Consider the following 118,924-nt stretch of genomic DNA (forward strand, 5'->3'; position numbering starts at 1 on the left):
AAAATCTCATGCTACCTACAGTTGAAGTCAGAAGTTTGCATACACCTTAGCCAAGTACATTTAAACGAAATTTTTCACAATTCCTGACATTTAATCCTATTAAAAATTCCCTGTCTTAGGTCAGTTAGGATAACCACTTTACTTTAAGAATGTGAAATGTCAGAATAATAGTTGAGAGAATGATTTATTTCAGCTTTTATTTCTTTCATCACATTCCCAGTGGGTCAGAAGTTTACATACACTCAATAAGTATTTGGTAGCATTGCCTTTTAAATTGTTCAACTTGGGTCAAACGTTTCAGGTAGCCTTCCACAAGCTTCCCACAATATGTTGGGTGAATTTTGGCCCATTCCTCCTGACAGAGCTGGTGTAACTGAATCAGGTTTGTAAGCCTCCTTGCTCACACACGCTTTTTCAGTTCTGCCCATAAATGTTCTATAGTATTGAGGTCAGGGCTTTGTGATGGCCACTCCAATACCTTGACTTTGTTGTCCTTAAACCATTTTGCCACAACTTTGGAAGTATGCTTGGGGTCATTGTCCATTTGGAAGACCCATTTGCGACCAAGCTTTAACTTCCTGACTGATGTCTTGAGATGTTGCTTCAATATATCCACATATTTTTCCATCCTCATGATGCCATCTATTTTGTGAAGTGCACCAGTCCCTCCTGCAGCAAAGCACCCCCACAACATGATGCTGCCACCCTCGTGCTTCACGGTTAGGATGGTGTTCTTCGGCTTGCAAGCCTCCCCCTTTTTCCTTCAAACATAATGATGGTCATTATGACCGAACAGTCCTATTTTTGTTTCATCAGACCAGAGGACATTTCTCCAGAAAGTACGATATTTGTCCCCATGTGCAGTTGCAAACCGAAGTCTGGCTCTTTTATGGCGGTTTTGGAGCGGTGGCTTATCCCTTGCTGAGCGGCCTTTCAGGTTATGTCAATATAGGACTCGTTTTACTGTGGACTTTTTTTCCTGTTTCCTCCAGCATCTTCACAAGGTCCTTTGCTGTTGTTCTGGGATTGATTTGCACTTTACGCACCAAAGTACGTTCATTTCTAGGAGACAGAACGCGTCTCCTTCCTGAGCGGTATGACGGTTGCATGGTCCCATGGTGTTCATACTTGCTTACTATTGTTTGTACAGATGAACATGATACCTTCAGGCATTTGACATCATTTTCTGGAATTTTCCAAGCTGTTCAAAGGCACAGTCAACTTAGTGTATGTAAACTTTTGACCCACTGGAATTATGATACAGTGAATTATAAGTGAAATAATCTGTCTGTAAACATTTGTTGGAAAAATTACTTGTGTCATGCACAAAGTAGATGTCCTAACCGACTTGGCAAAACTATAGTTTGTTAACAAGAAATTTGTGGAGTGGTTGAAAAACAATTATTAATGACTACAACCAACGTGTATGTAAACTTCCAACTTCAACTGTACCATTTAAAGTGAAACTGACAGCGTTTTAGCAAGATTAAATCTTATTCAAATCTGTTCATATACACTCCCAGGAAGAATATGACACATTTCTTAAAATCTTCTGACAAGCGAGTATTTACATATGGTAATTTTCACGTTTTCATGAATTCATAGAATGTTTGGGGAATGACGAGGGAGAAAGCGGCCGTGCATTTGGACAATTAATAGACACTGCAGTAAATAAAATCTACTAAAAACATGTGTCTTGTCCAGGACCGGAGTCCACGTACACCGGTGCGCCATAACAATAGCCTTTTCATATCTGAAAAGTAGTTAAAACACTGCCAATTCCCCTTTAACATGGCAGGAACATAGAGAGCTGGTGGCAGATTCCCTGTCACCACACACACACATGAGCGAACGCACGTTCCCGACACACGCAAACACACGCATGCACACACACCACACACACCTGCCACCAGCCACCAGCCTAGGGGTAGTCTAAACTATGTTTCCACTCTTCCTCTATCCTGAGTTCTGTTTTTGTTATTCTGATACAGTAAAGACAAGGAAGGAATGTTAGATCATGATATTTGTAAGATAACCAACAATACGATTACTGTGAGTAAAGCTAAGTTAATGTTCATCAGTTGGGTTGACAATTTCCCAGAACGCTCTTCAATAAATGGCATGACAAAGATAGCCTTGTGATGTGACATAACAGCAAAGCCCCTTGTCTAGACGTCTCCTCCAAATAGTGTTTTTACTGCATCTAAAAGAAACTTAGTATGAGACACACACATAGCTGTCTGTGTTTAAGTGCACTCCGGGGTTAGATGGTCAGATACGGAGACGTCTACAACGTCCAATAAGACAGGAGAAAATGTTCAAGTACTCCAACTCTCTCCCGAGCAACGCCAAGATAATGACACGGTTGAAGGGAAATTGTAGGGTAGCATCGGCCTGGAACTGTTAACACCGACCTGGAGAGACCCTTTTGGGCATTCCGGAGTGGTTCTGGGATTCTTGGAAGTGCTCCGTGTTTGCATTCTTCCTTCCTGGCTTCAGCAGAGGTTGTGCGTCTCTGTGAAATTGGACTGGGATATAGCTAGGCCCAGGAGTTTTCCTGACCATGGGACTTAACTGGGATTAATCTCCAAGTTCTCAAGTTTAGGATTTACTGAAACTGGGGCCCAGTGCCCATTTAAGGTCCCAACTCCTGGCCCTACCCCCATTTAAAGGGTACTTCAGGATTTTGGCAATGGAGCCCTTTATCTAATTCCCCAGTCAGATGAACTTGTGGATACAATTTTTATGTCTCTCCATGCAGTCTGAAGGTAGTTGCAAACTATCGTTAGCGCAATTGCTAACTAACATTAGCTCAATGACTGGAAGTCTGTGGTAACTGCTAGCATGCTGGTAGATTCCATAGGCTTCCAGTCATTGCGTTAACACTAGTTAGCATTGGCTTGCGAAAAAACCTCTAACTTCCTTCATACTGGATGCAGAGTTGTAAAAATGGTATCCTTGAGTTAATCTGACTCTGGGGAAGTAGATAAAATCCCAAAGTATTCCTTTAAGGGCCCAACTTCTGGCACCAGCCCCATTTAAGGGCCCAACTCTGGGCCCCTTGTCCCAGTTAAGGACCCAACTCTGGGCCTTAGACATTGATGCGCTGTAAAGTTGGCTGCACAGAATTCCTAGATGAAATATAATGTAGAATATTATAGATTGTAGGTTTATAGAAGGTGGCAGCGAGCTTAGAGTTAAGAGTTCCTATGAGCGATAACATGATAAAAAGTGACTGACTGTGTGTAATAAGTGTACCCAAGTGTTTTCAGTGGACTAAGAAAACTGCATGTCATCCTTTAAACTGATTAAAGGACTTCCTTTATAAGGGATATAGCTTGATAATAAAATGTGATTGACAGGCTGATCTGTAACAGGCTGCATCAGGAATGTGTTGTCCTTCAACACAATGAACTCTATAGAAATCTTGAGTTCAACTCAAATTCAACTGTTGCCCACTCCATCGATCTTGGTTAATGAACAAAAGCGTTGTTCATCTCCTCGTCTTCAGAACTATTCTAATGAGTTTGTTCCATTGCGCATCATACATTATTTTGGATTTTATTAATCCCAAAATATATGTTTGTTCCAAGAACATTCTACCCCAATGTCTAAAAATAGACAGTCTGTCTGAAATAGACAATGCCCCTCTTTTTAAGCGTCAAACAATGCACTGTGTCTCATGTGAGACCAGCTGACATGTCGAGCAATATCGCTATTAACATACATGTTAATGTTTGACCTGCTTGCCGAACATCTCATTCCAAAATCATGGGCATTAATATGGAGTTAGTCCCCCCTTTGCTGCTATAACAGCCTCCAGAACATTGCTGCAGGGACTTGTTTCCATTCAGCCACAAGAGCATTAGTAAGGTCGGACACTGATGTTGGGTGATTAGGCCTGGCTCACAGTCGGGGATCTGTGCAAGCCAGTCAAGTTCTTCCACATCGACCGTGACAAACCATTTCTGTATAGACCTCACTTTATGCAAGGGGGCATTGTCATGCTGAAACAAGAAAGGGCCTTCCCCAAACTGTTCCCACAAAGATGGAAGCACAGAATCGTCTAGAATTTAATTGTATGCTGTAGTGTTAAGATTTGCAAAACATCACTTCTCATCATTGTCCCTGTCCAAATAAACTTCATAAATAAATACAGCAGAACCATCAATGTTTCTTAGGGGCAAAACTACATTCACATAATTTGATATCCATTATCCAATCAAATTCATATCGACCATGTGGCCCAATCAGGAACAACTTCAGGCTCCCATTTGCTCAGGTCGAATGGCCCGGGGCTGGGTTTCTACTAAGCTAACATTTTTATTTTTTTAAGATGGTCATACCAAGGATCATTTAGCTATTTTATTTAGAATTTTAGGACCCCTGTAGGTATCAAAAATATATATATATATTTAATTAAATATTGAATTTGGCCTTAATGCTATATACATGAAAAAAATTGATATTCCAAAAATAAATCAAAGGGAAGTATGTTTTGAAGTGCCAGTCCTATATCTGAGAGATATAAGAAAGCTCAGGAAAAAACTAAAATATATAGATATCTCATAGAGAATGATAGAAGCCTCTAATAACCAAAACTCTGTTTTAGCATGGGCAGCGCCATTGAGGGCTTCCACCATGCTTCTGACATTTTAAAGTAGTCAACAGGGAGGGGATTCCTATGGGTTGTAGCATCAATGGCGCTGCCCATGCTGTCACAGACCCTATAATGGCACAGATATAAAGATGAGTCCTCTATCTATCTCCATGAGATATCTCTAGCTTAAATAGACATATTTTTATGGGGATTTTTTAAATTATTATGCTAATTAAATTTCCATGGGGACATAAACTCTAGTACAAGACAGAGTTTTTTTTCATATGCTCATGAAACAAATCTAACAATGTACTCTACTAATGACAGATATATGGCCAATCTATCCCCTTTGGCTAACCATGCTTAGTAACAGCCCATCTAAGCATAATAATAACCAACACATCTAAACTTCCCTCCAGGCCATATATATCAATGGAAAGTCCATTGATATATATGGCCTGGAGGGAAGTTTAGGTTTGAAGCTCCTCTCCAGTCATAAAGGGCTATCTCTTTCCACCATGCTGCCTGTGGCCAACATGACTGATCTTCCGCAATGTGCCGGGTCAGCAATGGCAGAGTCAGCAGCGGCAGCAGATAGCTATGTCCTGGGGGGCACACATGCCGAGCATGGCTGAATGATTGGCATTCCCATGATCTCCCGCCCTGATTGGCCGAAGGACTGTTTTAGAAACGGATGTCATGGTTGGACACAGAACTGCCGTGTCATTCGTCTCTCACTTACTTAGACCTTTTGGATGAGTGGCTGTAAAGGAAAAGCTTCATGGGCTTGTACTTTGCAAGATCTATGCACAAAAATCATGGACAATCAAGCACTTTGTAGATTTTGTGTAGTAGGTGTTGTAATTCCGTTTAGTTGCTTTAATCTTTAGGTCAGCCTTACAAAGGGTGATTCTTCAATGTCATTGATAGTTTTGCCTGTATGCTGCACAACACATTTCCGTGTTGAGGATCTAAGCCTTGAAAGCATAGGCCTGATTGCCTGTGGCAACTATAGGTTTTCTTTTTTCAAAGTAGTGTACGCACTTCCAACAAAAATCCACAGGTGCAGGGAACAAATACTGTTATGGGGGAAAATACGTGCTGCAGCATGCCATACACTCTAAGCAGACCCTGCTTGAAAAGTTTATGAGAATTCAAACAGTTATTTCTCACCAGAGTTGTTGTCATGTCTGTCTTAATGATTTGTTTCCACCTGTCTTAACCCTTAAAAAACGTATTATCTTAAGAATTTAGGAACTCGTCAAGTTATTTTGTGTTCCGAGCAGCTTAAACAAAGTGAAGGCAGGCCACCGTTAATGTGTTTGTGAGATTAGGAAACGAGTAAAGGCGAGAGAGAGAGAGAGAGAGAGAGAGAGAGAGAGAGAGAGAGAGAGAGAGAGAGAGAGAGAGAGAGAGAGAGAGAGAGAGAGAGAGAGAGAGAGAGAGAGAGAGAGAGAGAGAGAGAGAGAGAGAGAGAGAGAGAGAGAGAGAGAGAGAGAGAGAGAGAGAGAGAGAGAGAGAGAGAGAGAGAGAGAGAGAGAGAGAGAGAGAGAGAGAGAGAGAGAGAGAGAGAGAGAGAGAGAGAGAGAGAGAGAGAGAGAGAGAGAGAGAGAGAGAGAGAGAGGGGAAAGGGAACCTAATTGCAGCGGAAAAGTACTCAATTGTCATAAAGATATGAATCAAGTAAAAGTGAAAGTCACCCAGTGAAATACTACTTGAGTAAAAGTCTCAAAGTATTTGGTTTCAAATATACTTAAGTATCAAAAGTAAATGGAATTGCTAAAATGTACATAAGTTTCAAAAGTAAAAGTATAAACCATTTCAAATTCCTTATATTAAGCAAACCAGATGGCACAATTTTCTATTTTTTTATTGATGCATAGCCAACACTCAGACATAATTTACAAACTAAGCATTTGTGTTTAGTGAGTCCGCCAGATCAGAGGCAGTAGGGATGACCAGGGATGTTCTCTTGATAAGTGCGTGAATTGGACCATTTTCCTGTCAAAATGTAAGAAGTACTTTTGGGTGTCGGGGAAAATGTATGGAGTGGGGGCGCTAGAGAGCGTGCTATGGAGTAGACGTGCTGTGCTAGAGCTCCGCTCAATTTTGAAACAAATTAGTATTTATCTTAACCTCTCACAACCTATAACTTCAAACAAATATGACAAAGGGGAAAGGCACCAAAAAAGGGGGCGCTAAACAAGATAATTGGAATGAGATAGACAACGAACCAATTTCAACGTCGCCGACCCACGAGGAGCTAGCTGAAGAGGCTAGCTTCCAAGAGTTCCCCACAGATCCTACTCAACGTGACATACTGGCTGCCATAAACGCACTAAGCAAGAAGGTGGACACAAGGTTGGCTGATATCTCAAAGAGTATTGGGACTTTGGCCGAAACTGTGAAGGCAACTACGAGAAGGGTGCACGAGGTTGAGCAGACGACAGTCGATCACGAGGCCAGACTACAGGACATAGAGAAACAGTGCGCAACGTTCAAAAATGACAACAAAACCCTGAAGGCCCGACTGGAAATGCTCGAATCGCATTCAAGACGCCAGAACATCCGAATATGTGGGATCCAGGAGGACACTGAGAAAGGGAAACCCACTGAATTTGTCTCGGAGCTGATACCGGCATTGCTGGGGAGTGAACACTTCAAAACGGCCATCCTGATCAACCGCGCACACAGATCACAGGCAACGAAGCCGGCCAAGGGCGGGCCACCAAGGCCATTCATTGTAAGGCTGCACTATCCCCACACCAGAGATCTCATCCTCAAGCTGGCTAGTCAAAAGTTCCCCCTTAACTACAACGGAGCCAGGGTGTCTTTCTACCCAGATCTTACCTTGGAGGTGAGGAACCAACGGAAAGAGTATGATGAGGTACGCAACAAATGCAGGGCGGCCAACATCCGATATGGATTCCTCTTCCCAGACCGGTTTAAGGTGACAGTCGAGGGATCAACACGTACGTTTGACAACGCAAAAGAGGCCGATCTGTTCTTGACAAGCAAGCTCCCCGGCTGAGGATACAGAACGGCTGTGCCAGCCGGCTAAATGGCCAAATACAGGCCAGGAATGGGTTTGAATTGAATTTCCGGCCTATGTCTTTTCGATCAGAAGATCAGAAATTGGGACTTATAGGATAGGTGAGATGTTGTGGCTAATATAGCATTGTTGGGCATGTCATGTTTTGGCGCCACTCACCCCCTAACGTGAGAGTTAAGTTAAGTGTTATTTAATATTAGTTTATATGCGGAGCATCTATAGACGACGAGTTAGTTCAAGCTGTATGTCTAGACACCCTAAGGTTTGTGTGTTAGCCAAGGAGTGCTTCGTTTGGGGAAGTCACTCAGTAAAGGGATGGGAGGGGGGATGGGGTCTGTGTTTTATGTTCACGTTTATTAATACAGGTGGCATGACAAGCTCCCGTACGGCGGGACGTTTTTCTTCTGGGTTTTGTATGACAGCAGCAATTTGCTTTAAAATAAGAAATGCCACATAGTGACCGAGCACAGAGTAGACCAGGTGGAATAAAGATAGTCAGCTGGAACTGTAATGGATTAGGGCATGTCGTGAAACGAGCTAAGGTTTTTTCTCATCTTAAATCACTGGGTGCTGACATAGTGCTTCTTCAAGAAACTCATATTAAACGCTCGGCGCAGGCCAAGCTACGAGTCAGCTGGATCGGTCAGATATACCAGTCTAACTTTGATGCAAAAGCGAGAGGGGTAGCAATCCTGATAAGGAAAAACATTCCTTTTGTTTACTCAACCTCGATTTCAGATCCTAATGGTCGGTATATTATTGTTGCTGGTACACTGAATTCAAAACCAATAACCTTGGTCAATTTATATGGACCCAATTTCGATGATCCATTATTTTTTCAAAAGGTATTTAAGGCCATACCAAATATCTCGGATACAAGTGTTATTGTTGGAGGTGACTTTAACTGTACGTTAGATCCTCTTTTAGATAAACAGCTATCAAGGTCACTTCAACAATCAAATGCCAGTGTCTGTCTAAATACATTGATGACAAACCTTAACATTGTCGATATTTGGAGACTGACGCACCCAACAGACAGGGATTATTCTTTCTTTTCATCAGTTCATAAATCATATTCCAGAATTGACTATTTCTTGTTGGACTCCAAACTAATTTCAGCAGCTGAGTCGGTTACCTATCACCCCATTCTAATTACGGACCACTCTCCTCTGTCCATGGTGCTGAAACTCGACAATATGTCGACAGGTCGGCGACCGTGGCGCTTAGACGCATATCTGTTGAAAGATGAGGCTTTTTGTCAGTATTTGAAGGAGCAGATTGCCTTTTTCCTCAGAACTAACGACACGGGGGATGTTGACGACTCCACCCTTTGGGAATCTCTAAAGGCTGTGATTAGAGGTTACATTATTTCTTATACATCAGAGAGGAAGAAACGTGCCAATACTAGGCTGAGAGAAATTGAAAGAGAGTTAGGGGAACAGGAGAACGTTTTTAGGACAAATTCCTCATATACAGTCCTTGAGAAGATCACAAAGTTAAAATATGAATATAATACCATCCTTTCGAAACGGGTGGGCTCTTTACTTGCTAGGACGCAACAAAGTTATTTTGAACTGGGGGACAAACCACATAAATTATTAGCAAGACAGCTAAGGCATGTACAGGCATCTAGAGCTATTCACAAAATAAAAGACAAGAAGGGTAAAATAGTAACAGATCCGCAGGACATTAATAAATGCTTTGCGCAGTTTTACTCAGAACTATACCAATCAAAATGCGATGCTACTGATCCACAAACTATGGAACGCTTTCTCGCTGAATGTGAACTTCCTAAACTAGACAGGGGGGCAGCTGCTGCACTCGATGCAGGGATAACCTTAGAGGAAATTAACACAGCGATAGCACAATTTCCAAACAGCAAGGCCCCTGGGCCCGATGGATATGTAATAGAATTCTATAAGAAGTACTGCGCTAGTCTATCTCCACTTATGTTACGAATGTTTCAACAATCAAAAGAAAATGCCAAACTCCCGCAAACACTGTATGAGGCTACAATAGCCCTGATCTTGAAAAAAGATAGAGATTCCGTGGAGATGTCGTCGTATCGCCCCGTGTCGTTACTCCCCATAGAAAACAAGGTGTTGACAAAGATATTGGCAAACCGATTGAAAAAATATATTTCCGACATCATACACCCTGACCAGACAGGTTTTATCCCGGGCCGACATATATACTACAATTTGAGACGCCTTTTCAACGTAATGTATCATGATCATAAAGTTGAGGCAGTGGTAATAGCTCTTGATGCAGAGAAGGCGTTTGATCAGATTGAGTGGAAGTATATGATGTCGGTTCTGGAGCATTTTGGGTTTGGAAAGGAATTTATTAATTGGATAAGAATTATTTATGCACACCCAATGGCCTCCGTGGTGACCAATCAGGAAATGTCGCAGTCATTCCGCCTGTTCAAGGGGTGCCGACAGGGGTGCCCTATTTCGCCTGCTCTCTTCGCTATAGCCATGGAACCCCTTGCTACTCGCATTCGGGCATGTCCCGATATAGCTTCTGTTAAAATAAAAGACACACAGCACAAAATTTCCCTATATGCAGACGATGTTCTTTTGTTTTTGTCCAAGCCTAAAACTTCTATTCCACCCTTACTTAACTTGATAAACACATTCGGCTCCTTCTCTGGATACAAGATAAACTGGCAAAAAAGTGAGTTGATGCCAATATCACGGCCTGTGGATATGCAATTTCTGCAATCTACCCCGTTTAGAACAGTGAGGGACAAGTTCACAAGCCTTGGCATTGTAGTGACAAGAGACCTTGATCAGCTATTGAAAGCGAATTGGGACATGAAAATATATCAGCTTAAACAAAATATAGATTTTTGGAAAACTCTGCCTATTTCCTTGGTTGGTCGTATAAACGCTATTAAAATGGTTGTCCTACCCAGGTTTCTTTACCTCTTCCAATGTCTACCCAATTTCATACCACAAAGCTACTTTAAGAAACTGGATTCAATAGTAACTCCATTTTTATGGGATAACAAGGCAGCCAGAATTGCAAAGAAGCATTTATGCAAGTACAAGATAGAGGGGGGCTTTGGCCTTCCTCACTTCAAACTGTATTATTGGGCTGCTAATCTGAACATTGTGTCTTTCTGGAGGGAAAGTTTACCTGCGATGAGACAGAAGGATATGCCTTCATGGCTTTTGATTGAGCAGGCCTCCTGTCAACGTTCCTCACTCCCTGCACTTGTTAATAGCCCATCATATGTGAAAAAAGCCACTTATGACTCCAATCCAGTCATTTGTCATACGCTTAGGATCTGGAAACAGATTAGGGATTTTCTTAACATACCCACTGTTTACATAGACAGCCCGATTAGCCTGAATCATGCTTTCCACCCTGCATTGGATGATGTGGTGTTTTCACAGTGGAGGGAGAAGGGGCTCACAACAATTGGTAATCTATACATAGATGGTCAGTTAGCTTCATTTCAACAACTACAGGCAAAGTTCAACATGCCAACAACACATTTTTTCAGATACCTCCAAATCAGGAATTTCTTAAGGACACATATCCCACAGTATGGCATGAAGCCAAATAGTCCTACATTAGATAGCTTGATCCTTGTCAAACCCCATTCAAAAGGGTCGGTCTCTAGACTGTATGATGTGCTACAGGCCCACATAGAGGTATCCACAGACACCATTAAAAGGGCTTGGGAACAAGAACTTGGCTCAGAAATCTCAAATGAGGACTGGATAGAAGCTCTCAGGAATATAAACCACAGTTCAGTGAATGCCAGACACAACCTTGTACAGTTTAAGGTGATTCACAGGTTACACTACTCAAAGGTAAAACTGCATAAAATATTCCCGGACACCTCACCACTGTGTGAGAGGTGCAAGCAGGAGGAGGGGACGTTGACCCACTTATTCTGGACATGCCCTAAATTACATGCTTACTGGGCTCTCATTTTTGATTACTTATCTAAGGCCTTTGATAGAGTTCTAGCCCCAGACCCATTGATCGCTCTGTTTGGTACAGTTGATGGGAATAACCAGGAAGGGACAGCTGTCTCTCTTTGTACTCTATTAGCCAAAAGGCTCATATTGCAATTTTGGAAATTGGAGACTGTACCTACCTTTGAAATGTGGTTACGGGATTTAGGGAATGTAATACATATGGAAAAGATTCGATACAACACCTCAAATAGAAGTCCATTATTTTACAAAATATGGCAGCCGATACTGGATAAATGGTCTAGTCCCGCTTCATAACTGGGCTGACGATCTGCTGCTACTCTGTGCTGTACTACACTCAATATTTATTTTTGGCTTAACTACACTGCTTGTAATGACTATATGCTGTCTTCTTATACATGTACCACCTAATAGGATTTTGTTTTATTTTGTGTGTGTGTGAGTTAACTTTTGTTTTGTCCTCTAAAGTGGCCATCCCATTCAACTGTACAATGAATGTCATTGTTTGTATTGCGGTCTTTTTTACTTTATTTTTATTGGAAAATAATAAACATATTATAAAAAAAAAAAAAAAATGTATGGAGTAAAAAGTACATCATTTTCTTTAGGGATGTAGTGAAGTAAAAGTAAAAGTTGGCAAAAACATAAATAGTAAAGTAAAGTACGATAACCTAAAAAACTACTTAAGCGCACGGATCCCGCTAGCGGGATCAAAATCGACAACATCCGGTGAAGCTGGAGCGCGCCAAATTCAAATTACAAAATTGTAATATTAAACATTCATGAACATACAAGTGTCCTACATCATTCAAAAGCATAACTTCTTGTTAATCCAACCGCGCTGTCAGATTTCAAAAAGGCGTTACGGCGAAAGCATACCATGCGATTATCTGAGGACAGTGCCCCACACCAAAATACTTTTCCAAACCAGCACAGGCGTCACAAAAGTAACAAATAGCGATAAAATAAATCACTTACCTTTGAATCTTCCTCTGTTTGCAATCCCAAGGGTCCCAGCTACACAACAAATGGTAGTTTTGTTCGATAAAGTCCTTCTTTATATCCAAAAAATGTCTGTTTAGTTGGTGCGCTTGATTCAATAATCCACTCGCTCAACATGCATACAAACAAATCCAAAAAGTTACCGGTAAAGTTCGTCCAAACAAGTCAAACGATGTTTCTAATTAATCCTCAGGTACTCTAATATCTAAATAAACTAATATTTAAGACGGAGAATAGTATGTTCAATAGGGAAGATAAATAACGAAGAGCACGCACCTCATTCACGCGCGCAACAAGACTACATTTCTAATGAGAGACACCTTGGAAAAACTACAACTACTCAATCATTTTCAAAAAACAAGCCTGAAACCCTTTTTAAAGGGTCTAGTGGAAAAGCCAATCTAGTGGAAGCCATAGTAACTGCAATCTGGGAGCTATTTATTTGTATATCCCGTAGACAAGCAATGAAATGGACTGTAACCTCAGAAAAACATTTTCCTGATGGGTTTTCCTCGGGTTTTTGCCTGCCATATCAGTTCTGTTGTACTCACAGACATTACTTTAACAGTTTTAGAAACTTCAGAGTGTTTTCTATCAAATGCTACCAATTACATGAATATCCTAGCTTCTGGGCCTGAGTAACAGGCAGTTTACTTTGGGCACGTCATTCATCTGAACTTCCGAACATTGCCCCCTAGCCCTAAGAGGCTTTAGTACTTTAAAGTATTTTTACATAAGGACTTTACACCACTGATTACAGTGACACTCAACTATTTGCCCTCAGCGGCGTGTGAGTAATATGTGAGAGCAGATGCCAACTATTTGGAGTGTTTTCAGACGGAGAAGAGCAACGGTCAAGTCACCATGGTAATGTCATGACATTCTCTGTATTTTCAACAGGGAGGAGAGGAACGGTGGGGTAAGAGCTTAAACACATAGCGAGAAGAGTGTCTCAAAATCACCCATGGAAAATGGGAAAATGGTCTAAGACTTTTTCATTTTCCGTTGCTGTATTCATTCCCACCGGCACCGATCCTCATTCTGCAAACTGTTTTCATGAGAAGAGTGTCTCAGATATCAAGGCACAGGAAAAAAATGTCACAAGTCCAGTTTGACCCAGAAAGCCAGGAGAGAGTGGGAGTGCTGTTCAGATACACTACATCAAACACACAACAGTACACAAACACACACACACACACACACACTAGTTACATTCTTTCATCAGGTTCTTGAATTCTTTCAACGGGTTCGAAATGTGCATATTTGAGCCTTCAAGTTGTTTCCAACACATAGACCAGCCAATAATTGTGTTGTTTTTACACACACCTGTAACAGCAGTGTGGTCTAGTCACAGACTTGAAGGATTCTGCCCCCATGAGTCATTGTCTGATACTGTATGTGTCAGTTAGAAACTTTACTGGAAATTCCCTTCAACTGGAGTGGATGGAGCAAGCGGGAGATTGCTCAATAACGTGCTGTAGTAATTGCAGCAACAATTCTGTGTTTCCTCATAAGGTCAGAATTTAATAGAGGAATTTTAACCAAATAAACAACGCTAGGCCGCACTTGTCTTGATCTGAGACCTGTTCCCAGAATGATTCAAACGTACATAAACAGCCGAAGTCAGTCGTTCTGTATTGAAATATGAATACATGGGAATATGCAATGTCATTGAAGTAACAGAACAAAATACCACCCAAACACATTCTATGTGATCCCTATCTATAGAAGGAATTAATCCCATCCAAATACAACCTAATCCAATTGCATTCCTCTCCATCCCACCTTATCGTATTACGCGGTATTCCATTCTGTGCCACACTATTCAATACCCCACTATCCTATCCCATTTTATCTCACCCCTTTAGAATTCTACTCTCCTCTACACGGTTCTATCATGTCCAGTTTCAATCCCATGCTATCCCATTGTCTCCTCCGAGCCTCAGGACAGAAACCCAGTCCTCAGTGAGATGGCCTCTCTTCCTACCCTCTCTTAGAATAAGTCATTCAGTGTAGTAATGCTAGCCTGCTTTGTCTATCACACAACTCCATGAAAGCTTCTTCCTTCCACAATTACTTTTGTGTTGCTGTTATTTAGAAAGACATTTGTCATAGTGTGCTGAACACGGATAAGACAAGACACAGTCCCTCTTTAGTGTCAGGATGTCTCCAGTTCTACATCTGGTAGTTTGCGTAATGTCATATGTTAGTTTGACCAAAAACAGAATGGGTATAACAGCAAAGTATTGTCTTTCTTGCAGCATTGTTCAAAAATGTTGTCAATACTTCCACTATCCTAACACAAAGTATAACCCACAACCCATTGGGCTTTAACTTTGGTTAGCTGAAGCCCGCCCGAGTCCACAGACAGCAGGACATTTTAAGACCAGCGATTTTGGATTTCACTAGAACCAGGAATGGCTCCTTTCAATGTCCATTATTTCAAAGGGATACGCCACTTGACATTCCTTTGGAAATTCACAGGAAGTCTGCCACAATGGGGGCAAATAGCCAGAGGCGAAGAGAGGTGAGGGTCAGGGGGGGAGAGGAAGTAGTGGGGAGGTGTTAAAAACAAACAATGCTTTTAATGAGGGTGCCCACTGATCACCACTGTCCACATTCAAGGGGAAACTCAAACATGGCTTTAACACCTTGCTGACCTTGCGCCCGGCCCTATTACATACTTCAGGGCGGCAGGTAGCCTAGTTGTTAGAGCGTTGGACCAGTAACCGAAAGGTCACTAGATCAAATCCCTGAGCTGACAAGGTAAAAATTTGTTGTTCTGCCCCTGAACAAGGCAGTTAACCCACTGTTCCTAGGCCATCATTGTAAATAAGACTTTGTTCTTAACTGACTTGCCTATTTAAAAATCATATTACAAATGGCCATCCAGACAACTTGGCTGCGTTTAAAGAAAAGTATGTTTAAGAATACCCACCACCACTCAAAACATGTGGAATGTGTGCTTTAATAAAGGAGGGAGAGTGAATCCCAGGGGACACACACCAGAGGAAATGCATTATCAGGATGTTGGATGTAATTTAAACAGAGAGTAATGAGCTGTGGGCTGCGTTCAGCAAGGCACAATGTCATGGAATGTATTATGTAGGACTGTTGTTTTCACCTTCCCAAATTTTGAAAATACCAATGTTTATTAGGTTTGCCTGGGAGGTTTTGATGTGTTGCCAAGAATACCCTTGCTTCCAAAGACCCTGATTCTAACATCAGAAGCTTAATCCGACAATCAACATTTCCTTCAAAATACGGAATGGAGACTTGAGTTGTTGGTTCAGCTTCCTCCCTCCCCCAGCCTCACCTTAACCACGAGAGGTAAAAAGAAAAGACAAAACTTTCTCAGAACAAGTGCCTGAAGCCAGTTTCCACATACCGGCAGAAAGGTAGGCAAAACAATTGGCTAACTACGCGTTTAGATTTTTTCCGTAGTCCTTTGAAGCTTCTGGCCAGTGTTTATGGTTGCTGAAGGGTCAGTAAAGGAGAAGGGTCAGTATGTATTTGTCGTTTACACAGTTAGTTTCGGGCTATACGCAACATCTACGCTAATTTGGGGGCCAGTCTGAAAGGCAGATTCCATCTACATAGCCGTTTGGTCCATAAGTAACGAATAGGATCCGTTTACATAGACGTTGAGTCCATAGGTAATAAATAGCTCAAACTGGCCTTTAGTCTTCAAAGACATAAATATGGCCTGTCAACTGATGTTGGGCGATTAGGCCTCGCTCGCAATTGGCATTCCAATTCATCCCAAAGGTGTTCAATAGGGTTGAGGTCAGGGCCCATCAAGTTCTTCCACACCGATCTCGACAAACCATTTCTGTATGGACCTCGCTTTGTGCACCGGGGCATTATGGCATTATCAATTATCATGCTGAAACAGTGCCTTCCTCAAACTGTTGCCACAAAGTTAGAAGCACAGAATCATCTAGAATGTCATTGTATGCTGTAGCATAAAGATTTCCCTTCACAGGAACTAAGGGGCATAGCCCGAACAATGAAAAACAGACCCAGACAATTATTCCTCCTCCACCAAACTTTCCAGTTGGCACTATGCATTGGGGCAGGTAGCTTTCTCCTGGCATCCGCCAAACCTAGATTAGTCCGTCGGACTACCAGTTGGTGAAGCGTGATTCCTCACTCCAGAGAACGCGTTTCCACATCTCCAGAGTCCAATGGCGGCAAGCTTTACACCACTCCAGATGACGCTTGGCATTGCGCATGGGGATCTTAGGCTTGTGTGCGGCTGCTCAGCCTTGGAAAAACATTTCATGAAGTTCCCGAAGAACAGTTCTTGTGCTGAAGTTGCTTCCAGAGGCAGTTTGGAACTTGGAAGTTAGTGTTGCAACCAAGGACAGATTATTTTTTATGCGCTATGTGCTTGAGCACTCGGCGGTCCCGTTAGGTCAGCTTGTGTGGCCTACCACTTCGCTGTTGAACCGTTGTTGCTCCTAGACTTTTCCACTTCACAATAACAGCACTTACAGTTGACCGGGGCAGCTCAAGCAGGGCAGAAATTTGACAAACTAACTTTTTAGAAAGGTGGCATCCTATGACGGTGCCACGTTGAAGGTCACTGAGTTCTTCAGTAAGTCCATTCTACTGCCAATGTTTGTCTATGAAGATTGCATGGCTGTGTGTTCAATTTTATACACCTGTCAGCAACGAGTGTGGCTGAAATAGCCAAATCCAGTGTCCACATACTTTTGTATATATAGTGTTTTTCGAGATTTGAACACATAGTCCAGCAGGTGCTACTCTTTGGAATTATCTACCACTCTGCATCATGTATTGCTTTAGGCACAAATCCTTTTTATGTCCTGGTCACGGGGAAGACTGAAGCCACAGATTGCAATGGACAGCTGCCTAGAGTATATACACCTCTCCTCACCCCACTCTGTCTCCTAACTGCTCCCCAGCTGCCGATGACGTGGTCGCAGGCAGCCCCTGCACCTCTCTGATTCAGAGGGATGGGGTTTAATGCTGAGGACACATTTCAGTTGAATGCATTCAGTTGTGCAACTGACTATCCACTTTCCCTTCCCTTCCTGTCCTGCTGAGATGCTCATCTCACACACAAGTCAATGGCTACACTCGTCACTAGATAAATATAGATTAGTTGTGTAGAGTCCTGAATCTATAGACTATTTCATTAGCTGAATCCTATAGCGCCATATTGACTGAATGGTTACATGCTCAGTTGGTTACATGCTCAGTTGCCCTTGAATGAAATGTGTCAAAACAGATCTCTAGATGTATATTACTAGACACTCAATATCTGCAACAGTATAATATCAGACAGACAATGAGAGATGTTAGGAAACTAGGAATATTTACTTAAGTCTTAGATATTGTCAGCTTGTTTTCATCTTTATAACATGTTTAGGCCTATGTAACTCCTGCCTGCTTATTTCTCTATAATGAATCCCCGAGTTTTGTTTAGGATCAGGAACAAATGCATAAGCATTGATATTCCAACTCCATAACACGCCATCCTCATGGTTGTCAGTAGAACTGCAGTTATTCAGTTCGTCCTCCCCCATTGGAACCGTGTGGTTTACGCTTTTGATCCTCGAGGGACCTCGCGCGCTCTACATTCCAGGCATTCCGACTTCAGTCTCTGCTCAGTTACTTATTATCTCTCTCTGTGCTCGACAACCATGTCAGTGTTGAGCAAGTTCCGAAAAGAGTAGACCACAAAACTCCTTGTGGAAGGATGAGAACGATTTAAACGAAACATTGTGGATTACTTTGGCTTAATTAATTTTTTATTTTTACGTTTTTAAAAACGTTTCCCTGGAATGCGAGTGTGAACTGGTAAGAATTGTTACGTGTGTGTGTGTATGGGAAATGTGCACTTTCGGCTACTTTGTAACATTTTAGCCTTGAATTGTAGCCTAATACTCAGCTATTGTGCGTAAACACAAGTTCACAGAAGTTATATTATAGTTCATAATTTCTGTGTACGCTACACCATGAGTACTTGTTGGTTCATAGTCCTAAAACTGTTTCTAGAGCTATGTGCTTGGCTCCTCTGTTAGAATGGAATTTCAAATGCAACTTTTACCTTTGTCGCAAAGTTACTTATATGAAACTGTTCACGAACAACAAACATTGTATACATAATGTTGTGGATTTAACTAATGTAATAATAATTGTTTTAAAAATTGAAACAGTGAAGCGCATACGGTATTAATTGACACAAGGCAATGCATGGAATGTCATCACACAAAAGTAGTGAATATATTGTTGATTTTTACTTGACTTCCTGTAGGCCCTGAGGAATGTATGGGCTTAAAAAATAATAATGTTTTTTTGCAGTCTGTACATTATTCTACAGTAATGTTTTGGAGGCCCACACAACATTTGCGTTATCATGCAAATTATTACTGGCCTCGTGTTAATGTTGTATATGATCAAGTATCCAGTTTTAGGTGTAGGCCTACTTGCAAGTTCTTATTACCTGTATTCTTATTGATTCTCATTGTTTTTCATATTCCAGGTTCATGGTCATCCATAAACACCTCGTCTACCCCTGATCACCAGCTTCGAACAACGGAACCAACATGGCGTCTACAGAAGAGCCGTCTGGCACGGTCCTGCACCGCCTCATCCAGGAACAACTACGCTATGGCAACCCCACAGATGCCCGCACCCTCCTGGCCATCCAGCAGCAGGCACTGCGCGGAGGCAGTGGAGGGTCCCCTGGTGGAGGGCCTGGGAGCGGAGCAGAAGAGGGCCTCAGTGGAAGCCCCCGCACTTCCCTGGAGAGCCTCACCCAGGAGGACTCCTCATTCCTCCAGCTGTCCACCCGTCAGGATCCCCAGGGCCAGGAACACCATGGAGACTACCAGCACTCGGAGAGCAGCTACCAGCTCTACCAGCTCCACGGCGAGGAGCTGCCCACCTACGAGCAGGCCAAGGCCCACTCCCAATACCTGGCTCAGCATTGGGCACCCGCCCCGGCCCCCCACAAGCAGCTCCGCGAGGGGACCCTCCTGCGTGATGCGGACTACCGTGCAGCGGAGGAGAAGCTGATTGAGTTAAAGCGAGGGCACGTGCGGTCGCTCAGCGAGCGTCTCCTGCAGCTGTCTCTGGAGAGAAATTGTGCCATGGCGAAGTCGGAGGTGGTGAAGAGCTCCTCACAGAGCTACCCAGAGCTGGGTTACTACGCCCCCCCACAAGGCCTCCAGGACCAACACATCACACACCCAGAATACTCATCGGTTACCATCATGTCCCAAGGTTATATGCCCATCCATGCTCAAGAGCCCCAGTGTGTGTACAGGGACATGCCCCAGTCACTCCAGATCCAGCAGCACAGGTAGTAAGGCATTTCAGCAATTGTGTGTGTGTGTGTTGGACATACAGAAAGATCATGCAAAGGTGTACCCACTGTTTGATTGTCATTGCCCTGAATCAGCCATCACACATTTCATAGTGTGTTAATTTCTGTGGGCAAAGCTGTACGCATAATGGACTTCAAGCCGTGTGTCATTGGCTATGTGTCACCGGTGCCTTGCATTCCAAACCTCCTAGCATGCATTGTGAGTCATTACATGCGCAGGTTGGAATTCCAATTGCCTTTCTGAGAACACTTTGGAAGCCAACCTACCTAGGGTGGAGTTGATGTCTTCATTCTAATATAGGATGCTTGTAATACCTAGGATGCCTAACAAATGTAGGTTGCTCACGTAACCACGGTTCTATGAGCTAAGGGGCTATGTTAGTCACACTCATCGAAAGACCGTTGTAGTTGTCAATCTTTGGATATCTAGTGAACTCAACAACACATGTCCCTCACAGATATGCAGGCCCAGGCAGATTTGAGCCAAGGCAGATGGACCTGCTGATGCTGGAGAACGAGAGGCTGCGGCAGGAGCTGGAGGGCCACCGAGAGAAGGCCTGCCGCATCCACAAGGTGAGAACCATTCTCCTTTTAGTCCATCTCGAAGATGGCGACATGACATTGGAATGGTTTGTGCTGTTATATGCGTGAAGGGCTGATGTTAGTTTTGGAGGACCTATTCACGAGATACAGGACAGGTGCATATCAGACTTTTTTTCACATTTTCCTCGGTCATCAATGCATGATGAACTTTGAGTTACACAAAACACGTAACTTCTCAAGTTGGCATGCCCATACTGAATAGCAAAGTACTGAAGTCCACAACATGTGCCACTTAATTAAGGGAATGGAGGAAACACAAGCCAAGTAGCACTGTGCAGCGACCCCAGACACACTCTCCTATCTGTATATGGGAGATCATTACAACAGCTGCTACCATTGGCTGTACATAGAGACCCCATAGAGCCCAGAGGCTGTTACTGTATCCACACTCCCTGCATTGTTCTGCAGATGGGGGTCGTGCGTATGTGCTTGTGTGCCCTTTAGTTCCAGAGGCCATAGATTTTCGGTCCTATCCAGGGAATGTCAGACAGCAGTCGATGGGTTTGTGACCCCTGGCACAGCTGACATGCTCAGAGTGCCGAGACAGAGACATTCTGCTAGCCGTGGCAGGTCTGTGTGTCTCAACTGAAAGGACTCTATTGTACTTTGATCCCACTGCATTTTCACTTTTCATCAATCATCCTCTTTCACTGTCATCCTCTTTCAACCCCTTTTGTTTTCGTCTCTTTTCGACCCTTTTTATTGACCAGCTCATAAAATGTTCCTGACAGAACTATTTACTCCTCTTGACAACCCCATGTCAGTATGTTATTGTCTACTATTATGAATCAAGATGGTGGCAACAACACGAACTGATAAGACTTCACCCATTTATCTTGGTAAATGCCATAGAGCTAGATTGAGGACTCATCTTTAAAATGGTGGAAGCCCTCGATGGCAATGTCCATGCTAAAACGGGTTATATCCATCTTTCTATCTCTATGGTGAATTCATAAACTTCTGATGGTCTCCTTTGGAGTTACGTCACCCCGCCCCTCGTGCTCCCTCAGCCTTAAAGAATGATAATTAGCGGGGTTGGAAAGTTTCCCCGGACTGTCGGGCCGCAGGCCTGAGTAGACATGCCCGAGTGGATGCTGTAATGGTGGGCGTCTCTACTTCTCCACTTCTTTGCCTGTTTCTGTTTCCACAGGCACAGGCATGCACACCTTTCCCACACTGGCAACCCGCCCAGACCTCCATCTCTCTCTCTGTGTGAGTGAACTAGCCACACCTGGAAGGCAAGCGTGATTGTTAGCTCCCAGGAATGCAGATATAAATCAGCCACACACGGGGAGTGGTGTTTGCTCAAATTCCTCTGGATTATACTCGTATAGTGTGTGTACTGTGTATACACACAGTATGTAGGCTATGTGCCCACATGTACAGAATGTGCTCCCAGGGAAATGTATGTATATATGCCCATATGTATTTACAGTTGAAGTCGGAAGTTTACATACACTTAGGTTAGAGTCATTAAAACTCATTTTTCAACCACTCCACAAATTTCTTGTTAACAAACTATAGTTTTGGCAAGTCGGTTAGGATATCTACTTTGTGCATGACCCAAGTCATTTTTCCAACAATTGTTTACAGACAGATTATTTCACTTATAATTCACTGTATCACAATTCCAGTGGGTCAGAAGTTTACATACACTAAGTTGACTGTGCCTTTAAACAGCTTGGAAAATTCCAGAAAATGATGTCATGGCTTTAGAAGCTTCTGATAGGCTAATTGACATCATTTGAGTCAATTGGAGGTGTACCTGTGGATGTATTTCAAGGCCTACTTTCAAACTCAGTGCCTCTTTGCCTGACATCATTGGAAAATCAAAAGAAATCAGCCAAGACCTCAGAAAAAAAATTGTAGACCTCCATAAGTCGGGTTCATCCTTGGGAGCAATTTCCAAACGCCTGAAGGTATCACGTTCATCTGTACAAACAATGGTACGCAAGTATAAACACCATGGGACCACGCAGCCGTCATACCGCTCAGGAAGGAGACGTGTTCTGTCTCCTAGAGATGAACGTTCTTTGGTGCGAAAAGTGCAAATCAATCCCAAAGCAACAGCAAAGGACCTTGTGAAGATGCAGGATGAAACAGGTTCAAAGGGTTCTATATCCACAGTAAAACGAGTCCTATATCGACACTCAGCAAGGAAGAAGCCACTGCTCCAAAAACCCCATTAAAAAAAGCCAGACTACGGTTTTCAACTGCACATAGTGACAAAGATTGTACTTTTTGGAGAAATGTCCTCTGGTCTGATGAAACAGAAATCGAACTGTTTTGCCATAATGACCATTGTTATGTTTGGAGGGGAAAGGGGGAGGCTAGCACGCCGAAGAACACATTCCAACCGTGAAGCACGGGGGTGGCAGCATCATGTTGTGGGGGTGTTTTGCTGCAGGAGGGACTGGTGCACTTCACAAAACAGATGACATCACGAAAAAGGAAAATTATGTGGATATATTGAAGCAACTTCTCAAGACAACAGTCAGGAAGTTAATGCTTGGTCGCAAATGGGTCTTCCAAATGGACAATGGCCCCAAGCATACTTCCAAAGTTGTGTCAAAATGGCTTAAGGACAACAAAGTCAAGGTATTGGAGTGGCCATCACAAAGCCCTGACCTCAATCCTATAAATAATTTGTGGGCAGAACTGAAAAAGCGTGTGCGAGCAAGGAGGCCTACAAACCTGACTCAGTTACACCAGCTCTGTCAGGAGGAATGGGCCAAAATTCACCCAACTTATTGTGGAAGGCTCCCTGAAACGTTTGACCCAAGCTAAACAATTTAAAGGCAATGCTACCAAATACTAATTGAGTATGTAAACTTCTGACCCACTGGGAATGTGATGAAAGAAATAAAAGCTTAAATAAATCATTCTCTCTACTATTATTCAAACATTTCACATTCTTAAAATAAAGTGGTGATCCTAACTGACGTAAGACAGGGAATTTTTATTAGGATTAAATGTCAGGAATTGCGAAACTGAGTTTAAATGTATTTGGCGAAGGTGTATGTAAACTTCCGATTTCAACTTTGTTGCCCACATGTTTCTGTGCTGTACTGCATGTATACAGTACTACGCCTGAACCAACACCCCCACCCCCCGCATCTCCTACACATATAAAGAGATTAAACGAACAAACAAGATGGCTGACCAAAAATGTCCATCTGTCCATTCAGTTGGAGCAGGAGGTCCAGAGGGTATCCAAGGCCTATGAGACTCTGCTGCAGGGCAGCTGTAAGAGGGAGAGCCTGGAGCAGACCTTGAGGAGCAAACTGGTGGACGAGATCAGGAGGCTGCAGGACTTCAACAGAGACCTCCGAGGTAAGGACTACAAATAACACAATCTTTCTGGTTTGTTAGACATTGACTGGCCAGGCTTGTTTGTATTTCGTTCATGCCCCAAAACTGGTCCAAAACCATTTGGGGGGTTTATAATGGTTTATATTAGAGTGGGACTGGTGGCATGGAAACCTTTTCCCAAATCAGTTTTAGTGTAAGTGTATAGCAGTTTAGAAATGCTTTCAGTTTTCCTAAACTTTAAATATTTGCGTTACAGAAAACCTGGAGAATGCGAGAACAAACGCCGCCAAAGAAGTGGAAGCTGCCGACCACAACCAGCACATCATGACCAAACTGCTCGAGCAAAGTAAGTGTGTCATCCATTCCATCTCTCTCACACCACTCCAAGTCTTAGACCTTCAGCCATGTCACAGGATTGTAGCATAGCACGGCACCCTGTAGCCAAGCTGCTTCCTCTCCGAGGGTGTCTCGGGAGTTTGGATATGCAAAAAACAGGACAAATATAAGCACCCACCAAATAATTATAATGTATTGTTATAGGAAAGGGAACTATTAATGACAAAATACAGTTGACCTAACATCAGGTTCCTAGGCTTGTTGATTTATGTTGTCTATTTAAGCAGTGGGCCTTTCCCAAGGCTAGATGAGAGATAGGGTTGGAGGTGTACGGCCTTGGTTGGAGGAATGTTTCTTGTTAAGTGGGTCAAAGGGATAGGGGCTGCCCACATCACTTCCTCTTCCTCCCCCTTGACATTCCACGAGTGCTTGGGCAAATGAAGACCATCTTCCATGATAGGTGAATCCTGGGACGTATTAGCAGGGTTAGAGCGATGGTGGTGTGATGGCTTAAGACAGTTCAAGCTCTCATTTTCACCTTCGAAATAGCTTCATGTGGCCTTAGACTAATACTGGTTTTCATGTCTTGTGTTCAGCCCAGTACACAATACTAGCTTTTCACTGATGTATCTTCTAAATATGTGTGAATGTTGTACAGTTTGTAGCTTTTTTTGGCTATACCATATCTAACCTTCTCTTCTCCTCTTTCTTCTCCTCTTCTCCTATTCTCTTTCTTCTCTTCTCCTCTTTCTTCTCCTCTACGCTTCTTCTCCCCTCTTCTCATTCTTTCCTCCCATCAGACGAGGAGCAGCAGTTTGAGCTTGAGCGTGCAGAGCGAGAACTCCAGCGGCTCCGCAACTCCGCCGAGGAGCAGGGCCTGAGGGCTGAGCAGCTGGAGGAGGCCCTGGAGGCCCAGCGGTACAGAGGACGGCAGTTGGAGGAGGAGCTGCGCCTCAAGCGGGCCTACGTGGAGAAGGTGGAGCGGCTGCAGAGCGCCCTGGCTCAGCTGCAGACCACCTGCGAGAAGCGAGAGGGCCTGGAGATGAGGTTGAGGACACGCCTGGAGCAAGAGCTGAAGAGCCTGAGGGCGCAGCAGAGGCAGTCTCACCCGCCGGGAGGCCCACTGGTGGGCGGGCCGGTGGGCCCGCTGCACGAGCGTCTGAGGGAGAAAGAGGAGTGTATCTTAGCCCTGGAAGCAGACATGGTGCGCTGGGAGCAGAAATACTTGGAGGAGAGCACCATGAGGCAGTTCGCCATGGACGTGGCCGCCAGCGCCGCCGCTCAGAGGTGAGGGTCAGAGGTTAAACGTTAAGGGATAAATCGCTCAAGGGTTGTGTTCTGTATGCACATACAGGAGAAAACGTTTTCAAAACATGTAGGCTAAATACGTTTTTATGCTTTACATTTTTACCTGCATCCATTTCCTGTATTTTCTCTGTTCCAGAGACACAACCATCATTAACCATTCCCCCTGCCACTCTTCCAACAACAGCTTCAATGAGGACCTGCCTGTATCTGACTACAGAAACCAGGAGATGGAAAACCGGTATAAAGATGACGCATTTTTAAAAATATCTATATTATTCAGAATTTATAGTATTATTGCTGTTATGACACTTTGTATGCATCGAATAAGTCTAATGTACTTTGTTGCATCAGATGGCGATGATTAGAGATCTGACTCAATATTTCTCCTGTCAATAGGATCTGTGCTCTCTACACCCAAATCCTGGAGAAGGATGCTGTCCTCAATATCCTCCACCAGCATTTGCACCAGGAACAGATCAAGAAGGATGGGTCTTGTCTGCCTGCCACCACGTACACTCCTGTCAGCACGGCCAAGTGCACCAGCATAAACAAAAGTAAGGATGAGGGTCAGAGACTAAAGAACCTCATAACACCTTTTTTAACTTACTTGTGCTTCTACATCTGCATTGTTTGGGGTTTTAGGCTGGGTTTCTGTATAGCACTTTGTGATATCTGCTGATGTAAAAAAAGGCTTTATAAGTACATTTGATTGATATTACTCAAGGGGTCCCTCAGGGCTCTGTTCAGGGGCCACTGTTGTTCTCTACATACATGCAACAATCAAATATTAAGTAAGGAGTTATTGTCAAAGATAATTATAATAATAATGAGCATTGAAGTGGATTGAGGTTAGAAAGAGAGCACCTGTTTATCAATGAAATGCGTGCCAGTGGCTGATCTCTTTCATGTTCTGTGTTGTAGGTAAGTGTCTGTCAGACGACCAGACTGCTCTCTCTCTTCTCCGGTGCTCCTCCCCAGCTCACCCCAGCCAGAGCTGTGGATCAGAGGATGGAGCTAAGGCCAAGGAGCCAGCAACTGGTTCTAAGCTCAGCATTGGTGAGTAGTCTATCTCTCACTCACACACACACACACACACACACACACACACACACACACACACACGCACAGTCGCCCAAACACCTAAACCGTTCTCTGTAACTGCATCACATGCTGTACCAGGGCAGTCATTGATTTACCAACAATACTCCCATAGAACAAGCCAATCGGCGATGGCTCTGTAGGTCAGAGGTCATCAGTGGGCTGCCGGAATGTGCTATGTTGTCGCACTTAGACCCGAGGATTGACTGCACGCGTTTACCCGAATGGATCATCCCAATGTGGAAACGTCAGCATGTTTCTTTGGTTTCAGATAATGTACTGTAACTGTGGCTTATTTTTCCACTGTTTCCACTCCTCTAACACGTTTCCCCTCTTCTATTTTAAAGACAACACTGCTGCACAACAACATCGTGCCTCCTCCTTGAACACATTAAGAGGCCTGGATGACTTGGAAGCAGAGGAAATCTTCATTTGAGGAAGACTTTTGATCCTTGACAAGAGATTCACTCGAGGGTAGTGAACTCTCGGAAGCTGTGCAGAGCAACTGACTACGCCAATGGTCAGAGTTTCTCTGAAAAATGGACAGAAGACAAGAATGTTGAAGAATGAGAGGCGTATGTGTGGAATAAGGACTTGGGCTTTCACATTTTAGAGGGGAGCAGTGCTCTTCCTCGATCTTTCTCTCTTAGCCAGGTGGCTGCAGGCTAGCTGTCTTGGTATATGAGACTGTGAAACTTTCGAGGTACTTGGGACAGTATTTCAGTTTTGTAACGGGAAACACCCCACTGTACTGTCAGTGTATGCCAAAGTATTTATTATATTTTCTGTGTACAACGAGTTCAGGAACTTATTCCCAAATATGAACTGAAAGCTTCACTCTTTTCCAAATAACCTTGTCTGTAGAATTTATCTTTGGACTTTTGACCGGCATGCCCTCCCCGCGCAAAAATGTGCCCACAATCTGGCCACATTCCTGTGCCATGGAATTCTTCAGAGTTAGGAAAACAACTCTCCCATCTCCATAATTGAATAAAAATGCCAAACAATCTTAATGTTCATATTTTCCTTGGCCATATTCCCTAATCCCCAGTAGCTGTCTCTACCACAGGAGGTTGGTGGCACCTTAATTGGGGACTGTCTCATGGTAATGACTGGAGTGGAATAGGGAAAAAATACATAAAACGCATGGTTTCCATGTGTTTGATGCCATTCCGTTTGCTCATTATACATTATGAGCCGTCCTCCCTTCAGCAGCCTCCACTACTCTCTACAGATTTAGAAATAGTTGTGAAACAGTATGCAATGTATAGTCTGGTTTTTCTATTCCGACTTCTAAACATGAGGTCGGCGAGACCATTCTCAACCTGGGGAGGGTGAAGAGTTTGTTTTATTGCTTTTCACCAATAGTTTTTTTTGTATTCTTCATGTGTATTTTCTGATGTGGTGAATCCGCTGGTCAGATTCACCACATTGATTAAGCTGCAAACTACACCATTTGGTTTTCGTTTACTGTGAGCCTTTTTCTGAACTAACAGAATAATATATTTTATACAGACGTTTCTCTAATTATTTTAGATATGTAGTGCTATGAACAGAATGCCAAAGATTATTTTTTTGTGTGTTGTAAGTTATGTGCAGACAATCATGGTTATGTCCAGCTGTCCAACAGATAAAGCAAAGACATTTCTGTTAACTCCTAACAATATGAAGGTTGTGAATTTGAATTCAAACATTTCATGGAACAATAAAATATTATAATATATAGCTCCTGTTACTTTGACATTTTTTATTCCTAAAAAAAAAAGATTTTGGTGACTATGAATTAGAAAATTTGTTCTGTTGGCAGTTTTTTTTCTTTACACTTTTTCTTTACCTCACTTTACCTCCCGTCTTCTCTTGACACATTCATTCCTTCCAGAGAGTGAGAGAAACCAAGAAAGAGAGAGATAATGAGGGCTCTCGTTACTTCATGAATGCCAGAGATGCATTGTTTAGGCTCAGCATTCCCCAGTGGCCAGCTCTCATGTTCTCTCAACTTATCCTGGTTGAAGTTTCCACGAACAACAAAATAGACTACATGTATAGTAACTTTGAGTGCTTTACCACCCCTGTGTGTGCCTATACAGTATGTGCAGTAAAGTTTTGAGTCGGGTCTGTTTATATAGTCCCATAGGTCGGCGCACAATTGGCCCAGCATTGTCCAGATTAGGGGAGGTTTTGCCCGGGGGGTAGGTCGTCATTGTAAATAAGAATTTGTTCTTAACTGACTTGGGTTACAGTGCATTATTCTCAGTTTGAAATGGGGTTTGTAACAAGTTATTTTCCAATTGTTTTGTTCGGAACAGAACCATTATTTTTTTGTTCTGTTCCAACAAGCAAAATAAAGTTCTGAACCGGTTTGAACAAAAAAATACGTAATGTCGTTTATATCGCTCTTTTCTGTTCCTTTTTAAACCTCTGAAAGCCCGACATTAAATTACTTTACCAACCAGTGCAAATAGAGCAGCTTGCTGTAGAGCGGGCAAGCTATAGGCCTAGTTGTTTACATGCATTAGACATAAGTGCAGGGCGCGAGATGCGACTGAAATTTTGCAGGTGGGGAGGAGAGAGGGTGGAGGAGGCTTGACTCGACATACATTATCTGAATTAGGCCCACAGAATTATACCCACGGAGGAGCAGCTTCTATGAAGGAACTTTGAATGTCTTTCAACTTCCGAGAGTTGGCTTAACGTTGGACCAGAGCTAGCTAGCTAGCTAGCTAACAAGCTTGTGTGTGCGCACAGCGGCACCAGAATTAAAATAAAATCACATCTTACCTCTTGGTAGTTAATAAATCCAATGTGAAATGGGATAACTATTGTATCATATTGTAACTAGCGTTGAAAAAGTTAATCTGTTCTAATAAAATATCTCTCCATTTCTGAATCACGCTTGGAGCGTCTGTAGGCCACAGTAGCCTATGCTTCAGAAGGGTAGGGGAAGGTAGCCTGCACACACACTGGCAACAATTTCCAGCTGGCAGGCAGACACTGGAATACGTTTCTGAGTGACAGATTGAGGGCTTTGAATTGTTGTGTTTTTTGTGGGACTGGGAAAAAATCACAGAATTTAAAAGAACATTATTAACCGGTTCCCATGCTTTTAAAAAGAATGGTTCTGTTCCAGAACAAGATAGATCCCTTTTGTTCCCGGTTCTGATTCTGTTCCTCAAAAAATGTAGTTGTTTTAGGTTCTGTTCCCTGAACCGGTTACAACTTCCAACCCCTGGTTTGAAAGGGAAGAGTGCTCCACATTGGCCTGTATTGGCTTTACTTGGGTCGTGTTCAGAAGGGAGAAAACATTTTGAAATGGAGTGAAACGGGAAGATACTACCTGGATGTGTCGAATAACAACTCAGATTTTTACAAAATATTTTGCTACGGGTGTGCCCTACTGTACATGACCCAGCTGTCATAGCTAGTCTGTACACCACAATGAGATTTTTGAGTACAGGACAATGACAGATAATGTGCTGGGGTACGGCAGAATGACAGGTTCACTCATGTGACTCAATGTGCCCTGTGTGCCTTTGTGTGTGTGTGTGTGTGTGTCATTATCAGTGTCAGCCAGACCTTGCTATAGTTTTGACTAACTCTAGTGAGCAAGGATGTCAAATGTTTAGATTGTATACTAGTATCAAGACTACACATATCAGTATATCAAGACATATCAGTATGTCAACACATGTCAGTATATCAACACCGGTGGCAGTCGGTGCTGTTTAAGATTAGGGAGGATTATACATGTTTAATGAGCGTGGATTTATTTATATTACAGCATATTGGAGCACAGTATTCCGGATAGTAGCTCATAAGGTCTTATTCGGGATAAGCTGTTTACATGCACTTTTGATATCCCGCTCATGAGTATCCCTGTATCCAAGAATAAACAGAATATTCCTGATTTAAGTATATGGGTTAAATATGATAGTAAATGAAATATGGACAGTGACTGTAGGCCTATAAGTTCTCACAAATTTTGCACAGGACCAATCTTTCCACTGTTTTGGAGTTATTGCGCTTTCTCCCCGGTCCCTAAACGAAATAGACAACTTTACCAGTGTTAACTAGATTACTAATGCATTCATTCTATCGATGTAAGACTGGTGAGCACTACTTTTGTTTGTCTTCTGGGGCAACAAGTTATGACAGAAGAGAAGCTGAATGTATCTAAATATAGTTGGCAAACAAATGGCCTAACAAATGCCAGAAATTATAATATGGCCTACCAAATGTAGGAAATAATAAGCAGAAACATGTCTAAATTAAGGTTGAAAGTGGCCAATAGTAAATGAATTATAGTAGGCTAAAGTATTATGGACTTATTATGGTGGATGGAACTGCGCAGGGAACCTACTTTTTGAAGTGATTTATTTGACAATCAGATGAAAACATCACACAATATCCATGATATGTTAAACTGAGCCTGACCACAAAAACAACAGTAAACGGGATAAGATGTTTACATGACAGTCTCTCCTGTCTTAGATCAGCATATCCCAGGCATCTTATCCGGGTTTCTCATACACGGAATACAATATTTTTTGTGTTATTGTAAACGGGATATGATGTTTATATGAGTCAACTCAAAAACAGAATACTTGAGTATTCCAAATAATAAAAAATAAAAAACTTTACAAGCCAAACCTTCATACCATAACCGCTAACCGCTACCCACAGCCTACGTCGTTGTCAGCATATTACCTAACATATTATCTAAAGTAATGTCATAGTCAACATAGCTACTAGAACTAACGTGTTAGTAAACCCACCACAATCACGCAGTACAGTGTACAGCAAGCAGTTTAGCAGTTACACCGGCGGGCCCCGGTAGCAATAAATTAATAAAACTGAACACTTACCTTGACTTAGAGAGTTCCAGTGTTGGATAGCCCTAGCCAGCTAGCTAACATAAATAACATTCCTCTCTGTTTGAGCTGGGTGTTTGAGTAGACTAAATTAGCTAGCTGCATTACCTAGCTAAGTGAAAGTGAAAAAAAAATACAACAAAATGTCTCTCTCTCTCTGATTCTCCTTCATTTTTTAAGAAATGAATAAACTGTTCAACTCTTGTCTTTTCTCTCTCTTTGTCAACTACTATCCACATTGTATGTACTGCAGTGCTAGCTAGATGTAGCTTATGCTTTCAGTACTAGATTCATTCTCTGATCCTTTGATTAGGTGGACAACATGTCAATTCATGATGCAAGAGCTCTTGGAGGACGTCCTCCGAAAGATGTCATAATTACTGTGTAAGTCTATGGAAGGAGGTGAGAAACATGAGCCTCCAAGGTTTTGTATTGAAGTCAATGTACTCAGAGGACGGAAAATAGCTGTTCTCCGGCTACACCATGGTGCTACCCTACAGAGTGTTGTTGAGGTTACTGTAGACCTTCATTGCAGAACAGTGTGCTTTAATCAGTTATTTGGTGACGTGAATATATTTAGTCTAGTTTTATCTAAAAAGGATAACTTTTTTAATGTTTCACTATTTTTATGAAATTCACTAGGAATTGGTCCTCCCCTTCCACCACTGGTCAACAGTGTAATGAGTGTGTGACTGTTGTATTGCTTGATAGCTGTGGCTATGAGTTTATGTTGACCTCCATGTACCCTGAGCTGTTCATAATTCTATGAGTTCCAGTTTCATCTGATTCATAGGGATGACTGAGGAACACACTCTCGTCAGTTGTGCAACCGACCCACAGATAGAGAGCTGTCGACCGTAATTTCCTCTAAGTCAAGTCAGAAGCATTTCAAATCAAATCTAACTTTATTTGTCACGTGCCGAATACAACAGGTGTAGACCTTACCGTGAATGCTTCCTTACAAGCCCTTAACCAACAGTGCAGTTCAAGAAAGAGTTAAGCAAATATTGACCAAATAAACTAAAGAAAAAATAATAAAATGTAACACAATAAAATAACAATAACGAGGCTATATACAGGGGCTACCGGTACCGAGTCAATGCTCCGGGGGTACAGGTTAGTCGAGGTAATTTGTCCATTTGTCCATGATGTTGATTTTCACACAGGCAATGTTACTGTCACAGACAGAACAATGAGCCAGATATTTCACCAGATATATAAATGTGAAGCATCCGGTTGGTGTTTCCACTCACTACCAAATATGGTGATGAGAGGAAGCCCAGTGGACCAGCAGTGGGAGAAGAAGGAGCTAGATGAATTTTGGCTGACATTCTGCACATTTTGTCATCGATGAAACATTTGATCTCAGAACAGTTTTCTGTTTCCAAAACTAGAATCTGTAAAAAACAGAGTTGACTGCGTTTTGTACACTTTACCCTTTGCCAAAGTTTTTAAAAATTACGTTGTTTAGAAGGAGTGAATTGAGTTATTGCACACGCACACTTCATAGAGTAGGCGTTCCCTAACGGAAATATGCAAATACATGCTAGAATGTGCTAATTGGCTCTCACTAGCTTGTGCTTGGCTCTGCCCATTTCCTTGCTTGTTCTGCCAACTATGATTAATTTGCTCCCATTGGAAACGACAGGCTCTGGTCTATCTTGGGTTAGTTATAAAAAATCTTTGGTACTGTGGGTTGGTTGATAGTTAGATAGAGGTTGGATGTTTAAAGCACCTCAACAAGCATGGACTTGGCAGGGCCCTCCCTTATGTAAGCCCATGCAGGAAATGAGATGGCAAGATCAGTCTGATTAGATAGGAGCAGGAAAGCTTCCATGGGAACTGGTGGTATGCGAGCGGCTATCAATCTTATTCACGGACTGAGTGAGTTTTTCTTCCCCCTTGCACTGACAGTAGTTTGAGGAGCCGCCAACATTCCTTCTGTTTCTCTGAGAGGCGGTTGGCAGGTTTCAACAAAGGTTCTCTTTCCTGGATTTTACATGATGAAGAAAGATCGTTACGTTGACGGGGTCATGGGTGAAATTCCGCAACGGGGCTAGCATGTCAGGAGATGTCAGGGCAAATGTATTTTGACATTCTTCTTCTGTTGCTCAACCACTTGAAAGCTCTTCTTCGACCTCAACCAATTGTCATTAGAGGATCATATCGGTTGTGTTAAACACGGAGATCATTTTTGTACACTTTTTGTTTTTGTAACATTTGTTTCTTCTCTGGGCCCTTTACTGTTTTAGAACACATTCCTAATAGTTCAGAAGATGCTTTGTAGTTTGAGGGCTTAGAATACTGACGGGAAACACTAATATAAGAGCAGTGAATTGAAAGGGAAAGAGCTTTGGAAGTCAAACCGAGCTGAGCCAAGCCAAGCTATACTAGGCTGGCCCGGTTACGCCTCCACCATACTATAGTTCCTGGAACCATGCTAAAAGGACAATGTGTAAAGAAGATACCTAAGCCAGCACAGTATGGTTTGGGTCGGACCTATGGTGTGAATCAGGCACTTGATATTAGATGTTTGTGGACAACTACAAATACCTAGGTGTCTGGCTAGACTGTAAACTCTCCTTCCAGACTCATATTAAACATCTCCAATCCAAAATTAAATCTAGAATCGGCTTCCTATTTCACAACAAAGCCTCCTTCACTCACGCCGCCAAACATACCCTCGTAAAACTGACTATCCTACCGATCCTCGACTTCGGCGATGTCATTTACAAAATAGCTTCCAATACTCTACTCAGCAAACTGGATGCAGTCTATCACAGTGCCATCCGTTTTGTCACCAAAGCCCCTTATACCACCCACCACTACGACCTGTATGCTCTAATCGGCTGGCCCTCGCTACATATTCGTCGCCAGACCCACTGGCTCCAGGTCATCTATAAGTCTATGCTAGGTAAAGCTCCGCCTTATCTCAGCTCACTGGTCACAATAACAACACCCACCCGTAGCACGCACTCCAGCAGGTATATCTCACTGGTCGTCCCCAAAGCCAACACCTCCTTTGGCCGCCTTTCCTTCCAGTTCTCTGCTGCCAATGACTGGAACGAATTGCAAAAATCGCTGAAGCTGGAGACTTATATTTCCCTCACTAACTTTAAACATCAGCTATCTGAGCAGCTTACCGATCGCTGCAGCTGTACGTAGCCCATCTGTAAATAGCCCACCCAATCTACCTACCTCATCTCCATATTGTTTTTATTTACTTTTCTGCTCTTTTGCACCCCAGTATTTCTACTTGCACATCATCATCTGCTCATCTATGACGCCAGTGTTAATTTGCTAAACTGTAATTACTTCGCTACTATGGCCTATTTATTGCCTTACCTCCTCACGCCATTTGCACACACTGTATATAGACTTTCTTTTTTTTCTATTGTGTTATTGACTGTACGCTTGTTTATTCCATGTGTAACTCTGTGTTGTTGTTTGTGTCGCACTGCTTTGCTTTATCTTGGCCAGGTCGCAGTTGTAAATGAGAACTTGTTCTCAACTGGCCTGCCTGGTTAAATAAAGGTGAAATAAAAATAAAATAAAACATTTGAGTTCAGTCTTTACATTGAGCTAATCAACATGTGTGTTTCCCCAACTGGCGGCCCACGGGTGGTTTTATTTGGACCCCCACGTTTTTTGAGCAACATTTTTTAAACCAAAATAAAACCTTCTGTACATAGAAACTTGCTACAAAGGTCCAATTTGATACATCTTTAATAATGTTAAAAAAAATGTTTCAGTGTTATTTGCCTCAAAGCTAGCATAGAAGTAGTTTAGCTCGTCTGCTAGGCTCGTGTCACTGGGCAGTTCTTGGCTGTGCTTTCCTTTCTACTCTGTAATGGTTTGCAAGCCCTGCCACATCTGACGAGCATCAGAGCCGGTGTAGTACGATTTGATCTTAGTCCTGTATTGACGCTTTGCCTGTTTGATGGATCGTCGGAGGGCATAGCTGGATTTCTTATAAGCTTCCGGGTTAGAGTCCCGCTCCTTGAAAGCAGCGGCTCAGCCTTTAGCTCAGTGCAGATGTTGCCTGTAATCCATGGCTTCTGGTTGGGGAATGTGCGTACGGTCACTGTGGGGCTGATGTTATAAATACACTTATTGATGAAGCCAATGACTGATGTGGTGTACTCCTCAATGCCATCGGAGGAATCCCGAAACATATTTCAGTCTGTGCTAGCAAAACAGTCCTGTAGCTTAGCATCTGCTTAATCTGATCACTTTTTTATTGATCTAGTCACTGGTGCTTCCTGCTTTAATTTATGCTTGTGAGCAGGATTCGGGAGGATAGAATTATGCTAAATGGAGGGCGAGGGAGAGCTTTGTATGCATCTCTGTCTGTGGAGTAAAGGTGGTCCAGAGTTTTTTCCCCTCTGGTTGCACATTTAACATGCTGATAGAAATTTGGTAAAACGGATTTAAGTTTCCCTGCATTAAAGTTCCCGGCTACCAGGAGCGCCACCTCTGGGTGAGCGTTTTCTTCTTTGCTTATGGCGAAATACAGCTCATTCAAGGCTGTCTTAGTGCCACCCTCAGTCTGTGGTGGTATGTAAACAGCTATGAAAAATACAGATGAAAACTCTCTAGGTAGATAGTGTGGTCTATAGTTTATCATGAGATACTCTACCTCAGGTGAGCAATAGCTCGAGATTTCGTCAGATATCGTGCACCAGCTGTTATTTACAAAAATACATAGTTGTCCGCCCCTTGTCTTACCAGATGCCGCTTTTCTGTCCTGCCGATACAGCGTATAACCAGCCAGCTGTATGTTGATAGTGTCATCGTTCAGCCACGACTTCGTGAAGCATAAGATATTACAGTTTTGAATGTCCCGTTGGTAGTTTAATCTTCCGCGTAGGTCATCTATTTTATTCTCCAAAGATTGCACGTTTGCTAGCAGAATGGATGGAAGTGGAGGTTTATTTGATCGCCTACGAATTCTCCGAAGGCAGTCCGCCCTCTGGGCCCTTTTTTCTGCCTCCTCTTCGTGCAAATCACGGGGATCTGGGCCTGTTCCCAAGAAAGCAGTATATCATTCGCGTCGGGCTCGTCAGACTCGTTAAAGGAAAAAAAGGATTCTGCCAGTCCGTGGTGAGTAATCGCAGTCGTGATGTCCAGAAGTTATTTTCGGTCATAAGAGACTGTAGCGGCAACATTATGTACAAAATAAGTCAAAAAATAAGTTACAAACAACTAAACAAAATAAACGCAAATAAACGAACAAAAAAACACAATGGGTTGGGGACACGTAAAACGTCAGCCTTCTCTGGCGCCATTGTTACTCTACTGTATGAGATGGAGTTGACAGGTTATAATTGTAACCATGGTGAATTCAATATTGTTTGTAAATATATCAAAAGTAGAGAACTTTTCAGACCATGAGTGGTCTTCCTGAGGGGAATATTTTCTCTTAGAAAATTCCACTACATGTCTTTTTTTTCATTAAATAATGAAACAACTATAAACATGAAATTTCCCTGCCAGACAAGGATTATCCCGACTTTCAAGGATCCCTGTATGACAAGAAGTGCTGTGAAAGTACAGTATAATCTGTGAAAGGGGAAAGCGATCCAAGAGAGAAAAAAGCATGCTTAATTGTTCATTTATTTATATTCCAAACATTAGCCAACACAAATAAATACGGAATATTTCAGCTAACTGCCTTTGTCAAGGGATGGGCTCACTGCTCTGTGCTGGTTGGAATGCTGTGAAGCAATATCATTTCCAGTCAACTCTGTTTTATGTATGCACAAACCAGTTGGAATGTGTAATATTTAGATCTTCCAAACACAGATTGTGTCCATTAAAGTCCCCATGCAGCGCTCTGGTGGGGCTGAGTTAATAGAAGGTTGTTGTGGTACTTTCAGTGGACATCTGGAACAACTTTCAGAGCCCAGGTCTGCTCCAGCAAATAGGGATTTCTAAAACACCCAAAGGAGAAATGGATTGACGTAGCCGCATGCCATTTGTTTTTCTTGTTGTCGAACCAGAACATATTTTGGACATTGGGTAATTAAGGTGTAATGTGTTATGGTGACTCGCCCCACCTATTAGCCTACTAAAGACAAAAGCTATTAAAGAGCGACTGCCCCTAAAACCCAACTAATCCCTTTGAAAATGGCCTGTGTGGCATCGATATGAGTCCGAAACATTTATTCTAGTGTCAAAATTTACTACATAGTCTAAATAGGATCATTTTGGTGTAAAGTTAGTCTCATCCAGTCTCATTCAAAACAGAGTTTAGAACCTGTGAGTGCGTCACAATGGGTAAATGAAGGTTGGGTTTAGAATACAATTATGTCAACAATTCATGCCCCCGTTTGCCTATTAACACGTAGTGGCACCGTGTTTTCTGGGAAAGGACTGGGCGAGTTTTCTTTGCATGGCCCAGTGCCCCGAGTGGGCGGAAACCTCTTCTTAGGAGGAACAATTGAACGATCGAAAATGAGCAAACCCCGCCCACCAAAGGCACTGGGTCACACAAAACGAACTCTTCGACAGACAAGACAGGTGTGTTTAGTACTTGCCCTTGCTCAGGAAATAGCTACTGTACTGAAAATGGGCTTCCCATAACCCTCACGAAACTACTCAAGATACACAAGTATAGTTTTGTAATGTTCAGTAGAAAAACAGTAGTGTTTCCAGTAATAATCAGGTAGAGTTTTTACTACTTGATGTTGATAGTAAATAAGTAGTCACAACACTAGCCAGATTACACAGCTTTTTCGCAACCGCAGAAGAAGACAAAGCAGGAAGTAGTTGGTTGTTGTTAGCTAGCAACTGTTGACAATCCCAAATGTAATTATCTTCCATCTTTCCTCATCTTTCCTAGTCCTTATACAGGCACCATCTATAAATTATGTTTTATGAATACCTTCATGTTGTTGATTAGCCGTTAATATAACTTTTTACCATGTCAAAAAGATTGCTAGTCAAATCAGTCTTGTGATGAGCCTAGCTGTTTGCTAGCCCTATTGAAATGTAGCTATGTAGCCTCTGTTTTTGTTATGCTAGCTAATAAGTTTGTGTGTTTGTATGCAAATGTTCAGTATGTTCATATTGGTATACTTACCCATTCTACTTACCTCGTTTGTACAGGAGGCTGCTAAAGGGAGAACGGCTCATAATAATGGCCGGAACAGAGCAAATGGAATGGCATCAAACACTTGGAAACCATGTGTTTGATGTATTTGATACCATTCCACTCATTCCGCTCCAGTCATTACCACAAGCCCGTTCTCCCCAATTAATGTGCCACCAACCTCCTGTGCGTTTTGACCTTTTGACAAGGAGGTCCTCGACATAAGACTGGAAGCCATTGTTGGTAAGATTAACATTGTTTATCAAATGTTTTTCTGTGTTAGCCGATGATTGATAATGGCTTATAATTTGTTGTCTCTTTTGCTTGTCTTTATTTTCTTAAAAGTTATGTGGTGGAGATATGTGGCTGCAACTAAAAAGAGGATCTGAAGATAGTTAAGTCAAAGCTGAATGAAGGCAAGGCCATCATTACTACTGAAATTACTACAGAAATCACAACGAGTAGTAAAACCAGTAGGTTTTGTGTAGATCTTGTGTAATAGTAATGAATGACTCAACTCTCAGTTCTTACTGTTTCCACGGTAACATATATTTACATGACTTGTTGAAATTAGGCTACAAGCTACTTTCAAGGCAAGGTGTTGTAGAACGAGTGTCTTATGAAACACATTCCAGACACTGTCTCTTGCCATAACTGTTTTGACAGAAATATCAGCTAGCTAGATAGCTGCAGCTGGCTATCCTATCACCAGCTAGCTAGCTGCTGTCCGCTTGGCTAAACACAAGGTCAACGCAGGCTTTAGCCTACACATAGAACTGAATTAGCTGAGCATCTTGACATGGCAAGTCAGTCAGGAGGGGAGGTCCTCAACTTCAAAACTTTGTTGTCTCCATAGCAAAGCTAGCTTAGCTTAACTCGCTGTACTCGCTACGGCCCTTGTTTGTTGAAATTGAATGGCAAAGACACACCCAAGAAACACCCACATGAAACCACATCCCCAAGTTAACTCTTGTTTGCCTTCAGTCATGGCCCTAAAGAATGAGCCAACGTGTATTTCCCTGGACTTCTTTTTTCCACTACACACCCACAATGTAAACACAAGCAAAGTGTTATTTTACTTTGGGCCCAAATTCTGGTGTTTACCACCCTTCCTTCACACACACATACTGTTCTGGGACCCACCTCTCACTGACATCATTTCCCCTCTCCACACAGTGAAACATTGTCCAAACGTCCCTCAGTCAAGAGCAAATTAAGCTTAGCTTATGGCAAAGTATGTGTAATGTCTCTCAGCAGTATGGGGTATGTGGTCCAAAATCAATGACCACCAGTCTCTACGATTTAACCTTTTCAGGGAGCATAAACATTTTAAAAAAGGGAGACATCTATACCTCTACATTGTGTGAATGGTCCTCCATAGTACATCACTGTTCGTGCCCTTGACATCCAGTTCTACTGAAGGTAAGTACTGCCACCTAGTGGCTCTGACCAGCTTGGTTCATAACGTTTATAAAGCCCTTTTTTGCATCAGCAGTTGTCACACAATGCTTTACAGATACCCAGCCTAAAACTCCAAAGAGAAAGCAATGCCGATGCAGAAGCACAGTGGCTAGAAAGAACTCCATATGTCATCCAATATAGTAGTCAATAATAAACTCTTGTATTTCAATACACATTTTATGTGCAGGTCTGGCTGTGGACCAGAATGACAACCCTCACTCTGAGGAAGATGAGGAAGATTGTCCCAAATAGGGAATAGGGTGTCATTTGGGACGCAGACCCAGGTTATGTATATTTCCGACAGTTAAGAAACAACAGCCATTTTGTCCTGAAACCCTTTAGTTTTCAGATTGAAAACAAACCAAGTAGTCTTTTGACACATTTCTTTCTTGATGGCATTGAATACATTTTTGGTAAACAATTTCAGCATAAAAGACAGCTGCAATGCACGTAAGTAGACGTTGAAGGATTTGTGATCCTGCACTCTCTCCTAGTGAGCCTCCCTCCATATTTCCTCCAAAGAGTGTTGTCCACATCCTGCCTTCTTATTCCCATCTTAGATAGAATATATTTTTGTCCTCATCTTCTTTAAGTGTTCCTCCCGTAGTTTTTTTGTTTGTTATTCACTCGCTTCAGTAGGTCACCTTTCTGGGTGAATCTTCTACCACAGACAGAGAACCCATGTCATGTCTCCTCTGTGTGAGTCAGCAAGCATGGTTAAAGTCCCCTTCTGATGGAAACTTTTACCAAAACTTCTGTTTGGGTCCGAAAATGTTTTGGTCAGGTTCTCCTTGTCCTTAAAACTTTTCCCACAATCACCAAAGCTAAAGGGGATTCTCCCCTGTGTGTCCATATATGCGCGGTTAAGGTTCTCTTCTGATGGAAACTAAATGGTTTCTTGCCTGTTTGGATCCGTTTATGTGCTTTCAGGTTTTTCTTGCGATTGAAGCTTCTTCCACAATCACCACAGCTAAACGAGTTCTCCCCTGTGTGATTCATCATTTGCTTGGACAGATTTCCTTTGGGTTTGAAGGTCTTGCCACAAATGGGGCAGGGGTACGATTTCCCAAGAGTAACATGCCTCAGCAGGTCAACTTTCGGAGCAAACATTTTGCCAAAGCCACAGCAGCGATAGATTCCCTCCCCTGTGTGAATCCTTGTGTGCATCTTCAGCTGGCCAATCAGAGATAAGCATTTGCCACAGTCAAGGCAGCTGTGAGTCTTTTTAGACGTGGTGCTGGGTCTGGAATGGTGTTTTTCTAATTATGATTTTGATCCAATAGTGGGTTGGGATCCAATGGTGGGCTGCTGTCAAGTCCTACTAGGTCCTTGCTTACAGCTGAGCTCTGGCTGAAGGCATTGTTTAGGTTATCTGGAGGAGCACAGTGAATGTTGAGACTCTGTAGGTGGGATTCAAAAGGTTTGAGATCAACTGGTTTAGAGTCGCTCTCTTGGTTAAGGACCGAAGTGGGTCCTCCTGCTCATATTTACGTTTCACTCGGGGAGAGCCAATTCATATTAACTCAATGATTTTAGCCTCCAGCCCTTGAACCTGCTCTTCCTCCTGACTGGTCTGGAGTTGCCTCTTTAATCTGTGTGGGCTCTGAGTCCTCCTGGTCCACACACCTGCTCACAGTGCTACTGCTGCCCAGGGGAAACCACCTTTTCAGAGACAGGGAGAGAGAGCTGCAGAGTTTCTGAAGGGAAGTAGAGAGGAACAGAGGTCTATCAAGTATGTTACATCTTTAGACATTCCCTGGCCAAATGCCATTGACATTCCCTGGCCTAATGCTTAGTGGCATGACTTGCCATTTCAAACTGCTGACGCAGACAATTTTGCACACAGATCAAAACGATTTCCTAAACAGTTTATTGAGTGTTGATTGCATTTATATATCGCCTTTCCAGATCCTCAAAGGGCTGCAAGGGGGGGAAACTCACCTCATCTACCACCAATGGGTAGCACGCACTTGGGTGACGCACAGCAACCATTTGTGCCAGAACGCTAACCACACATCAGCTATCAGGTGAGGAGGTGAGGAGTGACATATGCCAATTAGGAATGAAGGGGGTGATTAAGTGGCCATGATGGAACTAGGCGAGGTTGGAAATGTAATTCAGGACACCAGGGTTAACACTCCTACTCTGACAATAAGTGCCATGGGATTTTTAGTGACCACATCGTCAGAACACGTGCCATCCGAAAGAAAGAATAGGACTATAACTACACTGTTAGTAAAAAAAAAAGACTATATAGAACTTAAAATGGTTCTTTGGCTGTCCCCATAGGAGAACCCTTTGAAGAACCCTTTTGGGTTCCATGTAGAATAGGGTTCTAGAGGGTTCTACATGGAACTCAAAAGGGACTAAACACCTCCCTCTGCAACTGGATCCTGGACTTCCTGACAGGCCGTCCCCAGGTGGTGAGGGTAGGTAGCAACACATCCGCCACGCTGATCCTCAACACGGGGGCCCCTCAGGGGTGCGTGCTCAGTCCCCTCCTGTACTCCCTGTTCACTCATGACTGCATGGCCAAGCACGACTCCCAACACCATCACCAAGTTTGCCGATGACACAACAGTGGTAGGCCTGATCACCGACAACGATGAGACACACTATAGGGAGGAGGTCAGAGACCTGGCCATGTGGTGCCAGGACAACAACCTCTCCCTCAACATGATCAAGACAAAGGATATGATTGTGGACTACAGGAAAAGGAGGCCCGAGCACGCCTCCATTCTCATCGACGGGGCTGTAGGGGAGCAGGTTGAGAGCTTCAAGTTCCTTGGTGTCCACATCACCAACAAACTATCATGGTCCAATCACACTAAGACAGTCGTGAAGAGGGCACAACAAAGCCTATTCCCCCTCAGGAGAGTGAAAATATTTGGCATGGGTCCTCAGATCCTTAAAAGGTTCTACAACTGCACCATCAAGAGCCTCCTGACTGGTGGCATCACTGCCTGATATGGCAACTGCTCGGCCTCCGACCGCAAGGCACTACAGAGGGTAATGCGCATGGCCCAGTACATCACCGGGACCGAGCTTCCTGCCATACAGGACCTCGATACCAGGCGGTGTCAGAGGAAGGCCCTAAAAATTATCAAAGACTCCAGCCACCCTAGTCATAGACTGTTCTCTCTGCTACTGCACGGCAAGCGGTACCAGAGCGTCAAGTCTAGGTCCAAAAGGCTTCTTAACAGCTTCTACCCCAAGCTATAAGAATCCTGAACAGCTAATCAAATGGCCCCTCTTTTACACTGCTGCTACTCTCTGTTTATTATCTATGCATGGTCACTTTAACTCTACCTACATGTACATATTATCTCAATTGCCTCGACTAATCGGTGCCCCCCGCACATTGACTCTGTACCGGAACCCCCTGTAAATAGCCTCGCTATGGTTATTTTCCTGCTACTGTTTTAATTATTTGTTACTTTTATTTTTCATTTTTTACTTAGCACTTAACTTAACTTCTTAAAGCATTGTTGGTTAAGGGCTAGTAAGTAAGCATTATACTGTAAGTATTCTGCGCATGTGACAAATACAATTTGATTTGATCATTTTCCACCTGGTATTCTGCTTTTGCTTTTTCAAGTACCCCATGTATAAAGCCTCATTTTTGTTATATTATTTTTTTCTTCAGTTTATAAAAAATTAAAAAATCTTTACTCTTATTTTTCTTGGAACTGCATTGTTGGTTAAGGGCTGGTAAGCATTTCACAGTAAGGTCTACACGTTGCATTCGTGCATGTGGGGGGTTTGGTTTCCCCAGTGATTTTACCCACACACTGCTAATGTTTCCCATAGTGTCTATGGGAGAGTGGAGCTCTATCTCACATGGACAAACAGTTGAAGTCGGAAGTTTACATAGACCTTAGCCAAATACATTTAATGTCACGACTTCCACCGAAGGTGGCTCCTCTCCCTGTTCGGGCGGTGCTCGGCGGTCGTCGTCACCGGTCTACTAGCTGCCACCGATTCCTTTTTCTTTCCTGTTTATTTTGTCTTGATCCATTTCACCTGTATCTTATTTGTTGTTAATTAAGGGCTATTTAAACTCCCAGGTCCCGCCTGCTATTGTGCGGGCTTATCCTTTGTCAGTGGTGTATTATTGTTTTGCTCTTACGTGTTTGCTGTCCGTTATTTTCCCTGGTTGGGGGACTTATCGGTTTATTGGTCATTTTGCCTGGTTGTTGGCTGGGCCCAGCTGAATAAAACGTATATTCATTGGAAGCACTGCTCACTGCGCCTAACTCCACACCCACCACTCCTAGCGATCCGTGACATTTAAACTCAGTTTTTCACAACTCTTGACATTTTAATCCAAGTAAAATTTCCCTGTTTTAGGTCAGTTAGGATCACCACTTTATTTTAAGAATGTGAAATGTCAGAATAATAGTAGAGAATTATTTATTTCAGCTTTTATTTCTTTCATCACATTCCCAGTGGGTCAGAAGTTTACATACACTCAATTAGTATTTGGGCTTTGTGATGGCCACTCCAATACCTTGACTTTGTTGTCCTTAAGCCATTTTGCCACAACTTTGGAAGTATGCTTGGGGTCATTGTCCATTTGGAAGACCCATTTGCGACCAAGCATTAACTTCCTGACTGATGTCTTGAGATGTTGCTTCAATATATCCACATAATTTTCCATCCTCATGATGCCATCTATTTTGTGAAGTGCACCAGTCCCTCCTGCAGCAAAGCACCCCCACAACATGATGCTGCCACCCCCGTGCTTCACAGTTGGGATGGTGTTCGTTCTAAACAGAACGATGGTCATTATGGCCAAACAGTTCTATTTTTGTTTCATCAGACCAGAGGACAATTCTCCAAAAAGTACGATCTTTGTCCCCATGTGCAGTTGCAAACCGTAGTCTGGCTTTTTTATGGCAGGTTTGGAGCAGTGGCTTCTTCCTTGCTGAGAGGCCTTTCAGGTTATGTCGATATAGGACTCGTTTTACTGTGGCTATAGATACTTTTGTACCTGTTTCCTCCAGCATCTTCACAAGGTCCTTTGAGGTTGCTCTGGGATTGATTTGCACTTTTCGCACCAAAGTACGTCCATCTCTAGGAGACAGAACGCGTCTCCTTCCTGAGCGGTATGACGGTTGCGTGGTCCCATGGTGTTTATTTTTGCGTACTATTGTTTGTACAGATGAACGTGATCCCTTCAGGCATTTGGAAATTGCTCCCAAGGATGAACCAGACTTGTGGAGGTCTACAATTGTTTTTCTGAGGTCTTGGCTGATTTCTTTTGATTTTCCAATGATGTCAGGCAAAGAGGCACTGAGTTTGAAAGTAGGCTTTGAAATACATCCACAGGTTAACCTCCAATTGACTCAAATGATGTCAGTTAGCCTATCAGAAGCTTCTAAAGCCATGACATAATTTTCTGGAGTTTTCCAAGCTGTTTCAATGCACAGTCAACTTAGTGTATGTTAAAATCTGACCCACTGGAATTGTGATACAGTGAATTATAAGTTAAATAATCTGTCTGTAAACAATTGTTGGAAAAAATACTTGTGTCATGCACAAAGTATATGTCCTAACCGACTTGCCAAAACTATAGTTTGTTAACAAGAAATTTGTGTAGTGGTTGATAAACGAGTTTTAATGACTCCAACCTAAGTATATGTAAACTTCCGACTTCAACTGTATTTTAAAAAAAATATTATCCTCTCACTTCGCCTCTGGTTTCAGGCTTGCTGGGATTTGCTTCGTCCACAAGGAATGTTCAATTCTACTTTCTTCTTCAGATTTTATTAACAGTTGGAAAACAAATTCAATGTTGCGTTATTTACCATTATTAATTGGGCTGGAGCATGGACCAGTGGCAGGGAAGATCTAAACCTTGCTGATATGCTTCTAGAACTCTTTGCCCGCCTATCTTCAAGAAAACAAATTGCAAATATATTAATCACATCTCCGGTGGTTTACTAAGCATCTCTTTCATATCTGCCTCCTGAATGCTGTTAAACTTACCCGGAAACGTTCCCTTTCTCTCCCATATTGCTGACATGTTCCACCGTCTCAACCTCCTGCCAATAATCACACCTCCCAGTTGACTGCTACCTATAATATTCAATGTAGTATTCCTTCAACATTGTATGCCCCAGTCTCAGCCTAGAAACTATGGTCTCCCTTCTGTCTACCCGAGGACCTCCCTGCCCTCGCCTTTCCCTGGATCTTAAAAAGATGTAGGCCCTTTCCCTCCATTTCACACAGGGGCGGACTGGGATCAGAAATCGTCCCGAGCATTTCTAACGCACTGGCCCATTCCGTCCCTTGAGGCCCCCACACTGACCCATTATTTTTGCCTACCCCATTATAAGCCAAATAAGGATTTTGCGCAAAACCCCCAATTTTGACCGGCCCACTGGGCCAAAAATGGATCAGCCCATATAGCTTTTGCCTGAACTGCCCAATGGCCAGTCCGCCCCTGATTCCACATCTCCTGCCACTTCTTAATAACAATCACTTCCCTAAAGTTAGCCACTTGGCCTCTGCTTTACTGGGACCTCCATGTCAACATTAATATGTCTAAGACCCACTGGACACACAATGGTTGAATCAATGTTGTTTCCACGTCATTACAATGAAATTAAGCTGAAACAACGTGGAATAGACATTGAATTGACATCTGTGCCCAGTGGGGAGCTTTGTTGTTGGCCAAAAAATATCCATCTCTTCATTCCCCTCTAATCCTTGAAATAATCCTTTCAATTCACACATACAACATGAGCTGCCATCTTATATTTCAGAACTGCTTTATTAGTTTGAATTCAATCATCCTTGTTGTTTGTATATAGGCCTACACATGACATTTTTGGGGGGTTTCACACTGTGGATACTGGTATTCAAAATTGCTATGAGAAATCTTTTACACACATACACAAGGCACAGTGTCAATTCAATACAGCATTTTAATTACAAAACTAGGCAAAAGGTTTTAGACCAACTGAAAAGCAATATAATAATTAAATTCCTCCATCAAATTACTAGTTCTATCAATTAAATGAATCTTCCTTGTCCTCCATATTTCCCAGCAGGCATTAGGTAGGGAACATGGAGTTATTTCTGGGTCGCACAGCCTGCCTCTGCATCTCGTACATGTTCACATAAGATGATAAGAGGTCATCCATTTTGTAACCCTGAAGAGCAGAGTCAAATAGAGTTGTTGGGGTATGAACATAGAGGCAAAGTCACATCACATTCTGGCTCTTGTGAATAAGTCACTACAATGCAACTGTTTGTGAAGGTCATTTAGTACACTCTCAACAAACACTACTTTCGATTTACACAAAATTGTAATTTATTGGTTTAAAGAAGGCAACATCTTTAATTTTGCCTCAAAGACATAATGGCCACTCACCAATGAGGTCTCACAAAGTAAAGTGTTCCCTTTGACCAGGTTGCCAATGGTGATGTGGAAGTAAGTGCTCCCGCTGGACCAGTTGGTGATGCGGTTGAACGGGTGCATGACCAGAAACTCCTGAGGTTTAGGTAAAGGTCAAAAGGTAATATTTGGTTAAACAGAGAAGGTAAATACTTTATAGTGCTGATGGTGGCAGAAGTGGGATCCAAGCTTGATGTTGTCTTAATGTTGTGGTGCAGCATTTGGAGAACAAACGCGAGGGGAAATGTTGTTGTCTGAAGAGATAGCATTGTATTGTACACAGCATCTCCTCTCTCTCCATCTTGGTTCGTGCAGGTGACTGTGACCTCCTCAGACCAATTGGCAGTACACCCAGAACATTGTTCTAGGAACCAAAAGGGATCTCAGTTTCAAGGTCTCAGCTTGGAGAGAAGAAGCCTTGTGAGGTATTGGTCGGTCACATGCAGGAACCAAACGTTAATGATGAATAATGTAAATCATGTAAATATAACTTGTCTGTGTAAGCAATATATAAGAGAACTAACGGGACTGCCCCGGGAGAGCTCCCGACCGACGTGTACTATGGTGCATTAAGTTTGTTGGAATCTCTCCAGCTTGCTGATAATACAGAATGATTCATTTAAGTTTGACTTTAAGTCCCTGGTGGTAATTTCCACGGCACACATGTAAGCGTTCAGATTTTTAGGAAACTGCACCTGATGTCAGCATAATTATATGACAATCTGTCAGTAAATGTACTATAGATTAAAGTAAAATGCTCTGAATGTTGATCAAATCAAAATAATCATATAAAAAAACAATGGTACGTTTACCTTTGTTTTGGGGTTGATGAAGTTGACTCCTTGCTTGCTGATTGCAATTTGCATGATACTCGGGTAACTCGGTTCAGAGGTTTGCTGTGAAGCAAGAGCATACAGAAATTCACCAATGGGATGGTTGGTGTCTGTATGTATCATTTTTGTATCGACTTGAGCTGTCTGCTAACTTACCTTTACTTCGAAGAAAGCACAGCCGAACGTCGGCCAGTGGCAGATGCCTTTTAGAAAGGCCACTTTAGCCTCGTCCAAGGTAATCCCGGCCTGCTTGTTGTAGGAGGCGATGATGTGCTATACGGGAAGAAGAAAACAGAAAGATTCAGAAATGTTGGTATTTCTTTATTACTATATATATACAGTTGAAGTCGGAAGTTTACATACACCTTAGCAAATACATTTAAACTCAGTTTTTCACAATTCCTGATGTTTAATCCTAATAGTAGAGAATTATTTATTTCAGATTTGATTTCTTTCATCACATTCCCAGTGGGTCAGAAGTGTACATACACTCAATTAGTATTTGGTAGCATTGCCTTTAAATTGTTTAACTTGGGTCAAACGTTGCAGGTAGCCTTCCACAAGCTTCCCACAATAAGTTGGGTGAATTTTGGCCCATTCCTCCTGACAGTGCTGGTGTAACTGAGTCAGTTTTGTAGGCCTCCTTGCTCGCACACGCTTTTTCAGTTCTGCCCACAAATTTCTATGGGATTGAGGTCAGGGCTTTGTGATGGCCACTCCAATACCTTGACTTTGTTGTCCTTAAGCCATTTTGCCACAACTTTGGAAGTATGCTTGGGGGTCATTGTCCATTTGGAAGACCCATTTGCGACCAAACTTTAACTTCCTGACTGAAGTCTTGAGATGTTGCTTCAATATATCCACATAATTTTCCATCCTCATGATGCCATCTATTTTGTGAGTGCACCAGTCCCTGCTGCAGCAAAGCACCCCCACAACATGATGCTGCCATCCTCGTGCTTCATGGTTGGGATAGTGTTCTTCAGCTTGCAAGCCAGTTCTATTTTTGTTTCATCAGACCAGAGGACATTTCTCCAAAAAGTACGATCTTTGTCCCCATGTGCAGTTGCAAACCGTAGTCTGGCTTTTTTATGGCGGGTTGGAGCAGTGGCTTCTTCCTTGCTGAGAGGCCTTTCAGGTTATGTCGATATAGGACTTGTTTTACTGTGGATATAGATACTTTTGTACCGGTTTCCTCCAGCATCTCCACAAGGTCCTTTGCTGTTGTTCTGGGATTGATTTGCACTTTTCGCACCAAAGTACATTCATCTCTAGGAGACAGAACACATCTCCTTTCTGAGCGGTATGACGGCTGCGTGGTCCCATGGTGTTTATATTTGCGTACTATTGTTTGTACAGATGAACATGATACCTTCAGGCGTTTTGAAATTGCTCCCAAGGGTGAAGCAGACTTGTGGAGGTCTACAATTTATTTTCTGAGGTCTTGGCTGATTTCTTTTGATTTTCCCATGATGTCAAGCAAAGAGGCACTGAGTTTGAAGGTAGGCCTTGAAATACATCCACAGGTACACCGCCAATTCACTCAAATGATGTCACGTTCCTGACCTGTTTTCTGTTAATTTTGTATGTGTTTAGTTGGTCAGGGCGTGAGTTGGGGTGGGCATTCTATGTTTTGTGTTTCTATGTTTAGGTTAGTGGTAATTAGCCTTATATGGTTCTCAATCAGGGACAGGTGTTTGACGTTTCCTCTGATTGAGAACCATATAAAGGTAGGCTGTTCACACTTTGTTTGTGGGTGATTGTCTTCCGTGTCTGTGTATGTTGCACCATACGGGACTGTTTCGGTTTGTTCGTTCGTTTGATGTAGTCTGTTCCTGTTCGTGAGTTCTTCGTGTTATATGTAAGTTCTTAGTTCAGGTCTGTCTACGTTCATTTTGTTATTTTGGTAATCATTTCAAGTGTTTTCGGTTTTCGTCTTTTCTTTAATAAAATCATTATGTCAAATTATCACGCTGCGCTTTGGTCCAATCCCTACTCCTCCTCTTCGTCTGAAGAGGAGGAGGACAGCCGTTACAAATGATGTCAATTAGCCTATCAGAAGCTTCTAAAGCCATGACATAATTTTCTGGAATTTTCCAAGCTGTTTAAAGGCACAGTCAACTTAGTGAATGTAAACTTCTGACCCACTGGAATTGTGATACAGTGAATTATAAGTGAAATAATCTGTCTGTAAACAATTGTTGGAAAAATGACTTGTGTCATGCACAACGTGCATGTCCTAACCGACTTGCCAAAACTATAGTTTGTTAACAAGAAATTTGTAGAGTGGTTGAAAAACGAGTTTTAATGACTCCAACCTAAGTGTATGTAAACTTCCGACTTCAACTGTATGTATATATATATATATATATGGTATGCTTTCAAATATTGACATATCTGTGATATAAATCTGGCCCAAATTTTTGTCATAATGGTTCGCTATTAATTTACTAAGAACACTGTTTTGGTAGTGGTTGAATAACTTGTCTTGAGGTCATGATGGCAGTTCTAATTGCATAAATGATGCTTTATTGGAATGAGCCATCTGCTTTGTAATGGAGAGAGCAAGAGATATATGCCAAATATCATATAAAGCTCAATAAAATGAGAAGGACTGACAGTGTACCATAGGTGTCTGTTGTCTCCTCATCCTCCTCCTTACCTTCTTCCAGTCCTCTGGGGACATGGTTTTCATCTCGTCAGCTGGCACCAGCTCCTTCAGCATCCTGGGAATCATGACAAACTGGGACCTGTCCGTGTCCACCTTGACCCGGAACAGCAGGCCAGCCAGGCTGGTCATTTCCTCCTTGGTACACTTGTGGTAGCCACGCAGGTACTTGGGCAACTCCTGAGGGGAGAGGTTTGTGTATGAGTTATGAGTAAGTGGGTTCTGGGTTCACCCCGCTTACTCACTATTTACAGCGGTTTGAATACAGGTTGAGATGCATAACTCTTTAGCGTAATCATTACCCATTGACGCCATTGGGAGATTTGAATGATGAATAAAAACTAATTCTACTACTAGAAATGTACAGTAGTCTGTGTGTGTGCCTGTCTGTGTCTTTCATGCCCGACCTGTGGGAAATGGAAAGTGAGGTCAGCGGTCAGGTCTCTTCCTGGGGTCACGTTGAACCACAGCTTCCTCATGAATATAACCAGGTAGGGCATGGTGGCTGGACCTCCTGAAACACAAATGTTCATCAGTCCTTATAGCATAGTATAGTTTAGTATAGCATAGCTTAGTATAGCATAGTGTAGCATAACATAACAGTTTCATCCACTGACAACTTGGTGGGAGTGAGAGTTTACTTTGACCTTTTGCTTACATTATATGATGTTTTTGACTGTTTTAGGGCTACGGTGTACATATAAGGACAATATGGTGGATGCTAGATTTTATTGTACAGTGGTTCTTCCTTTAAAAGTCGTGGCATACTGCAGCATAGCTTGCGGGGTGCCGCATAATTCTATGGCACGTTATTTAAGTATCAGCCATTGTTGCCAGAATGACGCAATTTACCACAATCTGCCACCATCTACCACAAACGGTTGCGGCATAAGCTCAAAACTTTATCTGTTAAATTCAGTACTGCGCCTTACCCTCTGTTTTACCTCCTTTCTTCACCTCTCTGGCTCTCTTCGTTTTCTTAGGTTGGTCTGTCGTCTCCCTCAAACTGTCAAAGAAGTAGTTTTGGTCGTGTAAGCTCACCACCTGAAAGCAAGAAGGGGAGAGAAAAAATAAACATACATTCACTTGCACTACCCGGACTAACTAAACCGGACTAACTACCCGGACTAACTACCCGGACTAACTACCCGGACTAACTAAACCAGTTAAATGAGCTTGAATTGAACCTTGTTTGGCGTTTTCATGAAGAGACTGTAACCGTCAGCTGAGGCCAGAATGAGCTTGTAGGCAATGTTACGAACAAGGTCACGAATCCTAGACGTTGATGTCACCTCGAAGAGCTAAATAAAGAATTGATGCATTTCATTTATTTCATTAAATGTATTTCACATGGACAATGAGCATAATTAATCAACATTTCTGTATTATTATATTTCTGTAGATTTAGCCAGCCAGATAGTTTCCACTGTGACAAAAGTTCAGATACCATATGTAAGTGGATGTGAGAAATTCATAGTTATCATAGGGATCAGTGACCATAAGGATCAGTGATCATAGGGATCATAAGGGTTAGTGATCATAATAATCATAGTGATCAGTGATCCTAGTGATCATATGAGGCAAAGAAGAAGCTCTCTACCTCAGCTCTGTCGTTAGGGAAGTGGACTTTATGGAAGATCTGGTTGCTGTCCTGTTGAATGGCGTCCACCTCCACCTGATGTGGAGGCAGCTTCCTGGGCTCCATACTACAACAAGAGGAAAGTATAGCATTAATTTCCCCCCACTCATTTTAGTATTTAACATCTCAATACCATATTTTGTAGCATCCTCAGCACAACTCCAGCAACCTCATCCAAGATATTCAGATTGAGACCTCTTGGTGTCATGGCTTGGGTGTTGGATTTGTAGGGACATTTAGTTCGAGACCTTTTCACACTGCCTCCCAAATTCACTACAGTGTGCTTTGGAGCCCCACCTGACTAGCATTTGTAGCCGTTGCAGGCAGTCTGCAGCCAGGGGCTCTCTGGGCCGTGACTCTAGGAAACGCTGGGTGTACTTCAGCAGGATCTGACTGGGGGGGAAGAGGCCGGTACACAGCCAAAGGAGCTGCCAACCATAGTCTACACTCATTCTGAGAGAGGGAGGGGGAGAGAGAGGGAAGGTGAGATGGATATAATAGAGAGTAGAGGGAGATTAGAGCGAGAGGGGGGAAGAGAGTAGAGAGAGAGAGGGGGAAGAGAGTAGAGAGAGAGAGGGGGAAGAGAGTAGAGAGAGAGAGGGGGAGAGAGTAGAGAGAGAGGGGGAAGAGTAGAGAGAGGAGGGGAGAGAGTAGAGAGAGGGGGGAAGAGTAGAGAGAGGGGGGGAGAGAGTAGAGAGGGGGGGTGGAGAGTAGAGAGAGGGGGGGGAGAGTAGAGAGAGGGGGGGAGAGTGAGAGAGTATTATCATATAATTAAAAATAGAACATCAGACATATACTGTACATCTCTGTGGTTATTTCCTAGTAATACATGAGAAATAGCTGACACGGCTGTATATTACCACACATACACATGCTGTTGTTACTGGTCATCTGCCTCATGATCTGTGGTTATTTCCTAGTAATACATGAGAAATAGATGACATGGCTGTATATTACCACACATACCTGCTGTTGTTACTGGTCATCTGCCTCATGATCTGGCAGTAGACCTCATCCTGTAAAGGCACATGCTGAGTGGCCGGACCAAAGATCTGGTCAGTCAGCTCTATGGGCTGGCGCACCTGTTTGATGGGGTAATCTCCCATGTACTTTAGGATAGGTGAGGGAAAGGCTAAGGACAATAGCAAACGTTTAGCAAACTCCACTTGGAGAGACATATTTATTAGGATCATTCGCTAACTGCCACGCCATTGTAAAAAAAAAGTCATTTTATTTATCGTTTAAAGGTCTCCAGTAACAATAAGTCCAGGTGTAATCGCTCCCTAGTGTCTTCAACACCTATTAAAAATCTTCCTTGTTGTTATCCAGTGTTCACCTCAATATCAATATGAACATCAACCGTACATTAAAGTGGAAGTTCAGGATTTTACAACTTGATGTTAGATGGTTTCTCAACCTGAAAGTAGCTGAAGTTGGCTAAGTTCACTGAAGTTTGTAGTGGCTATTTAAAGAAAACCCGAACCAGTTTGTCGTGGCCCGTAGACTACTTCAGGGCGAGGAACCATCTAACATCAAGTTGTAAAATCCTGAACTTCCCCTTTAACAAATAAAGTATTTGAGTAAAGGATATCAGTGAAGGAGATGCAGGCCAGATGGCTGAGGTCGGTGTTGCCCACCAGACTCTTCAGTAGGGGCTGTTTTATGGGTTCTTTGGAGGCAGCCCAAAGTTTCTCCCTGCCTCTGGCCTGCGCCCCGCGGCCCCCTTCTTTACCAGGCTGCCTGAGGGAAACCAAGGAAATAGCTAAGGTTAACGTGCTGTATTGAGAATGGTATAACCAGGAAATATACTGTTAACCGTGCAAACTGTAGTAGTGAGATAATTGGTCAGATTACTGTCACATTGGAATACTCCTTTGTTAAATCGATGATTCATTTACAAATGTTTGTGGTAATTATTAAAGTTAAAATGGTTATTGATGTCGATGAAATAGTAGTGAGAGTGGATTCTACCTGAAGTAGTCATAGGCAAACTCTTTCAGTGAGACTGGGGACACTGCCTCTTCCCTGGCGGGTGCGTTCTGAGCCACTGTCCTCTGATCTGGGCTCAGATTCAGTAGACTCTTGTGGTTCAACCAAAGAAAAACACAATGTTAATACGACCACAAGATGGTAGTCTTCCCCTTCCACAATCCCTCGAAGAATAGGGACTTGATGTCGACTTGCTCCACCATCTAACAATGCTCACAAGTCTGCCCAACATATGGGCAGCATTCCAACTGGTTAGGTGTAAGGAATAAATCCACCAAGGGTCCATTACGTTGTTTCCCGTAGGGAAAACTATCTGTAACGGAATGCATCCATGTTCACTTATTAGCTTATAAGAATCTTATCATGACTAAGGCACTACATCGCAGTGCTAGCTGTGTCACTAAAGATCCTGGTTCGAGCCCAGGCTCTGTCTCAGCCGGCCGCAACCTGGAGACCCATTGGGCGGTACACAATTGACACAGCGTCGTCCAGGTTAGGGGACGGTTTGGCAGTGCGGCTTGGCTGGGTTGTGTTTTGGAGGACACATGGCTCTCGACCTTCACCTCTCCCGAGTCCGTACGGGAGTTGCAGCGATGGGACAAGACTAACTACCAATTGGATACCACGAAATTAGAAAGAAAAAGGGTGGGAAAAAAAATAATAAAGAATCTTATCATGCACTTCCCCATTAGCACTATGTTCGTATCTCAGTAATATCCCAATCCCATTTGTATCACCCTCTTATTTGTACAATGTGTGCGTGCACTGTTTAATTGGCCTAGTCCCAGACAGCACAAACAGATCTGGGACCAGACTATTGTTCTATGACCTATTCTTCTAACCATATGAATTGAAACATCACTCGAGTGAAGTTTTCAATAAGTATTTTAAGTCTAGAACATTCTGTTAGAGTCTAGAACCGTCTTACCAGTGTGGTATCGCTGGGCTTGTCAAGGGTTGGCAGAACCAGGACGGTATCCGTGGAGACGGCGCCGGTGTTCCCGGTGCGCTCGTTAGTGCCTTTGATCCAGCCCCGGTCAGGGGAGTACTCTCCGTCCTTCAGGATGACCAGCATGTCCCCTCGCTTGTAGCTCAGGAACGTGGGGTCGTCTGCAGTTTGAGAGAGAGAGAGAGAGAGAGACACGAGAGACACAGAGAGAGAGAGAGCCACAGAGAGAGTCACAGAGAGAGAGACAGAGAGAGAGATAGACAGAGAGAGAGAGAGACACACACAGAGCGAGAGAGAGACAGAGAGACAGACACACACACAGAGAGAGACAGACACACAGAGAGAGAGAGAGAGACACACACACACACAGAGAGAGAGAGAGACAGAGAGAGATAGATAGACAGACACACAGAGAGAGAGAGAGACAAGAGACACAGAGAGAGAGAGACAAGAGACAGAGACACACACACACAGAGAGACACAGAGAGACACCGAGAGAGAGAGAGAGAGAGAGAGAGAGAGACACCGAGAGAGAGAGAGAGAGAGAGAGAGAGAGAGACACAGAACGAGAGAAACGCACACAGAGCGAAAGAGAGACAGAGAGCGAGACGGACACACACACAGAGAGAGAGAGACACAGAGAGACACAGAGAGAGAGAGAGAGAGACACACAGAGCGAGAGAGAGACAGAGAGACAGACACACACAGAGCGAGAGAGACAGAGAGACAGACAGACACACAGACACACAGAGAGAGAGAGAGACACACAGAGAGAAAGAGAGAGACAGAGAGAGAGAGACACACACACAGAGCGAGAGAGAGACGTAGAGACAGACACAGAGAGAGACACACATAGAGAGAGAGAGAGAGAGAGAGAGACAAGAGACACAGAGAGAGAGGGAGACACAAGAGACAGAGCAAGAGACACACAGAGAGAAAGCGAGACACAGAGAGAGAAAGAGACACAGTGAGACAGAGAGAGAGAGAGAGAGAGACACACAGAGAGAGAGAGAGACACACAGAGAGACACACAGAGAGAGAGAGACAGAGAGAGAGAGAGAGACACGGAGAGAGAGAGACACAGAGAGAGAGAGAGAGAGAGACACGGAGAGAGAGAGAGACAGAGAGAAAGAGAAAGTAGTAAGTCCCCCACGTACAGTGCATTCGGAAAGTATTCAGACCTTCACTTATTCCACATTTTGTTACGTTACAGCCTATTTCTAAAAATGATTAAATCGTTTTTTCCCCTCCTCAATCTACACACAATACCCCATAATGACAAAGTAAAAACAGGTTTTTGAAATTTTTTGCAAATGTAAACTCAGCAAAAGAAGAAATGTCCCCTTTTTAGGATCCTGTCTTTCAAAGATAATTCGTAAAAATCCAAATAACTTCACAGATCTTCATTGTAAAGGGTTTAAACACTGTTTCCCATGCTTGTTCAATGAACCATAAACAATTAATGAACATGCACCTGTGAAACAGTCGTTAAGACACTAACAGCTTACAGATGGTAGGCAATTAAGGTCACAATTAGAAACCTTAGAACACTAAAGAGGCCTTTCTACTGACTCTGAAAAACACCAAAAGAAAGATGCCCAGGGTCCCTGCTAATCTGCGTGAACGTGCCTTAGGCATGCTGCAAGGAGGCATGAGGACTGCAGATGTGGCCAGGGCAATAAATTGCAATGTCCATACTGTGAGACGCCTAAGACAGCGCTACAGGGAGACAGGACGGACAGCTGTTCGTCCTTGCAGTGGCAGACCACGTGTAACAACACCTGCACAGGATCAGTACACCCGAACATCACACCTGTGGTACAGGTACAGGATGGCAACAACAACTGCCCGAGTTACACCAGGAACGCACAATCCCTCCATCAGTGCTCAGACTGTCCGCAATAGGCTGAAAGAGGTTGGACTGAGGGCTTGCAGGCCTGTTGTAAGGCAGGTCCTCACCAGACATCACCGGCAACAGTGTCGCCTATGGGCACAAACCCACCGTCGCTGGACCAAGCGGGACTGGTGAAAAAAGGCTCTTCACTGACGAGTCACGGTTTTGTCTCACCAGGGGTGATGGTCGGATTCGCGTTTATCGTCGAAGGAATGAGCGTTACACCGAGGCCTGTACTCTGGAGCGGGATCGATTTGGAGGTGGAGGGTCCTTCATGGTCTGGGGCGGTGTGTCACAGCATCATCGGACTGAGCTTGTTGTCATTGCAGGCAATCTCAACGCTGTGCATTAAAGGGAAGACATCCTCCTCCCTCATGTAGGTACCCTTCTTGCAGGCTCATCCTGACATGACCCTCCAGCATGACAATGCCACCAGCCATACTGCTTGTTCTGTGTGTGATTTCCTGCAAGACAGGAATGTCAGTGTTCTGCCATGGCCATCGAAAAGCCCGGATCTCAATCCCATTGAGCACGTCTGGGACCTGTAGGATCGGAGGGTGAGGGTTAGGGCCATTCCCCCAGAAATGTCTGGGAACTTGCAGGTGCCTTGGTGGCAGAGTGGGGTAACATCTCACAGCAAGAACGGGCAAATCTGGTGCAGTCCATGAGGAGGAGATGCACTGCAGTACTTAATGCAGCTGGTGACCACACCAGATACTGACTGTTACTTTTGATTTGACACCCCCCCCCCCCCCCCCCCTTTGGTCAGGGACACATTATTCCATTCCTGTTGGTCACATGTCTGTAGAACTTGTTCAGTTTATGTCTCAGTTGTTGAATCTTGTTATGTTCATACAAATATTTACAAATGTTAAGTTTGCTGAAAATAAACACAGTTGACAGTGAGAGAACGTTTCTTTTTTTGCTGAGTTTATAAAAAATTTAAAAAATGAAATATCACATGTACATAAGTATTCTGACTCTTTACTCAGTACTTTGTTGAAGCAACTTTGGCAGCGATCACAGCCTTGAGTCTTCTTGGGTATGATGCTACAAGCTTGGTACACAAGTATTTGGGGAGTTTCTCCCATTCTTCTCAGCAGATCCTCTCAAGCTCTGTCAGGTTGGATGAGGAGCATGCTGCACAGCTATTTTCAGGTTTCTTCTTCAGAGATGTTCGATCGGGTTCAAGTCTGGGCTCTGGCTTGGCCACTCAAGGACATTCAGAGACTTGTCCCGAAGCCACTCCTGCGTTGTCTTGGCTTTGTGCTTGGGGCCGTTGTCCTGTTGGAAGGTGAACCTTCGCCACAGTCTGAGGTTCTGAGCAGGTTTTCATCAAGTATCCCTCTGTACTTTGCTCCGTTCATCTTTCCCTCGATCCTTACTAGTCTCCCAGTCCATACCGCTGAAAAACATCCCCACAGCATGATGCTGTTACCACCATGCTTCACCGTAGGGATGATGCCAGGTTTCCTCTAGACGTGATGCTTAGCATTCAAGCCAAAGAGCTGAATCTTCGTTTCATCAGACCAGAGAATCTTGTTTATCATGGTCTGAGAGTCTTTAGGTGCCTTTTGGCAAACTCCATGCGGGCTGTCATGTGCCTTTTACTGAGGAGTGGCTTACGTCTGGCCACTCTACCAAAAAGGCCTGATTAATGGAGTGCTGCAGAGATGGTTGTCCTTCTGGAAGGTTCTCCCATCTCCACAGAGGAACTCTGGAGCTCTGTCAGAGTGACCATCGGGTTCTTGGTCACCTCTCTGACCAAGGCCTTTCTCCCCCGATTGCTCAGTTTGGCCGGGCAACCAGCTCTAGGAAGAGTCTTGGTGGTTCCAAACTCTTTCAACTTATGAATGATGTAGGTCACTGTGTTCTTGGGGACCTTCAATGCTACAGAATTTTTTTGGTTACCTTCCTCGCATCTGTGCCTTGACACAATCCTGTCTCGGAGCTCTATGGACAATTCCTTCGACCCCATGGCTTGGTTTTTGCTCTGCCACGCACTGTCAACTGTGGGACCTTATACAGACAGGTGTGTGCTTTTCGAAATCATGTCCAATCAATTGAATTTACCACAAGTGGACTCCAATCAAGTTGTAGAAACAGGATGCACCTGAGCTCAATTTCGAGTCTCATAGCAAAGGTTGTGAATACTTATGTAAATAAGGTATTCAGTTTTTTTTTTTTTTTTATACATTTGCAAAAATGTCTTAACCTGTTTTCGCTTTGTCGTTATGTGGTATTGTGTGTAGCTTGATGAGGAAAACATTTTCATTTAATCCATTTCAGATTAAGGCTGAAACAAAATGTGAAAAAAGTCAAGGGGTCTGAATACTTTCCAAATGCTCTGTATATAAGAGAAACCATATTAGGTCATGCATGATCCCCAGCCAAAAACACCTACTGTATATGAAGTGTTCTTTTAGGATGTTGTTTTCTGTTAAACACTGACTACCTACTACCTGTTGTTATCTGATGGGGACAAATACATTGTTTTCCAATACAATTTACAGCATTAGAATTCAATGGAAAAGATCCAGATACCCACCCCTCTTAAGCAGTGCTACGCAGCATGGCCTTGACCCATCTCATCCAAATGGATGAACCTCAGTTATGAAGTGTCTGTAGATATACTAGTAATTATTATGATTCTGACAAATACATCCATCTACTGTAACTTACCCTCTGTACCTCAGAGATACAAAGCCTCTACAAACTTATCCAAAAGCAGTGAACCTCAGCTGTGAGGTGAGTGATCAAGTGATTTATTGTCATATTCTTACCCTGTCTGTTGATGTCCTGCAGGGCTACTGCGTAGACGGAGCGCTCCCTCAGGCCCTCCAGGTACCACTGGATCAGGTCAGCCATCTCCCCTGCCTCCACAGACTGCAGTAGGAACTGCCCTCTCAGTGTGGCCAGGCTCACAGACTGACTGCTGTCGATCCTGCCGTCATCACTGATGAACATATGAAACGTATGTGAAATGTATATAATAACTTCATGGTGGATTGAATGTCGGTATGAGGGAGTATGTGAACCATGACGACCACCACTACCTGACAACTGAACAATAAACAGCCAGTGTATAAAACTAGGTTCTGGCTATGTATTCTGGGCCCTGTTAGAATATTTAAGAAATGCATCCTTCCTTGTTTCCTTGAGGTCAACAGACCTATAAGTGATTGGATAGCTGTGAGTAAGGTTATCACTCCATTACCTCAAAACCAACCAATTCAGATCAGTGATCACTTCGAAGGGAAGAAGGAAGGATGCATTTCTGACATATTTAAACAGGGCCTTGGTATAGCCTGTTCATACCTGGACTTGTTTACCCCAGTCACCTCTGGGTAGGGCAGCTCAAGGAGCTTCTTCTCTTTCTCGTCCTGAAAGGAGATCCCATTCCAGTTGATGGCCACAATAAAATTGCTTTTGGATAGAGGAGGTCCTGTGGGTATACAAATACCTTAGTTATAAAATTGTCTTTGACAAATAAAATAAATATTTTGCCTGATTTAAACCAACTAAAAGCTTCATCATGAAAAATGATAGAAACTTCACTTGGTACATTATGCGGACATATTCCTGTTAGACTTACCTGACATTTGCGTAACCTCGTAGAACTTGGAGAAGAAGATGGGCCATTTCTGACGAGCGTAGTCGACCACATCCCCCTTCACGCTGTCTGTGCTCCTTCTGCTGTTTATGAAAGGACCCTGTGAGAATGATTAGGATCATTATTAGTTGAATAATTTTGTCTGGCATTAACTTTCCTTTATTCTACTTAACTTAACTTTTCAATGTAATTATTTATTTTACTTCGCTGAACTTTACTTGACAGGGATAGCACACTGAATAGCAGGAATTTTAGAACAGAATATACTACAGGTTGTCTGGCCATTACTTATTGCACCAGTGAGTAGCAGTACCTGTGTATGTGCTGCGGTGACCAGCTGAATCCATTTTCCTTGTGACTTGGTCTCAATAAGTTCAGTAGTGATGCATTCCCCCACCACCTTCTTGGCATTTTCTACACTGTTGGTTGACCCAAACGTCACATAGTAGTACATCGCTGCCAGCTGGACAAAGTCATCCTCCTGGATGACACAACAAATAAATACAGTCTGTTTAGGTTCAATGAATAAAGAAAGACAGTTTAGTTGTTTAGTTAATAGAATTTCCACCTCAAACATAAGCAGTCTTTATATCTTTTATTTTTTTCAACAATAGTGGTAATTGATTTTTATTATTTTATGATTTCTTACATAGAGTTCAGTGAGACATTGTGACTCCTAAGATTCATGCTTGGTTCATGGTCAACCTACCCTCGAGAGTAGTGGAGGCTACTTTCACAATGTCACCATCAGTGATATGATATCCACATTGTCTGGGTGGAGTCTTAGGCGGTGTACTGTTTTTTACGATTGTGTTTTGCTTTTCATGTATTATATAATAATAACGCTTATTTTAATGTGTATATGGATGTGTAGTTTAATGTGTGTATTGTATTTTGATGTGTATTGTTGAATTAAACAGGGCTCATCTGGAAAAGAGACCTTGGTCTCAGCATTGACTCCCTGTCAAAATAAAGGTTCAAAAAAATAAATAAAACAACGACGCACCTTCTCAGAATGGTACTCCCCAGACTTGAGGCCTCTGATGACCTGTCTGTAGATGAGATCCGTGCTGACGGCATCTATCGAGGAATCGTGCCAGGGCGTAAACAACTCCTTGCGGAAGTAGAGTCTCCAGGAGGCATGCTGCTCCTCCTCGCCCTTCCGCCTCACTTCCTGCTCGCACTGCGAGATAGCATCCATCACGTGCTTCCCGCCACTGCCCAGGGACCACACCTGGAAAAAAGCACAGTGTCAAAACATGTCAGGGCTAGTCAAAACATGTCACAGGCCTAGTCAAAACATGTCAGAGCTAGTCAAAACATGTAACAAGGCTAGTCAAAACATGTCAGAGCTAGTCAAAACATGTCAGAGCTAGTCAAAACATGTCACAGGCCTAGTCAAAACATGTCAGAGCTAGTCAAAACATGTAACAGGGCTAGTCAAAACATGTCACAGGGCTAGTCAAAAAATGCCAGAGCTAGTCAAAACATGTCACAGGGCTAGTCAAAGCAAGTCAATGTTTGTCAACTTCTGAAAGCTAGTGAAGATACTAATAAATGGTAGTCAAATGCTATCAAGTCAATGTTGTCCCTTTTCAATCTCAATATTGAACTGACACTGAATGAGCAACTTCAAAGGCATGATGCCCAGTACCCAGGACACCACAGTTAGGTATCCCCTTGCCATGCGACTAAGAAGAGTACTTATTGACACTGTTGTATTTATTATGTATCGTCTTTGTCAATACAGATGTAGGACCTTCATTTGATCACCCTGTTGCAGGAGATTTCAAACTTGTACTGTATTTGAGTTGTAAAAAAAGCTTCTGGAGTTTGTAATATCCACTTAGAAATTACAGACTTGTTTTTCCCTTACGAAAAATATATCAACTCCTACAAAAATATCCATGAATTATAATCCACATAATAATTCACATTTCCTGTTGCTGCAGGATTATTTTCCTGCTGTAGCAAACTGGCTAAAATTAAGATCCTACATCTGTATGTACTCGTTTTAGTTGCATGGCTAGGTATCCCCAAAACCCTTGGGGGTTTCCTTCACCTTCTCATAGAAGCCAATGTAAAGAGAGAATCCGTAGGTATCCTTAATGTTGACTTTCTTGGCCAGAGCCTGGCACACCTCAGCAGAGGTACAGGCTGAGTCAACAGGCAGGCTGACACTAAGGCCGTCCATCAGGGCCACAGATACTTGTGTGGGCTTCTTGGTCTTGACGGCCTACATGTGGGAAGGTGGAGACATGGGAATAATTAGTCCTTGCAGTATAATTGACTACTTCCTACAGGACCCATATTGCTCTGTACTGCACACATACGGTTTTGGTGTCCTGTCTCCTTACTAATACAGTCACTGTCATAAGATTCATTGTAAGATCACCTTATTCGTCAATTGTACACAAGGTCGAACCGAACATTGACTTCCATTTATCCCAACCCTTCCAAAAGACACATATAGGGGTTGGATAGGTTGGAACAGGGGGCTACCACACTGGGCCCCCGTGGAGCAGTTGTTGTGTGGGGTTAAGTGCCTTGCTCAAGAGCACAACGGTAGGCAATAGCATCTAGTATTTGATACCAGCAACACTCTGGTTGCCAGCTCACTTCCCGACAGATTTTTCCTGTCAGATCCAGGATTCGAACAGGAAATCCTCCTGTTGCTGGCTCACCTCTCTAACCACTAGGCTACCTGCCGCCATAAAGATATGTCGGCAGAGAAAAAACAGATCATCGATTTCATATGTTGGAGTAGGTGGGATATTAGCAGTGGTTGGCGCATGTAGCTGTAGTTTAGAAACTGTCTCTCACATAACTCTGATGTGACCTCTCATCATTTAACATGAGTGCCAGTCTGTTTCTAATCAGTCAATGTATTGTTGTCTGACCAAACCTGCTCTGATGGTGATTTCAAGACAACTGGGAACTCAGAAAATTACGAGGTCAAATCATGACATCAGTCAGAAAGTCGGAGCTCTAGAAAGAGGCCTAAGTTTCAGAGTTGGAATTCCGAGTTGGATGACCGTTCGAAACAATTTTTCCTAATCGGAGCATTTTTTTCCCGAGTTCCCAGTTCTCTTGAACGCACTGAAGTCGAAAGTCAGAGATTTCCGAGTTCCCAGTTGTTTTGAACGCGACATTTGTCATGAATACTGTCCATGACCTGTAGTGTTGATACTGCTTAACAGCAGCAGTAGTCGACACCTAGCGACATCGTCAAGAGATTTGAGATTCTTTGGCTAGGGTGTTGGACCCGTGTTTGAGTCCTGACAGGCCTACCCCCCAATTCTGTTGCATTGTGTCAGAAGGGAGATGGCACCCAGATGAGTATGTCTCTGTCATGGATCTTACCTGGAGCTCTATCCAACAAGGCAGTTCGCCTCGCTCCCCATTGGCCACGATGCGACGCAGGCGCTCAGCACAGTACGGACCATAGCTACTTGGCCCTCTGCGCAGGAAGCTCTCCAGATACTGTGGAATAGAATAGAATTACAGTGTATGTAATTGATTGAGTGGGGCCTGTGTTATAAATTCAGTATGACTATACGTAAAAACAAAGCGTCTTAAGACATACAGCCACAGGTGAAAAAATGTCAACTTTAGCCTGACCTGCATAAGGAGTTCTGTTGGGGGGAAGATACCAAGACAGATGGACAGGAGGACCCAGCCTCTGAGGGAACTCTTCTGGTTCTTATTGTTCACCAGCTGTTTAATGATCTGACAATATATCTCATCCCTACACGGACAAACAAGGACAGACAGGGCTCAAGTTAGCTATCTATCAGTTTTGATTGGATCCAATTCATTTGCATTGCAACTGTAGCTGTAATCCTTTATTAGTTCTGAATGAAACAGTTTTGGGATGACAAACAAATTACTTTTGTAGACATCAATAACTGGGAAATATGTGAGTAACATTGTTTACGTGTTGTAATTCGGTTTGTTACCTTATATCTCGTCTGGATAGGGCGTATCCAACAATAATGTGCAGTTTTTCCAGGTCGGATATTGGCCTATCCAAAGTGCGCCCCTCTCCAATTAGAATGTCTTTGTCCTCCGACATAGTCTCTGGCTGGAGGAGATGAGGAGCACAACGAGACAATTAGCCGGTTTAGTCTGGAGCGGATACAGCTTATGTCCTATTTGCCTTTTCGTCGCAGGTTAGGAAAACTTAGGCAGCATGTTAGGAGAAATGACTTAGTAGTTTAGGAAAATTAGATTAAGGTTAGGAAAAGAGTAGGGTTAGCTAAAATGCACAACAACAAAAAAATCTACTTTTGACATCAATTTCACATAAACTGTATCCCATCTGGACAATTAGCCTGTGTTTTTACATCATGGATATTCAGACTCATTTTAGTTCTGAGGACAAAATAATGTGTATATAACATACCTCATCTATAATGGCCGATGCTTTTCTGTTCCCCATTCCTTCTTTCTTTCTATTTTTCCTTAGTATTTTCTGATGGAAAAATGTATATGACAAATTAGACATCTGACAAACTGTTGAGTGGGTGAATTCAGTCAGCAAAAACTCAGTACAATAGGAAACTATTAGAAACACACAAAATGACACAAGTGTCTATTGTCATCACATTAAGGGAATCAGTGAGTAGCGATATTTTTCCTATTGCCCGTCAGGGATGAATAAAGTCCTATTGAACTGAGTTGAATATAAGGTTAAGTCCTAGTAAGGCCTTATGTTCAGTACCTGATCCAGGCCCACCAGATTGCTGAGCCTCCTGTTCTGTCTCTGGCCAAGGTTCTTCTGGATGACGGTGGAGGGCTCCTGGTTGATCTGTTTAGGCTCAGCGATGTCCCCCATGAACCTCAAGATGATCCACCACACTGTCAGACAGGCCTGGAGAGGAGCAGAGAGGAGCGGAGCAGAGAGGAATGGAGATGAGAGGAGCGGAGAGGAGTGAAGAGGAGAGGAGAAAGTGGGGAATGGAAGGGAAAAGAAAAGAATGGGGTGAAGTGAGGAACAAAACAAAAACAGCAGGAGGAAAATGAAGGAGGAGGAGAGGAGAATTAAGAAATAAGGCCCGGGGGGGTGGTATTTGGCCAATATATTACGGCTACGGGCATGTTCTTAGTCACGACGCAACGCGGAGTACCTGTATACAGCTCTTAGCCGTGGTATATTGGCCATGTACCACAAACCCCAGAGGTGCCTTATTGCTATTATAAACTGGTTACCAATTTAATTAGAGCAGTAAAAAGGCATGTTGTGTTATACCCGTGGTGTATGGTCTGATATGCCACGGCTTTCAGCCAATCAGCACTCAGTGCTCAAACCACCCAGTTTATAATGTGGAATATGTGATAGAGGAAGAAAAATGCCATCCTTGCTTTGGATCCCTCTGAGAGACACAGAAGCCTGATGTTGACTTCTCACCAGTGTGTCCCCCTCGTCCTCGTGGTAGAGCAGGGGCTGCCGCAGCCTCTGGGTTATGTGACTGTGGGTAGCAGAGCCCTGGAAGTGCAGAGCACTGAACTTGATGAAGGAGAACTCCTCATCCTCATCATTGTACTCCACCACTGGTAGCTCCACTGGTACTGGTGCTGGTGCAGGAGTTGGTTCAGTCCGAGCTAGTACTGGTACTGGTATTGGTACTTGTACTACTACCGGAGCTGGGGTTTCTACTGGGCTCTCATCTTGACTCTCCTCTCGGCTCTCCTCAGTCACCTCTGGGATTGTTCGCGTTCTCTCCAAGTCCTGAGGACGGATAGGGAGAGTGCAGTTGGATACTCAGTTAGATACTTTTTTCTTTGAGTTGGAGAGAATAGTAGAATATTATAATGCTTCTTCAATGAGAAGAGACGATTAGGTGGATGTGGTCATTCTGTTAGCAGTGTTCATCACTGAGGTAATAAGACATATAAGACTATAGCAAATGGAAACCTATGTTGATATGACATTAAGATCCACCATTGGTTGTGAGCATCACCTCAAAGCCCTCTGGAGCCGGGCCCTCCCGCCCTCCTACTGACACTTTGTGGGGCAGGAATTCAAACATGGTTTCCACCATTTCCTGCTCACTGACTGGCTCTGGCTCGGCAGCAGTCTGTTGTGATTGGCTGAGGACCTCCTCTAGCCTCCGCTGGAGCTCTGCGGCTGTCTGCTCCCTCGTCTCCCGCTCCCGGGCTGATAGGAATGCCTAACACAGACACACACACAAACACACACAGACACACACACATACACACACACACACAGATATATTGAACTTGCACACAGGTGCAAAAACAGGCTTGCACGCACACACACACACACACACACACACACAGAGAGAGATATATTGCATTTGCACACAGGTGCAAAAACAGGCTTGCAATCACACACACACACTTTTCTCAAATGTCAGAACTCACATCTGTTCTCATCTTGTTGGTGGTCTTCCTAGCCAGCATGCCTCTGGTGTGTGCCTGGAGGACAGTCACAGCTTTTCTCTTGCTCTTATAACTCTTCCTGGCCAGGTACCCGCGCACTTGGGACTGCATAGTGACGGCCGCCGCCAGCTCCTTCAGGTAATGCAGCCGGGACAGACGACCACGGATCTTAGACTGCAGACGCTGAAAGCCGCGCTGGAGCTAGTCGAACAAGACGGAGAGGAGGATAAATTATGTTTGTAGAAGGTAAATGTGAGCAGCAGAGAGAAAACCGAAAGATATGTTAAAAGCTGATCCAGCCTATAAAAAAAAGAACATTTGAAAATCTCTATCAGCACAATAATGTGCACTCCTTAGCTAGGGCATTTAATCAATATCACCCCAGTTTGTCTACAAAAGTGTATCTGAGTTGACTCCTTACCAGTGTTGTGGTGTAGTGAACTATATGTAGTTCAACTAGTAATTTAATAGTATTTTGCTGTAGCTTGGTGGTAGTTGAACTCAATTCAAATATTGGTAGTGTTTTCAGTATTTAATTACTTTTTTACCATGTAGTGGTGTAGCTAAATACTGGAACTTCACACTCATTTTTTGGCAAAAAGAGGTGAAAATATTGGTAAAGTAGACAAGAATTGTCTTTCTTTTTCGGCATTAGACCTCCCTAATCGCCACTTGAAACTTAGCCAGTGACTTACCTTTCTATATTGTCTCTTGTCTTTGTAACCTCTCCAATGCTTCTGTATCACCACCGCGGCTCTCCTTTTCTTTACAAAGCTCTTCCTACAAGAGGAATAGATTTCAACAAAACATCAATAGCGCAGACTGTAAGAACTACTGTATTAAAACAATAGTAACAACTGTATGTAACTCTGTGGTAAACCTTTAGATTGGGGTATTGTCAGTGACCACTGCCAGTGTGCTATGTAATGTCTTACAACATCCCAAACATTGAAGTCCCTGTGTCAGGTATGACATGTCGCATGCCATTTTCTATCCTGTGTTCCCTCCAAGCTGTGTGTCTCAGTGTTCCTCATTTACCTGTCTCTGTGGCCAAGAATGACCCTCTGGATGATGAGGGCTTTCCTGTTGAGCTCTCGCTCTCTTTCCCACTCCAGTAGGGAGTCATGGGCATCCTGAATGGGAAGAGGGTGGAGACAGGTTATAGACGACTAATGTGGACCTTTTCAAAAACATAGACCAACATCATTGAAACATATTCGAATTGCTTTAAGTGACATTTGGGATTCCATCACTGCTGTTACAACATGGCTGCTCTTCCAAGATGGCGTAGCAGTGCAGACGTGTTTTGTTCGTCCTCTCGTGTACTTTGGTATTTTTCGTCCTTTTTTGTATATATTTCAATTTTATTTTCAATCTCTTTTCCATTTTAAATCAGTTATACCTTCCGGAAACTTGCCTCACCCAATGTGATACGGAACCGCAATTTTTTTTGTTTGTTGACCTTATAGCCAGAACCACCTAGCCATCAGAAGCTAGCCATCAGAAGCTAACCAGCTAATTCAGGATGCCCATATTAAGTCATTGTTAGCGGCCTTTACCTTCTGCACAGATACCAGCCCTTTTTTTTAGCCTGGATAATACTTGCCAGCCTACCAGTATCGGACAGTTTCTTCACTACAACGCCGGATTCCTGCGGTAAACCCTGGACCATTACTCCTGATCTTCACAGCTAGCTAGCTGCCACCGAGTGACCCAGTACCGAAGCTAGCCCTGAGCCAGGCCCACCTGCCGGCCTACTCAGTTGTTCACCCGGACTCCACCCAAACACGGCTAGAATCCACTACTCCACTGGATCCTTGCCGTAAGCTCTGGACCTTGGCACCGGATCACCGCTGCTAACGCCCCTGCCCCGAAGCTAGCACCAGTTAGCCGTGAGCCAGGCGCATCTCCCGGCTAGCCAACTAAATTACTACAACTACAATTCCTCTTTCGCCATCTGGCTTGGATCCTTTGTCGACACGGTGCCCCCCCTCCACTCCCAGCTGTGCCCTGGACACCATATGTGAATTGATCGCCCCCCATCTAGCTTCAGAGTTTGTTCTGTTAGGTGACCTTAACACCCTGTGACCGGCTCAGAAACCGGATTGCAGAAGGTACGGTGGGATTCGAAATGGTCAGTGATCTGTTTATTAACTTGGCTTTTGAAGACTTTAGAGAGGCAGAGCAGGATAGATATAAGTCTATAGCAGTTTGGGTCTAAAGTGTCACCCCCTTTGAAGAGGGGGATGACTGCGGCAGCTTTGCAATCTTTAGGGATCTCGGACAGTATGAAAGAGAGGTTGAACAGGCTGGTAATAGGAGTTGCAACAATGGTGGCGGATAGTTTTAGAAAGAGAGGGTCCAGATTGTCTAGCCCAGCTGATTTGTACGGGTCCAGGTTTTGCAGCTCTTTCAGAACATCTGCTATCTGGATTTGGGTGAAGGAGAAGCTGGGGAGGCTCGGGCGAGTAGCTGCGGGGGGGGGGCATGGCCAGCCATAGAGGAATGCTTATTGAAATTTTAGATTATCATGGATTTATCGGTGGTGACCGTGTTACCTAGCCTCAGTGCAGTGGGCAGCTGGGAGGAGGTGCTCTTGTTCTCCATGGACTGCCAACGTCATGACAGTACAGTGTCCCAAAACTTTTTGGAGTTAGAGCTACAGGATGCAAATTTCTGCTTGAAAAATCTAGCCTTTGCTTTCCTGACTGACTGCGTGTATTGGTTCCTGACTTCCCTGAACAGTTGCATATCGCGGGGACTATTCGATGCAAAACAGGATATTTTTGTGCTGTTCAAGGGCAGTCCGGTTCTGGAGTTAACCAAGGGCTATATCTGTTCTTAGTTCTGCATTTTCTGAAAGGGGCATGCTTTTCTAAGATGGTGAGGAAATTCATTTTAAAGAACGACCAGGCACCCTCGACTGACGGGATGAGGTCAATATCCTTCCAGGATACCCGGGCCAGGTCGATTAGAAAGGCCTGCTCGCAGAAGTATTTTAGGGAGCGTTTGACAGTGATGAGGGGTGGTCGTTTGACCGCGGACCCTTAGCGGATACAGGCAATAAGGCAGTGATCGCTGAGATCCTGATTGAAAACAGCAGAGGTGTATTTGGAGGGCAAGTTGGTCAGGATAATGTCTATGAGGGTGCCCATGTTTACGGATTTAGGGTTGTACCTGGTGAGTTCCTTGATGATTTGTGTGAGATTGAGGGCATCTAGCTTAGATTGTAGGACTGCCGGGGTGTTAAGCATCCCCATACTGAACTGACAAATGGAGAAGATTGAAATACTGCTAGTCTCTGCTAGCCTTTGGTTTAGTCTTTGCTAGCCTTTGGCTTAGTCTCTGCTAGCCTTTGGTTTAGTCTCGCTAGCCTAGCATGAGAATGAAAAAGGGCCATTTAATTCAAAACTAGCAATCTTCTCCCATTTGTCAGTTCGGATACTGGCATAACTAGGAGTACAGCGTCATCTTCCACCCTTGGATTGTTACGCTCGTTGGAAGATGAAGACCAAGGTGCAGCGTGGTAGGCGTACATTTTTATTTTATTAAAATGACACCGAAAAACAACAAAATACAAAAACGAACATAAAGCTATATGCAGTGCAGAAACTACACACAAACAAGATCCCACAACTGAAGGTGGGAAAAAGAGCTGCCTAAGTATGATCCCCAATCAGAGACAACGATAGACAGCTGCCTCTGTGTCACGGCCGTTTAAAGGAGTGGACCAAGGCACAGCATTTTGAGCGTACATACTTGTTTATTTAACGATGTCGCCAACAAAACAATAAACAACCAACCGACACGTGAAGCCAACGTAGTGCTCACAGGCAACTAAACATGGACAACTACCCACAAAACCAACATGGAAAATGACAACCTAAATAGGCTCCCCAATCAGAGACAACGATAAACAGCTGTCTCTGATTGGGAACCCATTCAGGCCACCATAAACCTACATACCCCTAGACAATACAAATCCCCATAGATAACCAAAAAACCCTAGACAAAACAAAAACCCCTAGACAATACAAAAACTAAACAAACCACCCTTGTCACACCCTGACCTAACCAAATAATAAAGAAAGCAAATATAACTAAAGTCAGGGCGTGACACTCTGATTGGGAACCATACCCGGCCAACAAAGAAATAGACAAACTAGAATGCCCACCCAAATCACACCTGGACCTAACCAAATAGAGAAATAAAAAGGCTCTCTAAGGTCAGGGCGTGACATGGATTGAGGTACGTTTTCAAGCCATATCCCTCCCCGGCTGGGTGGTGTACACATTACGGCTTAGAATCATTTTGACTTGGACAGGAAAATCTAGGTTTAACTGCACCTTTAGGAAGATCTTAGTCGTGCCGATCTTCCAGTCGTCATGTCCTGTGATCACGGCCTTGCAAATGGCAATACAGCAGGCTGATGCTGACTCCTGGGTTAGGAGAGGGAGGAGGATATAAAACTAAAAGCAACGACAACTTTGGAGATTTGAATGCTAACAAATATCATTATTGCTGTCATCTTTATCTTTATCATCATCATATTCTAAATAATAATGTCTTACAGTTTTGGGGTCACAGACGGTTGTCTTCAGGAGCACTCTGTACCGCTGCAGAAACTGCTTGAACGTGTGACGGATTGGATATCCCAGTTTCCGGATTCTGATGGTATCAATCATTCCAGAATACCGCAGCTGACGTATGCACAGGTCTCTGTCAAAACACTGAGGAAGACAGAGACATTCATAAGCTTGTTTTAGTAGAGTAGAGTGCACTGTAGGATGGAAAAAGGGGACTTCCGTGGAATTGTAAAATGTTTATGGTGTGAAACTGCCATTCTACCTAATCACATTTTTTCTGTTTTGTGTGAGTTTGACCTCCACCGATTGTGATATTGCACCATCAATGAATCCTGTCTTGCTGTATCTGGCCCAGTGCTACAAATGGCTGTCTTATTCACCATGGACTTCTTGTTGTCGTTGGGCTTGAAGCAGCGGATAAAGTGTGGCTGGCAGATGGACAGGGCCTTCATGAGGGAGTCCAGGGACTGGCGGAACTGACCGCTCAGCGTGGACACCTGTTTCCTGCCGTCCGTCTGGGCCGCCTTTGAGGAGAAAGATCACAATGTCATCTGTGTGGAATTTTGGACCGTTGTCAGTGACCATATATATAGGAAAGCCACGTGGAGAAACTGGAATTCCCCCAGTGCAATACTTTTTAGATGACCCTAAATCTAACCATTGGATGTTACCAAAGCACAGATTACTTGATGAATAATGGATAGATAATGTATGAATAATGAATAATACTGCTAATCTACATGAAATACGGAAACCCATAGCTTTTGTTTTTGGTGAATATATACTGAACAAAAATATAAACGCAACATGTAAAGTGTTGGTCCCATGTTTCATGAGCTGAAATAAAAGATACCCGAAATCTTCTGTACACACAAAAAAACATATTTCTCTCAAATGTTGTGCACAAATATGTTTATATCCCTGTCAGTGAGCATTTCTTCTTTGCCAAGATAACCAGTCCACCTGACAGGTGTGGCATATCAAGAAGCTGATTAACTTCATTAGCATACTGGTTTTTGTCCAGAATAATGGATGACTGATGTGCCCTAAGTAAACAGCCTGTTACTGAGGCCCAGAAGCTAGGATATGCATATACTTGGTAGCATTGGATGGAGAACACTCTGAAGTTTCTAAAACTATTAAAATAATGTCTGTGAGTATAACAAAACTGATATGGCAGGCAAAAACCTGAGGAAAATCCATCCAGAATTATTTTTGAGGTCACAGGCTATTTGCTTGCCAGGCCAGTGCTTGCCTATAGGAAATACAAATAGATAGGACCCAGAATGCAGTTCCTATGGCTTCCACTAGATGTCAACAGTCTTTTAAAAAAAATGAACAAGTAGTTTGAAGAACTACAAGGTGTCTCTCATTAGAAAAGTGGTCTTGTTGGCACGTGAATGAGGTGCCCACTCTTCGTTATTTATCTTCCCTATTGAACATACTATTCTCTGTCTTAAATATTATTGTTTATTTAGATATTAGAGTACCTGAGGATTAATTAGAAACATCGTTTGACTTGTGGACGAACTTTACTGGTAACTTTTTGGATTTGTTTGTATGCATGTTGAAAGAGTGGATTACTGAGATCATTGGCGCCAACTAAACTGACTTTTTTGAATATAAAGAAGGACTTTATCGAACAAAACGACCATTCATTGTGTAGCTGGGACCCTTGGGATTGCAAACAGAGGAAGATCTTCAAAGGTAAGTGATTTATTTAATCGCTATTTGTGATTTTGTGACGCCTGTGCTGGTTGAAAAAGTATTTTGGTGTGGGGTGCTGTCCTCAGATAATCGCATGGTATGCTTTCGCCGTAAAGCTTTTTTGAAATCTGACAGCGCGGTTGGATTAACAAGAAGTTAAGCTTTTAAATGATGTATGACACTTGTATTTTCATGACTGTTTAATATTACAATTTTTGTATTTTGAATTTCACCGTCTGCAATTTCACCGGATGTTGTCGTAGGTGTCCCGCTAGCTGTTCATGCGCCAAAAGAGGTTAAACATGTACACCTTGTGCTGGGGACAATAAAAGGCCACTCTAACATTTGCAGTTTTGTCACACAACATAATGCCACAGATGTCTCAAGTTTTGAGGGACCGTGCAATTGGTATGCTGACTGCAGGAATGTCCACCAGAGCTGATGCCAGAGAATTGAATGTTCATTTGTCTACCATATGCCCCCTCCAACGTCGTTTTAGAGAATTTGGCAGTACGTCCAACCGGCCTCACAACTACAGACAACGTGTAACCACGTCAGCCCAGGACCTCCACATCCAGCTTCTTCACCTGCGGGATCATCTAAGACCAGCCACCCTGACAGCTGATGAAACTGTGGGTTTGCACAACCCAAGAATTTCTGTACAAACTGTCAGAAATCGTCTCAGGGAAGCTCATCTGCGTGCTCGCCATCCTCACCAGGGTCTTGATCTGACTGCAGTTCGGCGTTGGAGAAGTGAATCCCGGTTTTAACTGTACCGGGCAGATGGCAGACAGCCTCTATGGCGTTGTGTGGGCGAGCGGTTTGCTGATGTCAATGTTGTGAACAGAGTGCCCCATGGTTATGGTATGGGCAGGCATCAGCTACGGACAATGAACACAATTGCATTTTATAGATGGAAATTTGAATGCACGGAGATACCGTGACGAGACCTTGAGGCCCATTGTCCCGCCATTCAGCAGCCACCATCTCCTCATGTTTCAGCATGGTAATGCATGGCCCCATGTCACAAGGATCTGTACACAATTCCTGGAAGCTGAAAATGTCCCAGCCTGCGTACTCACCAGACATGTCACCCATTGACCATGTTTGGGATGCTCCGTATTGACCTGTACGACAGCATGTTCCAGTTCCTGCCAATATCCAGCAACTTCGCACAACCATTGAACGGAGTCGTACAACATTCTACAGGCCACAATCAACAGCCTAATAAACTCTATGTGAAGGAGATGTGTCGCGCTGCATGAGGCAAATTGTGGTCACAGCAGATACTAACTGGTTTTCTGATCCAAGCCCCTACCTTTTTTTTAAGTATCTGTTACGAACAGATGCGTATCTGTATTCCTAGTCATGTGAAATCCATAGATTAGGCCCTAATGTATTTATTTCAATTGACTGATTTTCTTATATGAACTGTAACTCAGTAAAATCTTTGAAATTGTTGCATGTTGCGTTTTATATTTTTATTCAGTGTAGCTAACAGGAGTTGGATATTCAGAATCCAAATAATAACAGCAGCTACAAACCCGTAGAGAGCTCTTGGGTGTCATAATGATCCTGTTGTTGCTGGCAGGGTTCTTCACTACATTAGCACTGAGCTGCGTCTCAAAGATATGTCTCAGCAGCTTGTTGGTGGTCGTGTCAATCAACTTGATCATGTCAGAGCTGAGAGTATCTCTGTTCTTCTCCAGGAATCCTGAACGAAAAACATACAGGATCAAATAGTGAGTAAAAAAACACATATTCCTGTGTCCCAGCAAATCAACTAATATTTTATGTGATCCCTTTTTCTTCTGGTTACCTCTTGAGTCATAGTAAACAACCCCAGCAAAATGGCGGATCCCAAACTCCATGTCGTGGGTGTTCTTAGACGGAATGTAGATGTTGCCCTTGGCATGAACCTGGTTCATCTTGTTCAACATGGTGACATCTGTGCCCTGGAAGAAACATTCAAGGTTGTCACAAACCTCACCAATTCAGATTGCCTCCACAGCAGGGTTTATTAGAGAAATTTGAGATAGTTTACCTTGGGAAAGTGGCTCTCCTCATCAATCAGAGCCAACACATTGAGGGGCTTCCCAACCAGGAGATCAAGGGTTTGTGTGTTGTCGTTGAAGGTGATGTTTTTCCAGACGATGTCCTCCTTGGTGTACTCCTCCTGCTCCAGCTTGAACACATGACGCACGAAGAACTGCTGCAGCTGCTCATTGGCAAAGTTGATGCACAGCTGTTCAAAGCTGTGAAAAAGCATGTGGAAAAGGCTTTTGTTATTGACCGGTTGGTTACATAGGATCGGGGTGAGAGCATGAAGGACATACAGGCCTGTATTAAACTATCTGCGTGTCGACTGTCGCAAACAACAAGGGAAATTAGTATTTGATATTGACTGGAATACCTGTTTGAGGCAAAGTTCTCAAACCCAAAGATGTCCAGCAAGCCAATGGAGTTACGGACGTATTTGGGACCGTTGGTGGGAGTCTTATGGATGGCACTGTTGATTCTCCCAACAATCCAGATAAATAGTTTACCATATATTGCCTGAAGAAATCATGACACAAACAACACACATACTCTTGAATAGAATATGGACCAAAACCTAGAGCGCTTAACTCAACAATCAAGTAAATCGTGCACTGATGTCAATGGAAGACTCGAGTTACGTCCATTCACCCACGGTGAGTAAGTAAGGATTATGTGCCTTTATGAATATGTATTTTGTCTTCCCTCTTCTTTCAGGAGGTAGCCTACTGTATATCTTTCCTTGGCACCTTCAAACAGGTGTGGCATCATTACCTTAACGAAGGCGTCCCTGCAGTCGGCTGCCTGTTCAGAGCTGAGGGGTTTGGACACTCGCTCTCTGTTGGTCATGAAGGAGCGGTAAGTCAAGCTCACACCCAGAGACGCAGGCTGCACCTGTAAGGAAGACATGAAGATATATGTATATCATGTAAACTGTACTGTATATTCATAATATGTTATTAAAAAACATACCAGAAAAAAAATGGCAACAATGGCAACAAATATGCCTACCTCCAGCAATTTGGCTGCAATTGTAAAGTGATCCGATGAACTGACATCAGAGCTCTCCATGTTATCCAAGATGGAGGCTGTAAGGTAAATAACAAAAGAAAACTTGGTCAATCAGAGCTTTCACATTAAAAATAAATAAATAACAACAACAAAAACACATCAACATTCAAGTATTTTATGATCTCAAGAAATATGGCCATTTGGGTTGGGGGGGATTGGGTGAGGACAAGGCCCAGGTCATATTTCCCAAGAAAAACACTCAGAGAGGACCCAGAGAGGACTCCACCTTCAAAGCTGACATTGCCCAGGTGGAGTAGTGCAGAAAGCAGCTTGAGGATCTCCCAGCAGTGGGTCTCAGTAAAGGTGAGGATTTTCAGGGCCGAGCGGATACGGGTGTAGTCCTTAGCATCGTCACGTCCATCGCAGACAATACAGTCCCCCTTTAGAAACACAGGGTCTAAGGTTATACAGTTTCCTTCAAAAAGTATTCAATCCCCTTGATTTATTTCACATTTTGTTGTGTTATAACCTACATTTAAAATGGATTAAGTTGAGATTTTGTGTCACTGGCCTACACACAATACCCTATAATGTCAAAGTGGAATTATGTTTTTAGAAATATTTACAAATTAATTAAAAAGGAAAAGCTGACATTTCATGAGTCAATAAGTATTCAATCCCTTTGTTATGGCAAGCCTAAATAAGTTCAGGAGTAAAAATGTGCTTAACAAGTTACACGATAAGTTGCACGGACTCTCTCTGTGGGCAATAATAGAGTTTAACATGATGTTTAAATGACTACCTTATCTCTGTACCCTGCACATATAATTATCTGTAAGGTCCCTCAGTCGAGCAGTCAATTTCAAACACGGATTCAACCACAAAAACCAGGGAGGTTTTCCAATGCCTCGCAAAGGGCACCTATTGGTAGCTGGGTACAAAAAATCAATTATTATTTGCACTTCGGATGGTGTATCAATACACACAGTCACTACAAAGATATAGGCATCTATCCTAACTCAGTTGCCGGAGAGCAAGGAAACTGCTCAGGAATTTCACCATGACGCCAATGGTGACTTTAAACAGCTACAGAGTTGGCTGTGAACAACATAGTAGTTACTCCACAATACTAACTAAATGACAGAGAGAAAAGAAGGAAGCCTGTACAGAATACAAATATTCCAAAACATGCATCCTGTTTGCAATAAAGCACTGAAGTAAAACTACAAAATTAACTTCATGTCCTGAACACAAAGTGTTGTGTTAGGGGCAAATCCAACAAACCACATCACTACCACTCTTCATATTTTCAAGCATGGTTGTGGCTGTATCATGTTATGTGTATGCTTGTCATCGGCAAGAACTAGGGAGTTTTTGTTGGATAAAAATAAACGGAATAGAGCTAATCCTAGAGGAAAACCTGGTTCAGTCTGCTTTCCAACAGACACCGGGAGACAAATTCACCTTTCAGCAGGAAAACAACCTAAAACACAAGGCCAAATTTACTCTGGAGTTGCTTACCAAGACATCATTAAATATTCCTGAGTGGTCTAGTTACAGTTTTGACTTAAATCGGCTTGAAAATCTATGGCAAGACTTGAAAATGGCTGTCTGCAATGATCAAGAACCAACTTGACGAAGCTTGAAGAATTTTTTTAAAGAATAATGTGCAAATATTGTACAACCCAGGTGTGCAAAACTCTTAAAGACTTACCCAGAAAGACACAAAGCCGTAATCGCTGCCAAAGGGGATTCTAACATGTATTGACTCAGGGGTGTGAAAATGTATGTTAATGAGATATTTCTGTATTTCATTTTCAATAAATTTCCCCAAATTTCAAAAAATATGTTTTCACTTTGTCAGTATTGGGTATTGTGTGTAGATGGGTAAGGAAAACAAAACCAATTTAATCAATTTTGAATTCAGACTGTAACACAATAAAATGTGGAATAAGTGAAGGGGTATGAATACTTTCTGAAGGCACTGTAAATAAAAACTAGACGTTGAACTGACGTCTGTGCCCAGTGGACAGTTACTTAGTTGTACCCAGTAAAAATGTAATGTATTAATGAGCTAGAAGTATAAATGTGAGTAGGAAAACATGTGAGTGGTCGTGTTGTAGCAGTCTGGTGATATTACCCTCTTGAGGTAGTTGAATTCAGAGGCATCTCCCAAACACAGATTTTTTTTCTGTTCTGTTGTCATCCCCGTTAACATGCAGTAGAATATGTGGTAGTTCCGCTCCTCAATGGCCTAGGGTTAGTTAGTAAAAATTAACAGTAGTGTTACATATATCAATATATCAAAATCTCATGACATTAAACCTTTTTGCCTTGATACTGGAAAATCCAACAATGAATTTTGTCCTCTTCCAAGTACGAACACACATAAATTAATATTAAATTAGACAAACCTGTTGTTTACCAGAGATAGTTTAGATGGTTTTGGAATCAATTCCCTTTATGAAGCAATTAGCTATGACATTTCCTCATGTTCTACGTGTTATTAAAAGATACTGCCTTTGCTGCCCTACCTGATGGCAGACACGAGACTTCTCCAGTAAGTACTGTTCCAGTCGAGCCCCTTCGATGACGCCATCTTTGTTGAAGAAGATTTCCACGTATTTCCCAAAGCGACTGGAGTTGTCGTTGCGAATTGTTTTGGCATTCCCAAATGCTGGGGGAACGCGGGAATAGGAAGGTTGTCATGAGTAACAACAATTACGATAGTGTGTGTGTCTGTGTAAAAACACAGACCCCTCTTAGTCTCATAGATGTGTATGTGTGTGCATGTGTCCGTGTGTGTGTCCGTGTGTGAGAGAGAGCGAGAGAGAGAGACAGAGGGAGACATAGAGAGAGAGACAGAGAGAGACATAGAGAGAGAGAAAGAGAGGGAGAGAGATGTACTGTAGAGAAAATATTTGAATCAGTAAAGAGCCTACCTTCTAATATAGGGTTAGCCTCCAGTATCTGCTGCTCTATCCAGGAGTGCTGTCCACTTACTGCAGCCAGGAACTGAAGTACCAGCTTGGTACTCTCAGTCTTCCCTGCACCCGACTCCCCACTGACAGAGAAAAGAGAGAGACAGTCCATCAGTTCTTGGATTTCAGGTGTATATCCAGTGTAAATGTCAATGTAAAAAGTAGGACTGAACCCCTCCAAAGAGCATCTTCAAATCAAATCAAATCCCCCAAAATATATTCCATATTCCAAACATAATTTAAAAAAGTGACACTTCTGCTTTGGTTTCCTATTGCTCAACAGAATGACTTGAGTGTCTGACAGGTGGAATGCTGCCAGTCTAACCTGATGATACAGCACTGGTCTCTGTTGTGGCGGCGCATGTTGAAGTAGCAGGTATCTGCGATGGCAAAGACGTGCGGGGGTAGTTCGCCCAGCCTACGCCCATGGTACCGCCTCACCTGGTCGGCGGTGTAGAGAGGAAGCTCCTGGTAAGGGTTGACTGCCACCAGCACAGAGCCTGTGTAGGTCTGTGCACCAGACAATAACAGAGGTTTAGGCTTGCGCAGCCCACTTTTTGGGGGGGCACCACATTAATAATTCTGTGAACGTCTTTCATGAATCTTTCATATGTCTTCTGCTTGTTTCCAACATAAACAAAATAGTCCAACATCCATAGCATAGAAAGGGTCTGAATGTACAGCAAGCATGTGTAGGAGCAGTGATGGGTGTATTGGTACGGAGATGGGTTACACCAATATGTTAGCTTCAAAAGATTCAGAACATCAAGACCAAACCTTTTATGTTACACCGAGCATTATGGGTAGTGTAGTACAACAGGGGACTCACATAGATAATGCCTTGTCTGTGTCGGACCAGCAGGTTCCTGAGGAGCCCAGCCTCGTTGAGGTCCCCCAGGCGGATCATGTCGTCCACCCCCTCCACCGAGGTGGGGTGCATCACCCTGATGGAGTCGTCCTTCTGGGACAGCTTGTATTCCTGGGAACAATACAGGGAAAATACATAGCACTTTAGACAGATTGACATCAATACTGGATTTGTTAGACATCTTCAGTTACATAATGTCACATTTTGAGGTCTGAAGGTCTGAAAACTTTAGCTTTGTTTTTAAACTGTCCCTTTAAGTTTTTTGGTTTTGGCATTACATAATTTTATAACAGAGCAGTGCAGAATGCAAAAATACAGTAAAAAGACAATAATAAACAAATGTTTTTAACGTTCTAAATTATGTAATTTGTAAATGAGATAGTACTTTGATAGATTATTCCCTAAAGTGATTGATTTATATCTTGAGCTAATTTGAGACCAGCAGTACATTAAAATACTAGAGTCATACAATTCAATACAATACAAGTATAATGAAGTACCACGGTCACCTTTCCTTCATCGTCCACCAGCAGCTGGTGTCCAGTGTCGGTCACTTTGACCCGGGCTCCAATGGGCACCCCGGTACCAGAGTCCACCCACACCCACTCACCCTGGGAGCAAGAAGCTCAGTGGTTCAGGATCATACATTTGAAAGAATGCAGCTTTTACCCTTACATTCAAAAGCGTGTTATTCTATTGAAAAAAAGGATAGCGTGCAAAGACCTATTGCAAGAAACTCCATCACACTGGTGACCGTAGGGAATTGTGTAAGATCTAATAAATCGTTTGTGGAGCATCTAAGATTGCCAGTGTGCTAAAGCTTACAATTCAACATAGGTATTTTCTAGCACAGATCTGTTTACGCTGTCTTCCCAACTACATGACAATGACCATAGGAGATGGCTATACATTGCAACCAGATTTGATACCGGAATAGGGATTTTTCTATTTCAAGCCATTTCCTGAATTGAATGGCAATGACTGTCACCAAACCCTAGATAGATCACATTCAGACGTAATGCCTGAGAGAATTCCTAGTCCCCGGTATCAAATTTCTTTGCACTGTATAGTCATCTCCTATGGTCATTTTCAGGCCCAAAGGAGTTGGAATGACTAGGCAATGGAAGTGCTGATCACATAACAGTGTTCTATTTCAAAAACCTTTATAACCAAAGGATGGCATCCGGGTTATATTGATCAAATAGTCAGCATAGATCATATCGAGGAGCTTACCTTTCTCAACATCACCATGATAAAACCCTCCTATTTCCTAAATTCAAGAAACAAGAGAGACACGAGTCATGCATTTTTTCAAGAATTATCTGTGGATTATATAATGTAAACCGGGAGATACTGTGATCTCAATGTCTGTGATCTCAATTTTGAATGAAAAGATTCCAATGGTGATTATATGGTGATAATGGTGCTCAATAACTACAATCGTCCATTCTAACAACATATTATACAAGACCAACAATACAGAACTCAAGGCCTTTTATCGCCTTCTAGAAGGACGACTGAAATGACTGCAAATCGTTACTCTACACCGTTCAGACTACCCACTGGGCACACACTGGTTGAAGCAATGTTGTTTTCACGTCATTTCAATTAAATTACATTGAACTAATGTGGAATAGATGTTGAATTGATGTTTGTACCCAGTGGGTAATGACTATTGCCACATTTCATAACTCCACAAGAAATACCACAAAAACACACATCGGCCAACTTACTCGTAGCAACTCAGGTGATGGTCCTCATTGAAATGCCAGTTCTTTAGTTAGTCCTGTACAGTAGATGTGGGGCTCATGTTTGTTAGATGACGTTAACACAATCCTACCAGGATAGCACAAGGAACGAGGAAACGACTGAAACTCCTGGCCCTGACACATCTCCTTTATGGCACTTTGACTTTGATCTGTCATGCTGCAGACTCAAGAAGACCGGAGCAAAGTCGGCTCCTACCCACTCACTCTCCTCGTGCGTTTGGACCAATACACCCTTCAATTCTGGGCCTGCTTCCAGACGCTAACCAGTAACCTAAATAATCCATATCAAAATCTACAAATTGAATCACAGAACATGTTAGAGAGAGTTTATGAGCTGGGAGCTCTTATGAAACTATGGTAGTGCTCTTTGGACCTGTGTTAACGGCAGCAGACACTGGTCTGGTTTCTGTATTGATACAAAATAAAGTAAAATGTTATTGGTTGCATACACATATTTAGCAGGTATTATGGCGCCGGTAGACATGGTCGCTCTGTTCATGGAGCCACCAACGCCATCTTACTACAGTAATAGTAGTAAGATGACCATAAGGCGCTACAGAGGGTAGTGTGAACGGCCCAGTACATCACTGGGGCCAAGGCTCCTGCCATCCAGGACCTATATAATAGGCGGTGTCAGAGGAAAGCCCATAAAATTGTCAGAGACTCCAGTCACGCAAGTCATAGACTGTTTTCTCTGCTACCACATGGCAAGCGGTACCGGAGTGCCAAGTCTAGGACCAAAAGGTTCCTCAACAGTTTTTACCTCCAAGCCATTAGACTGCTGAACAAGTCAAAAAAATCACGACCGGACAATTTACATTGACCCCCCCCTCCCCTCTTCTTGTACACCGCTGCTACTCGCTGTTTGTTTGTTACCTATGCATAGTCACTTCGCCCCCACCTACATGTACAGATTACCTCAACTAGCCTGTACCCCCGCACACTGACTCGGTACCGGTGCCCCCTGTATATAGCCTCGTTATTCTTATTGTGTTACTTTTTATTATTAGTTTTTATTTTAGCCTACTTGGTAAATATTTTCTTCTTCTTGAACTGCACTGTTGGTTAAGGGCTTGTAAATAAGCATTTCACAGTATTCATCTTATACAGTACTTGGAGATGGATCCCACACCTGCATGACACTGATAATGGTTAGTCAAGGAATTCCCTCTAGTTAATAGGACGTGTGCATTACCTCACACACACAAATAGGCATTACCTGAAAAATAATAGGACATTTGTTTCCTACAATAAGTTCTGTTCAAAAAAGCACTTTGTATTCTATCACCGAGCTACAGCAAACTATACCAAACTGGCAAATGAACCCTGTGTTGTTCTGGAACAAGTATTGTTTGTCCATGATTGTAAAATAGTAATTGTTAATTCACTAAACAGAAATTATATCCAAAAAAAACGGGGTCCTGATTTAAGGGACAATTTCCTTGTGGAATTAGAATAAGAAAAAATAAGCTCTAAACAGTCAAAGTTTATGTAACCAATTCAGATAAGGAAATCATAAAGGCATATCAGTTTCTTGGATAGCTTATTGGAAACCGTGCCAATCCAAAGAGGAAATGAAGCATACAACTCCCTGTGCCTCTTACTGCGATTACCTTATTTGGTTTGCTGTAACGTGGGTCTATGTGAGGTAAGGGTAAGCTGTAATGTTTACAGGACAATAACAATGATATTAGCTGGGTAAAGAACCTTGTCCTTAACAAGATATACAGTCAATTAGCCAGCGTCAGCAAGTCACCAAGCCAGTCAGTCAGTCAGCCAGTCGCTACAGTCAGTCAGCCAGCCAGTCGGTACAGCCAGCCAACCAGTCAGTCAGCCAGTCACTACAGTCAGTCAGCCAGTTGCTACAGTCAGCTAGCCAGTCAGTCAGCCAGTCACTACAGTCAGCCAGCCAGTCAGCCAGCCAGTCAGTTGCTACAGTCAGCCAGCCAGTCAGTCAGCCAGTGGCTACAGTCAGTCAGCCAGCCAGTCGGTACAGACAGCCAACCAGTCTGTCAGTCAGCCAGTCAGAGTCAGCCAGCCAGTCAGTCAGCCAGTCGCTACAGTCAGTCGGCCAGTTAGTAAGTCAGCCAGTCGCTACAGTCAGCCAGTCAGTCAGCCAGCCAGTCAGCCAGTTGCTACAGTCAGCCAGCCAGTCAGTCAGTCAGCCAGTCAGCCAGTCGCTACAGTCAGCCAGCCAGTCAGTCAGCCAGTCATTACAGTCAGCCAGCCAGTCAGCCAGTCGCTACAGCCAGCCAGTCAGCTAGATAGTCAGTCAGCCAGTCGCTACAGTCAGTCAGCCAGCCAGTCAGTCAGCCAGCCAGTCACTACAGTCAGCCAGTCAGTCAGTCAGCCAGTCGCTACAGTGAGCCAACCAGCTAGTCACTACAGTCAGCCAGTCGCTACAGTCAGTCAGCCAGTCAGTCAGCCAGCCAGCCAGCTAGTCAGCCAGCCAGTCAGTCAGCTAGTCAGTCAATCAGTCAGTCAATCAGTCAGTCAGTAAGTCAGCCAGTTAGTCGTTACAGTCTGAATAATCTTATCAGGCTCATCTCCAGAGAAGTTTCTCCAATTTATCAGAGTCATCATCTTTGTATGGCGTTTTTAGGGGAGCACAGTGGATATGGTCGATAAATGTGTGCACATGAGCAATGGGGCATGGTCAAATCAAATCAGACCATCAGATCATCAGTCGGTGTGAAGGACAGAGGAACTTGGAGCTCATTCATGGGGTAATGCTTAGATGGGCAATTGATTTTAATTGTTTTAAATTATTTTTCTAATGATGCACTATGCAGAAATCACCCCAGCATTTCCTGGATGCTAAACTAGTTTGAATAGTTTGCCTAATTTCTGATTATGTGACAAAATAAGCAAGTGCAGTGCAGAGAATAATTGTACCATCTAAACCACTGTGAAATATATTTTCCAAAACCGAAAATATTGTATTTTCAGCTGTTTGAAGCTGGTTTACAGAACTGAAAGTAAAAGATGCAAAAATGAAACTTAAGAATGGGAAGCGTAGAAAGAGCGCACAGAGAACAGATCTACCACTTCTTAGACTTGCTTTCAATTATATTTAGTATGTTTACATGCACACGAATAATTCGATTTTAAACTGATTATGGCAGTAGGCAGATTATGCAATAGTCATGTAAACACCTTACTCTGTTTACCTTAATCGGTGTAAGGTCAAAATCGAAGTGAGCATACACTGATTAAAACACCTGGTTTTCTGAGCAATCTTTCGCATTATTAGGACAAGTAAACACCTTAATCGCCTCTAAAAGTCTAAGCCGTTGAGGAGGGGGTACTAAGCTAACATATGGAATTGTTTTAAGATTGTCATACCATGGATCATTTAGCTATTTGATTTAGAATTTTTTGCCAAGATAATCCATCCACCTGACAGGTGTGGCATATCAAGGTGCTGATTTAACAGCATTATCATTACACATATTTAACCCTGTTTTTGGGTAGGCACAAAACTACTAGGGTAGTGCGTATGGCCCAGAACATCACTGGGGCAAAGTTTCCTGCCATCCAGGACCTCTATACCAGGCTGTGTCAGATGAAGGCCCTAAAAATTGTCAAAGACTCCAGCCACCCTAGTCATAGACTGTTCTCTCTGCTACCGCACGGCAAGCGGTACCGGAGCGCCAAGTCTAGGTCCAAGAGGCTTCTAAACAGCTTCTACCCCCAAGCCATAAGACTCCTGAACATCTAATCAAATGGCTACCCAGACTATTTGCATTGCCCCCCCCCCACCATTTTACACCGCTGCTACACTCTGTTGTTGTCATCTTTGCATAGTCACTTTAATAACCTACATGTACATATTACCTCAATTACCTCAACTAACCGGTGCCCCCGCACATTGACTCTGTACCGGTACCCCCCCTGTATATAGTCTCGCTATTGTTATTTTACTGCTGCTCTTTAATTACTTGTTATTTTTATTTCTTATTCTTATTTATTTATTTTAAACTCCATTGTTGGTTAGGGGCTTGTAAGTAAGAATTTCACTGTAACACCTGTTTCACTGTAACACCTGTTGTATTCGGCGCATGTGACTAATAACATTTGATTTTGATTTGACTTCCATACATAAAAATAAAAAAAAACAGTACTGCTTACCTTCAGAGGTGAAGGTAACACTTGTAGAGCAAAACGGAGAACACCATCGTGTTCGTGAGAGTCTTTCCTTAGGTAACATAATACAACTCCCCATCAAAGTCAGTTTAAGATAGAGATATCAGTTTTTTTGTTGCATGGGCTGCGTCTCTATCCACCGCATCCACCAGATCAATATGCAGCTATATACAGGAAGTACCAGATCAATGTGCAGCTATATACAGGAAGTACCAGATCAATGTGCAGCTATATACAGGAAGTACCAGATCAATGTGCAGCTATATACAGGAAGTACCAGATCAATGCGCAGCTATATGCACAAAGTACCAGTACCAGATCAATGTGCAGCTATATACAGGAAGTACCAGATCAATGTGCAGGGGTACGAGGTAGATATGTACTTGAAGGCAGGGTAAAGTGACTAGGCATCAGGAAGTACCAGTACCAGATTAATGTTCAGGGGTACGAGGTAGATATGTACTTGAAGGCAGGGTAAAGTGACTAGGCATCAGGATAGATAATAATAAGGTACTTGAGGTAGATATGTACTTGAAGGCAGGGTAAAGTGACTAGGCATCAGGATAGATAATAATAAGGTATTTGAGGTAGATATGTACATGAAGGCAGGGTAAAGTGACTAGGCATCAGGATAGATAATAATAAGGTACTTGAGGTAGATATGTACATGAAGGCAGGGTAAAGTTCCACAAGATGTACTAATTTTAAAACCAGATCACAGATGTGGATTACATTAGAGACTCCTGCGGTCTCCACAGAGTTGGGTAGGACTGCCTTCAGTTCCTTTGCACCTTATTTATGGAACAAACTGCAGATCCAACTTAAGTTAGACACTCTGGTGTCCCTTGCCCATTTTAAAATGTTTATGGAGGATCAATATGATGTTGTCTGTGATTGTTTCTGTTGAATTGTGTATGTTTTGAAATGTTCTTGTCTGTATGTCTAAAACTGTACATGTTAACATGTTTACACAGGGCACAGCCGTAAAAGAGATCCAGGTCTCAGTCTGTTTTCCCTGTTAAAATAAAGATTTATAAAAAAATAAAAAAAATAAAAAAGTGACTAGGCATCAGGATAGATAATAATAAGGTACTTGAGGTAGATATGCACATGAAGGCAGGGTAAAGTGACTAGGCATCAGGATAGATAATAATAAGGTACTTGAGGTAGATATGTACATGAAGGCAGGGTAAAGTGACTAGGCATCAGGATAGATAATAATAAGGTACTTGAGGTAGATATGTACATGAAGGCAGGGTAAAGTGACTAGGCATCAGGATAGATAATAATAAGGTACTTGAGGTAGATATGTACATGAAGGCAGGGTAAAGTGACTAGGCATCAGGATAGATAATAAGCTTAAAGTAAAGATCAGGGCAGCAGTAGCATATGACAAGTGTGAACGTGTGAAAGTGTGTGTGTGTGTGTGTGTGTGTGTGTGCACAGCATTATTATACCTCCCCCATAATTGATTGTAGGGAGGATGTTATTTCCTTTGAACACTTCATTTAGGTGTTGGTAGGCATAGGAAGACCCCACTGCTGAAGGAGACAAGAAAGCCTGACTGAACTTCTCAAAAACCCACCTAATAAGCCAACGTCCCAGGGGAAAATGTTCTGTGGACCAATTAAACAAAACTAGAGCACTTGGGCAATACAGATCAGCCCTGTGTTCACTGATGACCAAATTAAGCATCCAATGATCATAACTTCCCTGGGGATCCTTTTGCTGCCTCTTGTACTGGGGACCTTGAATGTGGGCAAGGCATCATGAGATCATCAGATTATCTGGTGTTTTGTAGTGCAATGTTCAAGCCAGTGTCCAAAAAACAGGTCTCCATTGAATGTTGTGGGTCTTCCAGCAGGACACCGACCCATGAATGGTTAAGAGATGCTGGGCTGATATACATTAGCATCACCATGAGCCGGCATTGCAAGTACACTAACATTACTGAAGTCACAAATGGAGCAGGCAGCATCTCACATCTATAAAAAAGTGTTTAAAACCTACATTGTCACAGTCAAGTCCATAATATTTCCCTTACATCTGAAACAGCTTGAATTATTTGCATGCGAGGCGTAGAAGACATGTTGAACAAGTACAAAGGAAAGAGGTTCTTAGTTGTGCAGATAGACCTAATCCTCAATTCCTGTTTTGTCTGTGGCCAGATTAGGATATAGAATCACATCTTTTACAAAAATAGCCCTCAAAATAGAAAGCTCTGCACATAGTGTTTTTATATTTCATTGACTCCAAATTGTAATTACTTAGTGAAAGGCGAAAGGTTTATTAGTTACTGAAGAGAAACCAGAGTTGAAGGCAGTGGTGGAAAAAGTACCCAATTGTCATACTTGAGTAACAGTAAAGATATCTTAATAGAAAATGACATAAAAAAGTCACCCAGAAAAATATTACTTGAGAAAAAGTATTTGGTATCAAAAGAAAAAATAATTTCAAGTTCCTTATATTAAGAAAACCAGACAGCACAATTTTCTTGTTTATATTTTATTTACGGATCACCAGAGGCACATGCCAACACTCAGACAGCATTTAAAAATGAAGCATTTGTGCTTAGTGAGGCCGCCAGATCAAAGGCAGTAGGGATCACCAAGGATGTTATCTTGATACTGTAAGTGCGTGAATTGGACCATTTTCCTGTCCTGCTAAGCATTCAAAATGTAATGAGTACTTTTGGATGTCAGTAAAAATCTACAGCGTAAAAATGATATTTTCTTTAGGAATGTAGCGAAGTAAAAACTCAAAAATATAATAGTAATAATACACATACCCCAAACTATTTTTACCTAAGTACTTTACACCACTGGTTGAACGGAAAATCCAGATGTAATTCCTAATCTGGGCACAGAGACTAAACAGGAGTTGAGGACTGGGAGTTACACTAGATAGTAAAATTGCTATATCAACGTATTCGATTTGTGAGTTTGAATATGGTATCAAGAATTCCTTCCTACTGGCAACTTAAACATTTGCGGAACATTTGTGGTCCCAACACACATGGCAAAGCACTTGGCTGAGCGTCATGTTATCCTGTTATATGTTGTATGAATTTGCTTTAAAATAGTCATTATAAAAAGGGTTTATTAAACCTTTAAAGTAATTTATTTAAAGTGGGACAGAGTGTCATACTATGAATTGATGGGGGAAAACAAGTTCTTGCAAGGTGACTGCTACCACTAATCAAAGAATTGCATTGCGACTGAAATGACGAGTTACTGTAAAACTCGACATTAATAGAACAGCTTAGTTTAAACCATGTTTAGTTTATATTATCTTCACACATCGACTGTGTATATACTTTTGCGAAAAATTACATAGGGTCAAAACTGCTAAATATAAAACGTTATTCATTGCAGTATTGGCACTTTTACAGTTCATTTCAAAATGGTCCAGGCCGTATTTAAATAACACTGCTTCAGTGCTACTTCAGAGCCTCGGCTCCTCGATGGTAATTGAACCATGAAGTAAAATGGCTTTTCTAATACATACAAAAGAACACGTGCAATGACATGTGTGTTATCATGTATGTGTTGTCAAGCGCACAATACTGTCCAAGTAAGCTTATTCAGCAGAGCTCGGTCTGTCTTATCATGTGTGTGAGTTATCGTAGTATCCACGACGATGTCTAATTGGGCCTCTTGATTACAGCGCTGTATTTCATAGGAGCTCCGTCTGCCCTCAGCTGTCCAGACTAAAGATGGAGATCTCCTGAAGGACAGACAGGACAACCCTTCGTTAGAGGACATAAAACAATTACACTGAGTTTGCTTTCAGCTCCTATTTTACCACTGGGTTGGATTTCAACGCTCTACTGTTTAAGAGAACCTGCTCAATGTGGGCTAGTGCCCACAAACATGCCTCGACAGGGATTCCTGGATTTGTTTGGGGCGTCAATCTCACTAAGTATAGCGAATATGCTAAATCATTCAGTGAGTCTTGTCAAATCAAATTGTATTGGTCACATACACGTGCTTAGCAGATGTTATTGTGGGTGTAGCGAAACGCTTGCGTTTCTAGCTCCAACAGTGCAGTAATATCTAACAATTTCACAACAATACACACAAATCTAAGTAAATGAATGGAATTAAGAATATATAAATATTTGGACGAGCAATGTGAGAGCAGCATAGACTAAGATACAGTACAAGAGAGTACAGTATCTACATATGAGATGAGTAATGCAAAATATGTAAACATTAAAGTGGCCAGTGATTATGTACACTACCACTCAAAAGTTTGGGGTCACTTAGAAATGTCCTTATTTTTGAAAGAAAATAACATTTTTGGTCTATTAAAATAACATCAAATTGATCAGAAATACAGTGTAGACATTGCTAATGTTGTAAATGACTTTTGTAGCTAGAAACGGCAGATTTTTTTATGGAATATCTACATAGGCGTACAGAGGTCCATTATCAGCAACCATCACTCCAATGGCACGTTGTGTTAGCTAATCCAAGTTTATCATTTTAAAAGGCTAATTGATCATAACAAAAACCTTTTGCAATTATGTTAGCACAGCTGAAAACTGTTGTGCTGATTAAAGGAGCAATAAAACTGACCTTCTTTAGACTAGTTGAGTATCTGGAGCATCAGCATTTGTGGGTTCGATTACAGGCTCAAAATGGCCAGAAACAAAGATCCTTCTTCTGAAACTCATCAGTCTATTCTTGTTGTGAGAAATGAAGGCTATTCCATGCGAGAAATTGCCAAGAAACTGAAGATCTCGTACAACGCTGTGTACTACTCCCTTCACAGAACAGTGCAAACTGGCTCTCGCCAGAATAGAAAGAGTGGGAGGCCCCGGTGCACAACTGAACAAGAGGACAAGTACATTAGTGTCTAGTTTGAGAAACAGACACCTCACAAGTCCTCAACTGGCAGATTCATTAAATAGTACCCGCAAAACACCAGTCTCAACATCAACAGTGAAGAAGAGGCGACTCTGGGATCGGGTCTTCTAGGCAGAGTTGCAAAGAAAAAGCTATATCTCAGACCGGCCAATAAAAATAAAAGATTAAGATGGGCAAAAGAACACAGACACTGGACAGAGGAACTCCGCCTAGAAGGCCAAACATCCTGGAGTCGCCTCTTCACTGTTGACGTTAAGACTGGTGTTTTGCGGGTACTAAACTCAGCAAAAATAGAAACGTCCCTTTTTCAGGAACCTGTTTTTCAAAGACAATTTGTAAAAATCCAAATAACTTTACAGATCTTCTTTGTAAAGGGTTTAAACACTTTATCATGCTTGTTCAATAAACCATAAACAATTAATCAACATGCACCTGTGGAACGGTCATTAAGACACTAACAGCTTACACACGGTAGGCAAATAAGGTCACAATTAGGAAAATTTAGGGCACTAAAGAGGCCTTTCTACTGACTCTGAAAAGGCATGCTGCAAGGAGGCATGGGGACTACAGATGTGGCCTGGGCAATAAATTGCAATGCCCGTACTGTGAGACGCCTAAGACAGCACTACAGGGAGACAGGACCGTCAGCTGATCGTCCTCGCAGTGGGCAGACCACGTGTAACAACACCTGCACAGGATCGGTACACACCTGCGGGACAGGTACAGGATGGCAACAACTGCCCGAGGTACACCAGGAACTCCATCAGTGCGCAGACTGTCCTCAATAGGCTGAGAGAGGCTGGACTGAGGGTTTGTAGGCCTGTTATAAGGCAGGTCCTCAACAGACATCACCAGTAACAACGTCACCTATGGGCACAAACCCACCGTCGCTGGACCAGACAGGACTGGCAAAAAGTGCTCTTCACTGACGAGTCGCGGTTTTGTCTCACCAGGGGTGATGGTCGGATTTGCATTTATCGTCGAAGGAATGAGCGTTACACCGAGGCCTGTACTCTGGAGCGGGATCGATTTGGAGGTGGAGGGTCCGTCATGGTCTTGGGCGGTGTGTCACAGCATCATCGGACTGAGCCTGTCGTCATTGCAGGCAATCTCAACACTGTGCGTTACAGGGAAGACATCCTCCTCCCTCATGTGGTACCCTTCCTGCAGGCTCATCCTGACATGACCCTCCAGCATGACAATGCCACCAGCCATACTGCTCGTTCTGTGCGTGGTTTCCTGCAAAACAGGAAAGGCACCTTTACTGACTTCGCCTTCTGGATGATAGCGGGGTGAACAGGCAGTGGCTCGGGTGGTTGTTGTCCTTGATGAGCTTTAAGGCCTTCCTGTGACATCGGGTGCTGTAGGTGTCCTGGAGGGCAGGTAGTTTGCGTGAGTCTCTCCGTGTCTTCTTACCTGCCATACACTAGGCTCCCTGGCTCTTCTACAGCCCACACCAGTCAACTCCCTTGTGGAAATGGAATGTCACCAGACCCTGTAAACCCTTAAGAACATGACCATAACACAACTTTACACATCTCCAACTACACACCTCTGCATTCATTCTGTTCATCCCAAACATGAGAATCTCTTCCTGATCATTTATCTGGGTCATGTTTATTCGGGGAGGGAACGCAAAAACGTTCAACAGAAAACGTAAATGAGTGTTTGTTATCCGGGTAGTACCTCCCCAGTTTCCATTTTCTACTTTTTGGTGAAGATTGAATATGAACCTCATTTAATTCAACCTAGTATTCACAAAACGGTTATATTAGATTTGTGTGTATTGTTTGATGTTACTTGTTAGATATTACTGCACTGTTGGAGCTAGGAACACAAGCCTTTCACTACACCCACAATAACATCTGCTAAATGTGTGTATGTGACCAATAAAATTTGATTTTGATTTGATTTTAGGGTTAAGATTGGTTGCAATAGTTGATATTTGGATGCTATCAAGCAGTTTGTCAAGGTCTTAGTTATGAAATGCTGACTAAACTATGTTTACCTAACATGCATCCGTCTTCGCTCTATAGACTATTGTTGGAACTTCTCATGTAGATTGTAGCACTATAGCAAGCTTATAAAGCTTGACGTTGTATCAATGGAGAGGAGTCACTCGTGGATGGTAACCTGGGTCGCGTTCGCTAGGCACAATATGGAAGAAAGAACCTCCATTTCTGTTTTCTTAACTTGTCAAATAAAGTTTTGCTACGGTCTGCCCTAATGAACAAGACCATGGTTGTATTGATAAGTGCACGCCCAAGCAAGCCATAGCAAAACGTTTTGCAACTTAAACTAGCATTTCTTATTGGAAATTCAGATAAGTCCCGCCCCAGCCCCGTTTGCTTCTGCATGGTTCCTAGGGAATACACCCGAGGGGCTCTAAAGAACACCGGTTGTGTTTGTCCCTAAACGGACCCAAGCAGCGCATAACAACCAGATAACAATTTGGCTAAATGAATACTGTAATTGGTTTGAGTGGCACACACTTTGTAGTAGATAGGCTTCTGCAACCCGTAGTGCAGCACGAGGACGTCGACTGCCTGGTCCAGAATTCCCATCACCATTGCCCCAGAGTCCAAAGGACCACTCTCCTGCAGGGGGGCAAATAACAGTCAGCAGAGTGCAATGCTGGGACTGCCCTGAACGCAACCCCAGAGGCTGAGTCCTAACTGGAGATCTTTGTGTAACAGCCCTGGGTTCAAATTGTATTTGTTTTCTTTCAAATAGATGGAACCAATAGACAAGTTCCAAAACTACATCACCATCTAACACTAAATAGACTCAATCAAATGCCAAAGGTACTTGAAAGAAAACAAATACTATTTCAAATCAGGCCTAGTATACCCTCTAACTCAACTGGACCTCGAAGCCAGTTCCACTGCCTCCCCTAGCTGCATCCTCAGAACATGCGCAGACCAGCTGGCTGGAGTGTTTACGGACATATTCAATCTCTCCCTATCCCAGTCTACTGTCCCCACATGCATCAAGATGTCCACCATTGTTCCTGTACCCAAGAAAGCAAAAGGTAACTGAACTAAATGACTATCGCCCCATAGCACTCACTTGTCATCATGGAAGTGCTTTGAGAGGCTAGATAAGGATCATATCACCTCTACCTTAACCGACACCCTAGACTCACTTCAATTTGCTTACCACCCCAATAGATCCACAGACGATGCAATCGCCATCGCACTGCAGTGATGGCGCAGGAGAGGATGGCTGCTGTTTTATTGGCTCTTAATCAACCGTGCTATTTTGTTTGTAACTTATTTTGTACATAATGTTGCTGCTACCGTCTCTTATGACCGAAAAGAGCTTCTGGACATCAGAACAGCGATTACACACCTCAAGTTGGATGAATAATTTTTCTTTAATGAGTCAGATGGGAAGGATATACTCCAAACACCCGAACAGGGCCTCAAACCAGTCATTCGCTGGAGAAAGAAACAGAGATCGGTGTGCCTTATGAGGATCAGGCAACAAGTGGCTAATCTGCCTTTGCCATCCGTACTGTTAGCCAACATTCAATTGCTGGAAAATAAATGGGACAAACTGAAAGCACGTATATCCTACCAACGGGACATTAAAAACTGTAATATCTTATGTTTCACAGAGTTGTGGCTGAACGACGACATTAATAACATACAGCTGGCAGGTTATACACTATCGGCAGGATAGAACAGCAGCCTCTGGTAAGACACGGGGCGGCGGTCTATGTATATTTGTAAACAACAGCTGGTGCACGATATCTAAGGAAGTCTCGAGGTTTTGCTCGCCTGAGGTAGAGTATCTCATGATAAACTGTAGACCACACTATCTACCTATCTGTATTTTTCTTAACTGTCTACATACCACCACAGAACGATGCTGGCACTAAAACCGCACTCAATGAGCTGTATTCCGCCATAAGCAAACAGGAAAACACTCATCCAGAGGCGGCGCTCCTAGTGGCCGGGGACTTTAATGCAGGGAAACTTAAATCCGTTTTACCTCATGTGCAACCAGAGGGGGGGGGAAACAAAGAAAACTCTAGACCACCTTTACTCCACACACAGAGACATGTACAAAGCTCTCCATCGCCCTCCATTAGGCAAATCTGACCATGATTATATCCTCCTGATTCCTGCTTACAAGCAAAAATTAAAGCAGGAAGCACCAAATGGTCATTTGAAGCAGATGCTAAACTAGTGGACTGTTTTTCTAGCACAGACTGGAATATGTTCCGGGATTCTTCCGATGGGATTGAGGAGTACACCACATCAGTCGCTGGCTTCATCAATAAGTGCATCGATGACGTCGTCCCCACAGTGACTGTACGTACATACTAGAGGTCGACTGGCATGGCCGATTAATTAGGGTCGATTTCAAGTTTTCATAACAATCAGTAATCGGCATTTTTGGATGCCGATGCTTATATTGCATTCCAGGAGGAAACTGCGTGGCAGGCTGACCACCTGATACGCGAGTGTAGCAAGGAGCCAAGGTAAGTTGCTAGCTAGCATTAAACTTATCTTATAAAAAACAATCAATAGTTAACTACACATAGTTGATGATATTACTAGGTTAACTAGCTTGTCCTGTGTTGCATATAATCAGTGCGGTGCCTGATAATTTATCATCGAATCACAGCCTTCTTCGCCAAACGGGTGATGATTTAACAAAGGAGCATTTGCATAAAAAGCACAATAACCATAAACATCTTTTTCCTTTTTAAAAATCAATACACAGAAGTATATTTTTTTTAACTGCATATTTAGTTGAAAGCAATTCATGTTAGCAGGCAATATTAACTAGGGAAATTGTGTCACTTCTCTTGCGTTCATTGCACACTGAGTCAGGGTATATGCAACAGTTTGGGCCGCCTGGCTCGTTGCAAACTAATTTGTCAGAATTGTACATAATTATGACATAACATTGAAGTTTGTGCAATGTAACAGCAATATTTAGATTTAGGGTTGCCACCCGTTCAATAAAATACGGAACGGTCCGTATTTCACTGAAAGAATAAATGTTTTGTATTCGAAATGATAGTTTCCGGATTTGACCATATTAATGACCTAAGGCTCGTATTTCTGTGTTCACTATATTATAATTAATTCTATGATTTTATAGAGCAGTCTGACTGAGCAGTGGTAGGCAGCAGCAGGCTCGTAAGCATTCATTCAAACTTTACTGCATTTTCCAGCAGCTCTTAGAAATGCTTGATCACAGTGCTGTTTATAACTCCTGAGATTAGGCTGGCAATACTAAATTGCCTATTAGGACATCCAATAGTCAAAGGTATATGAAACACAAATGGTATAGAGAGAAAGTCGACACGTCATAATTCCTATAATATCTGCAACCTAATATTTATTTACTGGGAATATTGAAGAACTGGGAATATTGAATCACCAGCTTTCATATGTTCTGAGCAAGGAACTTAAACGTTAGCTTTTTTACATGGCACATATTGCACTTTTACTTTCTTCAACACTGTTTTTGCATTATTTAAACCAAATTGAGCATGTTTCATTATTTATTTGAGACTAAATAGATTTTATTTCTGTATTATATTAAGTTAAAATAAAAGTGTTCATTGTTCATTCAGTATTGTTGTAATTGTCATTACAAATATATATATAAAAATTGTCCGATTGATCGGTATCGGCTTTTTTTGGTCCTCCAATAATCGTTATCAGCATTGAAAAATCATAATCGGTCGACCTCTAGTACATACCACAACCAGAAGTCATGGATTACAGGCAACATTCGCACTGAGCTAAAGGGTAGAGCTGCCGCTTTCAAGGAGCGGGACTCTAACCCAGAAGCTTATAAGAAATCCCGCTATGCCCACCGACGAACAATCAGAAAAGCAAAACGTCAATACAGGACTAAGATCAAATCGTACTACACAGGCTCCGACGCACGTCGGATGTAGCAGGGCTTGCAAACTATTACAGTCTACAAAGGGAAGCACAGCCGAGAGCTGCCCAGTGACACAAGCCTACCAGACGAGCTAAATAACTTCTATGCTAGCTTTGAGGTAAGTAACACTGAAACATGCATGACAGCATCAGCTGTTCCAGACGACTGTGCGATCACGTTCTCCTCAGTCGATGTGAGTAAGATCTTTAAACAGGTCAACGTTCACAAGACCACAGGGCCAGACGGATTACCAGGACGTGTACTCTGAGCATGCGCTGACCAACTGGCAAGTGTCCTCACTGACATTTTCAACCTATCCCTGACTGAGTCTGTAAGACCTACATGTTTCAAGCTGACCACCATAGTCCCCATGCCCATGAACACTAAGGTAACATGCCTAAATGACTACCGACCCGTAGCACTCACAACTCTAGCCATGAAGTGCTTTGAAAGGCTGGTCATGGCTCACATCAACACCATTATCCCATTATCCCAGAAACCCAAGACCCACTCCAATTTGCATACCGTCCCAACAGATCCACAGATGATGCAATCTCGATTGCACTCCACACTGCCCTTTCCTACCTGGACAAAAGGAACGCCTATGTGAGAATGCTATTAATTGACTACAGCTCAGCGTTCAACACCATAGTGTCCACAAAGCGCATCACTAATCAAAGGACCCTGGGACTAAACACCTCCCTCTGCAACTGGATCCTGGACTTCCCGACGGGCCGCCCCCAGGTTGTAAGGGTAGGTAATAACATACCCGCCACGCTGATCCTCAACATGGGGGCCCCTCAGGGGTGTGTGCTCAGTCCCCTCCTATACTCCCTGTTCACCCATGATTGCATGGCCAGGCACGACTCCAACACCATCATTAAGTTTCCCGATGACACAACACCTGATCACCGACAATGATGAGACAAGCCTACAGGGAGGTCAGAGACCTGACCGTGTGGTGCAAGGACAACAACCTCTCCCTCATCGTGATCAATACAAAGGAGATGATTGTGGACTACAGGAAAAGCAGGACCGAGCACGCCCCCATTCTCATCGACAAGTTCCTTGGCGTCCACGTCACCAACAAACTAACATGGTCCAAGCACACAAAGACAGTCGTGAAGAGGGCAAAATCTATTTCCCCTCAGGAGACTGAAAAGACTTGGCATTGGGTCCTCAGATCCTCAAAAGGTTTTACAGCTGCACCATCGAGAGCATCCTGACGGGTTGCATCACTGCCTGGTATGGCAACTGCTTGGCCTCCGACCGCAAGGCACTACAGAGGGTAGTGCGCATGGCCCAGTACATCACCGGGGGGAAGCTTCCTGCCATCCAGGACCTCTATACCAGGCGGTGTCAGGGGAAGTCCCTAAAAACTGTCAAAGACTCCAGCCACCCTAGTCATAGACTGTTCCCTCTGCTTAGGCACGGCAAGCGGTACTGGAGCACCACGTCTAGGTCCAAGAGGCTTCTAAAAAGCTTCTACCCCCAAGCCATAAGACTCCTGAACATCTAATCAAATGGCTACCCAGACTATTTGCATTGCCCCCTCTTCTACGCTGCAGCTACTCTTTGTTATCATCTATGCATAGTCACTTTAATAACTCTACCTACATGTACATATTACCTCGACACCAGTGTCCCCACACTACGATTCTGTACCGGATCCCCCTGTATATAGCCCCGCTATTTTCCTGCTGCTCGCTGATACTCAACACTGGGACCCCACAAGGATGCGTTCTCAGTATCCTCCTGTACTCCCTGTTCACCCATGACTGCGTGGCCTCGCACCCCTCCAACTCAATCATCAAGTTTGCTGACGACAACAGTAGTAGGCTTAATTACCAAAAATGATGTGACAGTCTGCAGGGAGGAGGTGAGGGCCCTGGGAGTGTGGTGCCAGGAAAATATCCTCTCATCCAACGTCATCAAAACAAAAGAGCTAATTGTGGACTTCAGGAAACAGCAGAGGGCGCACCCCCCTATCCACATCGACGGGACAACAGTGGAGAAGGTGGAAATCTTCCAAGTTCTTCAGCATACAACTGAAATGGTCCACCCACACAGACAGTGTGGTGAAGGCGCAACCGTGCCTCTTCAACCTCAGGAGGCTGAATATTTTTTTTACAGATGCACAACTGAGAGCATCCTGTCAGGCTGTATCACCGCCTGGTACGGCAACTGCAACGCCTGCAACCGCAGGGTTCTTCAGAGGGTAGTGTGGTCTGCCCAACGCGTCACCAGGGGAAAACTACCTGCCCTCCAGGACACCTACAGCACCCAATGTCACAGGAAGGCCAAAAAGCTCATCAAGGCCAACAACCACCCGAGCAATTGCCTGTTCACCCCGCTATCATCCAGAAGGCAAGGTCAGTACAGGTGCATCAAAGCTGGAACCGAGTGACTGAAAAACAGCTTCTATCTCAAGGCCATCAGACTGTTAAACAGCCATCACTAACACATTAGAGGCTGCTGCCCTATATACATAGACTTGAAATCACAGGCCACTTTAATGTTTACATATTTTGCATTACTCCTCATATGTATATACTGTATCTTAGTCTATGCCGCTCTGACATTGCTTGCCCAAATATTTACATATTCTTAATTCCATTCCTTTACTTTAGATTGGTGTGTATTGTTGTGAAATTGTTAGATATTACTGCACTGTTGGAGCTAGAAACACAAGCATTTCGCTACACCCACAATAACATCTGCTAAAGACGTCTATGTGACAAATAAAATGTGATTTAGAACTGGGACACCAGTTGGATGAAATTCCTTGGCAGGTAAAACAGAATAAGCAGGCTCCGGACCTTGTAGGGTAAGAGTTGAGTACCCATGCTCTAGTGGGAACATTAAGCAGTGTCTTGGTTGTACCTTGATGAAGAACAGCTCAGAGCTGTGCTCCTGGACTCTCTCTGAGGCAGTCACGTCATCGTTACAGCGGGACGCTTGCTTCTGCACCTCCGCTACAGAAGAGGACCACAGCCTACACACCAATGTCACAAAGAGGCAGAGAATGTATTGTAAAGACAAGACGCGCGGGCACACACACACACGTCAACTTGAACTACTTTTTTCTTACAGAGAGGGCAGCACAACACCATCAAAGGCAATCAATCTCTCAGAGAGAACACCAGGAGAAACAAAGCCTCATCTGAGATTGAGGGTGTTTTGGAACCTAAGGGAAGCTTTGTCTTTCAACACATTACTATTCCACCACAGACCCAATCTTCTCTGGTCTTTTAACACATTACTATTCCACCACAGACCCAATCTTCTCTGTGTGCTACAAGACAGCAGAGACACTGCCTCCTTGCCCTCGTTCTACAACAAAGCCATTGTCCTCTATTGGGTAAACACACACACAGCCCAGTGTCCTCTCCTCTCGCCACCCACCCAGAGAGTCTGCCAGCCTGTGGATGATGACATCAGCGTTGCAGCGAGGTGAAGTGTCTGTAGAACAGCACGTTGGCAAGCAACATGAACTCCTCCACCAACCTGGAAGATGAATGAAAGAAAGAGGAAAATAAAGAAATTAGACAAAAAATACTGGCAACACATATACAACCAGATCTCTAGTTGCCGTTAAGCTCACTTTGAATCCAGTTCGCTTGCTTTCTTAAGGTATACACACACACACTGCATTGGCCATATACCACAAACCCCCTAGGTACCTTATAACTATTATAAACTGGTTACCAACATAATTAGAGCAGTAAAAATAATGTTTTGTCATACCCGTGGCATACGGTCTGATATACCACGGCTGTCAGCCAATCAGCATTCAGGGCTGGAACCGCCAAGCTTATAAAAAAATAAATAAATGTGTACACACACACACACAAACAGAGAGATACATGTTTGTGTAGACATACATGTTTGTGTAGACACACACAGTCCAAACAAACATGTATCTCTCCGTTTGTGTACACACACACACACACACACACACACACACACACACACACACACACACACACACACACACACACACACACACACACACACACACACACACACACACACACACACACACACACACACACACAATGAAAGCCTCATGATACTTTTTGGGGTTGATTCTTCTTGATCCCTGCAAAGCAGATGGAAATGTTTCTATTAGTATGCTACAGCTTTGCTTAAAACTTGTTAGTAGTCACCTTGACCAATATCTTAGACTGGAAGGATGGTTAGATGCCTAGCGCGTTAGATCATCTTTGACAGATACAGCTTTTGGTCAGCAGTGTCTGAAAGCCAGTATTCTTTGGTAAACAAGTAGCCATATGATTACCGTAGTTACTTGGTTTGATATAAGTATTCATCATACTAATCTTTATTTTTGGGGATGTCTTCACCTGTGCTCTCCTCTCTTTAGGCCGCCGGAAACGTCCTCCATGGTCATGTACGCTTCAAACACTGTCTTCTTTGGTCCTCCTCGGCATCCTGAGTGGGCTCCCGAGTGGCGCAGCGGTCTAAGGCACTGCATCTCAGTGCAAGAGACCCTGGTTTGAATCCAGGCTGTATCACATCCAGCCATTTATTGAGAGTCCCCATAGGGCGGCACACAATTGGCCCAGCGTCGTCCGGGATTGGCCATCATTGTAAAGAAGAATTTGTCCTTAACTGACTTGCCTAGTTAAATAAAGGTTCATTTAAAAAAATATATCTGTTAAACCGGCTTTTGGGGGAGATGTCCCATGACTCATGTTCTTTGGTTACCTGTGGGCACTTTGGAAGCATGTTCTGTTTGAGAGAGCACAACTACTCACCGGACTCCACATCTCTGTCCTGACTGGTTTTGGTGTCCCTAAGCACACCTGTGGCTGCTTTTCGGAAACCCCCTGCTTCCTCTCCGGCTCTTGCAGCGCGCCACTTGTCCATGTACAAGGACAGAGAGCCCTCTTGTCCTCCCTTACCTTTCATAGGTGAAGGCAAGAAGTCACTTGAGTCAGAGCACTCGATAAATGCATGGTCCCTTTTTCTCTGCGGTATGTCTTGTTTGTTGCTGTGGGCTAGACCCTGCCTCTGTGCGTTTGGCCCATTCTGTTCCCCCTGCTGTTGGGCAGAACTTCCTACTGTGATGTTGGCCGAGGAGTCTGGCATAGGCATCGTTCTGATGAGGGGTGCTGGACTGCCTGGGTCCACGTTTGCCATTCCGAGACCTATTGCCTTCCTTGAATTGACGAGGAGGAACCATTTAGCAATGAAATGGCTAAAGACAGTGCTCAGATTTTGTATTTAGCTATACAATTAATCAGAGAAAACATACAGAAACGTACAGATTTAGGTCGCGAACGTTATGCAGACTAGCTAGCTAGTTGTCACCTTGACCAATCTCATAGACTGGACGGATGGTTAGATGCCTAGCGCCACCAAGGTTATTTTGCTCCATGCCTCCTCCATCCACTGATGTGTGGTTACCTCGCTACATCATCAGGGTCACCAAGCCAGATATTGTGGCCAAGTTGACACAGATGCAAACACTAATTTACATGGCATCAAGTTACATAGCTAAAGACAACTTGGCTAGCCAACTCTACATTACGTAGCAATACAAGCAACCTCGCGTTTAAAATCTTCACCAGCTATAGGTTTCGATTTTCCTCATGAGGCTGAGCTAAATATACAGCTAGCAAGACTAGCTAACTAACTCGCCAATGCAATGTTGCATCTGTTTAGTGCAACTAACGTCTTTCTCTGACACCAGACGGTGTCGGAAGAAGGCCTTAATAATCGTCGACGACTCCCCAGTCATAGACTGTTCTCTCTGCTACCGCACGGCAAGCGGTACCGGAGCACCAAGTCTAGGTCCAAAAGGCTTAACAGCTTCTACCCCCAAGCCATAAGACTCCTGAACAGCTAATCAAATGGCTACCCAGACTATTTGCATTGCTCCCCCTTTTACGCCGCTACTGCTACTCTCTGTTTATTATCTATGCATAGTCACTTTAACTCTACCTACATGTACATATTACCTCAAATAACCCGTGCCTCCGCATATTGACTCTTTACCGGTGCCCCTGTTTACAGCCTCGTCAGTTATTTTACTGCTGCTCTAATTATTTTTTACTTCACTTATTTTTCTTAAAACTACATTGTTGGTTTAGGGCTTGTTGTTGTATTCGGCGCATGTGACAAATACAATTAGATTTGAATCAAACTTGGACTTTGAATAACAAGTCAACTGTGAATGATATCTAACGTTAGTTGTTGATCAGCGAAAAAAGTACGTTAGCTAGCTATAGACGCTATAAACCAGATAGCATTAGCTACCTGAATCACGTACTTCTGATGTTCGTTTAAAAATAAAAATGTATTTTAAAACCAACCTTAACCACACTGCTAACCATATTTTTATTTTATTTTATTATTTTTATTAACAACAAATCAATACAGAGAGTACATGAGGGAACACAAGTAACGTTATATATAGATTATATACTGTAATGAAACAGGCAGGGAGCAGGTCTCGAACCCTCAACCTTCTAGCCCGAGGTCCGGCGCGCTATCGACTGTGCCGCAAAAGCATGCTCGAGCGGCAGAGTCGATTTCCGCGCTTATAAACCCAGGGTCGTTACACTACTCCCTCCTTTCAAAGAGCGCGTCCTCGCGCTAGCTTGCGACTTTACGTCTTACAGGAACGCGCTCACCGGCCAAGCACACGCACTGTCGTGGATGCGAGGTCCGATCACTTCCGACACCAATGTAATGAAACTGGCAGGGAGCAGGTCTCGAACCCTCGACCTCCTAGCCCGAGGTCCGGCGCGCTATCGACTGTGCCACAAAAGCATGCTCGAGCGGCAGAGTCGATTTCCGCGCTTATAAACCCAGGGTCGTTACAATACCATGGACAATTGAGCTAGGGGGTACAATATCACATTACACAAAGACCTTAAGGGACATACATACACTTATAATTCTAACAGCTTTTTTGTTAGTAGAGTATTTAATTGTCTTAAAATACAGTTCAATTTCTTTTTGTAGGGTAAGAAAATTCGTTTTTTTGTTTGTAAATTTACATTTATGAATATGAAATTTGGCCAAAAGAATAATGAAATTAAGTACATAAAAATGTTTCAGCTTATTCCTATCATAGGTAAAGAATCCAAGCAGTACATCTCTCCACAATAGTGTAAGATCTTCATAAAAGTGTTCAATTATAAATCTACTGATGTCTTGCCACAGTTTTCTTACATGAATACAATGCAAAAAAAGATGCAACACTGTTTCTGGGTGGTCATTACAAAAGGAGCAATTTGAGTTGATGTTTTCCTTAAACTTCTTCATATAGTGGTTGGCAGGATAATATTTATGAATCATTTTAAAGGAAACTTCCTTAATTTTGTTAACAAGTAGGTATGTGTGTGGCAAAATCCAAACTTTTTTCCAGCAGATATTATCAATAAATCCATTCCAATAAGGCATGACATAAGGTATAGATAGATACAACATCCTACTGAAACAAGGTTCGTATCGCTCTGTTGTTGATGGACCAAAAGAGAAACAAATCTTTCCTACTGATGAGTCAACAGGGTCAACGGAAGGTAGGCTCTGAGGCGCAGGTCTTGACACGTTCCTGAATAATAGAGCAACATCTGAGGGAATGGCATCTAAAACAATTGAAAAATCTTTAGGTGTTACAGGGACCTTTTAAAAGTGATAAGAATTTCTTATTATTTAGTAAACGACCCTCTGCATTCACCAGTTGGCTCACCAATAGCATATTATTTTGGAACCAATATTCTAAAAACAAAGAAGTATTTTTATACAATATATCCCGATTATTCCATATATAATATCTGTGTGGAGAAAAATTGTGTTTATAAATTAAGGACCATGACAAGAAAACCTGCCGATGAAAGCAGAAAGTTTCACTGGAATTTTGTCAATATTATAATAGCAAAACAACATGAAGTTAAGGCCACCAAAAGTAGAGAAGACATGATGAGGAATACAATTCCAGATAGAAGTGGGTCTTCTTAGGAATTGTTTTATCCAATTGATCTTAAAAGTATTATTTAAGGTAGTAAAGTCCAGGAAATTCAGCCCACCATTCTCATAAGTGTTCATTACAACAGTTTTCCTAATGTAATGGGTACGGTTTCTCCACAGAAAGTTGAAAAGCATCTGGTCTATCTCCTTGCTTATTTTACTGTCAAGATATAAAGATAGAGCGCCATATGTTAGTCTAGAGATACCTTCAGCCTTGTTTATTAGGACTCTACCTTTTAAAGATAAGTCCCTCTGTAGCCATTGATTTAGCTTCTTCTGGGTTTTTTTAATAAGAGGGTAAAAATTTAGTAAGTCTCTAGACTTCTGATCCTTTGTAATGGTTATGCCTAAATATGTAAGTTCTTCTTTTACTGGAATACCATAATATGAAGGTGTCACACAATCTTTGACAGCCATGAGTTCACATTTATTAATGTTAAGATATAGACCAGACGCTTTGGGAAATGATTGTATCACATTGATCGATATGGGAATTTGGTTAGCGTCTTTCAGAAAAAGTGTAGTATCGTCAGCCAGCTTGCTTATAATAATTTCTTTACCAGCTATGGAAATACGTTGTACATGACTATTATTTAAAGAATTTGCAAGAAGTTGGGTGATTAATAAAAACAGGTACGGAGAGATAGGACAACCTTGCCTAATTCCTCTCTTTAACTCAAATCTAGGTGAGGTGCCATATTTCAATTTGATAGAGCTGTTACCATTTGCATAGAGAGTCTTAATAGCCTTACAGAAAAAGTCCCCAAAGTCAAGTCTCTCAAGGGAGTGGAAGAGGAAATTATGCTCTACTGTGTCAAATGCTTTATAAAAATCTAAAAATAATATGAAGCTATCCTTGGTTATTAGGTCTGAGTAGTCTAGAATGTCTAATATTAGTCTGACATTGATATAAATATGTCTGTTCCTCACAGCCAGACTGTGTTTCATCAATGATTGCATCCAGGACTTCTTTAATTCCTTTTGCAAGTAGTAAGGCTAATATATTATAGTCATTATTAAGAAGTCAAATTGGACGCCAGTTATCGATGAGCAGCACTTCTTTTTTAGGCTTAGGTATCAGTGTTATTAAGCCCTGACTCATTGTAGGAGGGAGAACATTGTTTTTAATACTCTCTAAAAAGACTTCAAATAGGAAGGGAGCTACTTGTTCAGAAAGTAATCTGTAAAATCTGATGTAATTCCATCAACACCTGGTGATTTATTGTTCTTTAGATGTTTGATAGACTCTATAATCTCTTCAACTTTGATGGGTTCATCACACTGTTTAGATTCTATATCACGGATAGAGTGAACATTATTCAGTGAGTTAAAAAACATATCTGTGGATTCCTGACAGTCCATAGAGCTATACAATTTTCTGTAAAAATTGCTACAGTGTTTAGCGATTCATTTTTGGTCATCTGTAATAACACCATCAATGTTTAACTTATGGATAGTGTTATTTTTAGAGTGAAATTTCTCAAGTCTAAAGAAATAGGATGAATTCTGTTCTCCCTCCTCAATCCATTTTTTCCTAGATCTAATAAAGGCTCCTTCTGCTTTTAATCTATATATATTATCCAGTTTATTTTGTAACTCAATTATAGCAAGATTACTACCATATTTTCTAAGGCATTTGGACACCTCAAATTTAAAGAGCTCCCAGTTCTTGCAATAAGATTTTTCTTCACAAGCCCTTTCCCAAAAGTGTGAGAGCAGATATTTAACCTCAAATTTAACTATATCATTATTTAATAATGAGCTATTTAGCTTCCAGTAGGATGCTCTACCAAGGTTAGTATCAGGGGTAAATATTATGATATCAATGTAAATTGCCCTATGGTCTGTGAGGGGAGTAGTACAAATATTTGTAGTAACACACTCACCATCAGTACATTTGGATATAAGCCAAAAATCTATTCTGGATTGTCTGGAACCTGTTTTGTTACTCCAAGTGAATGATCTGTCGGCCAGAAACCTCTCTCTCCATAAATCAGTAAGATCAAACTTTTCCATAAAAAGTAGTAAACCCAAATTCTGATTGGTTGGCCTACCTGGGGGCCATCTATTAGTTGAATTATCTATCGTAATGTTAAAGTCCCCTCCTATCAATAATAACGAATTGGGAAATTTAGATTTTGAATCTATAGAGAAACCAATATGTTTCTCTATAGATTCAAGCAATTCATCATTCTCATGTTTGGTGTTGTACCCGTATAAGTTTACAGTAATGAGCATAATGTCATTGTAACTGATCATAAGACAAATAAAGTGACCACATTCCAGCGTGTAGAATATTACCACCAAAGGTATTTTTCATTGTAGTGACACCAGCGGAGCGTTCAGATCCATGGGAAAGCCAAATATCGTTGCCCCACTGCGACCTCCAGAAGTTGGCATCAGCCGAAATTGAGTGAGACTCTTGAAAAAAGCAAAAAACTGTTCGAAATTGTTTAGCAAATAAAAATAAGGCCTTGCGCTTCACATTGTTTCGTAACCCCTTAGCATTAAGATAAACTATAGACAAAGACAAAACAACAAAGATTATATACAAGTATAAACTGTAGTAGGATGAGTCAAAGACGTAAGAGCAGTAAACGTAAACGATAAGGAACCGAGATCTGCACCATTTAAGTAAATTTAAAGTGAAAATATTCTGAGAAATAAAATACAAAATAATAATTTAAATAAAAGGGTACCTACTATTTTAAGTGCATATGAAAACTGATCATAAAACAATTGAATAAAAAATGTTTAACATATACATGTTCCTAAGACTTTTTCTCACTTGGAAATAAGTATTAATAACTAAATAGAACAATACCCGTGTAAAGTCAGAGCAGACCTGTACGCCCTTTAAAACCGTATCTTAGTTACTGTATACATAAAAAATAAATACAGCTTTCAGTCTTCTTCGTAAGTTTGTAAACAAAATAGGTGTTCTGGTCATATAAGAACAAACTAATAAATTGAAGTACCTGACTATTCCGAAAAGTAGTCACCTGATGCTTGTTAGGTAACCATATGCCTAACCTTACAATAAGACCAAAAAGCTTATTTGAGTCAAGATATAGCTTTGTTGCTGTGCTATCTAGTGGAGACCTTAAATAACCACTGTGTAAATGACTGGTAATTGCAATCTGGAATCCTTGGGACGTCCATGCCCTAAACCCTTTATTTTATTTAACTAAAAACCCTTAACCCCTACACTTACCCTAATCCAGTGTTTCCCAAACTCGGTCCTGGGGACCCCAAGGGGTGCACGTTTTGTCTTTTGCCCTAGCACTACACATCTGATTCAAAGGCACAATCCTTACTTATTAACCTTAATAGCCGTAGGGACGTTCCAAGGATACCAAATATCCCCGTCAAAATTTCAAACCATATCCGGGCGTTAGGTCAACTTGCATGCCGGGAAAGAAAGTATTTAATCGCTGCTCCGCACATGTTAACAGTCTTGTTCGCTGTACAGCAACGTTAGCAGAAAGAAAAGAATACACAGAAAACATGGCAAAGTCAGGCAAAGTAAGAATGACATCTAAAATATACTTATTATTAATGGCGAACTGGCTCACTGCAGTTAGTCTCACACGGCCACACGTGAAATGACATTGTTGAACGCTAGCTAATTAGCTAAGTTAACGTTAGGTAGCTATTGCTGAACTCCGATGTTACTCTCCCTAACTGTGTGTTCATGGAATGTTTAATTAGCAACTTTGTATCACAATTTACTTGAAACACGTGTTCAACGTAATGAGTTATAATGTATCTATTTCGAATGCTCAGTATCGGCCTGTTCTGTTTGATTGACGATTATTAACCAATCACCAAAGTCCACACCATGACTTGCAATGTACTGAAATGTTCATTCCCCCAAAATGTTTTATAGTCAACCCAATTAAAGGCCTCTAAAAAGAAAACTGGAAAGATCAGCGAAGACAATAACTCTGGTAAGTGGGCCAGTGTAACTTTGGCAATAAATAAAATGATTTGCCCCAGGTAGCAAATGCTTTGAGGGGTGGTAAGAAGCGTAGACGGTATATCTGCGTATGACATCAAGTCCCAACATGTAGCCTAATTGGAATGGTGATAATGTTCATATGAAATTCCTTAAATGCAAAACAATGTTTTTAAATTCAGTAGGTATTTCCAATGTCAATGAATATTGTTTGTGTAGCTTCAGAAGCGGAACAGGTGGACACAACTGCTGATGCGGAAAAGGTTCAAGTCCAGGGTGAGGTCAAAGAACAGAACGGAATTGTAACCAATATTTGCCAGATGTCACCCATTAGTTATTTTTCATCAGGGCATCTATGGAATAGTGTTTTAATACATGTCTGTATTTCTCTCCAGCTGTTGCAGCAGCCCCAGTAAAGAGAAAAGCGGAAGCAGAGGATGAGACTTCTCCAGCGAAGAAAACAAAGTGCATTAATGATGGTACGATTGTGAACAGCAGTAAATATCACCCCCTCTGTTTGAGCGATGTGATGGTTTCAGTGTGCTGACATGCATCTTGTTTTTTATTTTTAGGTTTTTGTCTTTTTGTTGGAAGCTTGAACACATCCAAGAAAGTGGAGGAAATTAATGATGCCTTGGCAAACTTCTTCACAACGCATAATCTGTTGTTTCAGGATATTCAAGTGGACATTACAAAGTGAGTACTTGGCATTTTTATGCACTGCATAAACTTCACCTCTACAAATGTTTGTAGATTTCTTCATGATACAGATTCTTCCCCATGTTTTTGTGCATTCTATAGGAAATTTGCATATGTCAACTTTTACACAGAGGAAAACTTAACAAAAGCCCTTGAGCTGAATGGGGAGAAGATCCTTGACCGAAAGATGAGGCTAGACAAGGCCAAGGTCAAAGACCCCACAGTACATGACAAAAAAGGTACTAGTCTCATCTTGAGTGAGTTATCCTTGCTACTGTTATATTTGTCATTTCTAGAATTGATTGATTTCCATGTAGTGACAGTCTTTTTCCTCACAGCTAAAGATGCCAGGACCTTGTTTGTCAAGAATATCCCATTTGCAGCAACAAAAGAGGACTTGAAGAAAGTCTTTGACACGGCTGTCGAAATCAGGTTTCCTGGAGGCATTGGCGCCCCAAGCAAAGGGTGAGATGCAGTGTCCATTTGATATTTATGTGAAATTGCTAGTTATGTCTATCCCAGGATTCTGTTCTAAACACGTCTATTGCATCTATTTCGTTGTGACAGAATTGCCTACATAGAGTTCAAAACGGAGGCCACTGCTGAGAAAGTGCTGGAGGAGAAGCAGGGGATTGATGTCCAAGGCCGTGTAATCGTTATTGACTTTTTGGGAGAAAAGAGCCAACAACAAAAAATAATCAAAGCTCCAGGTAAAGATGGAAAGAAATGAGGTCAATGGGAATTCAATTACTGTAGAAGCGTAAGGTACTTGAATAGCTAGCTATATGGCTAGTCATGCTGTTCGTTAGCATCTTCAAGATTAAATTATGTTGTAATTCAGTGATTAGTTAAGACATCTTGTTTATCATAGTTCTCTGAAAAGTGAATGAAGTTAACATGTTCTCAAATGTTCTGTTCCAAAGCTGAGGCCACACCAAATAACGAATTACTGGTGACCAACCTGGCTTACGCTACAAAAGAGGAGGCCCTGAAGGAAATCTTTCTCAAAGCAGTCAGTGTCAAGATACCACAGAGCAATGGTAAACCAAGAGGGTGAGTGAAGGCGTATGTTGTTACTGCATCTGCTGTGTTGAGCTCTATTGAAAATGTTGAACGCCATCAAATTGCATTTTTTTATTTTTTTATTAAATGATTTAAGTATTCATGTGATTAATTTCATGTTCTGACTGGAAATAATTAAATTGTGACAATTGGGCCTTTTTCTTTCAAAAGTCATGCCTTGATTCAGTTTGAAAGTGTGGAAGATGCCAAAGAAGCCCTGGAATCATCGTTAAACAAAGAGATTAGTGGAAGAGCCATCAGAGTAGAGTTCAGCCAGAAGGGGCCAGAAGGTGGCAAAGGGAACTCTGGTAAATATTACTATTAGACTTGACTAATGAACGTCTCATAGCAGAGAATTGGTTGGCGAATCATTTGAAGTTGTTTGGCTGTGTGATCATGCATACTTCTGTAATGTGTGTGTTCTCTTGTAGTTCCTTCGAAGACGTTGATGGTCAGGAATCTTGCCAAGGAGACCAGTGAGGAGACTTTGAAAGGTGTCTTTGAAGGTGCCATTGAAGCTCGAGTCACCAAAGACAAGGAGACTGGCATATCTAGAGGGTATGTGGTGAAAAATTTCCCCCTTCAAATCACATTTTTACATTGATGTCCTTTGAATACTCACAGTTGGCCACTTCTTAAGGTTTGGCTTTGTGGATTTTGAGAGCCCAGAGGTCTGTAAGGCTGTCAAGGATACCATGGCAGACCTTCAGATTGATGGGAGCAAGGTGACCCTGGTCTATGCCAAACCCCAGGGTGAAAGAGGACCTCGTGGAGAAGGAGCGGGCTCCAACAGGCGTTACGGAGGGAAACCCGGAGCTAGAGGTGGCTCTGGAGGCAGGGGTGGACGAGGAGGTGAGATCATCTAGGTCAGGGATGGTTAACTGGCGGCCCGCCTTTTGTAGGCCCGTAGATCAATTTCCACCAGGAGGACCTCAGCCGGGGTCTCAACTTACTGTTGAGCGTTAGAGTGATAGAATACACAAGGTGCAATTTGGTTGTGTGTCGGATGTTTTTCTATTATGTCAGTCTCATTCTTTTTTTTTTAAATGGTCAATTTTGTCCAGCGGCCAGCTATCTAAACTTATGGGGGGGGGGGGGGGGCTGTGAACATTTCTCTCTGCCCCATGGCAAAATGTCAGGAAATTAAAGATGCATTATGCAAAACTAGCAAGTATAGCGTAGAGAATCATTGTACCATCTTAACATCTTAAACCACTGTGAAATATATTTTCCATGAACAGAATTTTTCTTGGGGCCCCCAAAAGGCTAGGGCCAACTCTTACTGCTTGTGTGGGTATGGATGTGGGTAAGCAGATACAAGCGCCACTGTGGCCCCTTGTGATAAGTTCAGATTTTTAGGGGAGGGTTGATGTAGGTTGAATTGAAGTTGCAAAACTGATGAGGACATGTCAATTGATACTTCATACTTGATGTATTCTCTTTACTCCACTTGTATCTACCAACAATTCTACCAATGTTGTAAGATGCTTTCGTTTGTTGTTTTTTAGGCAGAGGTAGTGGCGGCGGAAAGAGGACAGAAAAGAAGTAAAGGAAGGCGCTTTTTTTTTTTTTTTTTTCACAATGGACTGCTGCAACGTCTACATTTCCTGGCAAGTTTGTGATGGTACCAAACGATTATAAGAAACAAACCAATTTGTTTAGAGGTTTATGTGAAAAGATTCTACCACGTTGTTCATACATAACGATGAAATGTCTGACACATTGTACTGTACATGTAACGTTTTTGTCTGTTTTACTTTAGTGTACCTTTTTAATTGTTAATTTCATGTAAAGACTTTATTGAAGACTGGGCAATTAAAAGGTCCCCAAATTTCAGATTTTCAGTTTTTTTCTATGATTATTTTGTCGGTCTTTTTTAGGGGAGCTTGTGTTTTGTTTGAGACAAATTCTTAAAAAAATAAAATAATGTACAGTGTACAAAACATTTAGGAACACCTGCTCTTTCCATGACATAGCTTTCACCTGGTCAGTCTATGATCACTTGTTAAATCCTTCAATCAGTGTAAATGAAGGGGAGACAGGTTAAAGAAGGATTTTTAAGCATTGAGACATGGATTGTGTATGTGTGCCATTCAGAGGGTGAATGGGCAAGACCAGACTTAAAACGGGGTATGGTAGTAGGTGCCAGGTGCACTTTTTTTGTCAAGAATTGCAACACTGTTGGGTTTTTCACGCTCTGCAGTTTCCTGTGTGGATCAAGAATGGTCCACCGCCCAAAGGACATCCAGCCAACTTGACATCTGTGGGAAGCATTGGAGTCAACATGGGCCAGCATCCCTGTGGAATGCTTTCGGCACCTTGTAGAGTCCATGCCCTGACAAATTGAGGCTATTCTGAGGACAAAAAGGGGGTGCTCAATATTAGGGTGTTCCTGGTGTTTCGTACACTTACTGTGTATGAGAAATTTACTTTACCAGAATGAATGTAGACCAGAATTTAATTTGTATTCAAAACTGAAATATGCTATTTAGATTGCCTATACTGAGTGACAGTCCACTTCTCTAGACACTGAATGAAGTCAGTATATTTTGAGGGGCTTTCTTTTTAAAAGGACACTGCTGGACCAATTACAGATAATTGATAAAACACAACTTTCTATCAAAAGAACAGTACTGCCATGTATGAGAGACACATTTTAGCATATTTTCCCAGAAGCTTAGCTAGAACATATTTTCAAGATATCAGCTGTTGCTTCAGTGAAAGTCTGAAGACTAGCTCAGAACAAGCACACAACATTTGATGAATGCACGAGCGTTTGAAGCTAAGATATGATACAGAAATGTCCAAATCCACAACCGTTACGGATATCATAACGCTGAAAAAGGATACTGACAATGAAAAGAGAAACCAATTGGGCTTTTAAGGATAATTATGAACATGGTTTCATTTGGAAATGACAACTTTCTTTGTACCGCTTTAGGTTAACTTTTCCACGAAATCACCCATATATACAGTACCAGTCAAACGTTTGGACACACCTGCTCATTCAAGGGTTTTTATTTTTACTATTTTCTACATTGTAGAATAGTGGTGAAGAGATCAAAACTAAATTAACACATATGGAATAAAGTAGTAAACAAAAAAGTGTTAAATCATGTTTTATATTTAAGATTATTCAAAGTAGCCAACCTTTGCCTTGACAGCTTTGCACACTCTTGGCATTCTCTCAACCAGCTTCATGAGGTAGTCACCTGGAATGCATTTCAATTAATAGGTGTTCCTTGTTAAAAGTTCATTTGTAGTATTTCTTTCCTTAATGCATTTGAGCCAATCAGTTGTGTTGCAACAAGGTAGGGGTGGTAAACAGAAGATAGCCCTATTTGGTAAAAGACCCAAGTCCATATAATGGCAAGAACAGCTCAAATAAGCAAAGAGAAATGACAGTCCATCATTACTTTAAGACATGAAGGTCAGTCAATCTGGAAAATTTCATGAACTTTAATAGTTTCTTCAAGTGCAGTTGCAAAAACCATCCAGCGCTATGATGAAACTGGCTTTCATGAGGACCGCCACAGGAAAGGAAGACCCAGAGTTACTTCTGCTGCAGAGGATAAGTTCATTAGAGTTGTCAGCTTCAGAAATTGCAGCCCAAATAAATGCTTCACAGAGTTCAAGTAACAGACACATCTCAACATCAACTGTTCAGAGGAGATTGCGTGAATCAGGCCTTCATGGTTGAATTGCTGCAAAGAAACCACTATTAAAGGACACCAATAATAACAGACTTGCTTGGGCCAAGAAACACAAGCAATGAACATTAGACTGGTGGAAATCTGTCCTTTGGTGAGATGAGTCCAAATTTGAGATTTTTGGTTCCAACCGCCATGTCTTTGTGAGACGCAGAGTAGGTTAACGGATGATCTCTGCATGTGTGGTTCCCACCGTGAAGCATGCAGGAGGAGATGTGGTGGTGCTTTGTTGGTGACACTGATTTATTTAGAATTCAAGGCACACTTAACCACCATGGTTCACAGCATTCTGCAGTGATACGCCATCCCATCTTGTTTGCGCTTAGTAAGACTATAATTTATTTTTCAACAGGACAATGACCCAAAACACACCTCCAGACTGTGTAAGGGCTATTTGACCAAGAAGGAGAGTGATGATGCTGCATCCGATGACCTGGCCTCCACAATCACCCGACCTCAACCCAATTGAGATGGTTTGGGATGAGTTGGAACGCAGAGTAAAGGAAAAGCATCCAACAAGTGCTCAGCATATGTGGGAACTCCTTCAATACTGTTGGAAAACCATTCCTTATGAAGCTGGTTGAGATAATGCCAAAAGTGTGCAACGCTGTCATCAAGGCAAAGGGTGGCTACTTTGAAGAATCTCAAATATAAATTATATTTTTATTTGTTTAAAAAAAAATTGGTTACTACATGATTCCATATGTGTTATTTCATAGTTTTGATTTCTTCACTATTATTCTACAATGTAGAAAATAGAAAAAATAAAGAAAAACCATTCAATGAGTAGGTGTGTCCAAACTTTTGACTGGTACTGTACATTTATATACATACTGAACAAAAATATAAATGCAACATGTAAAGTGTCGATCCCGTGTTTCATAAGCTGAAATAAAAGATCCCTGAAATTTCCAATAGCACAAAAAGCTTATTTATTTTTACTACCCTGTTAGTGAGCATTTCTCCTTTGCCAAGTTAATCCATCCACCTGACAGGTGTGTCATATCAATAAGCTGATTAAACAGCATGATCATTACACAGGTGCACCTTGTGCTGGGGGACAATAAAAGGCAACTCTAATTTGTGCAGTTTTGTCACACAACACAATGCGACAGATATCTCAAGTTTTGAGGGAGCATGCAATTGGGATGCTGACTGCAGGAATGTCCAACAGAGCTGTTGCCAGAGAATTTAATGTTAATTTCTTGACCATAAGCCGCCTCCAACGTCGTTTTAGAGAATTTGGCCGTACATCCAACCGGGCTCATAGCAGCAGACCACATGTAACCATGCCATCCCAGGGCCTCCACATCCGGCTTCTTCACCTGTGGGATCATCTGAGACCAGCCAGCCGGACAACTGATGAAACTGAGGAGTATTTCTCAAATCAAATCAAAGTTTATTTGTCATGTGCGCCGAATACAACACCTTACAGTGAAATGCTTACTTACAAGCCCTAACCAACAGTGCAATTTTTAAATAAAAAATTGGTATTAGGTAAACAATAGATAAGTAAAGACATTTTAAAAAACAGTAAAATGAAAGTGAAAATAACAGTAGCGAGGCTATATACAGGTGGTACCGGTTAGTCTGTAATAAAGCCCTTTTGTGGGGAAAAACATATTCTTATTTGCTGGGCCTGGCTCCCCAGTGGATGGGCCTGGCTCCCCAGTGGATGGGCCTGGCTCCCCAGTGGGTGGGCCTGGCTCCCCAGTGGGTGGGCCTGGCTCCTACGTAGGTGGCTGCGCCATGGCTGCATCCCTGCCCAGTCATGTGAAATCCATAGATTAGGGCCTAAATAATTTATTTCAATTGACTGATTTCCTTATATGAACTGTAACTCAGTAACATTGTTGAAATTGTTGCATGTAGCATGTATGTTTTTGTTCAGTATATACTGTATATATATATACTGTAGGTTTTCAGTAGGTGCCCATTTTGCTAATGTTTTCTTAGTCAAAAATGTCCAACCTGGTGTAAAATGTACGTGATGTGACCGTAATGATTGGAATATTACACACATTGTTATTTGATATCAGTCGATTTTAGGTCATGGCTAAATGTTGTAGAACACTGCCATCTCTTGGATAGGCATGATAGGGTAGTGTAAACCGATGGAAGAAAGATTTCAGAATGAATTGGAACATTTTCTTATTTCCCCCCAACAGAAAAATCTTGCATGCAAGTAGATGTAACACATTGAGATGGATGATGCAAGCCCAGTCTTTGAGGTCTGTTTTAACCAAAGATGGTGGATAAATTAAGATGTCTTACTCAGGTTGTTTACCATTGGAAAAAAAAAGTCTACATATATATATATATAATCCCTTTGCTGGAGTCAATGACCAAAAGCGCACTCTTTGGCCTCATGGGTGGAATGGTAATAATATTTTTTATAATTTCATAATTAAATAAAGATTATTTTAAAAAAACAGATGAAAATCTGGTGTGTCTATGTCAAACAGTTTTGTTATATTTCAGTCTTCTGTGATGTATATAAAGTGGAATATTGGGATGCAAACTCAAAATGGAATACATTTCAACTCTATATCTGACATGGTACAGGTTTCTTCTTTTTTTAAAGCCCATAACCATGTGTGTGAGGTGTATACTTTTGTTTCAAAGTAGATTTGTTTAAGACCACCAAGAATCACTCTGTGTTACCCTGATTTAGCCGACTACAGTAAAAGGTTATTAAGGGGTGACTCTCACATAGACACCAATGCATAGCAGCTGGGTCTGGTCTACCTACTTCATTGACCACGTTTACATGCACACAGTATTCCGGATAATAGCTCATATCCCGGTTAAAGCTGCAATATGTAACTTTTTGGGTGATCTGACCAAATTCACATATGTGAGTTATAGATCTATCATTCTCATTGAAAGCAAGTCTAAAAAGCGGTAGATCTGTTCTATGTGTGCAATTTCTATGCTTCCCGTTCTTTAGGTTTTGTATACCAGTTTCAAACAGCTGAAAATACAATATTTTTGGTTATGGAAATTATATTTCACAGCAGTATAGATGGTACAATGATTCTCCACACTATACTTGCTTGTTTGTCACATAAACTGAAATTAGAATTTTAGCAAACAGGAAATGGCGGAGTGATTTCTGCATAGTGCACCTTTAAGGTCGTATTCAGGATAAGATGTTTACATGCCCCTTTGATATCCCGCTCACCAGTATTCCTGTGGTACCCATGAATAAACAGAATATTCATAATTTGCCTAGGGATAGCAAAAGTTTTTTTGTACAGGGGGTGGAGGGAAAAAAAGGTTTTAAGCCTCAGTCATTTAGCTATTTTTCTGCTTATAATTTCCGACATTAGGTGGGCTATTTGTTAGTCAACTTGTTTATAATTAGATACATGCAGCATATCTTCTGTCATTACCTGGTGCTCTAGAATATTAAATAAAGCCACGCTCACCAGAATGATGTCAGAAATCAATAGAATGGATGCATAATCAACAATCTAGTTGACATTGGTCAAGTTTTCTCTTTAATTTCTGCTTCTCTCGTGGAGTGGAGACGCTGACCGGTTTTAAGGAAATGAAACGCCTTGAAAATGATAGTATTTCAGTTTGTCTTGGATGCATATTTTGGTTTAAAGTGAACTACTCTCAGCTTTTATGTAGCTGGAAAATAAAATCAGGGTTAGGCTACATAACAAGGTCCCTAAGCACACGTTCACATTTTCTCAAGATGGAAGAAATAAATAAAATTTCTCCACTCCTGTTCCCGAGACAAAGTTGACATTTTACGGCAAGAAACACTTCATTCTACAGGAGTTAATATTATTATAGGCTACATGTAAGGCCTAGAGTCAGTGTCCAGACTTCAGTTACTATTCCAACTATTACTGTTTCCGTCTGAACTTCAAAGGTGATAGCCTGCTATGCGAAACAGCCCGTGCAGACCGCGAAAAACAACAGTAAACGGTTTACATGCCACAGTATCCTATCAAAGAAAAGCATATCCCAGTCATTTTATTCAGGTTTCTCAAAACCGGGGTATATGAGCTTATTCGGGTTATTGTAAATAGGATGTTCATATGCATCAACTCAAAAACAGAATACTGGTATGCATGTAAACGTGGTCATATGGTGCTTTCAAGACAACTGGGAACTCGGAAAAAAACGAGGTAATATCCTATGAT

The 118,924-nt window shown here is 42.5% G+C and overlaps 3 protein-coding genes across 3 annotated transcripts; 2 read left to right on the forward strand and 1 right to left on the reverse strand.

Moving 5' to 3' along the window:
• Window positions 1–18,239: 18,239 nt before the first annotated feature.
• LOC120020547 (angiomotin-like 2a) lies at window positions 18,240–28,979 on the forward strand. The gene is made up of 10 exons (XM_038964255.1): window positions 18,240–18,439; window positions 19,125–19,946; window positions 20,429–20,543; window positions 23,762–23,906; window positions 24,142–24,231; window positions 25,022–25,508; window positions 25,666–25,767; window positions 25,926–26,083; window positions 26,451–26,585; window positions 26,975–28,979. Exons 2-10 carry the CDS (start codon window positions 19,189–19,191, stop codon window positions 27,061–27,063), a joined length of 2,079 nt encoding a protein of 692 aa, XP_038820183.1. The 5' UTR covers window positions 18,240–18,439; window positions 19,125–19,188; the 3' UTR covers window positions 27,064–28,979.
• A 17,915-nt stretch (window positions 28,980–46,894) lies between these two features.
• Window positions 46,895–81,886, reverse strand: LOC120019899 (unconventional myosin-VIIa-like). Its single transcript, XM_038963310.1, has 47 exons — window positions 81,869–81,886; window positions 81,145–81,246; window positions 80,597–80,746; window positions 80,093–80,277; window positions 79,729–79,850; window positions 79,321–79,463; window positions 78,927–79,040; window positions 77,073–77,226; window positions 76,787–76,863; window positions 76,550–76,669; window positions 76,152–76,294; window positions 75,783–75,993; window positions 75,558–75,693; window positions 75,343–75,452; window positions 72,412–72,546; window positions 72,035–72,175; window positions 71,792–71,914; window positions 68,483–68,577; window positions 68,140–68,224; window positions 67,427–67,645; window positions 67,003–67,212; window positions 66,699–66,770; window positions 66,450–66,599; window positions 65,763–65,912; window positions 64,999–65,123; window positions 64,661–64,787; window positions 64,403–64,522; window positions 63,102–63,275; window positions 62,046–62,273; window positions 61,353–61,520; window positions 61,022–61,139; window positions 60,745–60,871; window positions 60,210–60,382; window positions 55,512–55,693; window positions 54,566–54,675; window positions 54,186–54,334; window positions 53,561–53,714; window positions 52,892–53,047; window positions 52,556–52,661; window positions 52,143–52,256; window positions 51,900–51,999; window positions 51,363–51,466; window positions 50,950–51,135; window positions 48,444–48,560; window positions 48,267–48,350; window positions 47,431–47,550; window positions 46,895–47,209 (listed from the first exon to the last, which is right to left on the reverse strand). The coding sequence occupies exons 1-47, from the start codon at window positions 81,884–81,886 to the stop codon at window positions 47,111–47,113; spliced, it is 6,306 nt and encodes a 2,101-aa protein (XP_038819238.1). The 3' UTR covers window positions 46,895–47,110.
• A 26,852-nt stretch (window positions 81,887–108,738) lies between these two features.
• Window positions 108,739–112,892, forward strand: LOC120020549 (nucleolin-like). Its single transcript, XM_038964256.1, has 13 exons — window positions 108,739–108,860; window positions 109,225–109,285; window positions 109,513–109,569; window positions 109,689–109,772; window positions 109,866–109,989; window positions 110,095–110,231; window positions 110,331–110,457; window positions 110,560–110,702; window positions 110,916–111,045; window positions 111,226–111,362; window positions 111,486–111,612; window positions 111,695–111,906; window positions 112,563–112,892. Exons 1-13 carry the CDS (start codon window positions 108,744–108,746, stop codon window positions 112,601–112,603), a joined length of 1,497 nt encoding a protein of 498 aa, XP_038820184.1. The 5' UTR covers window positions 108,739–108,743; the 3' UTR covers window positions 112,604–112,892.
• The last annotated feature ends 6,032 nt before the right edge of the window (window positions 112,893–118,924 follow it).

The sequence above is a fragment of the Salvelinus namaycush genome, chromosome 25, assembly GCF_016432855.1.
Source record: "Salvelinus namaycush isolate Seneca chromosome 25, SaNama_1.0, whole genome shotgun sequence".
NCBI classification, from domain to species: Eukaryota; Metazoa; Chordata; class Actinopteri; order Salmoniformes; family Salmonidae; genus Salvelinus; species Salvelinus namaycush.

Bases quoted from the DNA above. Each gene is read 5' to 3' on its own strand.
- LOC120020547 (XM_038964255.1), top strand. From the start codon at position 19,189: ATGGCGTCTACAGAAGAGCCGTCTGGCACGGTCCTGCACCGCCTCATC. The intron at 19,947-20,428 runs GTAGTAAGGCAT...TGTCCCTCACAG, and splicing joins CTCCAGATCCAGCAGCACAG to ATATGCAGGCCCAGGCAGAT. The intron at 24,232-25,021 runs GTAAGTGTGTCA...TCCTCCCATCAG, and splicing joins GACCAAACTGCTCGAGCAAA to ACGAGGAGCAGCAGTTTGAG.
- LOC120019899 (XM_038963310.1), bottom strand. The intron at 76,670-76,786 runs GTAGGCATATTT...TCTTCCTTACAG, and splicing joins TTGCAGCCAAATTGCTGGAG to GTGCAGCCTGCGTCTCTGGG. The intron at 60,383-60,744 runs GTATGAACAGGC...TATGTTCATCAG, and splicing joins ACTGGGGTAAACAAGTCCAG to TGATGACGGCAGGATCGACA.
- LOC120020549 (XM_038964256.1), top strand. From the start codon at position 108,744: ATGCCGGGAAAGAAAGTATTTAATCGCTGCTCCGCACATGTTAACAGT. The intron at 109,990-110,094 runs GTGAGTACTTGG...TGCATTCTATAG, and splicing joins ATTCAAGTGGACATTACAAA to GAAATTTGCATATGTCAACT. The intron at 111,363-111,485 runs GTAAATATTACT...GTTCTCTTGTAG, and splicing joins AGGTGGCAAAGGGAACTCTG to TTCCTTCGAAGACGTTGATG.